The 144,179-nt window shown below is 44.0% G+C and overlaps 3 protein-coding genes across 16 annotated transcripts in view; 1 reads left to right on the plus strand and 2 right to left on the minus strand.

Moving 5' to 3' along the window:
* Positions 1-8,916, plus strand: part of NOL4L (nucleolar protein 4 like) — a 142,870-nt gene extending 133,954 nt beyond the window's left edge. For 3 of the 5 annotated variants that reach the window (XM_032142171.2, XM_058432875.1, XM_032142172.2), the window contains one exon: positions 4,181-8,916. In XM_032142171.2, the coding sequence (XP_031998062.1) occupies positions 4,181-4,401 (221 nt within the window). In that variant the 3' untranslated portion in view covers positions 4,402-8,916. Of the gene's footprint in view, positions 1-395; positions 473-4,180 lie in introns of all 5 variants that reach the window. The other 2 variants (XM_058432874.1, XM_058432876.1) reach the window with 2 other exon arrangements.
* A 4,522-nt stretch (positions 8,917-13,438) lies between these two features.
* On the minus strand, positions 13,439-95,233 carry ASXL1 (ASXL transcriptional regulator 1). 9 transcript variants are annotated; one of them, XM_058432725.1, is made up of 13 exons: positions 94,990-95,233; positions 86,267-86,349; positions 84,702-84,791; positions 82,995-83,103; positions 23,556-23,676; positions 23,381-23,478; positions 22,402-22,495; positions 21,781-21,933; positions 20,351-20,514; positions 20,157-20,253; positions 18,856-18,961; positions 17,941-18,574; positions 13,439-17,425 (listed from the first exon to the last, which is right to left on the minus strand). In XM_058432725.1, the coding sequence occupies exons 2-13, from the start codon at positions 86,320-86,322 to the stop codon at positions 14,519-14,521; spliced, it is 4,629 nt and encodes a 1,542-aa protein (XP_058288708.1). In that variant the 5' UTR covers positions 86,323-86,349; positions 94,990-95,233; the 3' UTR covers positions 13,439-14,518. The 9 variants fall into 9 exon arrangements, with proteins under 9 accessions (XP_058288708.1, XP_058288706.1, XP_058288707.1 ...); XM_058432723.1 differs by lacking the exon at positions 94,990-95,233 and adding an exon at positions 93,923-94,231; XM_058432724.1 differs by lacking the exon at positions 94,990-95,233 and adding an exon at positions 93,427-93,759.
* A 14,327-nt stretch (positions 95,234-109,560) lies between these two features.
* Positions 109,561-144,179, minus strand: part of KIF3B (kinesin family member 3B) — a 71,105-nt gene continuing 36,486 nt past the window's right edge. Inside the window, exons 2-10 of one of the 2 annotated variants that reach the window (XR_009211426.1) lie at positions 140,858-142,325; positions 136,017-136,118; positions 135,687-135,809; positions 135,462-135,580; positions 126,278-126,391; positions 125,507-125,612; positions 122,845-123,023; positions 121,622-121,945; positions 109,561-109,798 (exon numbers count right to left, since the gene is read on the minus strand). Coding sequence is in view for 1 of the 2 variants with exons in the window: in XM_032142211.2 (XP_031998102.1) it covers positions 121,849-121,945; positions 122,845-123,023; positions 125,507-125,612; positions 126,278-126,391; positions 135,462-135,580; positions 135,687-135,809; positions 136,017-136,118; positions 140,858-142,261 (2,244 nt within the window). In the remaining variant the exon portion in view is untranslated. Of the gene's footprint in view, positions 109,799-117,996; positions 121,946-122,844; positions 123,024-125,506; positions 125,613-126,277; positions 126,392-135,461; positions 135,581-135,686; positions 135,810-136,016; positions 136,119-140,857; positions 142,326-144,179 lie in introns of those variants that run through there. The other variant, XM_032142211.2, reaches the window with a different exon arrangement.

Here is a 144,179-nt window from a genome sequence, read left to right on the forward strand (position 1 = left end):
CCAACACTTCCCACCTTCACTACCAGCGCCTCTCACTAGTTCCACTCCCCCAGGGCCCCTGTGGGTGCGGAGTCCCAGCCAAGGGCCTGTTCTTGACCTGAGTTGAATCTCCACAGCCCCATCTCACCCACAGCGACCGAGGCTCAGTGAGACAGCTGCTGGCCCGGCCCAGCTGTGGCCCCGCTGGCCTGCAGGGCGGCTCCCTCCCCAGGCCTCCGCTCAGGGCCGGCCTTGTGAGGTGAAAGCGTTTCTCACCTGGGTGCTGGGCCTCCGTTCTTGCCCCTGCACTCATGGAGCCTACATCTGAGACACCCGGGGTGATGGTGCACACCTGCTCCCTCGCTCCGCTCCTGTAGCTGGGTGATTCAGTAGGTGCTTTTCCGGTAACTTCCCAGGCTACTCTGCGCAGATGGGGCACAGACCATTAGAGGAGACAGCCCCCGAAGAGACAGAGGCTTCCTCATGGAGTCAGGTGCTGCCGTGAGCACGAACTGGAGTGGGGAACCTCAGACCCCTTTACTGTGAGGCCAAGGGAAGCAGGGGAGGAGTGGGATCAGCCTGGTGGGTCACAGGACCTCTTGGGCCAGGCACTCGGGTTGTGTTGTGTGTGCAGAAGGAGCCCCTGCTAGGTTTTAAGCACAGAAGGGCTGTGAATTGTGTGGTCTGTGTCATTCTGTCTGCCCTTGTAAGAAGCTTTGAATGGGGAGAGCAGGAGGCAGAAGCCGCGTGCTTTGGGGGTCGTTCAGAAGCCAGGGAATGAAGGGAGGAATTGAGGAACTTGAGTAGGTTGGAGAAAGGTGCCACCTGTAAGCTGGGGAAACCCTGGTGCAAGGTCTTGGCTGAATATGCCTGAGGATTCCCTAAGCCCCCGTCCTTGGCTGCAGGAGACCCCTCACTGTTCCTGGGCAGCAAGGGAGAGAGCTAGTCCCCACCCATGGCAGGAAGCCCAGGCTGCCTCCACTCGCCTTGACCCCCCACCCCCCAGAACCAGGAAGTGTATGCAGGTCCCTGGAAGATTCCTGCCTGGGCTTAACTCCTCATCCCTTCCTAATGCCTCTTAACCTAAAATAAGAGGCCGCCTGGCCCTAATCCCTGAAGCTAAGGCCAGAGTGGGCAGCATGGTGAGAGGTGGAGTGGCTGTCCTAGGCGGGCTCCTTTCATTCCAGGAAGAAAAGCTCTGCCCTCCCTACACATGGGGGTCTGGGGCCCAGCAGGTGAGGTGAGGGTGGTCTGGGGCCTGCTCCCTCTTAGCAGCAGGCGATGGTGACAAGCCTCTACCTGGTGTCCACCCAGCATGACCTATCTCAGGGCTGCGACTGCCAAGTTCCCCTGACCCTCCTAAGGGCCTCTCATGGTGGGGCTGAGCCTGCTTCATGCCTGTCCGTTCACACCTGCCCAAGAGGCACAAACAGCAGCCAGAGGATGATTCTTCCAGGGAGGCAGCTGGCTCTGCCCTTGTGCATCCTGGGGTCTAAGTCTCCCATCTGTGAATACCCTGGTTCCTTCATGGTGGGTGGGAAGGCCACTGAAGCAGAAATCTGGTCATTTACCTCCTTGCCTGGGGCAGCACCTGTCCTGGAGCACTAGTACCTCATTTGAAGAACATTGTTTAAATCCTCCAGCAGTTGAAGGAAGGCGACAGGCAGCCGCATGGTCGCAGGGCCACCCAGCCCCACTGGCCTCCCCAGCCTCAGCCTTTCAAGTGATTGTTCAATCAGTTTGGTACCTCGGCCGGGCAGTCGTATTAATGGCTCAGAGCTCCTCACTTTGCTCATTACGTTGTCATCTGGGGATGCAAATCAGCTTAGATAGAATCAGGCTGGGCCTGTCTTGCCTGGGGTGCTGGGTAACTCATGCTCACTCCTATCCCTCTACCCACCATACGGCAGTCACTCGGCAACCTGAGCATCTGCCTGTAACCAGAGTCTGCATGGAGATGTCTCCAGATCAGATCGGCTGCAGGAAACAGGGACCTTCTCCTTTCCAAGCCTCAGCTACAGCCCAGGAGAGAAGGGAGGAAGCTCTGAGCACAGGCATGAACAGGATAGCACTTGGGGAGAGGAGAAAAGAAAGGAACCGGGGCCACTGCTCATGTTGACTATGCCAGGAGGCTCTGGCCACTCCCAAGCATGATGCAGAGGGGACCGGAACCACCCTAGAGGGAACCAGACCCTCTCCTCCCCATCCCTCTGGGTCCAGCCCCTGCAATATCCAGAAGTTAGCAGAGGTACTCCTGTTCCAAGCTTCTTAGTCCCGCATTGTGACAACACCTTGGGAGTCGGTCACCTGTTTGGCTGCTGTTTCCAGACACAGCCCCAACCCCTTCCCCGTGTTTGATTTTAACAGACTCAACTGTTTCCTTAACTCTCAATTCCAAGGACACTGTTTAGAAAATAGTTCCTAGGACCTCCTCCTTGGTGTCCACATTCTCTGGCCGGAGAGGAAATAACCCCATGTGACAAACTGTCCCATCTTAGACTCCAGCTTCCTTCCCCATTTGGGGGCTGCACCAGCTTCCTTTTAGCAGCAGTCAGGTTTCCATAGTTTATCCCAAGATGTTACTTCCAGTCTGGATACCTCCCGTGCCAAGAGCTTGTCCATCTCTCTTCATAGCAGCATAAAAACTGCCATGGAGACGCAATCATGAGCGAATGTGGCCATCAGAACCTTCAGGGTAGTTGGGGGAGCCTCACACCCCCGTGGAAGATAAAGCTGTGGGGAAGGGACTCCAGGGGGAGGGCAGAGAACAGAGAAGCTGACCTGGCTGCATCAGAGAAGGCTTCCCAGGGGAAGCGGCAGCTCTGCCCGCACCTGCCCAGATTCTCTCTTCTTTGGCTGTTTCTTGGCTGAACACCTTGCAGAATGCTTTTCAAATTCCAGGAGCTTCCAGGTCTCCTGGGAGCCCATTCAGAAAGCCCTGAAACCTGTTTGGAAGCCCTTCCCTACTGGGCCAGTCTAGGCAGTCAGGCCTCCTGCTGGCTGAGAAGGAGCCTCAGCCTGTGCTGAGTGTTTCACAACTGGCATCTCAGCTTCTGCTCAACAACTGGCATCTCAGCTTCTGCTCACAGGAGCCGCCTAGTTTTGGCAGATGAGGGCTCTGAGGCCCAGAGAAGTTAAAGAATTTGCCAATGAAGTAGCAGGGCAGGACCTGAATCCACACTTGCCCGACTCTAAAGCCAGGAGCTTCTTGGGAAAGGCCAAGAGAGGACAAGGCCTGGCAGTCCCCTCCCCAACACACACACCCCTAGTGTGTTTTAAAAGATGGCAGGCTCCCTCTTTGCCATCATCATCCGAGGACAAAGGGCAGGCAGTTTCTCCAGAAGCGAGTCTGAGTCTTGTCCTGATGGTTCCGGCCCACACTCCCTCGTATCCCAGCAGCATGAACCCTTCACCTCACTTAGGCACAGGACTCCTCCCAGGAGGGGGGGTTTGAGGTGCTGAGGCTTAGCAGAAAGAGGCTTCACACACCCAGCCCCTTCCTCCATCCACTGGCTGCCATGGTCCCTCCTGGGGGACCTGCAGTTATGGCCTGGCCGGTCTGGCCTGTACCTCTTCCCCCAGACAACCGGGGCAGCTGGCCTCTCTCCAGCTGGACAGAAGCCCCTTTCTTGTCTGGGTACACAGATGTTTCTTCTCCTGGCCTTTTGTGGCTCGACTCTCAACTCCTCCTGGGCTTTCCCCACACGCATCTCTCAGGTGTGTTGGGCCCTTGCCTACCTGCAGTCTCCTGCACACCAGCTCCCCTTCCAGCCTCGATGTCTGGGCTGAGGAAGAGCACACAGATGGGTGCTGCTCCTTTAGGAATGCTGGCAGAGGCTTTCTTTTAGCACTTGTCCCACAGTTCCTCAATGGAAGTAGTATTTCCCATTCCCAAGCTCTGCTCACCACACTGAGGAGAGGCAGATCTTAGGAGTTCCTTTGCCCCAAGGCCTCCTCTTCCTCACCTAAAACCAGATCTTTGCAAGATCATCCTGAGGATTCTCTGAGAACCCTGTCATCCGCAGGCCCATTCTAAGCACTAGGGATAGAGCCATCAGGGAGATGGACCAGAGCCACGGACTCCAGTGCCCAACTCACAGTGGGCACTGGGCCATAGGTTATGACAGCGCCAAGGAAGGTACACCTCCCAGATGCCAGGCAGGGTGGCTGCTCCAGTCTCACCCTACTTCCCTCTCCACAGGGCCCACGGACCTCAGCATGAAAGGCGGGGCCTCTACCACCTCCACCACCCCCACGCCCACCCCCTCCAGCACCAGCACCAGCAGGCCCGTGCCCACCGCTCAGCTCAGCCCCACAGAGATCAGCGCCGTGCGGCAGCTCATCGCGGGCTACCGGGAGTCTGCTGCCTTCCTGCTGCGCTCTGCAGATGAACTGGAAAACCTCATCCTACAGCAGAACTGACCCCACTGGCACCTGGAGCGCACTGCCCTAGGGAAGGAGGCTATCCCAGCCTGGACCCGGCTTCCTGCCTCACCAGTTGGTACATTTTGTTTTTGAAAGAGGTGGGATCCAAAAGAGCTGTTTCTAGCCACACTCCAAGCACCTGAGACTTTGGGCACAAGGACACTTTTTTTTTTGGAATCTCACCACACGGGTGCTCTGACCTGCTTGGAAGAGGCCAACGGGGCAGCTCTGGAAGGGTTGGGGGCTCCCCTGACAAGGCGCTGGGGCTGCAGCTCTGTTTAGAATCACCTTCGTGGACCCTGATGTTAGAATCCCACCCCCAGATAATTACCTTTCAAGTCTTAGGTGAGCAGAATTGCATATTTATTGAGAAAAACAAAGTGGACCCTTTCTTCCTCTCCCCTTAGTAATTTATTTTTCTGAAAATGGATTCTTTTGTGTTTGTACAGATTGCTAGTCTGTGTCTGTCTGATCAGAAGGATGTATCCCCATACCTAACATTCCATATCACTACACTGATGTGGGCTGGGGCCAGTAGGGGCAGGGCGGGTGCCAGGCTGGCTGTTCCTCTGCGTGCCTGGCGCACCCTGTGGCTGCTATCCCTTGGCCAGGCCATCCTGTTGCAGATCCCAGTGCTGCCACAGGGACACCACCAGGCACCTCCCTAGGCACCAAGCAGGAGGACCTCACCCGCACCCATGGCAAAGCAAAACAAAAGAGGCACCCTGACCCCATTCTACAGAAGCCCCAGTCCATGGTCACCTGTATTCTACCTCACACTCCAGCGTGGGCTTTTTCCAGGATGTGCCCTGAGCCTGTTCTGAACAGCTGTCACCCCAACTCCCCAACACAATGTGTCTGCCTGGGAGGTAAGTCCAGACTGGGTGTCCAGGAGCTGGAACCCAGAGAGCGTCCTGTCCCTAACCAGCCACTGCAGTCCTCCAGCTCTGGCCCTCAGCTGCTTGACAGGACGGACTGCTGGGAGATGGCAGCCGGTTGGCAGGGCCCTTGCCCTCACACCCCGCTGCCAGGAGCCAGGTCTGAACTTCTGTGCACAGGCCTGGGCCCGCAGACTCCTGCCACAGACTCCTGCCAAGAGGGGCCACTTCTTCAGGGTGAGCCTCGGCTGTCAGGCAGCTGTGAGTTCCAGGGCGGACTGTAGCTCCCATCCCCTTGCGCCATGTTTGGAGTAAAGGGATCAGTGGAAGTGGAGGAGCCACTTGGGTTCTCCTAAGACCAGCCCTTCTGGAGGGGCCAGTCCTGGAAGAAACCCATAATCCCTGGAGTGTGAAAAAGGGCAAAAAGAAAAAGCTGGCCTGGTTTCCTTCCTCCCTGATAGGCACTTCCTCTTGCTCAGTGCAATACCTACCAGTGCTGCTAAACCAGGGATTCGCCCAGACCTCAGCAGGCCCCCAAGGGCCTCTCCATGCAACACTCCGTAGCCATGACAGCAGCTCTCTGCTGCCCGCCCCTGCCCAGAGCTGGCAGAAGCCCTCTGTTGCCTTTCCTCCCTCAGAGCAGAGAGGCCCCAGGGGAGCCAGGGCCGAGTGGATCCTAGGATGGCCACGGAGAGCCACTCGCTCCCAGAACAGGCACCCCTTCGCAAACCAGCTTTTCTGCAGCCAATTGCCTGTTGCAGCTGTGGCCACTGCCTCCTAGCACTGTGGCAGACTCCCCACAAGGAGGGATGGGGAGGGGGCACCAGTGAGGATGCCCCATCCTGCCTCAGGTCCAGAACTCTGAAAGGTAGGGTGCCCACCCCGTGCTTACTTCCGGCCCCTAGCGGTTAGGGGTGGTCGTTATCTCTCAAGTGGCCTCCAACACCCCATCCAGCCACACCACCTCTGCCTTCCATCTGACCAATCCCCAGGCCTCTGGTCAGGGCCAGGACACCTGAGACTCACCCTTAGCACAGCACAACCTCCAGTGCCCAAGGCCTCTCCCACACCCCAGCCATCCACACATCCAGCCCCACCTGCTCAGTACTACTCCCCTCAACATTTGAATTCGTGTAAATATTTATTTTTGTGTGTGAACAATACTACAAAGTAATCAGTAAGATCTTTTGCAAAATGTTACCCCAGGCAATTTGTGAAAATCTTAATGTTAAAACCTGGCAGAGACAATCGCCACCCTAGAATTCCTGGTATCAGTTACTTAACATGTCACTTGTCCCAGAGGCAGTACCCAAGCTAGACATGAACCGTTTGCATTTCTTGGCAGACAGGAGTGAGAAAGACTGGGGAAGGGGCTCCCTCCCCCTACCCACACAAGGATTAGATCTAAAGATCAGCATAAGTTACAGTTTGAAGTCACGTTTTTCTGAGTTCAAGCTGTTGGAACTGACCACCCTCCAGCCTGCCTTAGTACTGCGGCAAGAGCGTAGGTTCAATGTGTTTTCAAGAGAAAGGAAAGAATATGTTGTTAAAGTCCACTGGGCCTCCCAGGACCCTCCAGGGCAATGGATTTCATCATGTCGACCCCACCTCTTGGGTGGGCTCCTCCTTCCCAGTGAAACTACACCTGAAGCCCTGGAGACGGCAGAATCAGGAGCAAGTTTCTGCATGGAAACAGGATTCCATTTAGCTGGCTCAGTCAGGGAACTTGTTCTGTTTTGCTTTTGTTTTAAAAGATGCAGCTTCAACCCCTTCCCCCTACTCCTGACTTGGAGGGCACCAAAGAGCTGGTTCTGATGAACTAAGCTCGCTGCTGTCTCACCCTCACCAGAGGGACTGTCTTCTCCCAAAGGAGCCCCCAAAGCCCTGTCCCACAGCCATTTAAAAATCTTCTGAAGGGCCTCAGGGCACAAAGTAATCATTTGGGATGCTAAGTTAAAAAGGAAATGCAGAAGTAGGATACTCCAATTCCAGAGTCTTTGCAGGGGGCTAATCCCACAAGGGTAGCATCACAGAAGTGGGCATTGGTCTTAGTGGTGGATCATCAGGTAGGCAAGTGATAGTGTGTGTAACCCATCTGAAATTCATCTTACCGTCACCACTCTTACAAAGGACAGTTTATTCCCAAGGACAGTGCTGACGGGGAGGGGGACAGGCAGGGAGTTAGGAGGGTTTTCGAGGATTTCAAACAGGTGGAACCCATCCATCCCTATTCCCAAGGGCCACTTACAACTCCAAGGGTGGTTGCAGGATTAACTACCAGTTCATTTTCAAAATGCTGCTTTGAACTCAGAGGGTTGATACTTTTAATTTGTAATTTTTTGTAAAACTTTTTACAAAATAGTAAAGTATTTCACCAGAATACCAGTTTCAATCCGTCCATGGTCTGATTTTTATATAATTTAGTGGTGCTTTAGAAACTTTGTTTTTGTTGTTTCTGAGCTAAACAGCTCAATTCTTTTTCGCCTGTATCTACCTAAGACCAATGTGAACCTTTGTATTTTTGCTCCTAATTTTGGACTCAGTGAAAGTGTACTGTTTACATGTACAGATGCCCCCAGTCCCTGTGTGTTCTGCAAGACTTGCTCTTGAGGAGGAAGATGCACCTCACTAAGCTCATCTGCTTAGCAAAGCCACAAACAAAAACCTCTCACTTTTTACCTACGTTTCCACCTAAAAATACAACAAAAAACCTACACCACGTAGAACTCAGATTGGCTGAAAAACACCTTCCACCTGGTACATGGCCCATATGCCTCGATTATGTGGTCTATTTAGGAGAAGGAGTCAGAAGAGAGACCTCCTATTGGCTGCTGGTGGGTAACTGCATGGACAGAGGAAAAGGGAAGGCAGGACTTTGCTGCAGAGCTGTGGGATGAATGTAGTTCTTCCCTGGGCAGCCTGGGAGTGGGAAGGTCAGAATGACTCATGTGGCCTTCAGGATCAAGCCAACCAGGATTTAGGGACAACACAAGAGGTCTTTAGCCCTCTGGCGTAATTTAGACATGTTTTGGAAGAGTAGGAGCTCCATATCTGAGATGAGATTTAAGACTTTCAGTGCAGATAGTACAAGCCATTTCTTCAGGGTTCCTCTGGGGGCAGCTCCTTCATGAGGTCCCACCTCCGGGGAGGGGCACAGGGCTCTAGATAGTAAGCACTTAAGGCAAACAGTGGATGGCACCAACTTTTAAAGGTGACTCTATTAATCAATGGCTTCACCTCTAAATTATATTTTTACAGATATGCACCTATGCAACTTAACGTGGCTCTTCTAAGCAGGTGAGGACTTCCTCCTCAATGCTCTCTATAAAAATTATTTGTGTTCTATATAGTGAGTTTTACCAGTAAATGTGGCTTAATATTTTAATTCTTAGAATGTGTCTTCTCTACGTGATGCGACTAAATTCTGTTTTGTTTGTGGAATGACTAGCACAGGCCGACTCCCTCTCTCCCTCACTTAACAAAAGACCAATGAGCTGTTAATCGAGCTGTTATCTCCATGGTATTACTTGCTAAATGCACTGATTTCTTAAGTATGTGGAATCCTTTTCCTTTTGAATCTGTATATCATATATAAGACTGAATCTACTTAATAAACACTGAACAACAAACGGAATGCTCTGCTTCCACTGTGTCCTATCAACAGCAGCACTACCTGCCACTTCTCATCCTTCCTCATCTAGTTGGGCACCGAAACATCTTTCTACTAGTAGATTCCACCTTTTCCTAGCCAATAATATGGCACACAGAAGGTCCTCAGTACATTTTCTAGAACAAATAAACCTGTTGATTCCAGCACCTCATCTGTTAGGGAAGGAAATGAACCTTTCCCAGGTGCCCTTCAGCTGCTGAGCACAGGCAGAACTCTCATGCACTGTTTTAAATCTCAGCCCCCTTATCTGCCACGTGCAGACACAGAGGCACACGGGGTACATGCCTTGCTGAAATTCAGTGACCAGCAAAAAACTTGCTTTTCCACAACCTCTCACCCTAGCACATGGGCAACTGACTGAAACCAAATTCTCCTAACAATCCCTAAGCGCTAATCTGGAAAACTGAGCAAACATGATCCCTGGTTCTGAACCTTCAGTGCTGAACTTTCCATTCTATGCAAAACCCTGGATCCCACCGTGAAGGAAACAAAAGGGCTGCTTTTCCCAAAGATACTTATTTGTGCTAATGTTTTTTCATCCTGTATGTATGGTTTAGGTTAAGCTTTAAGGAAAAATTGTAAGAATATGGCTGGGAACAAACGTGATCATGGATTTAAAAACAACTTTAGGCATGTTAAAAGCATACATTTGACTGCTAAAATTGTGTGTGTGTATATATATATATATATATACACACACACACATATTTATGGCAGTTCTTATTAAAACCTTGATTTTTAAATAACGACATAAGAATCCTTTTTCTCATAGAAATTCTATGCAGTAGCCAAATATATAAAATGGAGAAGGGCGTGATTTTGGGGGCTGAGACTCACTGAGAGACAGAAGACGACGGCCCTTGACACCTCCCTTGACACTTTCCTTTTGCTGAGGGGCAGCAAATCCTCAGTTAATACCACAGAAATTCCTTCTCCTGCCTAAAATGATCACCACTGAGACTCCTCAAACTATTAAGACTATCAGAAACCTACAACCTGGGATAACAGCTCCAGAACACGGACCCCGCTGGCCTGCTGGCCAGCCCCGCACACACTTACCTCCTTCCACAGGAAATACTGCAGTCCACCAGAGCACTGAGATTCCCAGGAGAAACTGCCTGAGGGCAGAAAAGTGCTACCTTATTCTAGTCTAGCTTCTTTAAATGGGGTTCCACACCACTGTTGTTAACAGTGGATAAAAGACTTCATCAAATGGGAATGTCCCCTCAGAAGAGTGAACTAAAATGTATTCAATGACAAAACAGGCAAACCTCCCTTTATGAAAAACAGGAAAACATGCATATGCTATTTTTCCAACTTAAAATGCACTAGGGAAGCTTAGTAGTTACATTTCTTTGCAAGAAGAATCTTTGCAAAATCCTATCTTCCCTTAATTGATCTTCTGTATAAACACAGATTTTATTAGGTTTATTCTCAGCCAGTGGTTCTTAAACAAAGGGTGCCAGCTGCCTAAGGAGCCGGTAAATCCTGACACAGTATGCAAAACTTTGTGAGGCCAGGTGTGCTGGCGGGAAGATCGCTTGAGGCCAGGAGTTCAACACTAGTCTGGGCAACAGTCTCTACAAAAAATTTTAATATTAGCTGGGTGTGGTGGCACGTGCCTGTAGCCTGAGCTACTTGGGAGGATGAGGTGGAAGGATCACTGGAGCTCAGGAGTTCGAGGTTACAGTGAGCTATGATCACGCCACTGCACTCTAGCCTGAAGAGAGTGAGAGTCTGCAAAAAAAAAAAACCCCCAAAAACTTTGTATGTGCATTCCATGGGGGGAGAGTTCCCAAAAAAAGGTTAAGACTCACCCATATCAGGTAACACAGCACTGACAACTGTTGTTCTCACAGGGCGTTCGTCTATGGCTTGCAGTAGAGATGTTCATTTTAGGCTTTCAAATTGACCAGAGACAAGAGGAAGCATGGGGGTGTTGTCCAATTTTGGAGCAATCTCCAAAGTTCCACATCCTGCCCCTTCCATGGCTTCAAACAACACCCACACATGAGGGCAACACAGCCTGGGTCCCCTCCTCTCAGGCAGACAGGGCAGGCAGATGCTTTGGCCATCAAGACCCCTGATGGATGCAGGCGGCTCTATTTAGCATGCACACATATGCACACACCCCTTTAACACAGTCTTACAGCAGGCTGGACAGCAAATAAATGACACCTTGCCAGGCCAGTACCATTCTTCTTGTATTCTGAAACATTATTTCCCTTGTCCTTTGGACCATAAGCAAAATAAGCCTTCCTGACCAAATATTCAGTCTAAACTCAGGACTACACTCAACCTTTGGTCAGGTCTGTGGCCTGAGACCAAAAGCCAGGGTCCAAAGTGACTTCACAGCCTGCATCACCCCTCAGCACAGTGGGCACAAGGCCTACATCCTGACAGCTCCTTTCTGGAGCAAGAGTGAAGTAGGTGGCAGTAGCTGTATAAATTTCTACTATAAGTTCATCTAACAATTGTCTTGGCCTGCTGTGAACTAATAGTCATTATGTGCTAGGTGGCAGGCACTAACAACCTCAGGAAGTAGGAACTATTACACCCATTCACAGATGAGAGTTGGGGGCCTGGTTGAATAACATGGCCCAAGAACACAGAGCTGGCACGTCGCAGAGGCTGTACTCTAAGAACTCACTACACTATTCTGCCTCCCTGAGGAGAGGCAACAGGCATTGGAAGGTCCCGATCTGGGACCGTAATGCATTCTGAGCTCATTCTGAGCTCCTGCAGACATAAGTGGGCAAACGGATTCTGTGACACAAGGACATATCACCACCACCAGGCAGTTGCTCAGTCACCACAGGGCCTCTGAACCATCAATTCTCAAAACTGCATGTCGATCAAACGACAGCAATACAAAATGGCAGCTTGAACTCCCCAAAGGATATCCCACCACAAAGTTTTTCCTCCAACTCACAGGAAAAAATTAAGGAATATATGTTTAAACTTCCATCATTTTGCGCTTTTGGCTTATTTATATACGAATAAAATTATTTCTGATAAGCACAAAGTCAATGTATTTACGTACTCTAGAGACGTCTGAGGACTTCTCAATCAAGAAGTCAATCCTTGAAGCACGTCATCTACTCAGGCTCACTCAACTAGCATCAGACACCCCACTCTGGGCCAGCACCTTCCTCTGCCACCAGAGGTGCTTGTGGTTAAGGTTTTCCAAGGTCAGAGCTAGTCACCCTCCCACAGAAGACCCCTAACCATTAGGAAGCCACTTGGCAACCTCAAGCTCAGTGAAGCTGTTTGGACGAGTTGCTGCAGAGGGATGTCACAGTTTGTGACTCGCACTCCCAAGGGGAAACATTCTCATTGCTCTCAGTAGATTGCTGACTGCAGTCTATGTGGTGAAGTCCGCCAAGTCATGAACAGCTAAAGACCAGTGAAGCTGCCAAGTCATTCCTTTTGGACTAACCTCCCAAAAGAAGAGCTCCAAGTATAAGAACAGTAGCTCCAGAGCCAAGGTGAGGAGAGCTGGCGTCTACCCCTTCCCTTCCAGCTCAGCACTCCAGCTGACCTTCCCACACCAGTGAGGCAGCCACAGATGACTGAGACCACAACTGCAGGTTGTATGGGTTTATTGTTCCAATACCACAAGAGACATACAGAAGCAGTGCTTTCTCTGGGCAGCCCCATGGACCAGATCAGTGTCAAACTGTACCCTTGAGTGTCCCCAAAGGTTCCAGCAGAGGGAAGAAGAGGACTGGACATGCTTGGGCCCCTGTTCCCGGTCTTTGGTAAACAGACGCTTAAGTTGACAACTTGGACTTGGCCAATACTGCATTCTAAATCACCACATCATTCCCAACTTGTCACTCATGCTTCAGATGACGAAAATGCCACATCAGATCAAATGAGAAAAAAACCTTTCAGATAAAATAAGACTTGAAGTCATACAAATTTGATACTTGACCTAAATTAAGCAAGAACCCTCAACTCTGTAATAAGTCGAAATACAAGATATAAGGCAGGAAACAAGGCAAGGGAAAAACACACACAGGGGCATCTACTTGCTGGAAACATGTTGGGAGAGAGGCAGGAGCAGGCATGGCTTTGATTCTTCCCAAACCTGCCTGATGTCAAAAGTACGTCAAAAGGAGCCTCACAGTCCCAGGAGAGCATGGTCCCAGGTATTGCTGTGACAGGTGGTAACCCTGGAGCCAGATCTGGAAGGCCTTCCTGGGGGCTGCCCAGGGAATTCACCCATGAATCCAGAAGCACTTAACACTGGTGGTGGTGATTTGTCACATATGGCAGCGAGCAGCCATTAAGACTGTAGGAGAGATGTGAAAAGCAAGATGCGTTTGCTCGGTGGCGTGTGGGCAGGCTGACTGTGGCTCTGCAGGCTGCAGCAGGTCCAGCCGGTGACCCGACAGGGCATCAGGCAACCTGGCAGGTCACAAGTCAATCATTTCACCCTCACGTCGAGCAGCACAGCACTCAGTGGCTCTGACAACAGGTGTAGAGAAGGAGATTACACCACTTTAATGCAATGATGCTGAAGATGTAAAATTAGGAAGAGAAGTTCACGTTCTCTGTACAATACATCCATTTACAGAATCAGCCAGTACTGTGTACAACATATAAATACATGTTAAAACATTAGAGGTGCATAGAGCATACTTACAGAAGCCAAAAAGTTCACTTTATACATCCAAGAATAAAGAGTTAAAAATATAAAAATAAGAAACACACACCGCTTTGAAATGTAAAATGACTTTCACATACACAGGTGCGTGGAGATGCCCACTCCCATAGGGTCCAAAGTGACAGGGAGGATGTCAAGCAGAGGAATTCACCTGCAAACGTCTGGACGGCTGACTCACAAGGTCTACAGATGGCATTTTCATAGGAAAGACAACCCTATTCCCCAACCCCATTGTCCAAGCAGAGCTATTCAAGGTTCCAAATGATCCTGTGGGTTAGTGGATCACACTGAGACAGAAAAGTTCCAAATTTGCTTCAGCAACAGAACCAAGGTCAAACTTGCTCCGTCAACTGGCAAATGACTCAACTGTGACCCTAAGGTCAGCAGGTGCACCAGCCCCCTGGTGGGCAATGCCGGGAGTTACTTTAACCCTGTGCTGGCTTCTTTCCTGGCCATCAACTCCCCAAAGTAGCAGAAGAAAAGATGGCAGGGAGGGGGCAGTGGAAGACTGGCATTTCTACTTAGTTCAGGTAGGTTAACTCCCTTGGTGGAGAACGCAACCTTCTTGCTTCAGTTTCAAGTCCCTCTGGGAGTTAGGCAGTCCCCCCACCCCCCGCAACCCCACTCCGTGCCACATCAGGCTGTGTCTTGCAGGAGAGCTCAGGCTGGCTGGCCTTGGGCAGCCCAATGGGTTATACCCAGGAAACCCCTCCAGCAAGACCAGAAGGGTCGCCAAGTGACAGAGGGCTTTAGCAGTATAAATTTTGGGGGAAGGCAAGAGTGCTCCTGCCTAAAAAGAGTATTGTATCAATGATATTCTGTATACAGATTTAAGATCAATCATTATCAAAATACACACACTAAATATACAATGTTTCCCATGGCCATAATTTATTATCTCACCACAAGGCACAATACACAGAGCTTTGAGGGTCCAATACAGTCATCGTGACAGAACGCACCGCAGCCTTGGCACATGATCATGGCTTTCAGGCTGCACGCACACTGGAGCGAGATGCTTTCCACCGTGCTGCTGTCAGTGAACATTTGCAAGGAAAGGGATGCACTGTGGCTCGCACCAAAGTTTGCTTTGTGGCTCAGCTGCACCACACTTCCAGCAAGGCCTTTGGGAAAGGTGGGAGAGCTAGAGGAATAATTAAAGCTGGTGGAACTCAGTTGGAGTTTAGAAAGCTTCCCATAAAATGCCTGCTTGATGCTGAGTTGGGAGGGGAGACAAGAAGGCTCCAGAGGCTCACTGAGCCCCTTTCCTGGCTCTCGGGGTAATTTCCAGAAGGGCAAGTCCATGACAAAGGGCATCCCTTGCAAGTGACCCATCAGTTCCAGAGGACTATGCCCAGTAGCTTTCCTGTTCTCGGCATTTGCCTTAAGAGGACCCCCCACAAAAGTCGTCTCATTCTTGACGCTGCCAACAGAGGCATGTGGCTTTGGAGCCCAGTCTTCCCTTGGAGTCTGTACCCCACCAGACATGGAGTTTGTGCTTGGTCCCAACTTCCCACTGGGAAAAACTGGAGGGATCTCAGCAGGCAGAGACATCGGGTCCGCAGGCCCGGGGCGCTGAAGGGTTGCAGCCACATTCCCAGAGCCAAAAAGCTTCTTCCCTTGGCCTGTAACATTGCTCTGATCACCCAGGGCCCGACCTGTCTGCTCTGGACCAAAGGAGATCACATTTGGAGATGAGAAACGAGGTGTTCTCGAGGTAGCAAGATCTCCTGGGCTCTTGCCTGGAGCAGCATTTGAATTACTGTCCTGTGACATGGCACAGACTTCCTTCTGATCTTCACAACTAAAGGAAGAGAACTGCTCTTTGGAATCCATTTCTTCCAGTTTCCTAGAGGATGTAATGGGATTTGTCACTGGATGGAGAGAGTCAAAACTTGGGACTGCCTTGGAATTCTTTTGGGGTGCTCCAGGAGCCTGGGTGGCCTCAATCCTGGCAAGACCAGTGCCTGTTTCACAGCTATCTGGTAGAAGAGGCTCCTTCAAAGCCCTTAAAGAACTGGGGCTGCTTCCACCAACCATGCCACTGTTTTTTCCAAGACCATGTAAAGATCCCATGCGCAGGGAGCCATGGCTCTGCTCTTTTGTAAGTGGTACTTGTGGGGATTCTGACATGCTGTCATTGTGGGCTGGTGGAAGAACTTTCTCTAGGGGCAAGTTACCTTGCAGCAACTGCATCACAAGCGGGTTAGTGGCCTCCACTGAGGACCCAGGCCTGGACAGGCACACGGCTCTTGGCTGGTACTCAGTATTGGCCAGCAGTAGGGAATCTGGGATCTTTTGGCGGACTGCACATACTCGAGACACCCAGCTCTGAGAAGCAACCATCCCATCTGTCCTTGTAACCAGACACAGGTCACCATTCACCTTGGACAGTGAGGCAGATTGGTTCCAATTGGGTTTCTCATCCTTGTCCACCGAAGATCCCTTTGTCACTGCAGCTTCACTAGTGTCAGCCTCACTGCTGTCCTCCGTGAGGTGACCTTCAAAGTCAGAGGCTGTATCTGTGGACTCACTGTGAGGACTCAGTGCTTCAGAGTCTCCGTTGATTTTCAGCTTTTCAATGTCCACCTGTTGACAGTAACTGCCAGTGCTGTCATTGCCTCCTCGAGATGGCACAGTCCAGAATGAAGTAAGGCTGTCAGGAGGATCTAGACCCTCCTCGGCTGTCAAATCCCCAGGCAATGCAGGAGGGGTGGGAGCAGCTTTCTCCCACTCCTCTCCAACCTGGGGCTCAACAGATGGTACATGTTCTCTGGATTCTGGTTCAGGCTGTTTCACTACCTCATCATTTGATGAGATGGGTATCCAATGCACAGAACTGTTAGAAACGAGAGCCTTGGTTTTCAAGTCTTCTTGTCTAGTATCACTTTCCCTCATAGGAGGGCATGAGCCACCAAGCCCTAATTCGTCATCAAATGGTCTGTTCTGCAGGCAATCAGTTGGTGAGGATTCAGGTGTGGAACTGGGGGTCACATTTACAGGATCCTTCATAGTGGGATGACTATCAAGAGCTTGGCCAGTTCCTTTCTCTAATGTATCATCTCCCACTAGAGACGGAATAAGACCATTGTCTGCGAGAACGGTGGGTCCTCGCTCCTCATCATCACTTTCCCAGGAAGTGGTGCCAGACTCACATTCAGTTCTAACATCCGAATGCAACTGAGGCTGCTCCACTAATCTCTCAGCTACTGAGGTTTGGGAGGACAGTGGGGGCAAGGCCTGGCATGGCTGGTCCCCAGTGGGAGCAATGGGGAGTTGGGAGGCATCTCCTAGCCCATCTGTGAGTCCAACTGTAGCCCTCTGTAGTAGGCAGCTTTCCTCCTTTCTCAGAGAAGGCAGGTCCTCTCTCCTAGCTCTGGACATGGCAGTTCCGGCCTGGGTATGCTCCCCATTTAGAGGATAAGGCGGCAGTAGTTGTGTTCGCTGTAGATCTGACGTACACTTTCCATGGGTGCTTGGGCCTCCCCTGGGCTCAGGGTGGCCACAGGCCTCACCACCATCACCACTGCTGCCGCCTCTGCCACCTCCCTCATCGGTGGCCCCGCCGCCACCTCCACCCGGGCCACCCCCCCCTCCGATGGCAGTGGTGGCCGCCTCTCTATGGCAGTGGTGACCTCTCGCCCCTCGGACCTGCAGAGCACGGGCTTTAATGTCTGCGAGGGTCCTGGCGCCAGTCCAACCCCGGCAGGAGGACTCCGTGGTGGGGATGATCCGGGGGCATATCTGGTAAGTGGGCTGACCTTTAACCACCCAGGGTGGTTTGATACGTGAAAGTTGAATCTGCAAAAAAAGAATTAGAAAATAGTTTTAACTGACTGGGTGATCTGACCTAGGGACTGTAAAGCAAAACTAGGATTCTAGTAGCTTAAGGGTCATGACATACAGAATCAAATAATTTCCTTAAAACAATGAAATCATCATAGTAAAATGGCTGCCATAACACACCATTCAGAGAAGATTCTGCTCAAGGGCTGTTATATGCCACACTTCTAAATTTAATTTCTGGTGGGACTGTGTGAGTCACTACAGCAAAGAATCTAACACTATCTTAAAAAGATTTTAAAACCCCAAAGGATTTTGACCTCTCAAGATAACTTCAACAGAGTGAACAAAAAAGTGAGGAAGAAAAGAACCTATCTCACTAAACTTGAAGGCTGTCTCAAGCAAACCTCTCATAAAAAGCTCTACATTCCCACATAATTAACTTCAGGGCCCCAGAGTTAAGGGCTCTATAATCTCATGACCCTCAAAGAAAACCTGGCTCCAGGGCAGCCAGGAATCAAACAGTCTCCTACCCGGATGGGCGGGACTTTGGGCTCCTCTTTAGTGGGCTGTGGCTTTTCGGTGTGAACACTTTCAATTGTGTTACGAAAGGACTGACGATCTTCAAGCCGGGGCTTCTTTTCGGGAAAGGATGCAGAGGCCGCCTGCTCAAAGGATTTCCTCTTCTGATCCTTGGGTTCCTGATCCACAGTTTCCTGAGGCAGGCTAGGAATTCTGTCTGGAGATGCAGAGGCACGTGCCAAGTTGTCTGGCTCAGCCTGGATCCCAGAAGCCACAGACTCAACTGGGAATTTGGGACCCTCCGGGTCAGGTGCTGCAGAGGATGTGCCTGGCACATGGGGACTGCTCAGCCCTGCTGGGTCAGTCTTAGCCTCCCCATCCTTGTAGAGGGGAACATCTGAGGCCACAGATTTTGCATCCTTAGCAATCCCTGCTTGTTCTGGCTCCTGTTTTTTGTATAGATTCCTTCTGGCTCTGGTTCGGAGATCTGGCCGAGAGCGTTTCTTAAAATGCCCATCTCGCTGTCGGGTGGCTGGACCACGCTGTGTACGCACTGATTCTCCTGGGACACACAAGCCACTTTTGATTTCAGCCTCCTCCTGGCCCACATTCTGCTGCAATGACTCTTCTTTGGTCAAACCCAGCCTGCAAATCAAAATCACAGCCATCAGTTTCAAGCCAGAGTGGACATGTCTGTTTTATTTCTATGAATAATATGGACCCAGAAACACAAGATATCTCAGAACAAAATAAATCTGCGTGGTGCACAATCTAACCATGGAAAAACTTCTGTTAGCTTCACTATGAATGGCATTAAGATAAATCTCCACATTCTTGTCCAACACATAAGTATACACTATTTTGAGACCATCTACCTCTATCCCCTCAAAACCCCAGACCAGGACTCATAGCTCCAACTGCCTTACTTCTGTCCATAGTAGTCTTCAAAGAACTTTTCTTTCCATTGTTCCACCTTCTTTTCCTTCTCCATTTCCTGTCGTATCCTGACTTGCATCTCATGAGTAAATTCGCCTAGGGAGAAATAAACCTCTTCTAGTAAGTGCATTCGGGATAGTAATGTCTGTCTTATGGACAGCTGAATCTCCCAGTTTTAAAACAACACGTCTCTTCTAAAGGCTCTCTCACATCATGCTCTTATAGGGACAGAGCTAACACGTCTACTATAAGGGAAATTCACTCTTCCTTAAAGTGAGACCAAGCAACTCCTTGATTGAAAAAGCAAAACAACAAAAGAACCATTCTTATTTCCTGTGTAGATAAAAAGTTAACATAGTAGGTAGGCCTGACTGTTTACTCTTAGAAAGGCCTACTTAAAAGAACAGCCCTTGGCTGACATCTGGGAACTTAGATTTCAGGAGGGTTCCCAACCACCCTAACTGATATGAGTTGTTCACTGTGCCTCAATTGTTTATGCAAACAATATGGCTTATGCTGAACACCTGCCTGCCTTTTGGGAATCTGGAATCTGGGTATGTGCCAAGCAGTGGCTTCCTACATGATCAGCCCTTGATAAAAACCCTGGGCACCAAGTCTTTAACAGGTTTCCCTAGTAGACATTTCATACATGTTGTCATAAGTTGTTACTGGGGAATTAAATGTGTCCTGTGTGACACCACTGAGAGAGGACCTTGGAAGCCAACACATGGTTTCCCCTGGACCTCACCCCATGTGCCTCTCCATCTGCTGATTTTACTTTGTATTCTTCTGCTGTAATAAACCACAGCCCTGTACATATAACTATATGCTGAGTCCTGCTAGCAAATCATCAAACCTAGGGGCATTCTTAGAGCCCTCTCAACACTTTCCCCACAAAATTAAATTAATAGACGCTAACAATCACTCCAAGTGACAATGCCTAAAAAGACAGAGCATGGTGGAGCTTGTCAACTCCACAGTGTACTTTCCTCCACCCTTCCAGACGATGCCATGATTACTGGAATAGGTGTTTATAGTTTTAATGATAAAAAGGAGATGATGAATGAGTATATACATACAATATAGTGAAAGTCTAAATCTAAACGCCCCGTTATTTCTTCAGAGCTGTGTGGCATATTAATACCCACCACATTTATTAGTAATGAGGAAAGCCTGTCTTATACTAAATAACCCTTTGAGAAGAGCGAGCTTGGGTTTTAAATACCAGGAGACATGCAACACCACATGACAGGTGCATCACAAGCCGTCTGAGATGATCAAGTCTACATACCATCAGCCAGGCGCTCCCGCCAGCTCTGAGCCGCATGGGTAAAAAACTCGTTATTTAGTGCACTGCTGCTGAGACGCAACAGGCCATCTGTCCCCACCTAGAAGGATCAAGGGGGAAAAAATCCTAATAAATAAACTTAAAAGAGAACAGAAGCCCACCCAGAGAGAGGCAAAGGGGAGGCTGCCCATGTGCACCTGTCTGTCTACTTCAGGCAGGAGGAAGAGGAGCTGCTGCTGGAAGTGTGATGGTAAGGCATGGAAGGTCCGAGAGTTGATCAGGGCACGGAGGTTGGTGTTGACAAGAATGGACCCAGGTGTCTCAAAATCTATTTCTTCCCCTCTGTTGCGCTTCATTTGACCTATGATTTTTGAAGCAAGAAGAAGCAAGGTATGGATTTCAGCTTTTTAAAAGAAAAAAGCAAATACCTACTGATGGGAAAACTTCGGTGACAGCACCCAAGCTACCCAGAAGTTATCTGCACACAATCTGCTCAGTTGTCCAGTCCATCCTAACCTGTATATTCTTTCCAGGTTTTGGGATTGCATCCCCTCAGACAAAACTCTGTACCGTGCTGTGTCACAGCCTGAAAAGGACACTTCCCGCAGAAAATCAGGCAAGGAGCAGGTTCTGAGCTTCCCTCCAAAGCTGGAGAACAGGCTCCACAAAGCTCAACTGGAGAAATCACGGAAATTGTCTAAAAGTAAATCTAGTTAATATACTATAGAAAAATCTGCAGAAGCCTTCTGTGAATGGGCTGGAGAGGGATGATCTCCATGCAGAAATGTACTAAGGACTGTTCAAAGCCAACTGAGATGCTAATACCTCTCACAGAAGCCTCAGCAAATGCTACTTTTATCTGAAAAACTCACTAGGACTAGAGACCTGTGAGACCTTAGATTGAGCACTGCTGATGAGCTGGAAAAGCAGCAAGACAGCAAACCTAGTTCTCACATGGGCAAAGGTTTACTCTAATTCTCAGAAGCAAAAGCTTGTCTTCTTAATGGTTTCATCTACAAAAAAAACCAGCATGTGGGTCATTAAGAATTAAATCCTGAAATAGCAAAGAGCATACTAATATTGCAAATAACTCTAATGGGGGTGGGGTGGGGTGGGGTGAGGGGTGGGAGGTATAGATAATAGCACTACTGAATTTGTTTGCATCCCCAAAATTCAACACTTGACATAGTATGCTTCCACTCGACATACTGACTAGGTTGTAAAAAAGGGAGCGTCTGATACAGACTACAGATGTTGGGAACAAACGTGGCAAGATGCTACCAAAGAGAGAAAAGGGGTGTTGGAAGTCTTCACTGAGAAGCTCAGAAGCAGTTTTCACTCACTCAGGAAACACTTACTACGCAGTACAAGGCAGGCACAGACTAGGCCCACAGGGACATATAAGAAACAATTGTGGCATCATCTCTGCCTGAAAGGACTTCTCACAGTCTAGCAGAGAGCTACAAATGAAATAACCAAATTACAAAGTAAAAATAAACAAAAAATAGAGGGCCACCCAAGAAGTAAAAATAAACTGGTAAAGGAATTGGAATAGAAGACATCATCTTCTCACTAGGCCTGCAGGGGCCCCCTTTACAGGCAGAGAAATAAGTGCCAAGCCACTCACCTGTGGCTGGCTTCCGGAAGCCTCTCAGGAGCGGGGCAGGGTCCTGGGTGACCTCGGCCTGGCCATGAATAGCAGCGCTGCCCAGGGCCAGAGAGCCGCTGCTGCTGCTGGACGGGCTGCCGCTCTCGCCATCAGCGTGGCAGCCCGAGAACCCTGAAGGCACAGCATTCCACTGGTCAAAAGTATCACAAGCCGCGCCCACGGCTCTCAGACAAGCTCATTTCTCCCAACTCTCCCTGAGATGCTGCCAGCAATACTGGGATGCTTCCATCTCCCAGCCTTAGGCTGAGAGAAACCACCACTTCATGGTCTGGCTTTAAAATATCACCTTACAGGTGCCAAACCGCCATCTTTATTTGTATAGCACTACACCTTTTACAAAGCACTGGCACAATCAAATCCTCCGCTGGATCCTCATGACTGCCCTGGGAGACAAAGAGGAAGGCACACAGCAGAGCCCAGCACTAGAACCTATGGCAGGCCTCATCCACTGGCAGGGCTCTTGCCTGTGGCCCGACAGCTCTCCTGGTATCACACTATTAGGTCAGAAACTGCTGACAGAGGGAGGCCAGGTCCCCAGGACCTGAGGAAAAAGAATCACAACCATGAGTTTACACATACCTGATGCAGATTCCACGTGGGCCCCGTTTACCTTCAGAGGAGTCAGGACAACTCGAGGCAGCATCACCCCAGTCTTTTTCTTTTGTTTGTTCGCCTTCGTTCCCAGAGAGAACAAAAGAGAGCCCAAGTCAACTGCAGAGCCACAAAAGCATTCCCTGGTGACACTATCTCTACTCACTCTCTTCAACCAGATCTGTCAAATAATGCTGACAAGAGCACTGATTAATGTTACTGAGCTACGTGCTGGTCACTGTGCCAAGCATCATTCCAAGCTACAAAAATGTACTGTTATCCCCATTTTACAGGTAAGGAATTTTCCCAAAGTCTCAAGGCTAGTAAGTGCAGGGTTATCATTCAGACTGCTCACTCCCAATCTCCTGATCTCTCTACTCTACACTAACCACACTTCTCCCTGAATGTTCACGTGTATATTACAAGAATGAACAGAATCAGGCTGGGCATGGTGACTCATGCCTGTAATCCCAGCACTTTGGGAGGCCGAGGCAGACAGATCACTTGAGGTCAGGAATTCGAGACTAGCCTGGCTGACATGGCAAAACCCCATCTCTACTAAAAATACAAATATTAGCCAGGCACGGTGGTATGTGCCTGTAATCCCAGCTACTCGGGAGGCTGAGGCAGGAGAATTGCTTGAACCTCAGAGGTAGAGGTTGCAGTAAGCAGAGATCATGCCACTGCAATCCAGCCTGAGCGACAGGCACAACTCCATCTCAAAAAAAAAAAAAAAAGAATGAACAAAATCACTCAGCCAAGGTAAAGAAAAAGAAAAAACTTACTCTGCTCAAACCTACTGTTCACTTTTCCTACGGCCCCCTGTTAAATGCTACTAACAGCTGGAGACCAGACTTCTATTCTTCACTCTCTGAACACGTTCACAGCTCACTACAGGAGAAGGAGGGATCTTGCCTTATACCTGTCATCATTCATCCTCCCGGGCTAGGCTCTACCTCTTCCTTACCTGTGAGGAAGCTCTGTAGCTGTCCCTGGGATTGGAAAGAGGTCGACTCTGAGATTCTGTAGAACAGGATGCGTTCGAAGATGTTTCATCAAGAGATACTGGAAGAGAGGAAAAATAAAGATTAGTCCCTAGTGCCTGCTGTGGCTCCCTCACCCATCCGGTAAAGGGTCCTTACCATCGTTCTCACCACTCACAGTGCTGGCTTCATTAGACCCACAGCTCTCCACATCAGCCGTGTCCTCTGGCTCCTCTCCCTCCACTGTAGCCGGATGGCGAGACCACTGCAGGGCATCCTTCTGTGATAGCAAGGTACAACTCAGGTGAACAAAACCCTACAAATTCTTAAAGCAAGGCAGTCATTCCTAAATGTGTATGCTTTTGAAAAAGAGGGATTTAGAATACTGACAAGTTCCTAACCCTTTCTAACTGACCTTTTTCTCAGCAAGTTCTTTTCATAAATATATCATTAAGAAAGTTAGGTACACTTTTGCATTCAAACATTCATTAAACATTTATAGGGAGCCTCCTATAAGCTATATACCATGTTAGTTCTGGGGAGGGTGGAGTGCTAAGGAGCAGGAATCAGGGCCTTGCTCTCAAGGAGCTCAAATAAGTAGGGGGGTCAATTAAACTGATTACAATACAAAGTACAGTACATAGGTGAACACGGAGAGCTGTGGCAGCCCAGAAGAGGGGGCACCTAACTTCAATGAGTTGAACGAAAGACAGCATGGAGGTGAGTAACGATCAGGGAAGTAACACATCCAAAAGGATGTGTTGCTTAAGCTGGGTTTTAAAATAAATTAGCAACCAGACAGACAGGTTGGCAGCAGAGAGATTGTAGGAAGTTCTAGATAGTGGGATGAGCAAATGTGAAAGAATATTCCAAACTCAGGGAAACTAGGGCTGTGGGGAACTCAATATGCAGGCTAGAGAGGGCACAAGGGCAGATGGTAAGACTCATGTGGAGGGATCAAGAATTTGATTGTTCCGGAGTCACTGAAGGATATTAACTACAGGAATGATTTGAGTTTTTGGAATTTCATCTGGCAATCACGGGAAGCCTAGAGGCAGGAAGAAGAGGTAGACACTATGACAGATGTCCAACAAAAAATGCCAAAGATCTAAACCAAAGATTGTGGCCACAGAGCTAGAGTGTAGAGGAGAACTCCATCCCAAATTTCACCTCCTAAGAAAAGCTTCTTCCAATAGACTCACTATATGTAGACTCAGAATTAAACTCAACCCATTCCTAAGAAGAACTTAGGAGTTATCTCACACCTCAAAACTACAAAGAGTGTGGATGAGAATACTGGTAGTTGGAGACAAGAAGAAGATAAGTTGGGGCAGAGGAGGAGAATGTCTTCTTTGAATAAAAGTATGTGAAAAAGAGTTGATAAAGTCATGATTCTGCTAAAAAGGCACCATGAATTTAAAACAGGTGCCCACAACAATCTAACTCATCAATTTCATGAGTCTCTTGATCCACTACATTGAAGTTTCATCAATTTATTTTCATTAGTTTTAGCCAAAATCATGTATCTTAAATTAATAAAAAAAGAGGCCAGGTGCAGTGGCTCACACCTGTAATCCCAGCACTTTGGGAGGCTGAGGCAGGTGGATCACGAGGTCAGGAGATTGAGACCATCCTGGCCAACGTGGTGAAACCCCATTTCTACTAAAATACAAAAAATTAGCCAGGTGTGGTGGCACGCGCCTGTAGTCCCAGCTACTCGGGAGGCTAAGGCAGGGGAATCGCTTGAACCCGAGAGGTGGAGGATACAGTGAGCTGAGATTACGCCACTGCACTCCAGCCTGGTGACAGAGCAAGACTCCGTCTCAGAAAAAAAAAAAAAAAGAAAGAAAGAAAGAAAAAAAAGAAAACAGTTTTCTAGATCTTTACCTCTTTTCCTTACTGGCCATACATGGTCTTCAGAATCGAAAGCTAAATAATATTTTTAGTTATGCTTATTGACTGCCATGTTCTTGGTATAATACAACAAATTTAATCTCTCTTCTCTCATGGGCAAACTAAGATAAAATACTCCTTAATGAATTAAGAAAGTCTATTACACTGGCAAAGCTGATCCCAAATCTCCAGTTCTGACAAGAGTATGAGAAAATCATACAAACACTCTTGATGAAAGTAAAAATGGCATAAAAATGTTCACATGCTGCCAACGAAAAACTATTAGCCAAAACCTAAAAAATATGTATGTATCTTTTATCCCAATACAAGATTTACACAAGACATGAAAAATATTAATTCTTACAAAGGAGAAAACAAATCAATTAAACTACATTAAAATTACCTCCTATTCATCAAAAAACATTATTACCTACAGAGCTGAAAAAGGTACTTGCAACTTACATAACCAATAAAGAACTTGTATTTAGACTACATAAATCAGGCCGGGCATGGTGGCTTGCACCTGTAATCTCAGCACTTTGGGAGGCCGAGGCGGATGGATCACTTGAGGTCAGGAGTTCAAGACCAGCCTAGTCAACATGGTGAAACCCTGTCTCTACTAAAAATACAAAAATTAGCTGGGCGTGGTGGCGCACACCTGTAGTCCCAGCTATTTGGGAGGCTGAGGCAGGAGAATCACTTGAACGAAGGAGGCAGAGGTTAGTGAGCCAAGATTACGCCACTGTCCTCCAGCCTGGGTGACAGAGCCAGACTCCTTCTCAGGGGTGGGGGGAGTGGGGGAACAAACATAAATCAATGGGCAAAAGGCAACTCAGAAGAAAAATAAAAGAAGTGAATTAGGCACTGCACAAGAGGATACTGAAGTAGCCAAAACATACAAAAGGGTATTTAATCTAACAATAAAGCAAATGCAAAATAATGCAAATTAAAACCGCAATGAGATACTACCACATCCATCAGAATGGCTAAAATTAAAGTTTGACAATATCAAGTAGTGTTAGGAGTAGAACAAGTACACTGAAAATGGATCCAAGCATTTGAGAATACAATTTGGCCTTATCTGGTACAGCTGAAGACACAAACATCCTCTGACCCAGCAATGTCCCTCCTAGGCTTGGATTCCCTAGAGAAGTACATGCACATCCACACAAATCACAACCCACACGTTCATGATGCAGCATTTGCAATCTGGATTATAAACAATCAAAGTGGCTGTCAAAGGCAGAATCAAATTGTAGTACATTCAACAAATGATTATACAGCAACAAAAAATGAATGAACTATAGCTACTAACGACATAGATGAATATTAAAAACAAAATAGTGAATGAAAGCCAGATACAAAATAATGCATAGCTGATGATTCCATTTGTGAAAAGTTCAAAATAAGCTCAACTAAAGTACAGCACTAGGAATGCAAAGACGGGTAGGTAATCTAAAGGAAAGCAAGAAAATAACTTTCATAAAGCCAGGACAGAAGTTACCTTCAGTGGGAAGAATGGGGCTGTGACTGGGAAGGAGCAGTAGGGGGTAGGGGAGGTGCTCCTGTCTGCTGGCCATATACGATGTCGTGATCTAAGTGGCAGTTACAGGATGTTCACTTTATAATAATTGATTAAGCTGAACATTTGTGTCCTAGGCATTCACTGTATTACATTCCCACAATTATAAAAGTTTAAAAACAAAAAAATTTAAGGTATTTCCTTCAAGGAACACTACCACAGATGACCATTTAAAAGAAAGCTGTGGAGCATTTAATGACAAGAGAAACGATGATACAACAAGCTAATTAGGCAGTTAAATTCATACAGTATGATTCTATCATTTTTTAAAAAATGAAAATTTGAATGTGTTTGCATAGAAAAATGCAAGAGAAATTCTTGCTAAGCTGTTGGCCACCACCATCTCTAGGTGGCAGTTTTTTTGCTTGTTTTTTGAGACAGAGTCTCGCTCTGTCACCCAGGATGGAGTGCAGCGGCATGATCTCGGCTCACTGCAACCTCCGCCTCCTGGGTTCAAGCGATTTTCCTGCCTCAGCCTCCTGAGCAGCTGGGATTACAGGCGGCTGCCACCATGCCCAGCTAATTTTTGTAGTTGTAGTAGACACAGGGTTTCACCATGTTGGCCAGGATGGTCTTGAACTCCCGACCTCAGGTGATCCACCCCCTCGGCCTCTCAAAGTGCTGGGATTACAGGTGTGAGCCACCGTACCTAGCCTAGGTGGTAGAGTTTTATTAAGTGCTTTATATTCTTTTCAATTGTGGGTATTTTCTACTATTAACATGTATTGTTTTCTGTGATCAAGAAAATAACAATGAAAAAGAAAAATTAGGTGCTAAATGCTTTACCAAGAGCTAAATCAAAATTTCCTTCCTCTAGGTCCTAGAGTCTGGGGAAACCAAGTACTGTTTACAAATCTCATTAGTTAAACAAACAGGAATAGGGCCTGCTTGTCTGCAATTCAAACTACCCAGAAGTTTCTAACGCCATGCATTTTCAGTAAAAAAACAATGAGGAAAACAAAACTTTTAAGAGTAAGATTTACTATTCTAATACTGCATAATTTTTATTGTACAGACAGGGTCTTGGTCTGTTGCCCAGGCTGGTCTCAAAGTCCTGGGCTTGGCCGGGTGCAGTGGCTCAAGCCTGTAATTCCAGCATTTTGGGAGGCTGAGGCAGGCAGATCACTTGAGGTCAGGAGTTCGAGACCAGCCTGACCAACGTAATGAAACCCCGACTCTACTTAAATACAAAAATTAGTTGGGTGTGGTGCACATGCCTGTATTCCCAGCTACTCGGGAAGCTGTGGCAAGAGGATCACTTGAACCCAGGACGTGCAGGCTGCAGTGAGCCAAGATCGTGCCATTGCACTCCAGCCTGGGCAACAGGGTGAAACTCCATCTCAAATAAATAAATAAATAAATAAATAAATAAATAAATAAAAATGCTGGGTATCGTGGCTCACACCTGTAATCCAGCACTTTGGGAGGCCGAGATGGGTGGACCACCTGAGGTTGGGAGTTCGAGACCAGCCTGGGCCAACATGATGAAACTCCCTCTCTACTAAATATACACACACACAAAATTAGCTGGGCATGGTGGCACACACCCGTAATCCCAGCTACTTGGGAAGCTGAGGCACAAGAATCGCTTGAACCTGGGAGGTGGAGGTGGAGGTTGCAGTGAGCTGAGATCATGCCATTGCACTTCAACCAGGGCGACAGAGACTGTCTCAAAAAATAAAAAATTAAAAAAAAAAAAAATCAAACTCCTGGACTCGAGCGATCCTCCCGCCTCAGCCTCCTAAAGTGCTAGGTTACAGGCCAATTCTACAATTAGCCACATCCAGCCAATTCTGCACTTGTAAAAGATCATTAATCTTTCCATATAAACTCTGTAAGTTTGACATAATTGACTTTTCATACATTAACCCTATGTCTGACAAAAACGAAATGGGTTACTGAAAATAACAGGTGCCAGAAACATGCCCTAGGATTCAAGATTTTAACATTTTACAAGAATAATTTTCATCATGACGCTTTTTAAAAAATTAATAATGGGTGATCTTTTACTGAATCCTACATATAAAAAATTCTATAGGCCGGGCACGGTGGCTCATGCCTGTAATCCCAGCACTTTGGGAGGCCAAGGCGGGTGGATCACAAGGTCAGGAGTTCGAGACCAGCCTGGCCAACATGGTGAAACCCCGTCTCTACTAAAAATACAAAAATTAGCCAGGCATGGTGGTACACGCTTGTAATCCCAGCTACTCGGGAGGCTGAGGCACAAGAATCACTTGAACCTGGAAGGCAGAGGTTGCAGTGAGCCGAGATCACGCCACTGCACTCCAGCCTGGGAGACAGTGCAAGACTCTGTCTTAAAAAAAAAAAAAAAATTAACCAATCCTTCACCACACACAGTTACCATGAGAGGGAGAGTGTGAGATGGGAAATGTGAAGACAGTTAAGATCTACTCTCAGCAAATTTCAAGACACTGGGATATCTGAACATGAACTGCATACTAGATGGCAATGCTGCATTAATGTTAAATTTTCTAAGTGTGATAACTGTATTGTGCTTATGCAGGAGAATACCCTTGGATGAATGTATACCTCCTAATACCCTTCCCCTATTTTTTTAAAATTAAAGTTTAATTTAAACACAGTAATATGCACAGATCTTAGGTGTACCATTTAATGAGTTCTAACAAATGCATATCAAGATATAGAACATTTCCAACACCCCCAAAAGTTTCCTTGTGCCCCTTCCTAATCAACCCCCATTTGAAACCAACCCTCTCGGCGGGCGCGGTGGCTCACACCTGTAATCCCAGCGCTTTGGAAGGCCGAGGCGGGCAGATCACGAGGTCAGGAGATCGAGACCATCCTGGCTAACACGGTGAAACCCCCCTCTACTAAAAATACAAAAAAAAAAAAAATTAGCCGGGCATGGTGGCAGGAGCCTGTAGTCCCAGCTACTCGGGAGGCTGAGGCAGGAGAATGGCATGAACCTGGGAGGTGGAGCTTGCAGTGAGCCGAGATCACGCCACTGCACTCCAGCCTGGGTGACAGAGCGAGACTCCGTCTCAAAAAAAAAAAATAAAATAAATAAATAAATAAATAAATAAAACCACCCCTCTCACCCCACTAAGGCAATCATTGTTCTGACTTCTATCTCCATAACGTACTTTTGACTGTTCCTGGTCTTCATGTAAACGGACTCATACATATATATTCTTTTGTATCTGGCTTCTTTCACTCAGCCTGTTTATGCTATTCATCTACGTTGTTGCATGCATCAGTAGTTCGTTATTTGTTATTTCAGAGTAATATTCTCATATACAACCATTTGTATATTCTCTCTTGATGGACATTTGGGTTATTTCCAGGTTTTAGCTATTATGAATAAAGCTATTATGAACATCCTTGTAAACTTCTTGTAGATGTTTTCATTTCTCCTGAAAACTATCTAGGAGTAGAATTGCCGAGTCATAAGATGGATGAAAGCTAACTTTATTAAAAAAAAAAAAAATTATACTCCCAACAGCACTTGATGAGTTCCAGTTGATCCAAATCCTCACCATTATTTGAAGCTGGCAGTCTTATTTTAGCCATTCTAGTGGGAGTATAATGGTACCTCATTGTGGTTTTAATTTTAATTCAGAGTGCTAGAATTCAATGATTTTCATTTTAATTTGCCTAATGTCTAAAGATGTTGAGCACTTTTTTTTTTTAATTTTTTTTTTTTTTAATTTTACTTTAAGTTCTGGGCTACATGTGCAGAACGTGCAGGTTTGTTACGTAAGTATACATGTGCCATGGTGGTTTGCTGCACCTATTAACCCATCATCTAGGTTTTAAGCCCCGCATGCATTAGGTATTTGTACTGATGCTCTCCCTCCCCTTTGCCCCCACCCCCCAACAGGCCCCGGTGTGTGATGCTTTCCTCCCTGTGTCCATGGGTTCTTACTGTTCACTCCCATTTATGAGTGAGAACATGGGGTGTTTGGTTTTCCGTTCCTGTGTTAGTTTGCTGAGGATGATGGTTTCCAGCTTCATCCATGTCCCTGCAAAGGGCATGAACTCATTCTTTTTATGGCTGCATGAGCACTTTTTAATGTGCTTATTGGCCATATTCATATCTTCCTCTTTAAGTATCTGTTCAAGTCTTTCACCTATTTTTTTTTTGAGTTGTCTTTTAAAAACTGTAGTTGTAGGGATTCTTTATTCTGAACCTTTTTAATACTGATGATGAGTATGTATTCCTTTTACAAATATATTTTGAACATTTTTATATGGAAACAAATTCAATTTTACAGGAAAGCTGCAAGAGCTTTTCATTCTACTTTTGAAAGAGTAAAACAGTACAAAGAAGACTTGCTGTATACTTTTTACTCATGTTCATCTATTAATACAAATAAGTGTTTCTAAAATGCATAATGTATACTAGTTCGGCAAGGTAACTAGAAAAGAAGCTAGTGATGAAAAAAAATAAACCAACAGTAATAAGTAAACCAAAATAAAATGTTCTCCCACAGGTCAGATGTTTTAAAAAATACAAGACACTACGAATGTAGCAAATATGAGCAAAGGAGAGCTAACATTTAAATTGATAAAGTTTAAACGGCCCAAGATTAGATTCTGAAGTAAAAAATACATATATATATATCAGTTATGCCTTTCCTTATATCTTTCCTGAGCAAAAAATAAGTACTATCTCTTAGGAGAAGGCTGACTTGAAGGCTGTTAAAAACTAAGAACATACCAACCATTCAACAGTATACTAGAATTCCGTTCAATGCATAATAGAAACAAGGAAGGATTAGAAAAGAAAAGCATGTCATAATTTCCAGACAGCATAATTATTTACATTAAAGATCCAAGAGACTCAGACCTAGTAAAAGATTTTGGCCACATTGTGACATCTGAGATCACATTAAAAAAAAGGAAAAAATCAAGTGATACTAACATCACCAATTAACATCATCAATTAGAAAATTTATCCATCGGCCGGGCACAGTGGCTCATGCCTGTAATCCCAGCACTTTGGGAGGCTGAGGTGGGTGGATCACTTGAGGTCAGGAGTTCAAGACCAGCCTGGCCAACATGGTGAAACCCCGACTCTAGTAACAATACAAAAATTAGCCCGGCGTGGTAGCGCAGGCCTGTAATCCTGGCCACTCGGGAGGCTGAGGCAGGAGAATCCCTTGAACTGGGAGATAGAGGTTGCAGTGAGCTGACATGGTGCCACTGCACTCCAGCCTGGGCAACAAGAGCGAAACTCTATCTCAAAAAAAAAAAAGAAAATATATCCATTTGCCAGGGTTGAAGAAAAAAGAAAACAAAAATATAATTTATAACAAAAAAGAACATAAGTTACCCAGGGATAAATTTCACAAAAGAAATATAATCATTTTATGAGGAAAACATAAAACTTTATCAAGAAAGGTTTAAAACCTTAATAAGGCCAGGCGTGTTGGCTACACTTGTAATCCTAGCACTTTGGGAAGCTGAGGAAGGAGGATCACTTGAGCCCAGGAGTTCAAGACCAACATGAGCAACATAAGGAGACCTCCGCTCTACAAAAAAATTCAAAAATTAGCTGGACATGGTGACGCGCACCTGTAGTCTCAGCTACTCGGGAGGCTGAGGTGGGAGGATTGCTTGAGCCCAGGAGTTTGAGGTTGCAGCGAGCTATGATCACACCACTGCACTCTAGCCTGAGAGACAGAACAAGACCATGTCTCAAAAAAACAAAAACAAACCCTAAATAAACGGAGAGCTATACCATGTTCTTGATTAAGAAGATTTTATATCATAAAGATGTCAATTTGGCTGGGCGTGGTGGCTCAAGCCTGTAATCCCAGCACTTTGGGAGGCTAAGGTGGGCAGATCACGACATCAGGAGTTCAAGAGCAGCCTGACCAACATGGTGAAACCCGACTCTACCAAAAATACAAAAATTAGCCAGACATGGTGGCGTGCGCCTGTAATCCTAGCTACTCAAGAGGCTAAGGCAGGAGAATCGCTTGAACCTGGGAGGTGGAGGTTACAGTAGGCCAAGATTATGCCACTGCATTCCAGCCTGGGTGACACAGCAAGACTCCGTCTCAAAAAAAAAAAAAAAAAAAAAAAAGATGTCAATTCTTCCCATTTTGATTTGTCGATTCAATGCAGTTCCAATAAAGCTCTCAACATGATCTTTTACAGAACTTTACATGGAAAAGCACAGGGTCACAAAGAGCCAAGATACTCCTGAAGAACAAGATGAGAGGAGTTGCTTTTTAGAAAGTTCCAGTAATTAAATGAGTAGACTGGTGATGCTAGGGACTAGGAGGAGGTGAGAATAGGAGTGACCTACTGGGGTTTCCTTTTGGGGTGATGGAAATACTATGCAATCAGACCATGGTGATGGTTGCATAACTTCATGAATATACTAGAAGCCACTGAATTGTATACTTTAAATGGGTGAACTGTATGGTCTATGAATTAAATCCCAATAAAAGTAGGTAAACAATGGCTTACAAAATTTAACTGATAGTTCTAAAACTATTTTTTGTTTTTGTTTTTTGAGACAAGGTCTCACTGTGCAGGCCCAGGCTAAAGTGCCACAGTGCTATCACAGCTCACTTGCAGCCTTGACCTCCCAGGCTTAAGTGATCTTCCCTCCTCAGCCTCTCAAGTAGCTGGAACTAGAGGCACGCACCACCACTCCAGGCTTATTTATTTATTTATTTATTATTTTTTTGAGACGGAGTCTTGCTCTGTCATCTGGGCTAGAGTACAGTGGCTCGATCTCAGCTCACTGCAACCTCCGCCTCCCGGGTTCAAGCAATTCTCCTGCCTCAGCCTCCCAAGTAGCTGGGGTTACAGGCACCCGCCACTATGCCCAGCTAATTTTTTGTATTTTTAGTAGAGATGGGGTTTCCCCATGTTGGCCAGGCTAGTCTCGAACTCCTGACCTCGTCATTCGCCCGCCTCAGCGTCCCAAAGTGCTGGGATTACAGACATGAGCCACCGCGCCTGGCCAATTTTTGTATTTTTTGTAGAGATGGGGTTTTTGCCATATTGCCCAGGCTGGTCTTGAACTCCTGAGCGCAAGCAATCCACCCTCCTCGGCCTCAAGTGCTGGGATTACAGGTGTGAGCCACCACACCCAGCCTAAAACAAAAGATTCTGATAAAAAAAAATTTTTTTTAAACCTACACATACCTATTAAAGTATACAGAAAGTTTAAAGATCCAAAGTCAAAATGCAACTTTGGAAAACTGTGGCTAAAATGGTCCATTAATGATGCTTTAATTTTCTCATGAAAATCCTAAAGACGAATTAAAACTAGGAAAGCAATCTCCATACACACTTGAGAAAAGGCTTCTCCATTTAAACAGAATACTTAACGTAAAAAGGTTCTATTGAATGTGAAATCCATTTGTATTATCAAAAGCAATTTCAATATTATATCTGTCAACGAAAGAAAAGGAAGAGCTGTTATTTAAAAAATGAACACACTCTTGGAAGATAGCTTAAAGAAATTGTCTGAGTTCTTATTAATAACAAGAAAGGAGTTTCTATCAACCAGAAATAAATTCTTGTAAGTTGCCACTCACAGCTGAAAGTTTCTAGCTAATGGTGATCACAGGCCCACAATCCCTTACCTGAAATCTTTGGGTCTAGATGTGTTTTTATTTAGAATTTCTTGAATTTTAGAATGTTAATATATGCATATATTGTGTATTATCACCACCAGCAACCCATTATCAAACACATTAATTTTTAAAAAAATAAAATGTAGACAAAGACCAAGTGAAATAAATAAGCTAACCTAACCCTGTCAATCTACATCAGAGTTTTGACACAAAATGAATTTAGACAGGTCAGGTTTTACTACTAAATCAGTCAAGGGGAAAAAAATTCAGTTCTCATAATATTTTGGATTTCAGAATTGTTAATAAGGGACTATAGATCTGTATCAGGAATGTGAAGAGTTCATCATTAAACACAAGGAATTAGACTTTTTAAGCATAAAACTTGATGTCATGATCATAACAAAGCATGTTTCTCAAAACTTTTAAAAAAGATTTGTAAGTTTTATAATTATATTTTTCTCATCATAATTACAAAATGCAAAGAAAATGTAATGAAATCTTTTCACCAACCCCCATAAAAAGAGCCTCCAAGTATCTACCATTTTACCCAAGCATACAATATGAAATTCTCACACGTTTGTACATGGAGATTAAGGATAAGTGTTGCTGCAGTGTTTATAACAGAGATTAGAAAACAGTGAAAAACGCACATATTCATAGCAGGGGACTGGATAAATAAAATGTAGCTATACTGATATGATACATTATTAAACATTAAAGAAAATAAAATACACTTATATAAACAAACACACCACATACCTCCATATGAATAGGAGGATGCATGTTAAATAAATGATAGTGGTTGTAGCTACTGGGAAGAACAGGGGCAACAGGCCAGGGTGGCGGGTGGGGACAGAGGGGTTGGGGTTTGGCATAAAAGCCAAGGGCATTTTCCACTTTCTCTGTACAAAGGCTTCAGCTTCCATATTTAAACATGGCAAAATAGAAGTTGGTTAAGGGGTATAAAATTACAGTTAAATAGAAGGAGTAAGTTCTAATATTCAATAGTAGAGTAGGAAAATTATAGTAAACAATAATTTACTATATATTTCAAAATAACTAGAAAAGAAGAATTTTAATGTTCCCAACACAAAGAAAAATGTCTATGCATTGCATACAGGTATCAAAATATCACCTGTACCCCCAAAATACATACAACTATTATATCTCAATTTTCAAAATTTGTAGTGTACTGCATTGAATCTACAAATCAAATTGGGAAGAATTGACATCTTTACGATATAGAATCTTCTTAATCAAAGCATGGTATAGCTGCTCTCCATTTATTTAAGGTTTGTTTTGTTGGGTTTTTTTCTTTGTTTAAAATATTTTTTTCTTTTGTTTTCTTTTGTTTAATGTTATTTGGGGGTTGTGGATAAACATGGCAAAATGAACACATACTTCTTTGCATCTTCCTGAGGGTTCACTAGAATGACTATAAGGGAATAGTAAAAGTGTACATGCATAAAGACAAAGAGTAAGGGGAAGGAAAAAGGCAGTAGATGAGGGATGTCAACAGAAATCTGAAAGACGAGGTTGAGCAGGAAGATAAGAAGTAACTGACTCAGCAAAGAAGGAAAGTTGAAGTTTACAGCTGCTGAGGGAAAAGCCACAAAGAGCAAGCCAGTGCTTCAAAAGCCCAGAGCAGGCAGGGAAGTGGGAGGCACCAGGAACCACTGCAGACAAGAGTTGAGAGGCAGGGGCTGAGAACAGGAGAACTGTTTCAAACTCTGAATAAAGAAGTCAGACCCCCTCAGGTCTCCGTCCTGTCCCTAAACAGTAAGGCAATACACCCTTCTCCCACTCCAGAGGAAAACAGATTTACATTCTGATTAAACTGAACCACAGAAGTTCTGGAATAGAAGACTAGAGGCACAGCTCAAGGGATGGGGCATGGAGTGAGATGCCACACTCTAAATAAGACCAACCATAGAAAATCATGATGCAGGCCAGGAATGGTGGCTTACGCCTGTAATCCCCGCACTTTGGGAGGCTGAGGCAGGAAGATCACCTGAGGTCAGGAGTTCGAGACCAGCCTGGCCAACATGGCGAAACCCCATCTATACTAAAAATACAAAAATTAGCCAGGGGTGATGGTGGGCACCTGTAATCCCAGCTACTAGGGAGGCTGAGGCTGGAGAATTGCTTGAAGTCAGGAGGTGGAGGTTGCAGTGAGTTGAGATGGCACCACTGTATTCCAGCTTGGGCGGCAAGAGCTAAACTCCATCTCAAAACAAAACAAAACAAAACAAACAAACAAAAAACACCAGAAAATCATGACGCCACTAGCTTCCCTCCCCACCTTGGCTCCCAAAGCTCCCCAAATAGCAGTAGTACTATGACCCCAACCACAGCCTACTCTCATGTAGATGGCAAGAGATGAAAGGATTTCTCCTCCTGGAAAAAGTGACCAGCCTAGGAGAAAACACTTTCAGAAATGGATAACAGGAGGATCCCCTAAAAGCATCTAGGTCCCCACCCTCTATCACAGCCAATAAACACTGCTCACAAACACAGGATCCATCAGTTTGCTCACTGCTGAGTGACCTATCAAGAACCACCAGCTATTTAAGCACATTCTTATATGAAAGATAATCACAATAAACAAAAGAAGAACTGAAAGGAAACGAAGATAAATAAAATTTCACAGTAAATGTTCTCAAAGAGCCCCAAAACAAACATAGAGTGCTTTTTTTAAAATAAGATACAGGGTCTTGCTATGTTGCCCAGGCTGGACTCAAACTCCTGGGTGTAAGCAATTCTCCCACCTTGGCCTCCCCAGTAGTCGGGACTACAGACACATACTACAGCTCAGCCAGAATATTTTTTTTAAAAAATAAAGCAACATTAAAGAACATGAACAATCTGCTAGAAATTAAAAATGAGAGGCCAAAAACAACAGATTATCTCCTAGAGAACTGATTAAAAAAAAAAAAAGAAAAAGACGCTCCATTAAGAGAGTCCCACATCCAACAAACAGAAGGTCCAGAGGAAGAAAGCCAAAAGACAGAATACAAGAAATTTTCCGAAAACGAGAAGACTCCAGTTTCCGAGTTTAATAAGGCAAAACACTCAGCATAATGAATGAAAAAGACCCATTCCACAGCATTATCATGAAATCTCAAAACACAGGAGAGAAACAGATCCTAAAATCTTCCAGTCAGAAAAAACACATGATACCCAGAAATCACAATGGCATGTTTCTCAAAAGCAGCTCTGAAGAATGTAGTAGTAAGAGTAACACCTTCTGGAATTCTGAGCCCAACCAATAATCCAGTGTGGAACACAGAATAAAGACATGTAAGGCCTCAATTTACCTCCTAGGCACCTGTTCTCAAGAAGCAACTCTACGTCAGTCTGCTCTACATAAATGTATTGTGTAGAGAATGCGCACACAACTAAAGGAGTAACAATAAATGAGATTTGTGTGAGATCTAGGCAAGGCAGGACATAACACAGGAGAAAGTGAAGAGAATTCCCAAGGTACATATAAGGAAAGTCCGAGGAAAACCAGCCACATGCACGTGAAAAGAGTAACCAACAGGCCCCAGTTTGCCCGGGAGTTTCCAGTTTTAGCACTGAAAGTACTACATCCTGGGAAATCCCTCAATCCTGGGCAAACCAGGATGGCTGGCCACCTTACACCACAAACTGTCCACGCGGAGAGCAGGAAAAAAGATGGCTCCAGGAACAAACATTCAGAAAGAAGAATGAAATCAATACGTTGAACACATCAAGAATTGTATAGCTGTTAATAGCACTGGGTTTCATCTTTTGTTTGTAACCCATTGTGTTTTTTATTTCCCATCTTTGTTATTTTATCTACATATTGAATTATGTGAAATATAACATGGTTACAAATCAAAACTATATAAAAGGCTATACTCAGAGTAAGTGACACTGCTCCCCACCATCCCTTCCATTTCCATCCCCCTCCAACTCTCCATTCCATTCCTATTAGTCCCCTAACCAACCTCATTGTTTCCGGTTTATTCTTCTTGTGTTTCTTTTTGTACAAATGATAATATACACATCTATTTTATTAATCCTTCATCCTTAAACAACAACAACAACAAAATCTGCGTGCCTCAGAGAGTATTTTGCACTTCAATTTTTCACTTAACAATATATTCTGGAAATTACTCTATTGTTTCATAGAAAACTTCCTCATTTTCTTCTCAGCTGCATGATACTCCATGATGTTAATGTATCAAAATTTATATAACCACTCCCTCATGTACCACCAGCATTTAGATGGCTTTTAATATTCTGCAACTACAAATATTACTGCCTTGAATTACCAAATGGAAACGATCGGTCAAAAGGTAGATGCAAATATAATTTTGTTAATAGTGTCAAATCTCCCAACAAAAAAAAGTATCAATTTGTTTTCTTGACCTGGGGACAGTGGCTCACGCCTGTAATCCAGCACTTTGGAAGGCCAAGGCGGGAGGATCACTTGAGCCCAGCAGTTCAAGATAAACCTAGGCAACACAGTGAGACTCCCATGTCTGGGGGAAAAAAAAAAAATTAGCTGGCCACGATGCATATGCGTGTAGTCCCAGCTACTTGGGAGGCTGACGTGAGCTACGATCCCACTACTGCCCTCCAGCCTGGGAGACAGAGTGAGACCTGTTTCAAAAAAAAAAAAAAAAATTATTTCTTTTCTTAAGGTAATGCAACAGTGCTTGTTTTCCCACAGCACTAAAAAGAGAAAGTGGTTGTGATACATTTAAAATTTTTACTGACATATACTTAAAGTGAATAACATAACCACACTGAAGGGGCATAAGGACAGATCTAACCCAAATAATTCTTCAAGTATTTTGACTATGTATCCTTAGGCTAAAAACCTAAATGAACTATAAACAAATACTGAGTTCTAGTTAGATTTGTTCTTCCACAGCGGAATGGGTTAACAATTGTAAAACTACTAAGTGTTTATACTAAAACTGAGCAAGTAGGTAGATACAAAGTACATAATAGAAGCCAGGTTGTTCAATGTTGGAGTAGCAAGATACACATATACAAGGGTAAAGTTAGAATGAAACCTCCAGTAAGAGACTAATTTCAAGGTTATTAGTATGAATACTATATTTACCTATAGACAGACAAAGAGAGAAACAGGTACAGATGTATACATGCATACTATTCTAAGCTAAAAGAAACCAGAGCTCCCCAGGAAGATGGATGATTCCAGAAGTGGGCTGGGAAAATATAAGCTAAGCCCAGAACATCTTGCTGGGTCAGAAAGCAGGTAAGTAAAGAAGTGTTCAGGAATGAGGAAGACACATTAAAAGGACACAAAAGCTGGAGCACATGCAATTCCACTGGCCAAATCAGAGACAATTTGTACATTAAAAATGACAGTAAGATTATAACTCAATAATTAAATAAGAATCCATGGGTAGGGCTGGGCACAATGGCTCATACCTATAATCTCAGCACTTTGGGAGGCCAAAGCGGGTGGGTAACTTGAGGTCAGGAGTTTGAGACCAGCCTGGCCAACATGGTGAAACCCTATCTCTACTAAAAATATAAAAGCCAGGTGTGGTGGCACAAACCTGTAATCCCAGCTACTCATGAGGCTGAGGCAGGAGAATCACTTGAACCCAGGAGGCAGAGGCTGCAGTGAGCCAAGATCTCACCACTGCACTCCAGCCTGGGCAACAGAGCAAGTCTCATATTTAAAAAAAAAAAAAAAAAAAAAAGGAATCCATGGCTGGGCACAGTGGCTCACGCCTGTAATCCCAGCACTTTGGGAGGCCGAGACAGGTGGATTGCTTGAGGCCAGGAGTTGGAGACAAGCCTGGCCAACATGGTGAAACACCGTCTCTACTAAAAAGACAAAAATTAGCTGGGCATGGTGGCAAGCACCTGTAATCCCAGCTACTCAGGAAGCTAAGGAAGATGAATCACTTGAACCCAGGAGACAGAGGTTGCAGTGAGCCAAGATTGTGCCACTACATTCCAGCCTGGGCAACAGAGTGCGTGAGACTCCATCTCAAAAAAAAAAAAAAAAAAAAAAATTCATAAATTCACAATGAATAAACAAATGGGGGGATAAATTAAAGCACTCCCCCTTAACTGAAGAATCACAACTAATAGATGTCAGATAAATGGCAAAACTAAAAAAAAAAAAAAAAAAAAAATCACTTGACAACTCTCAAGAGTACTTTTTTTTTTTTTTTTTTTTTTTTTGAGACAGACTCTTGTTCTGTTGCCCAGGCTGGAGGGCAGAGTGGCACGATCTCAGCTCACTGCAACCTCCATCTCCGGAGTTCAAGCGATTCTCCTGCCTCAGCCTCCCCAAGTAGCTGGGATTACAGGCGTGCGCCATCATGTCTAGCTAATTTTTTTGTATTTTTAGTAGAGACAGGGTTTCACCATGTTGGCTAGGCTGGTCTCAAACTCCTGACCTCAAATGATCCACCCACCTCAGTCTCCCAAAGTGTTGGGATTACAGGCATGAGCCACCGTACCCAGCCTCAGAGTACTAACTCTTTTAGGTAGGAATCCTTCATCAGTGGATACTAAAACCAGTGAATGAAAGTATATGAGACTATTCATATAGTCTCAAAGTACAGTAAGTGTCCCCTACCCGAAGTTTCACTTTCCACAGTTTCAATAACCTGTGGTCAACAGCAGTCCAAAAATATTATAGTATTTTGAGAGAGAAAGAAGGATCACATCCACATAACTCTGATTACAGTACATTGTTGCAATTGTTGTATTTTATTCTTATTGTTGTTATTCTTTTACTGTGCCTAATTTATAAATTAAACTTGTGGGGCTGAGCACAGTGACTCACACCTGTAATCCCAACACTTTGGGAGACCAACGCAGGAGGATCACTTGAGGCCAGAAGTTCAGGACCAGGCTGGGCAACAGTGTAAGACTGTATTTCTAAAAACTAAATAAAGGAATAATAAAATAAAATTTATCATAGGTACGTATGCATAGGAAAAAACACAGTATATATAGGGCTTGGGACTATCTGTAATTTCAGGCACCCACTGGTCTTGAAACATCCCCAGCAGATAAAGGGGACTACTGTATCTCTCTACAAGGTACTATTTACAGGAGAGAAATAAGGCAGACACCACCTTAACCAAGTGATTGAAGTTATCATTATCAGAAATCAGACAAACAGGTATCATGTGTCTCCTGATAAAATGTACTGAGGAAGACATGCTGAGGTATTCCTGTCAAAAACATTACTTTAATAATGAAAAGCATCAAGACAAATCCATATTGGAGAACTTACTATTAATACAAAATAAACGGTCTGTACTTTAAAAATAAATTAAGTCATAAAAGACAATGTTTGTGAGAACTTTTTCAGATTAAAGGAAATGAGATTTGACAAACAAATGTACCATGTGATCAAGGATGAGATCCTCAACCAGAATTTTGCTTTATAATTGGCATTAGAAAATAATAGGTAAAATTTCAGTAAAATATGCAGATTTTTTTTTTTTTAAAGATCTCACTATTGTTGCCCAGGCTGGAGTACAGTGGCTATTCACAGGGTTGATCATGGCATACTGCAGCCTTCAACTCCTAGGCTCAAGCGATCCTCCCACCTCAGCCTCCTGAGTAGCTAGGACTATAGGTGTATACTACCAAGCCCAGCTCAAAAGTATGCACATTAGATAGCAAGCAGTACCACATCAACATTAATTTTCTGACATTGATAATTGCAATGTCGTTATGAAAGAGAATGTACTTGTTGTTAATAACTATTTAGAGGTTACAGGGCATATGTCTGCACTTTAGTACATGAAAAAATAACATGTAGCTAGAATTATAAAGCAAATACAATCGTGTCTGAAATTATATCAAAATTACAAGTTATTAAAAAATCAGCTGTATACCTGCTAGGGCAAAAAACTGGGAAACAAAATTTTAAAACAAATTCCATTTATAATAGCATCGAAAATAAAAACAGTTGAGGCTGGGCATGGTAGCTCACGCCTATAATCTCAGCACTTTGGAAGGCCAAGGCAGGTAGATCATGAGGTCAAGAGGTCGAGAACAGCCTGGCAACATGGTGAAACCCCGTCTCTACTAAAAATACAAAAAATTAGCCAGGTATGGTGGTGCCTGCCTGTAATCCCAGCTACTAGGGAGGCTGAAGCCGGTGAATCGCTTGAAACCGGGAGGCAAAGGTTGCAATGAGCCGAGATTCCACCATTGCACTCCAGTCTGGGTAACAAGAGCAAAACTCCATCTCAAAAAAATAAATTAATTTAAAAAATTAAAAAAATAAAAATACTTGAAAAAAATGTTAAGGCATGCAAGACCTCACTGGAAACTATAAAACACTAAGAAAAATTAAAGATGATAATAACTGGAGATTATACCATGTTCATGGATTGAAAAAAATGCCATTGAGAAGTTAATTCTCCCTACAAAGTCAACATAATCCCAATCAAAATCCCAATTTTTTTAATTGGTAAAAATTGACAAGTTGATTCTAAAATTTACATGAAAATGCAAAGAAGGCTGGGCATGGTGGCTCACACACATAATCCCAGCGCCTTGGGAGCTTGAGGCAGGAGGATGGCTTGAGCCCAGAAGTTTTAGGATGCAGTAAGCTAAGACTGCACCACTGCACTACAGCCTGCCGACAGAGCAAGACCTTGTCTCTAAAAAAGGAAGAAAGAAAAATAAATGCAAAGAACCAAAAGCAGTCCAAGCAATTTTAAGAAGGAAGAACACAGAGGATTCACACTACTAACACTACCCAATCTCATGACTTACTAAAATTAGGAGAGTAAAATATTGGTATACAAATAAATAGATTAATGGAACAGAACAGAGTACAAAAACATATCCTTATGTATGGACTCAACTGATTTTTGACAAAGACACCAAAGCTAGAGGGGAACATCATTTCAACAAATAAAGCTGAAACAAGATAAACACGTAAAAACACAAATCTGAATGACTACCTCGAACCATACATAGAAATTAATTTGAGTCCAGGCATGTTGACTCAAGCCTGTAATCCCAGCAACTTTGGGAGGCTGAGGCGGGCGGGTCATCTGAGGTCAGGAGTTCAAGACCAGGCTGGCAAACATGGTAAAATCCCGTCTCTACTAAAAATAGAAAAATAGTCAGGCATGGTGGCAAGTGCTTATAATCCTAGCTACTCAGGAGGCTGAGGTAGGAGAATTGCTTGAACCTGGGAGGTGGAGATTGCAGTGAGCCAAGATCGTGCCACTGCACTCCAGCCTGGGTGACAAAGCTAGACTCCCTCTCAAAAATAAAAATAAATTTGACATAAATCGCACCCCTAAGAGCCAAAAATATAAAGCCAAAAAATATTTTTGTGCTACTATTAATAGATAGGCAAAAGTTTCTAAAAACACATTGTTTTAATGTGGATAAAACAGACTTCCTCAAAACAAAAAAACTTCTAATCAAAAGACACTTTAATAAAAATGCAAAGGCAGGCCAGGCCAGGCTGGGCATGGTGGCTCACCAGCACTTTGGGAGGCTGAGGTGGGATGATCACTTGAGCCTAGGAGTTCGAGACCACCCTAGGCAACATAGTGAGACCTCGTCTCTACAAAAAATAGACAAAATGAGCCAGGAGTGGTGGCACATGTCTGTAGTCGCGGCTACTCAAGAGACTGAGGTGGGAGGATCACATTGAGCCCAGGAAGTTGAGGCTGTGGTGAGTTGTGATTGTGCTACTGTACTTTAGCGTGGGTGACAGAGGAAGACCCTGTCTCAAAAAAAAGAAATAAGAGGCAGGCCACAGACTGGGAGAAAATATTTGCAATACACATACTCAAGATACAGTATATATCCAGAGTGTGTATATGTGTGTATATATATATTTCAATTCTTTTTTTTCCCCCGAGACGGAGTCTAGCTCTGTTGCCCAGGTTGGAGAGCAGTAGTGCAATCTCAGCTCACTGCAACCTCCACCTCCCAGGTTCAAGCAATTCATGTGCCTCAGCCTTCTGAGTAGCTGGAATTACAGGTGCCCTCCACCACACTCAGTTAATTTTTCTGTATTTTTAGTAGAGATGGGGTTTCACCATGTTGACCAGGCTGATCTCAAACTCCTAAACCAAAGTGATCCACCTGCCTCAGCCTCCCAAAGTGCTGGGATTACATGCGTGAGCCACCATGCCCAGCCTATATATTTCAATTCTATAAACCTAAAATAAAAAGACAAACCAATCTTCTTAAATGGGAAGAGCTACCATTCTCTTCCCCCAAACTAGTCTTCCCTTCCATTACACGGTACACAGCAAGGTAGGCATCCATACAAAAGTGGGGGCCTGAGGCTAGGTAGACAAGAGTACACAGTCAGAGCCTGAGTGGAGCACAGAACATATCTGTGTGTATCTGAGTATGGTATGACGTGGGAGTTGGAGATCAAGAAGAGTGAAATGCCCAAACAGGGAATGACAAAGGGCAGGGTACTGAAGCCCACGTGGGTTGAGGAGGGCATGTATATGGGAGAACACCCTGATGTGACTGGTCAGAGCTTGAATGAACTCATTCGTGGGATGAGAGTGGAGCCAACCCAACACAGGGTGTTGGAGTCCAAGCGAAGTAAAGAGGACATCTGCATGAAGAAAGGGCTGCAACAGTGAAGAGTGGGTGATTAAGTAATTAGGTAAATATATTAGGGATAACAGGAAAAATAGAAGCCAGATTTGAGAGAGGGTCTCACTCAGTAGCACTGGTTGGAGTGCAGTGGTGCAATCTCGGCTCACTGTAGCCTTGACCTCCTGGGCTCAAGCGATCCTCCCACCTCAGCCTCCCGAGTAGCTGGAACTACAGGCATGTGCCACCACACCTGGCTAACTTTTTTTTTTTTCTCCCATATAGATGGGGTTTTGACATGTTGCCCAGGCTGATCTTGAACTCCTGTGTTCAAGCAATCCACCCGTCTCAGCCTCCCAAAGTGCTGGGATTACAGGTGTGAGCCACTGCGCCCAGACCAGATTTATTATTGTTGGAAAAAGGACTTATAAATATGGAAAGGGAAAAAACTAGAATGACTGGATTAGAACTTGTATTATTGGGGTAAGCTCATAGTTTTCAACATATTTAAAGACAGATATAAATATAGATTGAGTGAACATATGTGTATGTATGTAAATATACCCATATATTCCTTAGCCCCTTCCCACTGAAAGGAACTGGGATCACCAACACTCCAACAGCAGCAAACATACTTAGAAACTAGATCTTGGCTTCTAAATATGACTGTATATATTACTATTGATTTTTCTTTGAGACATTGCACTCCAGCCTGGGCAAGAGGAGCAAAACTCCATCTCAAAAAAAAAAAAAAAAGGGGGGGGGGGGGGGGGTAAAAAGGAGCTTTATAGTGATGAAGGATGGCAGATGCTACCTTAACCAAGTGATCAAAGAGATAATAATGGGACAAACTGAAATAAAGAGCTACCTGACAGGACACACAAGAACCTAGCATCACTTCTCTGCTATACCTGACAAAGATGCAAAACCTGAATCCAATTATGAGAAAATTCAAACTAAAAAAGATTCCACAAAATAACTGGTCTGCCGTCTTCAAAAGAGTCAAGGTCACGAAAATCAAAGAAAGATTAAAGAATTGTTCTAGAATGAAGGAGACCAAAGACATATGACAACTCCATGCAACACATAATTCTGACCTAGATCCTTTAGACAAAAAGGACATTACATGGACAATTAGCTAAACTTTAATGAAATCTGAAGATTAGATGGTAATAATGACTCAATGTAATTTTCTGAATTTTATGAATGTATTGTGGACATGTAGCAAGCAGAATGTCATTAACTTTAAGGCAAATACACTAAAACATTAATACTGAAGTATTAAGGGTAGGGCCAGGTGCAGTGGTGCATGCCTGTAATCCCAACACTTTGGGAGGCTGAGGCAAGAGGATCGCTTGAGCCCAGAAGTTCAAAAAATTAAAATTAAAAAAATTAGCCAGGCATAGTGGCACACACCACTTGTAGTCCCAGCTACTCAGGAGGCTGAGGCAGGAGGATCGCTTATGCCCTGGAGTGAGCTATGATCGTACCACTGCACTCCAGTCTGTACGACAGAGTGACAGACCCTGTCTCAAAAAATAAGTAAAAATAGTAAGGAACAACAGGGCTCTAAAATGGGTCAGGAAAAAATAAAGTTCTTTGTACTGTACTTAGAACTTTATGAAAGCTTAAAATTGCTACAAAATAGAAATTATTTTTTAAATGGGCAAAACTAATAGAAAATTCACACAGGAAGATGATAAACTGGTCAGTAAGCATATGAAAAGGAATTCATCATCAAGGAAATGCAAACTAAACAATGAGATGTGAAAAGAAGGCATAATTATTTATATCAATGCAGAAACTTTGACAAAATTCAACATATACATTCATGATAAAAACTCTCAGTAAACTAGGAATAGAAGAAAACGTCCTCAACTTGATGAAGACCATCTATAAAATGTCTATAACTAACATCATACTAGTGGTGAAAGACTAAAGGCTTTCTATCTGAAAGCAGGAATAAGGCAAGAATGTCCACACTAAGCACTCATGTTCGACACAGCAAACAAGTCCCAGCTAGGCAATCAAGCAAGAAAAGGAAATAAAACGCACACATATCAGAAAGGAATATATTAAACCGGCCCTATTAACAGATGATATGATGGTCTAACAGAGAAAATCCCAAAGATTCTAGGAGAAAAACTTGTAGAACTAATAGTGAGTTTATAAAGGTCACAGAATATAGATCAACACACTAACATCAATAATGTCTATATATTAGCAATCAGCAATTAGAAACAAAAATTAAAAGCACAATTTCATTTATAATAGTTACCAAAAAAAACTAGGTATATATCAAAACTGTACAAAATATGCATGCTAAAACCTATGAAATGCTGATAAAAATATCAAAGATGACCTAAATACATTGTTAAGTAAAGGAAGAGGCACTGAAAGATAAATATCACATGTTGTCACTCCTAAGTGGGAGCTAAAAGAGTTGATCTCATGGAGGCAGAGAGTAAAATGATGGTTACCAGAGCTGAGGAGGGGGCAGGGAGATAAAGAGGGGTTGGTCAATGGGTACAAACATACAGTTAGATAGAAGAAATTAGTTCCAGCATTCAACAGCACAGTATGGTGACTGTAGTTAACAATAATTTGTTGTATATTTCAAAATACCTAGAAGGGAAGAGTTGAAAAGTTCCCAACATAAAGAAATGATAAATATTTGAGGTGATGGATATCCTAAATACCTTGCTTTGATCATTATACACTGCATGCCTGTATCAAAATATCACATGCACCCCATAAATATGTACAATTATTATGTACCTTAAAAAAAAAAAGACAACCTAAATAAATGTAAAAAAAACGTATTATAGCCATGAACTGGAAGACAACATGGCCAAGATGTCACTTCTCCCCAAACTAACCAATGGGTTTAATGCATTTACTATTGAAACTCCACCAAAATTTTATTGTAGATAATAATGATTCTAAAATTCATACACAGCTGACTGTGGTGGCTCATGCCTTTAATCCCAGCACTTTGGGAGGCTGAGGCAGGAAGATCACTTGAGCCCAGGTGTTTGAGACCAACATGGGCAACAGGGTGACACCACAGCACTACAAAAAATGTAAAAATTAGCTGGGAGTGGTGGTGCACATCTGTAGTCCCAGCTACCTGGAAGGCTGAGGCAGGAGGATCCCTTGAGCCCAGGAATTCGAGGCAGCAGTGAACTATGATCACACCACCACACCCCAGCCCGGGCAAAAGACTGAGGCCGTCTCGAGAAAATAAATAATAAATAAATAAAATTTCCATGTAAAGACAAAGAAACCAGAATAGCTGAAACAACTCTGAAAAAGAAAAACGAAGGTGGAGGAATAACACTGCCTGATTTTAGGACTTACTATACAGCTACATTACAGTAATCAAGACAGTACGGTATTGACAGAGGAACAGACGTGTAGATCAATGAGCCAGAACAGTGTGCACAGGAACAGAACTTTTCACAAAACATGGCCAACTGACTTTTGCTAGAGGTGAGAAAGCAATTCAATGGAGAAAGAATAATCATTTCAAGCAAATTTACCAGTTTTGGAATAACTGGCCCCCCCAAAAGAAAAATGAACAATGATGTAACCTTATGCTTAATTTAAAAATTAATTCAAATGCGATCACAGACTTAAATGTAAAGCATACAACTTTTAGAAAAAAAAGAGGAGAAAATTTGTCAGCCAGAGTGCTTAGATATGACACCAAGAAAAAACTATAAAATTTAAAAATAGATAAATTAGACTTCATAAGAATTCAAACCTTTTGCTCTATGAAACACACTCTTAAGCAAATTAAAAGATTAGGAGAAAATATTTGCAAATCACGTATCCAACAAATAACTTGTGTCTAGAACACTCAACAATAAGAAAAAATCCAATTTGAAAATAGAAAAGACTTGAACATAAACTACACCAAAGAGAATATTCAAATGGAACCTAAGTAGATGAAAAGATATTCAACATCATTAGCCATTACGGAAACGCAAATTTAAGGCATGAGATACCACTATGCATCTATTACAATGAACAGAAGGAAAAATACTGACAATTCCAAGTGCTAATAAGAAAGCAGAACAATTGGACTTCTTATACATTGTTAGTGGGAATGAAAAACTACCACCACTCTGGAAAACAGTGTAGTCGTTTCTTACAGAGTTAAATATACATGTATCATACGACCCAGTAATTCCACTCATAGGTAGGTATTCATCCTAGAGAAATAAAAATATTTTCACACTAAAATCTGCACGCAAATGTTCACAGCAGCTTTATTTGTAAGAGCCCCAAACTGGGAACAACTCAAATGTTCTTCAGTGGGGCCAGGCACAGTGGCACATGCCTCTAATCCCAGCACTTTGGGATGCTGAGGCAGGAGGACAGACTGAGCCCAGGAGTTGGAGACCAACCACAAAGCAAGACCCCGTTCTCTGTTTGTAATTTAGGGGTGAAAAATGTTCTCAATGGAAGAATGGGTAAACTGTAGTGTGCCCAAGAATAGAATACTACTCACCAATGAAAAGAAACAGTGTTAATACACAGAACTTGGATCGATTTCAAAGGCATTTCGCCGAGTTAAAAAAGAAAAGCCAATCTCAAGGTAACATATTATATGATTCTATTTACAGTAGTCACCACTTACCCTTGCTTTCAGTTACGCACGGTCAACTGCAGCCTGGAAATATTACAGTATTTTGAGAGAGAAGCCACATTCACATAACTTTTATTATCGTATATTGTTATAATTTTTTATTATTGTTAGTTTCTTACTGTGCCTAACTTATAAATTAAATTTCATCATAGGTGTATATGTATAGTAGGCCAGGTGCAGTGGCTCACGCCTGTAATCCCAGCACTTTGGGAGGCTAAGGTGGGTGGATCACTTGAGGTCAGGAGTTCGAGACTAGCCTGGCCAACATGGTGAAACCCCGCCTCAACTAAAAATACAAAAAATTAGCCTGGCGTAGTAGCACGAACCTGTAATCCCAGTTACCCAGGAGGTTGAGGCAGAAGAATCGCTTGAACCTGTGAGGTGGAGACTGCAGTGAGCCAAGATCACACCACTGCACCCTAGTCTGGGTGACGAGAGTCAGACTCCGTCTCAAAAAAAGGCAAAAAAAAAAAAAAAAACATGCAAACACACATATATTGTTCGGTACTATAGCTGGTTTCGGGCATCCACTGGGGGTCTTAGAACATATCACCACAGATAATGGGGACTACTGTATTATGACATTCTGAGAAAGATAAAATTATAGCGAAAGTGATAAAATTCAGACAACTGGTAGCTGCCGGGATCAAAGTTGGTTGGTTGATTGGTGGGGGGGGGGTGTGTGGAGGGAGGACATGATGACTACACATGAGTAGTACAAAGGCATTTCATTAAAATGATGGAATGCTTCTATAACCTGACTGTAGTGATAATTACACGAAATCTATACACGTGATAAAACTTCATAGAACTGTATATTAACCATGCCAGCTCAAAACAGTTCATGTGAAAATATGAAATAAGGCATGAGGTTTAGTTAACAGTATTATACCAATGTCAATTTCCTAGTTTTAATAACTATACTAGGGTTTTGTAAAATGTTATCACGGGGGAAGTGGGTGAAAGATACCTCAGAACTCTGTATTATTTCTGCAGCTTTTAGTAAGCCTAAAATTATTTCTAAAACAAAAGTTGAAAAAAACTTTTCAAGCACAACAGGGACCAGATTTACCCTCACCTTAAACCACTAAAATAACTAACAAAACATGAAACTACAGCTTTCAAGATGCTGCGTAGCAGGCAATGAGAGACAGTAATCTCCAAAAGAAGAGAAACAAAGATATGAGTCCTATGATGGCCAAACTTAGTGCCTGAAGAGAGTTTCCTGGGCACCATGCAGAAGCAGAAGCCCTATGGAGGCTGCAGAACTCAAAATTGAAGAGAGAGAGCTCAGCTGAGAGTGCAGGACTTAGGCAGCTAGAATTCGTGGGACAATACCACACAGTAGAGGGCTGCAGAGATCTAGAGAGGAAACCTCTGAAGTACTCAGCTGAGTACTGACCGGCCCATAGTGTGATAAAACTACCCAAGACCATGGGCAGCAAGGAGAGGAAAACAACACCCAAAAGAATTATGAACAGTACTCTGCCCTTACCCACTCAAGTAGCTATTGACTGGAAATCTCAAGACAACCCTCAAGATTTGGGAAGAATCTTGTCTCAGAAGTGAGGAAGAATTAGCCATAAACCAATTACTACACCGTTCCCAGCTAACAAATCTTACAAACAAGACCTAAAGGAATCAACGGTTTTCAAGTGACTTAACTGCATCCAATAACAAAGTTAAAGAACATATGTAGAAATACAAATATCCCCAGCACCCAACGAGGTAAAACTCACTATGTCTGACATCCAATCAAAGATCACCAGGCAAGAGGCAAGGAAAAAATAGTATACTAAAGAGAATAGTCAATTGCAACCAACCCTGAAATGACACAGATGTTAGAATGAGTACACAAGGACATTAGAAGAGTTATATCTGCATTTCATATATTCGAAAATTTAAGTAGAGACAGGAAAGATTTTTTTTTACACCAAATCATAAAAAATGGTAAAATATGGCCGGGCATGGTGGCTCACGCCTGTAATCCCATCAATTTGGGAGGCTGAGGCAAGCAGATCACTTGAGGTCAGGAGTTCAAGACCAGCCTGGCCAACATGGCAAAACCCCATCTCTACTACAAATACAAAAATGAGCCAGGCGTAATGGCGGGTGCCTGTAGTCCCAGCTACTAGGGAGGCTGAGGCGGGAGGATCGCTTGAAACCAGGAGGCGGAGGTTGTAGTGAGCTGAAATTGTGCCACTGCACCCCAGCCTGGGCAACACAGACTCGGTCTAAAAAAAAAAAAAAAAGAGTAACATGTGAGATTTTTAAAAATGGTAATGTGACTAACTTCAGATTACACATTGCCAAAGAAAGTAAATTCAAAGGCACAGAAATAGAATATTTCAAATAAAACACAGGTTAAAACAAAAACAGGCCGGGTGCGGTGGCTCACGCTTGTAATCCCTGCACTTCGGGAGGCCAAGGCGGGCGGATCACGAGGTCAGGAGATCGAGATCACGGTGAAACCCCGTCTCTACTAAAAATACAAAAAATTAGCCGGGCGTGGTGGCGGGCGCCTGTAGTCCCAGCTACTGGGAGAGGCTGAGGCAGGAGAATGGCGTGAACCTGGAAGGCGGAGCTTGCAGTGAGCCAAGATTGCGCCACTGCACTCCAGCCTGGGCGACAGAGCGAGACTCCGTCTCAAAAAAACAAAAACAAAAACAAAAACTATCAGTAAGCTATGGGGCAACTTCAAGCAGCCTAATGTCTGGATAAAGAGTACCTGACTAAAAAGAAAAGAGAAATTAGATGGAAGATAATTTGAAAAAAATGGCAAAAAAAAAAAAAATCCGAAACCTGAAGAAAACTATAAACTGACATATCCAAGAACATCAATGAACCACAAGCATGATAAACACAAGAAAAACCATACTGGCATATCATAATCTAATGCTCAAAACCAGTAATAAAGAGAAAATAATAAAAGCAGCAAGGAAAAAAAAAAGCATGCAAAATACAGAACAAAGATAGCAGATTATCTTGTTAGAAACAAGGTGAGTGACAAGACAGTGGTATATCATCTTTAAAGTATTGAAAGAATAAAAACCTGTCAACTACGTATTCTTTTTTTTTTTCTTTGAAACGAGTCTTGCTCTTGTCGCCCAGGCTAGAGTGCAGTGGCATGATCTTGGCTAACTGCAAACTCCGCTTCCTGGGTTCAAGCAATTCTCCTGCCTCAGCCTTCCAAGTAGCTGGGATTACAGGTACCCACCACCATGCCCGATTAATTTTTGTATTTTTAGTAAAGATGGAGTTTCACTATGTTGGCCAGGCTGGGCCGACTCGGCCTCCCAAAGTGCTGGGATTATAGGTGTGAGCCACCACCCCTGGCCCAACCTTATTCTTAATCCAGCGAAAGTATCTTACTAAAACAAAACCAGCCACAAAAGGCTACATACGCTATGATTCCATTTGTATAAAATATCCAGAACAGGTAAATCCACAGAATCAGAGCAGACTGGTGTTTGCCAGAAGCGAGTGAAAGGAAAAGGACAGAGAGAAAAATGCTTAATAAATAGGGGGTTTTCTTTTAAAGAAAAAAAAATGTTTTGGAACCAGATAAAGATGGTGGTTACCCAACACTGTGAATGTACTAAATGCCACTTAACTGTGCACTTTAAAATGGTTAAGGCTGAGAATCGCTTGAACCCAGGAGGCAGATGTTGCAGTGAGCCGAGATGGCGTCACTGCACTCCAGCCTGGGCGACAGAGTGAGATTCCATCTCAGAAAACATATATAAAATAAAAAAAAAATAATAAAATGGTTAATTTTGTTATGTGAATTTCATCTCAATTTTTAAAAGAGAAACAACCTATTGATTCGTGTAACAACATGAATTTTAAATGTATTTTTCTAAGGAAAGAAATCACACCCAAAAGGATACATAACCATAACTTTATAACAGTGTTTTGACTAGATACTATAAGGCTACAAACGAACCGATCTATACATAAATACCATACTACAATTGGTAAATTTGTTTCACATCTAAGGAAACACGGCAACTAAATGCAATGTGGTATTCTGACTGTGTACTGTAACAGAAAGATAACAGTGGAAAAACTGATGAAATGCAAAGACATTACAGGCGTGAGCCAAGGCACTCGGCCTGTAACTTTTAAACTTATGTCCCAGAGCAAGCTTGTCCAACCTGCGGCCAGCAGGTCGCACACAGCCCAGGACAGCTTTCAATGCGGCCCAACACAAATTTGTAAACTTTGAATTAGTGTCGGCCCAACACTAATTCATAAACTTTTCTTAAAACACAATTGGCTTGGTGTGGTGGCTCACGCCTGCAATTCTAGCAGCATTTGGGAGGCGCAGGTGGGTGGATCACTTGAGGTCAGGAGTTTGAGGCCAGCCTGGCCAATATGGTGAAACCTGCCTCTACTAAAAATACAAAAAACTAGCTGGGAGTGGTGGCGCACACCTGTAATCCCAGCTACTCGGGAGGGTGAGGCAGGAGACTTGCTTGAACCTGGGAGGCGGTGGCTGCAGTGAGCTGAGATCATGCCACTGCACTCCAGCCTGGGTGACAAAGTGAGACTCCATCTCAAAATAAAAAAGGCCAGGAGTGGTGGCTCACACCTGTAATCCCAGCACTTTAGGAGGCCAATGCAGGTGGATTACAAAGTCAAGAGTTCGAGACCAGCCTGGCCAACAGGATGAAACCCCATCTCTACTAAAAAAAAAAAACAACAACAACAACAAAAAACCCAGGTGTGGTGGCTCACACCTTTAATCCCAGCTACATGGGAGGCTGAGGCAGGAGAACTGCTTGAACCTGGGAGGCGGAGGTTGCAGTGAGCCGAGATCACACCACTGCACTCCAGCCTGAGCAACAGAGCACGACTTCACCTCGGGAAAAAGAAAAATACAGGGGGAAAAAAAAAAGCCACTGTGTTTTGTTTTTGTTTTTGTTTTTTTGCAATTTTTAATTTTTAGCTCATCAGCTATCATTAGTGTATTTTATGTGTGGCCCAAGACAATTCTTCTTCTAATGTGGCCCAGGGAAGCCAAAAGATTGGATACCATTGTTTAGAGTTATTTCAAAACGAACACATAAAAAATGCTAACTTACGTAAGTAGTATGTGACCTCATGTATAAACAAATATGTATACAGAGAGAGAATAAGAGTTTGAGTTCCAAAAAATTTTTTATATTACCATTAGGAGAATAATTTTTTTTAAATGAATCCTACTGCTGTAGGCACTGAAAAGTAATGCAGTGACAATATCAGAATTGTGCTTTAGAATTATTGTGACAGTAGTCTGTACACTGCATTAGAGACAGAAAAAGTCTGGGAACTAGAGTGCCAATTAAGAAGCTAATGCAACAGTTAGGCAAGAGGTAATTACTCCCTAACTAAGAATGTTACGAATATAAGGAAAAAGATTGTTACAGATTAAATAAGAATAAATAAAGAAGGAAATAAGAAAACATGTATATCTGTATACCCTTACAAAAATAAACACAGAAAGGATAAGCCCCACCTAACAAAGCTAAAAAGCAAGCCTCAAAAGAATTAGTTTCCAGCTAACTCATCTGCACTCCAGAACAAAGCTCAAAAATACCAACATGAATAAAAAATATCCACAACCCAAAGTGAAATTCACAATGTCTTTCATCTAAACAGAATTTATTAGGATTGCGAAGAACTGGGAAAATCTGACCCGTAATGACAAGAAAAATAGAATACATAAAAACAGACCCCAAAATGATATAGAGACAGAATCAGAAGAGATTATGAAAACAGTTATTATATTTCACATGTTCAACATTGAGCACGTTAAGCAGAGAAATGTAAGATGTTTTTTAAGAAACAAACCAGGTGTGGTCACTCATGCCTGTAATCCCAGCACTCTAGGAGGCTGAGGCAGGTGGATCACCTGAAGTCAGGGGTTCCAGACTAGCCTGGCAAACATGGTGAAACCCTGTCTCTACTAAAAATACAAAAACTAGCCAGACATGGTGATGCACACCTGTAATCCCAGCTACTTGGGAGGATGAGGCAGGAGAATCACTTGAACCCGGGAGGCGGAGGTTGCAATGAGCCAAGATCATGCCACTGCACTCCAGCCTGGGTGACAGAATGAGACTCCGTCTCAAAAAAAAGAAAAAAAAAAAAAAAAAGAAACAAACTGAATGTTTAAAGATAAAATGTATAATTCTGGATAAGAGTAACAGATTTAACATGGGAAAGATAAAGACTAGTGAAATGAAGATCAGTAGAAACTACCCAAAACAAAGAGAATCAAATGACTAAAAAACATAAACAGTGCGTCAGTGAGTTGTATGACTACTTCAAGCAGCCAAATATACATGTAATTACAGACTCCAGATGCGGTGGGGAAGTACAAAAGAAAAATATTTCAAGAAATAATAGCTGAATACGTAAATTTCATCCATGAAGCTCAAGAGAATTCAAACACAAAAAATATGATGCAAATTACAACAAAGTATATAATAAACACATTGCTGAAAAAGCAGTGATAAAAAGAAAATCTTAAAAATTAACCAAAAAAGGCAAAAAAGATAAATTGCTCACTGAAGAACAAAGATTAAAATAACAGATTTCACAGGAGAAATAATGCAAGCTAGAGACAGTGGAGCAACATCTTTAAAGTACACAATGAAAAAAAACCTGTCAACCTAGAATTCTGTATCAAAGGAATATATCTTTCTAAAAACAAGAGGAAGTACTTTTTCAAACACACCAAAGCTTAAAGATATCATCAGCAGACCTACACTACAAGAAACACATTACAGGAAGTCCTGTGGCAGAAAGAAAATCTGAACTGACGAGAAAAAACTGAAGAAAATCTGGCAGATGAGAATCTGGAACCGCTCATAGGCAATAAAGAACACCAGAAATGGAAAATATATAAAGTAAAAGACATTTTTTTCTTACTTTTAAAATCTTTTTAGGCCAGGCATGGTGGCTCATGCCTGTAATCCCAGCACTTTGGGAGGCCAAGACAGGCGGATCACCTGAGCTCAGGAGTTCGAGACCTGCTTGGCCAACGTGGCAAAACCCCATCTCTACTAATAATACAAAAATCAGCCAGGCATGACGACGCACACCTGTAATCCCAGCTACTCAGGAGGCTGAGGCATGAGAATCACTTGAACCCAGGAGGCAGAGGCTGCAGTAAGCCGAGACTGCGCCACTGCACTCTAGCCTGGGAGACAGTGTGAGACTCTGTCTCAAAAAAAAAAAAAAAAAAAAAATTGTTTTTAAAAAATTGACTACTTAAATGAAAAATAATAATGTATCGTGGAGTTTACAACATATGTAAAAGTGAAGTGTATGACAAACATAGCACAAAGTCTGAGAGGAAAATGAAGTGTACTGCTATAAGTTTCTTGTAATATAGGTGAAGTGGTATAATATTAAAGACTGAGTTTCACAAGTTTAACTCAATAAACACTAAAGCAGCCACTAAAATAACAAAGTACTAATGAGCCAAGAAAGGACTTAAAAATGAACCACTAAAAAATCCTCAATCCAGGCCAGGCATGGCATTGCTCACGCCTGTAATCCCAGCACTTTGGGAGGCCGAGGTGGGCAGATCACGAGGTCAGGAATTTGAGACTAGCCTGGCCAATATAGTGAAATCCTGTCTCTACTAAAAATACAAAACATTAGCTGGGTGTGGTGATGGGCGCCTGTAATCCCAGCTACTTGGGAGGCTGAGGCAGAAGAATCGCTTGAACCCGGGAGTCGGAGATTGCAGTGAGCCGAGATCGCGCCACTGCACTCCAGCCCAGGTGACAGTGCGAGACTCTGTCTCAAACAAAAAATAGCCAGGTGTGGTGGCACACACCTGTAATCCCACCTACTTGGGAGGCTGAGACAGGAAAATTGCTTGAACCCAGGAGGTAAAAGTTATAGTGAGTCGAGATTGCACCACTGCACTCCAGCCTAGGCGACAGAGTGACAGTCCGTCTTAAAAAACAAAACAAACAAAAAAAACCACCATATCGGACAAATAGAAAAGATGGTAGTTTAAACTCTATAAAAATCAGTAAACATCCAGCTGCAGTGGCTCACACCTGTAATCCCAGCACTTTGGGAGGCTGAGGTGGGTGGATCACAAGGTCAGGAGTTTGAGACCAGCCTGGCCAATATGGTGAAACCCCGTCTCTACTAAAAATACAAAAATTAGCCGGGCGTGGTGACAGGTGCCTGTAGTCCCAGCTACTTGGGAGGCTGAGGCAAGAGAATCACTTGAACCCGGGAGGCGGAGGTTGGAGTGAGCTGAGATCGTGCCACTGCACTGCAGCCTGGGCGACAGAGCAAGACTCCATCTCAAAAAAAAAATCAGTAATCACATTAAACATAGTCTACAAACTCCAATTAAAAGGCAAACACTATCAAACTGGATAAAAGCAAGATCCAACTGCATGATGCCTGGAAAAAAAACCCACTTTAAACATAAAACACAGGTGTTTTTTTAATATAAAAATATATGCCATACAAACACTAATCAAATGAAAAGCATGAGTAGCTGTATTATGAGACAAAGTAAGTTGTCATTTCAAAATGACAGAGACCAATTCATCAAGACAACAACAATCATAAATGCTTATGTATCTTATAAGTAAATTTCAAAGCAAAAACAAACAGAATTGAGATTTTAACACCTCTCTCTATAATTGATAGAATAGGAAATCGGTAAGAATACAGAAGACTTGAACATTATCAATCAACAAGCCAATCAACATTAATAGAATGCTCTACCTAACAACAGTAGAATACACATTCTTTTCAAGTGCCCGTGGAACCTTTATCAAGACACCTTATTCTGATCCATAAAACAAGTCTCAATCAATTTAAAAGGATTCAAATCATACAAGGTATGTTCTCTAACCACAATGGAATTAAATCAAAAATCAGTAGCAGAAAGATCTCTGGATTTTTATTCCCAAAATATAATATCACACTTCTAAATAATCAGTAAGTTAAAAAATAAATCAAAAGAAAAATTAGATATTTTAAGCTGAATGAAAATTAAAACATAGCATATCAAAATGTGTGTGTGCATTAAATGTCTATCTTAGAAAAGAGTAAAGATTTTAGGGCCGGGAGCAGTGGCTGCCCGCCTCAGCCTCCCAGCACAGGCGTGATCTGCCCGCCTCGGACTTCCAACACTTTGGGAGGCCGAGGCGGGCAGATCACGAGGTCAGGAGTTCAAGACCAGCCTGGCCAACATAGTGAAACCCCATCTCTACTAAAAATACAGAATTAGCTGGGCATGGTGGCGGGCACCTGTAATCCCAGCTACTCGGGAGACTGAGGCAGGAGAATCGCTTGAACCCAGGAGGCAGAGGCTGTGGTGAGCCAAGATGGCACCACTGCACTCCAGAGTGGGCAACAAGAGTGAAACTCCATCTCAAAAAATAAAATCAGCTAGGCTTGGTGGCACACGCCTGTAATCCCAGCTTCTCAGGAGGCTGCAGTGAGATGACTGCTTGAGCCCAGAATTTAGAGGCTTCAGTGAGCCATGATCATGCCACTGGCACCCCAGCCTGGGTGACACAGCGAGACCTTGGCTCTAAAAATAAATAAATAACAAATAGCTAGATGGTGGACTTAACCCAATCATATCAATAATTAAATACACATGGTCCAAGCATCCCAAGTAAAAGACACATTAGTAAAAACTAGACACACATTAGGTCCAAGCATCCCAAGTAAAAGAATTAGGAAAAAAAAAAATCAAGGTCCAACTACAAATATAATGAAACAGACAGTATACCACAAAAGGATGGAAAAATATATACCATGCAAAAACTAAGCATGAAAAGAATTGGAGTGACTATATCAATATCAAAGTAAATTTGGGAAAAAAATGTTGCCAGGAAGAGCAGAAATTTTACTAAAACACAATAACCTTGGCTAGGCTTGGTGGCTCACACCTGCAATCCCAGCACTTTGGGAGGCCAAGGCAGGAGGACTGCTTGAGCTCAGAAGTTCAAGACCAGCCTGGGAAACATAGCCAGATCTTATCTCTACTAAAAATCAAAACTTAGCCAGGCATGGTGACACACACCTGTACTCTCAGCTACCTGGGAGGCTGAGGTGAGAGGATCGCTTGAGCCTGGAAGATTGAGGCTGCAGTGAGCTATAATATAATCTTGCCATTGCACTCCAGCCTGGGCAACAGAGTAAGGCTCTGCCTCAAATACAACAAAAACAAAAACTTGAATGTAAGATGGTGAAGCCACTTTGGAAAACAGCTTAGCTATTTCTTTAAAAGTTAAACAGAAATTACCACCCAACCCAGCAATTACTCCAAGGTTTATCTACCCAAGAATAATGAAACTGTATGTCCACATAGAAACTTACACACCAATATTTATTCATAGCAGCATTACTCACAGCAGCCAAAAGGAGGAAGCAGTCCAAACATCTATCAACTGAAGAATGAACAGGCAAAATGTGGTACATCTATACAATGAGATACTATCCTGCAATATACAGAAATAAACTGCTAGCCAGCTGTAATGGTTCACACCTGTAATCCCAGCACTTTGCAAGGCAGAGGTGGGAGGATTGCTTGAGGCCAGGAGTTTGAAATCAGCCTGGGCAACAGAGTGAGATCCTGTCTCTACCAAGAAAAAAAAAAAAAAAAATTAGCTGAACATGGTGGTGTGTGCCTGCAGTCCCAGCTACTCAGGAGGCAAGTGGGAGGACTGCTTGAGTTTAAGCCTACAGTGAACTATGATCGTGCCACTGCACTTCAGCCTGGGTGACAGAGCAAGACCTTGTCTCCAAAAAGAAAAAAAAGAAAAAAGAAATAAATTGCTAATACACATCACATGACAAATAAATCTCAAATACTTCACACTAAGTAAAAGACGCCAGACTCAAAGTGTTATATAATGTATGATTCAATTTATACGACATTCTGGAAAAGACAATACTGCAAGGACAAAGAACAAATCAGTGGTCACCAGGAGCCGGGGGTGAAGAAAGAAGCTGACTACAAAAGGATACAGGGAAAGTTTCTGGGATGATGAAACTGTTCTGGATCTTAATAATGGTGGTGGCAGGGCACACTGGCTCATTCCTGTAATCCTAGCACTTTGGGAGGCTGAGGCAGGAGGATCACTTAAGACCAGGAGTTTGAGGCTGCAGTGAGCTACGATCATGCCACTGTATTCCAGCCTGAGTGACAGTGAGACTCTCTCAAAAATATATTTTTTTAAATTAAGAAAGAATCATGGGTGGGGATTACATATCTGTATATATATCTGTCAAAACTTACAAGACTATACACACACAAAAAAAGGTGAATTTCCTGGATTTTAAAATGGGAGAAGTATGTTAGCACCAATAAAATATACAGCATACCCTGACTTATGATTTTTTGAGTTTACGATGATATATGAAAGTGATATGCATTGACGAGAAGCCATACTCTGACTACTCATACAACTATTGCTTTTCACTTTACTATTCAATAAATTATATAAGATATTCAACACTTCATTATAAAATAGGCTTTGTGTTTGATGATTTGCCCACTGTAAACTAATGTAAGTGTTCTAAGCGCATTTAAGGTAGGCTAAGTTAGGATTTACAGCAGGTTAGTCGTATTAAATGCATTTTCAACTTAATATTTTCAACTTATGGTGGGTTTAAAGGGACATAAAAACATCATAAGTCAAGGACCATCTGTACTAGGATAATTGCCTTCAAGCCATATATGGCATATATTTAAATACCACTGTTAAAATATCAAATATAACTTTAAAACAAATTTGAACTAAAGAAATCAAACTCTCACAAAGCTGTATACTTGTACACTAAAAAGGGTGAATTTGGCTGGGCGTGGTGGCTCATGCCTATATCACAACACTTGGGGAGGCCAAGGTGGGTGGATCACCTGAGGTAAGGAGTTTGAGACCAGCCTGGCCAACATGGTGAAACCCTGTCTCTACTGAAAATGCAAAAATTAGCCTGGCAGGCACCTGTAATCCCAGCTACTTGTGAGGCTGAGGCAGGAGAATCGCTTGAACCCAGGAAGTAAAGGTTGCAGTGAGCCGAGATTGTGCCACTGCACTCCAGCCTGGGCAACAGAGTGAGATTCTGTCTCAAACAAACAAAAAAAAGGCAGGGGGGGGGGGCGGTGGTAAATTTTACTGTATGTAAATTATGCCATAAACTGAGAGGGAAAAAAAACAAAAACAAGATACTATTATACACTCACAATACTCAGTCCCATTCCCAGCAACATATACACCCCAGAGAAGTGAATGCACACATGCATCAGGAGACACATACACAAGCACTAAATGCAGCTGTTTGTTACAGCAAGAACCAGAAACAACCCAAATACATGCTAAGAACAGGTAAATCATATGGCACATTGATAGCATAAGATGGTACACAGCAGAAAATATGAAGTATTTCTATAAATGCACCAACATAGATTAAGCTCAGAAATGAGAGGCAAAAGCAGCAAATCAGAGAAAATACATCCACCAGTATGATTTCATTGACATAAAAATATATTTTAAAGCAGGAAAAATTATTTAGGACTTAAACTTCAGTAACATATGTGGGTTAAAAGCAAAAGAATCATTAATATGAAAATCTGAATAGAGGTTATCTAAAGCCGTGAAGGAAAGGAAAATGCTCAGAGGCTCCAAAGGGGTGTACACTCTAGAGGGGTGGGGGAAAATAAATAAATAAAATAGAGTGTAAAGGATGTTTTGTTTGACGATGGTTGGATGTGGGGGCGTGCAATTTATTTTTAGCTACTATTCTTTAAAGGAACACAAACTCTGTATATACATACTTTAAAATAAATTATATATTTCATAACAAGGAAAGTAAAAAACAATACATTTCCACAATAAAAACATACATGCCCAGGTCTTACAGGCATGATCTACCAAAAAGAATGAATAATCACTATCTTAAAGAGACTACTACTGAGAATCAAGAGAGGAAAAACAGCACAGCTTGTTTTGATAATAAAACTGGAAAAGGCCTGAAATTAGAATACAACACTTGTAAATACAGATGCAAAAATTCTAAATAATTTATAACCTAAACCCAGCAATGTATATTTAAATGGAAAATCATGTTGAAGTACCATTTATCCCAGGAATGCAAGGATGCTTGAGCACTGGAAAAAAAAACTATTAACATAACTCACTATATTACCAAATTAAAGGAAATAAAATATATCCCTTTACCCAAAGGAAGAAAAAATTTGGCCAAGCATGGTGGCTCACGCCTGTAATCCCAACACTTTGGGAGGCTGAGGTGGGTGGATGACCTGAGGTCAGGAGTTTGAGACCAGCCTGGCCAACATGGTGAAACCCCACCTCTACTAAAAAATACAAAAATTAGCCGGGCATGGTGGTGCATGCCTGCAGCCCCAGCTACTCAGGAGGCCGGGGCAGGAGAATTGCTTAAGCCTGGAAGAGAGAGGTTGCAGTGAGCCAAGATCACGCCAGCACATTCCAGCTGGGGCGACAGAGCAAGACTCTGTCTCAAAATAAATAAATAAATAAATAAAATATATCTTCGGTGTTGAGGAAGGTGGCAAGAATGGAAGGAAGGAGACCAGTTAGGAAGCTACTAAAATAACCTAAGATATGAAGGTGGCTTAAACCACTCTGGTGGCAGAGGGAGTGATAAAATGAGGTATATTCTGAAGGTAGAGCCAACAGGATTTATTCATGATTACATATGCCACAAGAGCAAAGGGACAGACTCCAAGATTGATGACTCCCAGGTTTCTGATTTAAGCAACTTAAAAAATGGAGTTCCCACTAATTTATACAGTCAACACAAGGGTGGAACAGGTTGGTTTTGCACATTAATTTTGAGATGCCATTAGATATCCGAATAGAGATACTGAGGAGGTAACTGAATATATGAGTCTGATGTTCAAAAAGGAATATCGAGGATGGAGATATAACTTGGAAGTCATCAATGACAGAGAAACAAATGGAGAAGCAAAGAGAATAGTTAGCAAAGCATAAGTGTTGCAGAGGGAGATGCTGAAAAGAACCAAGCAAATTCATCCCCGGAACTGCAGACAGGCTAAGAGCTTAAACCAGACAAGGATGGAGTATGGAGTGGAAAACATGGGGATTATTTAAAGTGTGCATCAGGAGATAGACATCTCTACTTCAGAACCATGCATCGAAGTAAAAACCACTTCCCCACTTCTGTGAGAGACAAGTGAAGTCACAAAACCACAATGCACTGAATTTGCCAGCAGTATTTAAGAGCCTGACTCTCAATCATCACACCTCAATCAAGGATCAGCAGACATCTGAGTAAGGCTATGATGTGAAAGAAACAGGGCATGACAAATAGAAAAGCCTGGGCTGGATATTATATACATAATATTAAATTTTTTATGTATCTTATTTTTTGAGACAGGGTCTTGCTCTGTTACCCAGGCTGGAGTACAGTCGCACAATCTCGGCTTACTGAAACCTGTCTCCCAGTTCTAGTGATTCTCGTACCTCAGCCTCCTGAGTAATTGGGATTATGGGGGTGCACCACCATGCCCAGTTAATTTTTGTTTTTGTTTTTGTTTTTAGTAGAAGGGGTTTCACCATGTTGGCCAGGCTGGTTTTGAACTCCTGACCTCAAGTGTTCCTCCCACCTCAGCCTCTCAAAGTGCATGAGCCACTGCACCTGGCTTAAATTTTTTATTTGCATTATGAAATGTTTCTAACATAAAGTTAAATACTGACAGTATCAGAACAAACAGCTAGTTACGCACCAGCTGGAAAAACTGTAAAATCATTTCCCAGACCTGAGACACATGAGTTGCTAGACCTAATAGCACAAAGGGTGAGAAAAGACCCACATCAAGGTACATAATCGTGGAAAAAAAGATCCTAAAAACTTTCGGGGAGACGTAGCAAAAAAAAAAAAAAAAAGAGAGAGAGAGTGGTCATACACAAAAGATCAGGAATCAATATGGCATTTGATTTCAATTTCAGAAGTAACACTGGGCCGGGTGCGGTGGCTCTCATCTATAATCCGGGCACTTTGGGAGGCCAAGGCTGGCAGATCACTTGAGGCCAGGAGTTTGAGACCAGCCTGGTCAACATGGCGAAACCCCATCTCTAATAATTATACAAAAACAGCTGGGCACAGTGGCACACGCCTGTAATCCCAGCTATTCCAGAGGATAAGGCATGAGAATTACTTAAACTCGGGAGGTGGAGGTTGCAGTGAGCCAGGATCGTGCCACTGCACTCCAGCCTGGGCAACAGAACAAGACTCTGTCTCAAAAAAAAAAAGTAACCCCAAATATGACTTTTTTCTTTTGAGAAAAAAAAAAAAAACCTTACACTTTGGAGGTTTTCAAACATTCCATGCGAAAAAGATCTTCCTAAACATTCCATACTACACATCTCCATTTTGACACCAAAAATTACTATTGTAAACCAATTCAACTGTTGGCACTGAGAACTGCTGCCACAGCACATCTTCTATGTGTTTTTCCACTGCCTTTATTCAACAAACATTTATTGAATACCTACTATAAGAGCTCCTAGGGATATAAACAAGAACAAAATACAGATTCTCTGCCCCTAAGGCCCAGTCAGGAGAGACACATCAAACAATCACCCAAATAATTATAAACTTGTGATAACAAGTAAGGTTTGTGTAGGGACCAGCCCCACAGGGTTGGTGGGTCTCTCCCTGTGTGCGGCGACGAGAGAGTGTAGAAATAAAGACACAAGACAAAGAGATAAAAGAAAAGGCAGCTGGGCCCAGGGGACCACTACCACCAATGCGCGGAGACCGGTAGTGGCCTCGAATGTCTGGCTGCGCTGTTATTTATTGTATACAAAGCAAAAGGGGCAGGGTAAAGAATGTGTCTTCTCCAGTAATAGGTAAGGTCACGTGGGTCACGTGTCCACTGGACAGGGGGCCCTTCCCTGCCTGGCAGCCGAGGCAGAGAGAGAGAGAAGACAGAGAGAAAGACAGCTTACGCCATTGTTTCTACATATCAGAGACTTTTAGTACTTTCACTAATTTACTACTGCTATCTAGAAGGCAGAGCCAGGTGTACAGGATGGAACATGAAGGTGGACTAGGAGCGTGACCACTGAAGCACATCATCACAGGGAGACGGTTAGGCTTCCGGATAACTGCGGGAAAGCCTGACTGGTGTCAGGCCCTCCACAAGAGGCGGAGGAGCAGAGTCTTCTCTAAACTCCCCCGGGGAAAAGGAGACTCCCTTTCCCGGTCTGCTAAGTAGCGAGTGTTGTTCCTTGACACCTTTTGCTACCACTAGACCACGGTCCGCCTGGCAACGGGCATCTTCCCAGATGCTTGGCGCTAGACCAAGGAGCCCTCTGGTGGCCCTCTCTAGGCATACAGAAGGCTCACACTCTTGTCTTCTGGTCACACCTCACTATGTCCCCTCAGCTCCTATCCCTGTATGGCCTGGTTTTTCCTAGGTTATGATTATAGAGCAGGGATTATTATAATATTGGGATAAAGAGTAATTACTACCAACTAATGATTAATGATATTCATATATAATCATATCTAAAATCTATATCTGGTATGACTATTCTTGTTTTATATTTTATTATACTGGAACAGCTCATGTCCTCAGTCTCTTGCCTCGGCGCCTGGGTGGCTTGCCGCCCACCAGTTTGGACACAGGAAAATCCAATTTAGAGATAAACGAAGGATCCTCTTAAGAACTGAGGTAAGTTGTCAGCTCTTGAAACCTGCGGCCAGGAAAAAGTGGAGGAGAAAGAGTTCAAAATGGGAAATCCTGAAACTAGAAAAAGCTTAAGGAATTCAAATTACTGAAAGAAGGGCAGTGTGGCCAAATGAAGTTTGGATTTTTCTGCCAACTGCCATGGGAAACCATGGATAAGTGTCAAACATAGATCTGTCATAATCAAATTATGTTTTGAAAAAAATCCCTCTGGCCACTGGATTAAAAGGAGCAAAGCACTGGATCATAAGGGGGCGAAGTGAAAGTAAGTAGACCAGGCAGAAGCTATTTCGGTATCCAGCATAAGAGGATAATTTAGGATAGGGTGGTGGCAATGGAAATGAAGACTAAAAAAAAAAAGTTGAAGTTTTAGAAGTAGAATTGTCAGGACAGATAACTTTCCAAAGAAAACCAGCTTGAAGAGTCATCTGTATTTCAAAAAAGAAGACTAAAACAAAATAATTAGCTAATGCGTTTAAGAAGTATCATACAAGCAAAGCCCATTTAGCACCACTGCATCAAAAAAGACAGCATCATTCAGAAGAAATTATACATATTTTTGCTCCCTACTCCCCTCATGATGTACAAATTAATTAAGCTATTCCTCCAGAACCTTGAGCATGCTTCTCAAACATTTGAGAACTGACTCATTTAGTTGAAGCTTCAAAGTTCCTAACCTGTCCTCTCCGTATTAAAAACAAATCTCTCAACCAAAAGTGTTACTTGGTACAATTTACTTAAACTCTCACAGGCAATTTCCTCATTATTATAGGACTTGGAAACATATTTATGCTTCAAAAGGACCAATATAAGGAGTATAACGTCTGTCTGGAATACAGTTAGCACTCAAACATCAGGTTCCATCTTTTCTTCCAGATTTAGCTAAGCTAGAAGCAACTTTCTTAAGACTAAACAAATTCTTCAACTAACTCTCCCCAAAAGCCTGATCTGAAGGATTGAGATCAAATGCAGTTTTCATACTGGCTGACCCAAAGAAAAGTTAATTTTTTTCAAATACAGTCCCAAGGAAGCCTAGAGTATGTACAATCTTCTCATTTTCCCAGAACCCTCATGCTTTAAAATCAAACTTAACAGAAACATTTGTAACCTTCTTGTTTAAAAAAAATACATCCCTTTAGCACCTCTGAAGTAAGCATCCTGCCCACTCCGCTAGGCTACCACAAAATCGTCCCAGTGCTGGTGCTTTTCAAACTACTGCTACTTGACCTTTACCACTTCATTTTCACAGGGCTCTGAACTTCAGGAGGTAGAAGGACAAAAGGCAGTTCATCTCTTGGGCATAAAACCAGACTCTGACCAGGGCCCTGAAAACAATCAAGTTCTCTCTTCTCCCAGAGCTAGCTAGGAATACTGACAATGGAATACCCCTTCTTTTGAAGACAGATCCAGATGTCCTTTGGGAATTAGTCAAAGAAGGAACCTTTTACCAAATGAGGGGCAAAGCCTCCTTCAAAACCAGATTGCTGGCCGGGCACAGTGGCTCACACCTGTAATCCTAGCACTTTGGGAGGCCGAAGCAAGTGGATCACTTGAGGTCAGGAGTTTAAGACCAGCCTGGGGTGAAACCCATCTCTACTAAAAATACAAAATTAGCTGGGCATGGTGGCACACACCTGTAATCCCACTCGGGAGGCTGAGGCAGGAGAATCGCTTGAACCCAGGAGGCGGAGGTTGCAGTGAGCAAAGATCACACCACTGCACTCCAGCCTGAGCAACACAGCAAGACTCTGTCTCAAAAAAAAAAAAAAAAAAAAAAAAGACTGCTGCTACAATTGACCAAAGCAAATGGTACCGCTCAACTAACTAGGCTTTCTGAGCAGACCTCCTACAGTACATAGTGGAACAGGGATTGCAACAAAACAGGCAGCCTCCAGTAAATACCAAATGCATCACAAAATAGGAAAGAAAAATATCCACAGCTGACTTACTCTTCACATACAACAATCTAAAAAGGCTAGAATGTGAGTATCAGAAGGTCTGTACTGGTTTTTAGCCCAAGAGATTTTTCAACAGAGCTCTGGGATGGAGGAAAGATGCCTTAGGAGATCAGGATGTCAGACAGTGATGGTGGAGCCCATGAGAGATGGAGAAATTGAGCCCTTACGCTTGCATTCGTTTATATTCTGCACTCCATTTCATGGGATACTAGCATTTTACACCCACAGTTTTTAAACAACCAATTATACCTCTTCAGTGTTAGAGACAAGTGGAGATACCCAAGTAATACATGAGGTGCTATGCTGTACCTCAGTCCTTGACTCCTATTCCAGTGCTCTTAGTACCACCACGTATCACTCAATCTGGCACAGAAAAGAAAACCAACAACTGGCTGGGTGCGGTGGCTCACGCCTGTAATCCCAGCACTTGTGGGAGGCCGAGGCGGGCGGATCACAAGGTCAGGAGATGAGACCATCCTGGCGAACATGGTGAAACCCCGTCTCTATTAAAAATACAAAAAAAATTAGCCGGGCATGATGGCGGGCGCCTATAGCCCCAGCTACTCAGGAGGCTGAGGCAGGAGAATGGTGTGAACCTGGGAGGCAGAGCTTGCAGTGAGCCGCGATCGCGCCACTGCACTCTAGCCTGGGCGACAGAGAGAGACTCCATCTCAAAAGAAAAAAAAAAACCAACAACTATAAATGCCAATATAATGGAGAGTACAAAACTCAAGCCTAAGGAACAGGTTCACATTTAAGTATATGAAAGCCTACTTTCACTTAACAAGAACTTTCACTGAAGAGAATAAAACTGACATTTTGAGAAATATCAAGGAACTTACAAGATCCTTCAAAAGATGAAGTGGCCAAAGGTCAGAAAACCAAGAGAAAAAATTTTATTCTAAATTGGTATAATGAAAAGAAATCAAATCAAAGGTTGGGTCCTGGGTTCTAACCCCAACTCAGCCATATGCAATTATCATATAGATGTATGGTATAAATCCTTTCATCTATCAGAAGTTTAGTTTTTATCTATAAAATGAAAGTAAATTAGATAACTTGAGAGCTCCACTCTCACTAAAATTATAGGATTCTAAGCATTAAAAATCACATCTATTTGATGAGATTCACACAGACTACATAAGTTATTATCTAAAATGTTGCTACCATTCATTTTTAAATGAATGCAAAAATTCCTTTTTTTTTGAGACAGGGTCTTACTCTGTTGCCCAGGCTGGAGTGCAGTGGCACAATCACAGCTCACTGCAGCCGCAACTTCCAAGGCTCAAGCAATCCTCCCATCTCAGCCTCCTGAGTAGCTCGGACCGCAGGCATGGGCGACCACGCCTGGCTCTTTTTTTTTTTTTGGTAGAGATGAGGTCTCCATATGTTGCCCAGGCTGGTACCAAACTCCTGGGCTCAAGTGATTTCCCGATGATTCAGCCTCCCAAAATGCTGTGATTACAGGCATGAGGCACAGTGCCTGGCCTCTTTTTTCTAACAAGATGATCAAAGTTCAAAACTCTAACAGGAATAATATATCTAAAAACCACCTAGAATGTTTAAACTGTTCCTAAGGGTTCAGTTTCTTCCTTCAGCAATTAAAATGAACCAGATTATGGCCACAGCCTGAGAAAGGTTTATTTCTAACGTCAGCAGATTATTCCACAGATTTATGTAGAACCGCTAGAAAGAGGGCAAGAGGCTGGGCGCGCTGGCTCACGCCTGTAATCCCAGGACTTCGGGAGGCCGAGACGGGTGGATCACCTGAGGACGAGAGTTCAAGACCAGCCTGACCAACATGGAAAAACCCTGTCTCTACTAAAAAAGAAAAATACAAAATTAACCAGGCCTGGTGGTGCATGCCTGTAATCCCAGCTACTTGGGAGGCTGGGGAAGGAGAATCGCTTGAACTTGGGAAGTGGAGGTTGCCGTTAGTTGAGATCATGCCATTGCACTCCAGCCTGGGCAACAAAAACAAAATTCTGTCTCAAAAAAAAAAAAAAAAAAGGGCAAGAAAAAAAAGATTCTTCAAAGTTAACTTGCTGAGCAGAAGAAAAATAACCTAAAAAGAAAGCACATTCTATAACAAAAACTGATATAAAAGCAAGGTGAGATACAAGAATTAACTAGTTTAAGATTTTGGGCTGGGCGCGGTGGCTCACGCTTGTAATCCCAGCACTTTGGGAGGCCGAGGTGGGCGGATCACGAGGTCAGGAGATCAAGACCACGGTGAAACCCCGTCTCTACTAAAAATACAAAAAAATTAGCCAGGCGTGGTGGTGGGCGCCTGTAGTCCCAGCTACTCAGAGAGGCTGAGGCAGGAGAATGGCGTGAACCCGGGAGGTGGAGCTTGCAGTGAGCCGAGATTGCGCCACTGCACTCCAGCCTGGGCGACAGAGCGAGACTCCGTCTAAAAAAAAAAAAAAAAAAAAAAGATTTTGGTAAGAGGCTGGACCAGCGGCTCACACCTATAATCTCAGTATTTTGGGAGGCTGAGGCAGGTAGATCACTTGAGCCCAGGAGTTTGATACCATTCTGGGCAACAGAATAAGACCTCATCTCTACAAATAAAAAAATTGGCCAGGCATGGTGGCACACACCCGTGGTCCCAGCTTCTCAGGAGGCTGAGGTGGGAGGATCATTTGAGCCCGAGAAGTCAAGGCTGCAGTGAGCCATGATGGCACCACTAAACTCAGCCTAGATAACAGAGGGAAATCTTGTCTCAAAAAAAAAGGACTTTGGTAATGTTCTCTTCTACTACCGAAGTCAGCTTTTTTGGTTGCATTCAGCCAATATTTATTAGTACCTATTATGTGCAAGAAGTTACCGCAGAATTTTCCAGGTAAATGAGCTAGCAAATGCAAGGGCCCTAAAGTGTACCCAAGATTGGGGTGTTTGAGAAATAGGCTGAAGGCCAGAATGGCTGAAACACAACGAATAATGACCAATTAGAATGCGCTAGGAGAACCGTTCGAGAAGTAGGCAAGGGCCAAGCAGAAAAGTGACATGATGTGACTTGCATTTTTCAAAAGGACCACTTTGCTTGCTAGGCACCTATGAAAAGTCAAAAATGCCTTTCAAATGACAAGCTCCATGATTTTATTGTATCTAAATCTAAGCTTACTCCAGTCATTCTTTTCTTGGTATTTAATGATAAGTAAATCATTTGGGGTTTTTTTTGTTTGTTCGTTGAGACACGGTCTCAATTAGTCGCCCAGGATAGAGTCTAGTGGCTTGATGTCAGCTGCAGCCTCAACCTCCTGGGCTCAAGCAATCCTCTCACGTTAGCTTCCCCAGTACCTCCAACTACAGAGGCAGGCTACCACACCTGGCTAATTTTGTTTATTTCTTGTAGAGACAAAGCTTCACTATGTTGCCCAGACTGGTCTCGAATTCCAGGGCTCAAGCAATTCTCCCACCTTGGGGTCCCAAAGTACTGGGATTACAGGTGTAAGACACCACACCTGGCAATAAGTCATTTGCAAATTGCTATTAAATGTGGAATTGTACACAAAAATTTTAATTGTAATTATTTAACATTGTAAAAATGCAGTAATTATCTCACTCTCTTCCTCCACTGCTTTTTCCTTTATTTGAAAACTATGGGTTTAAATGGAAGATACTTTAAATACAGTCATCTATTTCTTTTTTTTATGGGAGGGACAGAGTCTCCTTCTTGTCACCCAGGCTACAGTGCAGTCGTGCGATAGGCTCATTGCAATCTCCGCCTCCCGGGTTCAAGGGATTCTCCTGCCTCAGCCTCCCAAGTGGCTGGGATTACAGGCGGCCGCCACCACGCCCAGCTAATTTTTGTATTTTTAGTAGAGATGGGGTTTCACTGTGTTGGCCAGGCTGGTCTTGAACTCCTGACCTCAGGTGATCCGCCTGCCTCAGCCTCCCAAAGTGCTGGGATTACAGGGGTAAGCCACCATGCCCAGCCATCCATTTCTTTTATTAAGTTTTTTTATACTTTAAAAAAATATTCTAAACAGGAAAAGGGTTCAACTGAACTTAACTGAAAAAAGACCCTGATGCTGAACCATATATCATCACATGAAGTATAATAAAGTACAAATAGCCATAAGTGACATCTTTTTACTTTTTTCTTTTTTTGAGACACAGTTTCGCTCTGTCACCCAGGCTGGAGTGCAATGGTGTGATCTCGGCTCACTGCAACCTCCACCTACCAGGTTCAAGTGATTCTCCTGCCTCAGCCTCCCGAGTAGCTGGGATTACAGGCGGGTGCCTGTAATCCCAGCTAATTTTCATATTTTTAGTAGAGATGAGGTTTCACCAGGTTGGCCAGGCTGGTCTCAAACTCCTGACCTCAGGTTTCTCACACGCCTCGGCCTCCCAAAGTGCTGGGATTACAGGCGTGAGCCACCATGCCTGGCCGTGACATCTTATGTAACAACAGAAGGGAATAATGTTGGCTGGGCACAGTGGCTCAAACCTGTAATCCCAGCACTTTGGGAGGCCAAGGCAGGTGGATCACATGAGGTCAGGAGTTCAAAGCCAGCCTGACCAACATGGCAAAACTCCATCTCTACTAAAAAATAATAATAAAAAATAAATAAATTAGTTGGGCGTGGTAGTCTGCACCTGTAATCCCAGCTACCCGAGAGGCTGAGGCAGGTGAATTGCTTGAACCCAGAAGGTGGAGGTTGCAGTGAGCTGAGACTGCACCACTACTCTCCAGCCTGGGCGACAGAAGAAGACTCTGTCTCAAAAAAAAAAAAAAAAAAAAAAAAAAAAGACTGAAGTTATACCTGACAGTGAGTGCTGGAATCACCATTTATGAACCCAATTTATTTATTTGTGTGTGTGTGTGTGTGTGTGAGAGACAGAGTCTCACTCTGTCTCTGGGTTCAAGTGATTCTCCTGCCTCAGCCTCCCGAGTAGCTGGGACTACAGGCGTGCACCACCACACCTGGCTAGTTTTTTTTATTTTTAATAGAGACAGGGCTTCGCCATGTTAGCCAGGCTGGTCTCGAACTCCTGACCTCAGGTGATCCGCCCGCCTCCGCCTCCCAAAGTGCTGAGATTACAGGCATGAGCCACCAAGCCTGGCCTATTTAACTATATTTAGTTGAGGGTTTTTTTGTTTTTTTGTTTTTTGTTTTTTTTTTAAGACAGGGTAAGCATGAGCCACCATGCCCGGCCTGGACCCTATTTAAACTCAGCAAAGACACAACAACCATTTCATAAAAGCATAGTATTTCAGCATGAAAGTCCTAAGAATGTACAACACTACAAGGGAGTTCACAGTGATCTTATGACAATAGGAAATCCCAAGTGTAAAAAACAATACAAATCCTACCTCTAACCGGGCAATAATTAACACTGACAGATGACTTTAGGAAAAGCTTAAGAAAAAAGAATTCAAATCAAGAACTCAAAGTAGAGATAATTTTCACCTATCCCACCATTGAGGACTAGTTCCAAGTACTGATGCAAGCATCTGTATATAAATTGTCAAATGTACAGGCTGAGCATCCCTAATCCAAAACTCCAAGAAGCTCCAAAATCTGAAATCTTTGGAGTGCCAATCTGACGCCAAAAATGGAAATGTCTACACCTGACCTCACATGATGGGTTGCCATCAAAACACAGTCAAAGGCTGGACATGGTGGTTCATGCCTATAATCCTAGCACTTTGGGAGGTCAAGGTGGGCAGATGGCTTGAGCCCAGGAGGTCAAGACCAGGCTGGGCAACATGGTAAAACCCCATCTCTATTAAAAACAAAACAAAACAAAAAACACACACACACACACACACACACACACACACACACAAATTACTCAGCCACAGTGGCATGCACCTGTAGTCCCAACTACTTGGGAAGCTAAAGTAGGAGGATCGTTTGAGCCCAGGAAGCTAAGGTTGCAGTGAGCTGTGATCATGCCACTGCACTCCAGCCTGGGCGACAGAGTGAGACTCTGTCTCCAACACACACACACACACACACACACACACACACACACACAGTCAAAACTTTATTTTGGTGCCAGGTGCGGTGGTTCACACCTGTAATCCCAGGACTTTGGGAGGCTGAGGCAGGCAGATCACTTCAGGTCAGGGGTTTGAGACCAGCCTGGCCAATACGGTGAAACCCCCATCTCTACTAAAAATACAAAAATTTGCCGGGCATGATGCCTCATGTCCGTAATCCCAGCTACTCAGGAGGCTGAGGTAAGAGAATCGCTTGGACCTGGGAGGCGGAGGTTGCAGTGAGCCAAGACCACGCCATTGCACTCCAGCCTGGGCGACAGAGTGAGACTCCGTCTCAAAAAAAAGAAAACAACTTTGTTTCATGCATATAAGGTAAATATGAAACACAAACGAATTCTGTGTTGAGACTTGGGCCCCATCCTCAAGATACCTTATTATGTATGTGGTAAATATTCCAAGATGCTAAAAATTCTCAAATCCAAAACACTTCAGTCTCAAGCATTTCAGATAAAGGATACTCAACCTGTACCATCACATTACCCAGAAAAGCTTTTATCAAAGAAGAAACCCTTTGTCATGCCCAAAAAATCTCCAGCAAATCAGTAAACCTTTGATAATCATAGATAAGTCCACACAAATGTTTCCGGAACCAAAAAATAAAAATAAAAAATTGCAATTATTTTCAAATAGTAAAATCACATAGATAAAATATAATTCTGGCCACGCACGTGGCTCATGCCTGTAATCCCAGCACTCTGGGAGGCTAAGGTGGGTGGATCACCTGAGGTCAGGTGATACAATATACACAGATATGATAGATAATATATATCTATTATGTATTATATATAATATATAAAATAGATCTATATACTATATAATACATATGAGATATATATTATATAATATATAATATATTATCATATATATCTTTATATTATATATAATATATCTACGATATGTTATATATAAATATATTATATAATATATAAAATATATTATATATATAATAGATATACAATATACAAAATTCTGACCCTAATGTCCCACCAGATGAGATTTCCAAGTACGGAGGAGAAAAAACTAACAAGTCATTCTGCACATAAGCTTATCCTTAACACATAAGGGAGAACAGGCAAAGAAAATGCCAAAAGATTTCAAAGGTGTCACTACTACCTTTAAAAGGAAAAGGGAGAAATGTGAGTTAAATAACTGGTGTCAGCTGGGTGTGGTGGCTTATGCCTGTAATCCCAACACTTTGGGGGGCTGAGGTGGGTGGATGGATCACCTGAGGTACGGAGTTCAAGACCAGCCTGGCCAACATGGTAAAACCCTGTCTCTACTAAAAATACAAAAAATTAGTTGGGTGTGGTGGCTCACGCCTATAATCCCAGCTACTCAGGAGGCTGAGGCAGGAGGATCACTTCAACCCGGGAGGCAGAGGTTACAGTGAGCCGAGACTGCGCCACTGCACTCCAGCCTGGGTGATACAGTGAGACTCCGTCTCAAAGATAACATAACACAACACAACACAACAGAAAACAAAATAAAATAAAATAAAAAAACTGGTGTCTTCCTGTCCATTATCACAGGCAAGACACTCACCAAACTAGCCCTTGGTCGACCATTATGCAAAACTTCCCACCACTTTCATCCTTTGCTGCTGAATCCTTTGGACAACCTGGAACAGTAGACATGACTACTGTCTGGCATTACTACTGACAGTAAAACATAAATGATTCTGGAAATAACCAAGATTTCTACATTTTTATTAGTCCTTAAAAAATGTACTTAATTGCCAGGCCTCGTGGCTCACACCTATAATCCCAGCACTTTGGGAGGCTGAGGTGGGAGGATTGCTTTGAGTCCAGGAATTCAAGACCAGTCTGGGCAACATGACAAAACCCCATCTCTACTAAAAATACAAAAATTAGCTAGGCGTGGTGTCACGCACCTCTAATTCCAGCTACTTGGGAAGTTGAGGCACAAGATTGCTTGAGCACAGGAGGCAGACGTTGCAGTAAGCCATGATCATGCCACTGCACTCCAGCCTGGGCGACAGAGCCAGGCCCTGTCTCAAAAAAATAAAAAATAAAAATAAAAATAAATAAATAAAAAACTACTTAGTTCTATACAACAACTAGTCTGGATTGTTCAAAAATATCACGATTGGATACAGGATTTTAAGCCACAAAGAATAATTTTGAAACGAGAGAAAAATTTGAATCTGGACTATATATTATATACAATCATATCAATGTTAAGTTTCTTGAGTGTGATAATGGCATTGTGGTTATGTAGGAAAATGTCTTTGTTCTTTGTTTTTTTTTTTTTTTTGAGACCAAGTCTTGTTCTGTCACCCAGGCTAGAGTGCAGTGGTGCCATCTCAGCTCACTGCAGCCTCTGCCTCCTGGGTTCAAGTGATTCTCCAGCCTCAGCCTCCCGAGTAGCTGGGATTACAGGTGCACGCCACCATGCCCAGCTAATTTTTTGTATTTTTAGTAGTGACGGGGTTTTGCCTCAAACTCCTGACCTAAGGTGATCCGCCCAACTCAGCCTCCCAAAGTGCTGGGATTACAGGCGTGAGCCACTGCGCCAGGCCATGTCTTTGTTCTTAAGACATACTATTTAAAGTGCTCAGAGGTGGCTGGGCACGGTGGCTCACGCCCGTAATCCCAGCACTTTGGGAGGCCAAGGCAGGCCTTGAGGTCAGGAGTTTGAGACCAGCCTGATCAACATGGCAAAACACTGACCAGATATGTCCCCTCGACCTTGGCCTCTATAACTGTAAGAAATAAATTATTTTCTTTATAAATTACTCACTTTTGGATATTCTGTTATAAGTAATAGAAAATGGACTAAGACACTATGGTACTCCTTCAATTTTTCTATAGGTTTGAAATTTTTCAAAATAAATAAACATAAAGTAAAAAATAAAAATATGTATTTAACACCACCTTGGATTAAGGTGTTTATTGGACAGACCTGAGTTCTCAAGTGATCAAGATGGTAATCAGCTGGTTCAGATCTTTGACATCCTGTCTCATCCATTCCTGAGTAACAATAAACTAAATGCCTGCACAACTTCTGAGAGAAGTGTGGTGTTAATGAGGCATATAATAAGAGACTAGTTAGTAATCACACATTCATGGCCGGAAATCTGGAATTCTTAAAACAGCCTTCAAAAAGAATAAGGGGCCGGGCACCGTGGCTCACACCTGTAATCCCAGCACTTCGGGAGTCTGAAGCAGAGGATTGCTTGAGGCCAGGAGTTTGAGACTAGCCTGAGGAACAAAATGAGACCCCCTCTATCTCCATAAAAAAAATTTTTTTTAATTAGGTGCAGTGGTGCATGCCTGTGGTCCCAACTACTGGGGAGGCTGACAGGAAGATTCCTTGAGCCCAGGAGCTCAAGGTTGTAGTGAGCTATGATGGTGCCACTGCACCATCTAGCTTTAGGCCACAGAGTGAGACCCTGTATCTAAAAATAAAAAACTGGGCGAGCACAGTGGCTCGTGCCTATAATCCCAGCACTTTGGGAAGCCAAGATAGGAGGATTGCTTGAGCTCAGGAATTCAAGACTAGTGAACTCCCACCTCAACAAAAACTACAAAAATTAGTTGGGTGTGGTGGCATGCGCCTGTAGTCCCAGCTACTAGGGAAGCTGGAAGGACTGCTTGAGCCCAGGAAGTCAAGGGTGCAGTGAGCCATGATTGTACCACTGAACTCCAGCCTGGATGACAAAGTGAGACCCTGTCTCAAAAAATAAATACACACATATATATACACATATATAAGACATGTCTATCTATAACACAATGACAAGTGGTTCAAAATATATTAACTGAATGAAAGAAGCAATGATGAAATTTTTTCAAGTATTAATTATTTAGGTTACAGGTATCTGAACTTTTTTTTTCTTTTTCTTAACAGTCTCTGCCACCCAGGCTACAGTGAGGTAGTGCGATCTTGGCTCACAGCAACCTCCACCTCCCAGGTTCAAGCAATTCTGCAGCCTCAGCCTCCCCAAGTAGCTGGAATTACAGGCACCCACCACCACGCCTAGCTAATTTTTGCATTTTCAGTAGAGACAGGGTTTCACCATGTTGGCCAGGCTGGTCTCAAACTCCTGACCTCAAGTGATCCACCCGCCTCAACCTCCCAAAGTGCTGGGATTACAGGCATGAGCCATCACAGCTGGTCACAGGTAGAATTTTATGGATTACTTTCATTTTCTCTGTTGCATTTATGTATATTGCTTTTATAATAGGTCAAAAAAATTAAGGCACACACATAATTAACCAAGCTAAAATTTACCAAACCCAGAGGTAAGCATCCTTCATTCTGGCTCTGAGATATGAGCTAGATGCCAGATGCAAATCTAGGGACAGATTCATCAGAATTGTTTTTGAGATGGAGCTTCACTCTTGTTGCCCAGGCTGGAGTGCAATGGCACGATCTCGGCTCACTGCAACCTCCATCTCCCGGGTTAAAGCGATTCTCCTGCCTCAGCCTCCTGAGTAGCTAGGATTACAGGCGTGCACACCCATGCCCGGCTAATTTTTGTATTTTTAGTAGAGGCGGGGTTTCACCATGATGGCCAGGCTGGTCTTGAACTCCTGACCTCAAGTGATCCACCCACCTCGGCCTCCCAAAGTGCTGGGATTACAGGCGTGAGCCACGGTGCCCAGCCCATCAAAATTATGAACAAGGACAGACGAGGTGGCTCATGCCTGTAATCCCAACACTTTGGGAGGCTGAGGTGGGTGGATCGCTTAAGTCCAAAAGTTCCAGACCAGCCCGGGGAACAAAGCGAGACTGTCTCTACCAAAAACAAAAAAAGAAAAAGAAAAAGAAAATCATAAACAGTATTTATCATCAAATGTCAAAAGAATAACGAAGGCTGGGTGCAGTGGCTCACGCCTGTAATCCCAGCACTTTGGGAGGCCGAGGCAGACGGATCACGAGGTCAAGAGTTCAAGACCAGCCTGGCCAACATAGTAAAACCCCATCTCTACTAAAAATACAAAAATTAGCCAGGCATGGTGGTGCACACCTGTAGTCCTAGCTACTCGGGAGGCTGAGGCAGGAGAATCACTTCAGTCTGGGAAGTGGAGGTTGCAGTGAGCCAAGACCACACTACTGCACTCCAGCATGGGTTACAGAGCAAGACTCTGTCTCAGGAAAAAAAAAAAGAATAATGAAGTACAAAAGTGTAGCCATTATTCACTAAATTCGTTCATTAAATATATATTTATTGAAGGCAACTATGTACCTAGTACTGTGGGTAATTAATAAAATACAGACTCTGCTCTCAAGGAGTTTACAGTCTAACTAGAGGAACCAACCAAGCAAACCATTAATCCATTAAAAGAGCACAACGAATATCAGAGAAGTAATGCCTATGGATGTAAAAGGCCAATGAACAAGATACTATGAAGGATAAGTGACAAAAAGCCAAAGGCTGTTAAGATGAGGCACTGAGCAAAATATTCAATTAGCACATCTCAGACACAAGCTGTAGACTAACAGACCACTCCCAAGCTTACAGCAGGTTCATACAATGGTGTTTATTCAAAGATATATTCAAATTACGATGAAGGGGCCTGGTGCAGTGGCTCACACCTGTAAAACTAAGATGAAGAAATATAATTCAGTTCGCACATAAAGCATGTACTATGCCAAGAATTCTGCCCAGAGCCAAATTACAAACACAAATAAAACTCAGTTCCTGCCCTTAAGGTACTCATAGAAAAAATTAATTATCTTCCCTTTTAAAAACAGAATATACCATTAACAGGCATATTTGTAATAAACATATAATATGTATTAAATAATTATAACCACATATAATTAACAGCATATGTAATAATACGCTATATATATGACAATAGAGGGCCAGGTATGGTTGCTCACACCTGTAATCTCAGTGCTTTGTGAAGCTGTGGTGGGAAGATCACTTGAGGCCAGGAGTTTGAGACCAGTTTAACCAACATAGCAAGACTTCATCTCTAGGAAAAAATTTAAAAATTAGCTGGGGTGGTGGTGTATGCTACTCGGAAGGCTGAGGTGGGACTACTGCTTGAGCCCAGGAGTTCAAGGCTACAGTGAGCTACGATTATACCACTGCACTCCAGCTGTGGACAACAGAGTGAGACCCTGTTTCTAAAAATATAAATTAATATTAAATTAAAAAATAATAGGCCAGGTGCAGTGGCTCACGTCTGTAATCCTGGCACTTTGGGAGGCCAAAGCCAGTGGATCGCTTGACCCCAGGAGTTCGAGACCAACCTGGGCAACATGGCAAAACTCCTTCTCCACAAAAAATACACAAAATCAGCCAGGCATAGTGGTATGTGCCCGAAGTCCTAGCTACTCAGAAGGCTGAGGTGGGGGGATCACTTGAGCCTAGGAGGTCAAGGCTGCAGTGAGCTGTGACTGTGCTACTGTACTCCAGCCCAGGTGACAGAACAAGACCCTGTCTCAAAAAATATATAATATTAATAGAAAAGTGCCATTAACAGGCAATTAAGGATGATAAACCTCAGATCATCATAAAGGCTATCATTTATTAAGGACTGACTCAATGCCAGGGATGCACATTCCACCAAAAAGAGGGGTTAAATCCCTCCCAGGTTACAAAGCTAGGTTTTTGTTTTGAGACAGGGTCTTGCTATGTGGCCCAGGCTGGAGAGCAGTGGTGTGATCACAGCTCACTGCAGCCTCCATCTCCAAGCTACCCTCCTGCCTCAGCCTCCTGAGTAGCTAAAACTACAAGCACACAACCAACATGCAAGGCTTTTTTTTTTTTTTTTTTAATAGAGACAAGGTCTCGTACTCCTGAGTTTAAGTAATCCTCCCGCCTTAGCCTCCCAAAGTGCTGGGATTACAGGCATGAGCCACCACACTCGACCATAAAGCTAGGTTTTGAGCTCAGTGGCTCTGTCTCTTCCAAGGCTAGATTATAAGAAAAGCATACAAAAAGCTCGATTACAAGAAAAAGATCAAACTATTGGATATAAAAACAATATAGAAAACAGCACAGACATCTGACCCCAAGATAAATTTTATTTATATATAAAGACCAAGTTTTATGGCTTCATGTTATATAGTTGGTATTTGTTCAGGTATTTATCTTGAATACGGTCCATCAAGAAAACAAAACTTAAAGGAAAAAGTTTGTATTGACTGCTACAATTTATAACACACTATGGAAGAATGAAAGGGTCAGCATCAAATTTTCAGTTTCTCCAATGTCGACAAGTCATCTTATGTCTAAATCAGGGGTTGACAAAGTACAGCCCCAAATCAAATCTGGCCTGCAGCCTGTTTTCGTAAGTAAAACAAACATTTGTAAATAAAATAATTTTTTTAAATTGGAACACAGCCATGCCCATTCATTTGGGTATGGCTGCTTTCCTACTACAATGGCAGACCTGAGTGGTGAAGACAAATATGATCCACAAAACAAAAAACACTGATTTTCTGGTCCTTTACAGAAAAAGTTTGCAAACCCCTGGTCTAAATGATTACCATATATCACAAATGGTGGAAAAATAATTAGCCTGTTCATTTCGGCCCTATTTAAGCTTTATTATTAACTCTACCTGATTTAAGTACTCTTCCTTTATAATTACTGTCACTTAATTTCCACAAATATGCCCACATTTCGGTTATTTTCCAGAGTAGGTCTTACATTAGCTGCCCAGTAATTTATCCTTCACATCATTACTACAACAAAATCCTAATTAAGGCACATCTGTGGCCAGGTGCGGTAGCTCATGCCTGTAATCCCAGCACTTTGGGAGGCTAAGGCGGACGGATCACGAGGTCAGGAGTTCAAGACAAGCCTGACCAACATGGTGAAACCCCGTCTCTACTAAAAATACAAAAATTACCTGGGCGTGGTAGTGCACTCCTAGCTACTCAGGAGGTTGAGGCAGAAGAATTGCTTGAACCTGGGAGGTAGAGGTTGCAATGAGCTGAGATCGCACCACTGCACTCCAGCCTGGGGAACAGAGTGAGACTCCATCTCAGGGAAAAAAAAAAAAAAGGAAAAAAAAAAAAAAGGCATATCTGCAATTATCCCCATAGTTATGCTTCAGTTTTGTACAATCTACAAAGATATAGATAAGAAAAGATGAACACACAGATAAGAGCTTCTATGACTAAATAATTTCTAATATCCGATTCATATTAGAACACCTCAAAGTGCCATTTAGAACCAATAGCATCTGGCCAGGTGTGGTGGCTCACGCCTGTAATCCCAGTGCTTTGGGAGGCCGAGGCAGGTGGATCATCTGAGGTCAGGATTTCGAGACCAGCCTGGCCAACATGGTGAAACCCTGTCTCTATTAAAAAAAAATAAAAAAATTAGCCTGGCGTGGTGGCGTGTGCCTGTAGTCCCAGCTACTTGGGAGGTTAAGGTGGGAGAATCACTTGAACACGGGAGGCAGGGGTTGCAGTGAGCCGAGATCTCGCCCCATTGCACTCCAGCCTGGGTGACACAGCAAGACTACGTCTAAAAAAAAGAACAACATCAGTGTCACCTGACTGCATATGAGAAATGCAAATTCATGGCCCCTATTCCAGACCTACCAGGTGATTCTTATGCACATTAAAAGTCCAAGAATCACTGCGCCAAAACAGAGTTCATATCACTTACCTTGAGTGTAAAAAGGCTGATTCGGCCAGGCAGTTTATAAAACAACCCCTCTCCTCCTCTTGAATTGGAATGTAGCATAGCATTGAGGCATGCGAGAGGGGACGTCCCACTGTAAAACCACAAAAGAATGGATGAGGGTCATACAATCCATCTGCCTACTTAAAGACTCAATCCCTCCAACTCATTCTTAAATGAGAAGAAGCTAAGCAAGAAATACAGAAGAAAAAATCTCATGACAATTTCACTGTGAAAATAGTAAAAGAGGCTGGGCGCGGTGGCTCACGCTTGTAATCCCAGCACTTTGGGAAGCCGAGGCGGGTGGATCACGAGGTCAGGAGATCATGACCATCCTGGCTAACACGGTGAAACCCCGTCTCTACTAAAAATACAAAAAATTAGCCAGGCGTGGTGGCGGGCACCTGTAGTCCCAGCTACTCGGGAGGCTGAGGGAGGAGAATGGCGTGAACCCGGGAGGCGGAGCTTGCAGTGAGCCGAGATCCTGCCACTGCACTCCAGCCTGGGTGACAGAGCGAGACTCCATCTCAAAAAAAAAAAAAAAAAAAAAAATAGTAAAAGAATAACCAAATGAAATTCACATAAATCACACTCAGAGAACTCTGGAATAAACATTATGTGATACCCAAAATCCATAACTAACACTTCTTCAGTGCTTTTTGACAATATAAATCAAATTTCCAAGAAATTTAGAAAAACCTCACAATTTCTTCAAGTTATATTTTAATAAGTTAATAAATTTTAGTAAAATTTTACTATTAAAAGTTTCCTAGCCTCTATATTTCAATCTACATATCACTCAGAAACTGCCATAGAATATTATCACAAAGAATGACAGAATCAATAGTGCTGTGCCAATATAACAAGCAGAACTTTTTCTCCAGTTAAACATTTTCTAGTAAGTACACAAAAAGAACAGTATTTCATTTGTTTTTTTCTCTGCTGGGAGTGGGGAGATTGAGTTTAATTCTATATCTACCCAGGAATAATTATTTAAACCTAAATGCAAAAAGTAAGTCAAGTGGATTTAGTTCCCAGTAATGCTTAAACATTAAACTGAAACAATGGCATACTAAGTTGTTTCATGGTCCCTGCCACAACAGCAGGTTGCAAAACGGTGACAATTCAGGGCCAAGGATGTTACTTACTGAATCTTTAACTAGAAAAGCTACCAAAAATATCAACAAATGCCCATTATTAATATTAACTGAGTTTGGCACTAGCATATTAGTGCTAGGAGTCACCTGTGCACCCTCTCTTCCCTCTCCCCAGCATGTTAAAAAATACATAAATAGCTTAAGTAAGCCTCTTCACATTTTTCAGAACTAGAGGCCCTAATTTATGCAGTGTTAAAAATAAATTCTGAGTCTAAAAAAGCCATTAAAAAACTATAACTTATTTTGCCTTGGAACACACTGGATGCTACAAAATTTTTCACCAAGAACCAATCTCTAAAAGAAACCTTGTGCAAAATCTGGAGTATCAAGTGGGTGTGCTAGCATCTCTGCTACAAGGGGAACAGCATGCTGGCACAGCTATTCTGTGACTCCTACATATTATACCTCTGTCTACAAATTACAGAGCTGCTCACTCATCATGAGCCATCATGACTGCTTCATAATTCCTCTAAGAACAAGAAGCAGAAACAAGTTAAGGTTCTCAATTCCATATGTCCCAAAGGGACTCATTTACCTTCTATAGGCAAAGTGGTCCAACAGCAGTGCAGACAGCAGCATGATGGGAAATAGCCCATAAAAGCAAAAATAAAGCACAATTATAACACTACACAGTGGATAAGTACAAGTTAAATAAATGTGATGCAGACAATCTTAATCTTCCCTCCCCACAAAACATCAACTTGAGAATGTCTGAACTGACAACTGGAAAGTGAGGGCCTTTTGACCCTAAAAGGTCAATTAAAGCAGCTAAGTTTGACTAGCAAAAACATGAAGTTTGCTCTGAGTCCCAGGCGAGGACTGTGTAGTGCTCTCCTCTTTCCTCATTTAAGTACTTTTTTTTGTTTTTCTTTTGTTTTGTTTTTTGAGACGAGTCTTATTCTGTCGCCCAGGCTGGAGTGCAGTGGTGCAATCTCGGCTCACTGCAACCTCCGTCTCCTGAGTTCAAGCGATTCTCCGGCCTCAGGCTCCCAAGCTGGAACTACAGGCTACAGGCATGCATCACCATGCTGGCTAATGTTTGTACTGTTGGTAGAGACGGGGTTTTGCCATGTTGGCCAGGCTGGTCTCGAATTCCTGACCTAAGTGATCTCCCTGCCTTGGCCTCCCAAAGTGCTGGGATTACAGGTGTGGGCCACTACACCCAGCTTTTTTTTTTTTTTTAAGTTTGAAGTTAGGATGACGAAAAAGAAAGATTAAAGATAGTCCCTGGGTTTCAGGCCAGCAATTCTATGTTTCTAACTTGTTACTTCTCCAGGAATACTACACCATAAATTTAGAAAATAAAGGTCAACCTCAAAATTTAGTAAATTCATATCATAGGCCAGGCGCAGTGGCTCACGCTTGTAATCCCAGCACTTTGGCAGGCCGAGGCGGGCGGATCACGAGGTCAGGAGATCGAGACCACAGTGAAACCCCGTCTCTACTAAAAATACAAAAAAAAATTAGCCGGGCATGGTGGCGGGCGCCTGTAGTCCCAGCTACTCGGAGAGGCTGAGGCAGGAGAATGGGGTGAATCCGGGAGGCAGAGCTTGCAGTGAGCCGAGATCGCGCCACTGCACTCTAGCCTGGGTGACAGCGAGACTCCGTCTCAAAAAAAAAAAAAAAAAAAAATCATATCATATAAGACTGGAATTAGTAGGGGGAAAAAAGTCAGTGGGTTTTTTTATGTTGATGAGACCACTGTTCTTTTATTCTAAAAGAAAGAACTTCAGTGATACGGCATAGAGAAAAGGGTAGCATTAGGCACAATAGAGGCTATCAGGTCTGAAACTTCCGAAACAGCACAAGAGAAAATGTGCCCTGACTCCTTACACAAAAAACAACCTCTATGCCAAGATTTAAGGAAGAGCAAGGAGATGGGGAAAGCCACTGCACCTCTAAATGAAAACAAATGGATGTTCACCCACTGCCACCCACCACTCAGACGACACACAATTTGGGAAATGGATAGTTCCATCTCACTACCTGACACAGAAGCACAAATACATACACAGGTGTACTTACTCATATCACTACACAACTACAGAAAGACACATATCCTATGAAACCCTCGTGTTAAGCAACAAGAACAATACAAACCTCATTTCCTTTAGTCCTTCTGCCTCTATGACCTGCAGAATCTGTTTTGGTGTCATTGGAGCATCCGAGTAGTTTTCTAATACCTGAAGAAATATAAACGTCCTAATTTCAGTGTACAATTTCCATTTATATCCATCCGTCCATATATCATGGGCTAAAGTTATGCTATGAGGTACCACTGGTGACAATTTAGTTTTTCCACATTAAAATTACTTCAGAAATCAAATTACACATATATCCAGTTACTGAAAGTTACTGCAATTAACTGAAATGTTCCAATTCTCAATTCTGAGGATGCATATCTTCTCAGCATACATGGTATAGTATGCAAGACCTCAGCAACATTGGTTACTGATTAGCTTGATTCTGTTAATACTGCTAAACCACAGAATATATAGCGCTGCACAAGAAATGTATGAGACAGAAATGCATTCACATTTTCTTTCCCAAGGAAGTTTGATTAGTACACTATATATATATATACACACTAGTTTTTGTATTTTAGTAGAGACGGAGTTTCACCATGTTGGCCAGGCTAGTCTCGAACTCCTAACCTCAGGTGATTTGCCCGCCTCAGCCTCCTAAAGTGCTGGGATTATAGAAGTGAGGCACCATGACCGGCCAAGTACCCATATTTTTAAACGGTGCTTTTTGCCACTGTGTTGTTAATTTGTGGTGTTAACTGCCACAGTATGTTCTGCCATTTGGCACATGATGCTATGATTCTGCATGACTGGTGCAATGAGAAACAGAATATCTCATTTATGTTAGCATCACCTATAACCAAGTCATGGCAGTATTGCAGTATTTTCTTAGTGTGCAACTGCAGCTCTCTTGCTTTAAGAGTTGTTTTAGATATGTTCTTCTAAAGGAAGAAAAAAGCTGTCAATATCTTTGTACTTTGTCTACCTGTGCAGCTACTCAGGGTAGTCCAAATCAAGCTAACATCTTACAGTCCATTTAACTACCATAGCCAAGTACTGCTGTCACAAGCAAAACATAAAGCAGTAAGTCTGATAGGACGCTGCTGTCTACAGCCATACCACCCTGAATGTGCCCAATCTCGTCTGATAGGTCTGCTGTGGAAGGTACTCTCTATGGAAGAACATAAGACCTCAGCACCAAAGTCAAGGTTTGGAGAAGGTACTAAAATAAAACCCCTATTTCCCATGGTCCTATTCTTTGCTTCTCTTTTCAGATTTTCCATTCTCTATGAGTAACATTATCATCTCAGTTTCAGCTACTACCTAAATTCTGATAACCACCTAATGTCTACCTCTAGCTGACTTCTCCCCCAAATTTCAGATTCAAATATTCAGTTGTGTACCGATTATACCCCTTCATAATCTACTCTAATTCAGCTCTACTCTTAATTCATCTAATTGGCAACTCTAATTCACCTCTTCTCCAGACCCACTCTTCTTCCTGTATTCCCTACCTTGATTGACAGCCTGTATAATCACCTAATTCAGAAACGCAGGTGTCATCCTTCTCGCTCATCTGTCCGCCAAGTCCCAAAACCAGTCTCTTACCTGCCAACACAACAGCCTCTTAATATTTATCCCTCCATCCAGTCCTGCTTTCCTCAAATCCATTCTGACTCTGCTGTCATCCTTCATTCGACAAACACATGGAACACGTACCTTGTGCCAGACACAATTCTACGGATTCACAGTAAACAAGATCAAATCCCTGCTCTGGTAGAACTTACATGTTATAGCCTGAGGTCAACCCGGCAAAGCAAACCTGCCCTCATCACCTTCAGCTCTAAAATCCTTCAACAGGCCAGGCACAGTGGTGCACACCTATAGTCCCAGCTGAGACTGAGGCAGGAGGGTCACTTGAGCTCAGGAGCTCCAGGCTGTAGTACACCATGATCGTGCCCATGTATAGCCACTGCACTACAGCCTGGGTAACACAGTGAAACCTCATCTGTTTAAAGAATTTTAAAAATATATATGGCTGGATAAAGTGGGTCACACCTGTAATCCCAGCACTTTGGGAGGCCAAGGTGGGCAGATTGCTTGAGCCTAGGAGTTCAAAACCAGCCTGGGCAACATGGTGAAACCCTGTCTCTACAAAAAAATACAAAAAACTAGCTGGGCATGGTGGTGCATGCCTGTAATCCCAGCTACACAGGAGGCTGAGGTGGGAGAATCATCTGAGCCCAGGAAGTGGAAGCTGCAGTGAGCTGTGATGGCGCCACTGCACTTCAGCCAGGGTGACAGAGTGAGACCCTGTCTCAAAAAATAATAATAATAATAATAATAATAGAAAGCAAATAAAATCCTTCAACAGCTCCTTAATCACATACTGCAAAAGCTGAAGCTTCCAAAGTCCACCGGCCCACTGGTAAAGAACAGGATCTAGAGTTAGATTCAAATTTTTACATTCTAAACTGGGGCAATTACAACCCAACCTGAGCCCAGGTTCTCTTTTGAAGGATACTGATGTCTTTCTCTCAGATTTGTTGGACAGGTTAGAGACAATGTAAGTAATGCCTACAATGTCTGGCACAGAGTAGGTGCTCACTGGCCTGGCATTATGGAACCCTCACAATCTGGTCTCTGCCTGTCTCTCTACCCATCCACAATAACACTCTACAAACTTTATGTTCCAATAATTTGTAGATATACCTAATTCCCACACTTTGCAAATACACACACTCCCTCTCACCCTTTCTCTCTCTCTCTCTCTCTTTCTCTCCTGCTATGTGTTTCACCAGCTCCTGCTTATGCCCTCTGTGACTGGCCTAACTCCTAGTTACCCTTCAAGATTCAGCTCAGAAAGCACCTTCCTCCAGGAAGCCTTCCCTGATTTCTGCCAGGCAGAGGTAAATGTCTCTTTTCAGTGTTCCCATTGCTTCATAACGCATACAATTATCTTCCAAACCAGGACAGTTGAGAGTGAAAGGAGAAACTATTTATAATTATGACTGGACAGGAGGCAGCAACTGGGATATCTGTTTATGATTTATACAACTATGATAACATGTATCATGACTGTAGTAAAATTCTGTTCCTGTGTCTGGACCTTCTTCATCCCCAGAAGACCATAAGCCCTGAGGGGCAAACCTCATCCACCTCTGTATTCCAAGAATCTAAGTGCCAAGATGGGCAGTACTGACTTGAACAAACCTACAATAAACCCTGGAACAAGCTACTAATGTTCACTGCCACAGATATCATTTCTTTGATACTAATTAAATGAAAGCTGAGCTAGCGAATTTTTGTAGCATTTTTTTTTTTAAGAAGCATGACTCAAATAGTAACTAACAATTATTTAAACAGCAATCAGAAATAGCCTGAGAATTTAAGACGGGGGAAACAATCTCTAAAGGGAAGTTACATCAAAAGATACAAAGTATTCACTTTCATTAAAACTGTTTATGCCTCCAGCTCTTGGTATAAGAACAAGTCAGCAGTGTTCTATTCCTAGTCTCTTTCTAGACTACATTTTTTTTTAAATGTCTCTTCTCTTACTTCAATGGGGAAAAAATGTTTGATGTAAGAACTGGTCAGTCATGAATCAAAGTAAAAGATAAAGCATTCAACAAAGAGTTTCTCAAAGCCAGGGAGAATCCATTTAGGGTCCTCAATTTAAAGGGAAATCTCCTTGGCTATTTCTCCCAAACAAACTGTTCATAACAAGTTGGAGGATTTATATCGACCCAATCACGTAAGGTCTACTTCTTACATCTAGAAAAGACAATACTACAAAATGTGTGAAAGAAAGACTATTTTTCAACAGCATTAATTAACATCTGCAAAAATCAATCTCCTGGGGTAGCTATACTGAAATTCTCAAGAAGAATCTTCTTTCCTCTACAAAAAGTTTTTTTGTTTGTCTGTTTGTTTTGAGACGGAGTCTCGCTCTGTCACCCAGGCTGGAGTGCAGTGGCTCGATCTCGGCTCACTGCAAGCTCCGCCTCCCGGGTTCATGCCATTCTCCTGCCTCAGCCTCCCGAGTAGCTGGAACTACAGGCACTCGCCACCACGCCTGGCTAATTTTTTGTATTTTTAGTAGAGACGGGGTTTCACCGTGTTAGCCAGGATGGTCTCGATCTCCTGACCTCATGATCCGCCGGCCTCGGCCTCCCAAAGTGCTGGGATTACAGGTGTGAGCCACCGCGCCCGGCCTACAAAAACAATTTTTAAAAGGATTCCCAGTAACACTCTAGTCACCAATCTGAGTGGGGTCAGGAGCAATCTGAAAGTGTTCCCCTGGAAGTGCATACAATTGCCATTGCAAGCACTCCAAATTCACCTGCCCAAAGAGAAGAGTAGTGTTCAGGTGTTCTAATCAACTGTCCTAGTCAAGTTTCAACATTCCCTCCTAGTCAAGTTTCTCAGTCGAGTGTAAGCTCTCACAAAGTCTCCAGCACAGTGTTACAGCAACTTTTTTTAAACATTAAGAGAACTGGTTTTTTCTTTTGTTTTGTTTTTGAGACAGGGTCTCACTGTCGCCGCTGGAGTGCAGTGGTGCGATCTCGGTTCACTGCAACCCTCCCGGGTTCAAGAGATTCTCCTGCCTCAGTCTCCCGAGTAGCTGAGGTTACAGGCATGCACCATCACCATGCCTGGCTAATTTTTGTATTTTTAGTAGAGACGGGGTTTCACCATGTTGGCCAGGTTGGTCTCGAACTCCTGACCTCAGGTGATCCATCTGCCTCAGCCTCCCAAAGAGCTAGGATTACAGGCGTGAGCCACCGTGCCCAGCCTAGGACTCTTAAAAAGTTCCCCCTCACCTATCATCCAGTCCCATCCAAAGAAATGGAAAATTCTAAAACAAAACACACACACAAGATACTCAAATTACGTATCATATTCTCACAAGTCCTTTTTTTTTTTTTTTTTTTGAGATGAGTCTCTCGCTGTCACCCAGGCTGGAGTGCAGTGGCATGACCTTGGCTCTCTGCAACCTCCACCTCCTGAGTTCAAGTGATTCTCTTGTCTCAGCCCCCTGAGTAGCTGGGATTACAGGCATGCACCACCACACCCGGCTAATTTTTGTATTTTTAGTAGAGACTGGATTTTACCATGTTGGCCCAGCTGGTCTAGAACTCCTGACCCTGTGATCCACCCACCTCAGCGTCCCAAAGTGCTGGGATTACAGGCGTGAGCCACGGCGCCCAGCCTCAATATTTTTTTAGAGTCAGGGTCTCCCTCTATCACCCAGGCTGGAGTGCAGTGGTACAATCAATCATTGGGCACTGGAGCCTCCAACTCCTCGGCCTAAGCTATCCTCAGCCTCCTGAGAAGCTAGGACCACAGGTGTGCACCACCATGCCCAGTTCATTTTGTTGCTGTTGTTGTAGAGACCGGGTCTATGTTGCCCAGGCTCATCTCGAACTCCTAGCCTCAAGTGATTATTCTCTCTCAGCCTCCCAAAGTCTCGCAAATCCTTTTTCACATGTATAACAGCACCACAAAGTAATTCCTATTCATAGGCTGGGCGCGGTGGCTCACGGCTGTAATCCCGGCACTTTGGGAGGCCAAGGTGGGTGGATAACCTAAGGTCACGAGTTCGAGACCAGCCTGACCAACATGGAGAAATCCCCATCTTTACTAAAAATACAAAATTAGCCGGGTGTGGTGGCAAAGAAACGAAAAACAAACAAACAAACAAAGTAATTCCTATTCACATTACTATTTTTAATGAAGAGCCTTAGAAGAAAAAGAGGAATAACTTACCCTGATAACCTAGCTTTAAGTTGAGTCAATGATAAAACAGAAATAGCAACCTCGATGTTGAAGTTCAGACCACAGTAAATTCGAGAATCTAAAGAGACTTAACAGTGGACCCCAAATTCCTAAAGTCAACTAGTAAGAGCCAACAGAACTTTGAGACAAACAGATTTTATAATTCTGTCAAGACATACATAACACAGGATTTAAAGGTACTTTCACCTACCTCTAACAAGTAAAACTCTAGCAAGCAAATTTCCTTGGGTGCCCAGGGTCATAAACACCCGCATAACAGGAACGCCAAGGAGAATGTCAATGAACACAGAAAACTCATCGTCCAGGAGGAGAACGAGAGCTCTCTCCCACTCCCCATCAGGCCTATATTTGTTTCCAGGTGAAAAACCATTAGAGAAATCCTGAAATTTCTACAAGATCCTGAAAACTAGCCCAAGCTTCCAATTTTGACTGAATCAGAAAAAAAATATTTCGGAACCTCAAAATCTTCAAACTTCACATGCCAGGCCAAAATAAACTGAAGCACAAAACTTCAAAACACAAACAATTGCTATTTTTGTTCCCTGGGCAACAAATGACTAGGGAAGAGGATAGCAAGCACCAATGAAAATTCTGTAGCCCAAATTTCTTCAGTTTTTATAAATCCGTAACTTTTACAGACTTCGAGAAAAAGGTGTACTTCAGGTTTGTATCAAACTCCCCCCAATACAGTCTATTTTTTTTTTTTTTGCACACCTTTGAAGCAGAAAACTCACTTCAAAATAAGAGAGAAAATTAAGTCTGAGCTTCACTCATCATTAAAACTGAATTACAACCATTACATATAAACTACTGTGTCAAGAGACACTTATGCTATCCGCACCACAACCTCGCTGTGTGACAGATCTTAGGAACTGACATCTTAGTATAACCTGTTACTACTGGTATCAGCAGATAATTACACGAATATGTCTCAAAGTGTCTGAGCTTTGTGGGTGTAATCCAAAAGGAAGCTATTTCACCTGCAAGTCCTCTGACGCTCTGAACACAAAATTCACAACCCCCATCAGTTGAACGAGACGGCTTCAAACACTCAAATTACGCTCTCCCTTGCTAAATCCTCAGTGAACAATGTCTCCCAACAGAGATACTTTGTCTTTGTCCAACATACATTCTTTGCAAAGTGGATTCAGTTCTCCTCAAAATACCAATTTCCAGTCCAGCTTCTGAAGGCAAGCACCCCAGTCAGCGTTTCTCAAAGTGGGGTCCGTGAGCCACTGTGTTTGAATCACCTGGGAAGCCGGTGAAAGCGCAGCTTCACCAGCTCTATCCCAGACCCTGAGGCTCAGCAGGTCTTACGAACGGCCCTAGGAGGAGCGTTCCTAACCGCCTCCCAGGTGTCGCCCACAGGACACTGAAGTTAGAGAACCGCTGCTCAGGGTTCAAGCTGGGAGTAAGCACTTGCTTCCCTCCACGCACCTGGTTTAGATTGGGAAAGCTCAAAATGCCATTGGCGTCCTTGAATGTGGGGTCGCTTTTCCACCCCCGGAGTCAAAGGCACCACCCCATTACCCACCAGGAAGCGAGGGAGGAGCTTCCGACCCTTCCCGGAAACCCAACTCCCCCGGGTAAATGAACGAAGCTGCCCCAGACCCCCAGACGCTGCCAAATAGTGGGGGAGGGGAGGCGGGACCCCGCTGCCCAGAGGGGGAGGAGCCGGCCTGCCAGCTCGCCCCTCCGCAGGAATTTAGCTGCGCGGGGCGGGGGCGCGAGGGCGAGCGGAAAAAGGCGCCACATCCCATCCCGGCGGAGCGCTCCCCACCCCTCGCCTTGCGGGGCTGTCCCGTTTTTAAAGGAAGATGGCCCCGCCCCCCCCGCGGTGGGCAGGGCCTCGCCCCTCCCCCTCCAGTGGGGGGTGCGCGGCCAGCCCACCCCCCCGGGGCCCCACGGAGCCCCCCTCGGCTGCCCGCCTCACCAGGCGCGCGGCCTCGGCCCACGTGCGCTCCTTCTTCTTCTTCTGTTTGTCCTTCATCCTTCTCCCCGGCGGCGGCGGCAGCTCCACGCGGGACCTCCGGGCTAGGCGGGCTGGGGCGGTGGCGCGGGGCTGGGGCGGCGGCGGCGGCGGGGGGGCGCGTGGCAGCGGCGGCGCGCGAGGTATCGGGTGCGGCCGGGGAGAAGGGGCGGGCACGCGGGGACCGGCTGGCGCGAGAGCGGCGGTGGGGGAGGGGCGGCGGCGGCGGCTCCACGCGCTCGCGCTGCGTCAGTCGCCCACGGCGGCAGCGGCGGCTGCCCCGCGATCGCTAAGGAATGCGGCGGCTCCGCATAACCACGGGGTCAGAGGTCACGGCTCCGGCCTCCGCTTTCCCGCTCTGCTGAGGGACTGAGACAGGACCGACGGCGGGACGGGAGGGCGAGACGCGGCTTTCCCTTCGGCGCCTGGGTGCGTGCGTGTCTGCCGTGGGTGTGTGTGAGTGTGTGTGAAGAGTGAGGAGGGGGAGTGTGGGTTTTTTTTTTTTTTGAACAAAAACAAACCGAAAGGGCGGCTGGGAGTCGTAGTCCTAGCGGCCTCTCTGGCCTCCCCCGCTCCGGAAGAATATGGCCCCGTGAAGCGCGTGGACCACACTTCCCGGCGTGCCCGGCGGCCCCCTTCCGCTCTCCCTCTCGCGTCCTCCGCCTAGCACCGACCTCAGCTAGGAAGGGGGACGGGTGGCTGTTCGGGGAAGGGGCTGGGTGGAGTCTCGCGAGGTGCGGGAACTGGCTGGGGCCTGCGGGATTCTGGGAGGCGATGCTGGGAAGGGGCGGTGGCTGGGCTCCCCCGGCCACCCTTAACCCCTTCGGTGCTTTTTGCTTCAGGAACTCCGGGCGGGTGCGGGTGGGGAGTGAGGATGGGGAGCTCGACTGGCAGTTCCCACTTCGTGCTTCCCCTCGCCTAAACGGTTCTCACCTACACTTCTCGTAGGGGACGAGAGGCAGGACTTTCCCTTTTGGTCCCCTCTAAATGACTCACTGCCACATAATAATAAGACATAAAGACCCTCATACCAGTAAAACGGTTATTCCACGGCTGATGGACTTAGACGGTTCCTCATTTCCTCCTGTGCTTTCAGGCCGCTGTGTATTTGCAGAGACTGCACCCGCAGCCTAGAGCGTTCTTAGGAACTTGGTGATATGTTGACGGGTCGTGTAAAGAACTTGGGCTCTGGGGCCACACTGACCAGAATGCACCTGAGTGCGTTTTTTTTTTTAGAGGCAGTACCCTGGAGCGAACTCAGGCCCTGGAGTCCAACGGACCTAGACTGGAATCTTGGCTGAGTCACTCCCTGGCTGTCCACTCAACCTCTCTGAGCCTCAGTTTTCTGATCTGCATTTGTCTTGTATTTCATGGCATTATTGGAATTAAAATTAGCATACAATTCTTGACAGATTGGAAGAGGATGTGAAGGGAGATCTTGACATTATTAGGTCCGTATGATTTGGCGCCTGGCATAGAGCAAATGTTTAATAAATGGTAGCTGTTATTACCAGCTGAGAGACAATGGGCAATGTACTTAGCCTCTCTGAGCCTTAGTTTTAGAACCTGAAATGAAATTCAGAGCACCTAGCACATAGGTTTTCTGTAACTATAGGTTCAGTCCTTGTCCAGAAACATTTCTGGAGTCCGTCCGGAGTTGGATTGATGCCAACTCTTAAAAACTATGAAGACAGGATCAGTGGCCACATTTAAACCGTTTCCCTGGGTGAGGAAACACACTCTCCACTCCCTAATGTTAACACGTAGCAAGAGCCAGTATTGATAGGAGACCATTATGGTGTAGCCCAAATGTAACGCCAAAAGGTTCAGTGTTCTGCTTCTAATACTGGTCACAGAAAACTTTTGAGTCTGGTAAGCAAAATCCTACGAAGGGAAAAGACTGCAAAGTTAGAGTAAGACACCTCTTAAAATCTCTCTAGCTTTACCCTGAAAGAAAGGAGGAACTACCTTCCCTCAAAAAACTGTTTGACTTGATTTTTTACAAAGGATTTTTAACTTTTTTTTTTTTTCAATCTACAGCCGATACAGTACTCTTTGGCAAGTCATTTGGCTTCTTTCAGATGTCTTCTGAAGTAGCTTTACTCCCCTCTGACCTACAGGGAATAACTGAAATTTACATGTTTAATACAGGCACTGTGGTAGACAGAATAATGTCTTCCCCCCTTGCCCAAAACTGTCCAAGCCCTAGTCCCTGGAACCCTGTGAATATGTTGCTTTTTTTTTTTTTTTTTTTGAGACAGAGTCTCGCTCTGTTGCCCAGGCTGGAATGCAGTGGCGTGATCTTGGCTCACTGCAACCTCTGCCTCCCGAGTTCATGCGATCCTTCTGCTTCAGCCTCCCAAGTAGCTGGGATTACAGGCATGTGCTACCGTGCCCAGCTAATTTTTGTATCCTTAGTAGTGACTGGGTTTCTCCATGTTGGCCAGGCTGGTCTTGAACTCCTGACCTCAGGTGATCTACCCATCTCGGCCTCCCAAAGTGCTGGGATTACCAGCCAGCATTCTTTGGCAAAAGATATTTTGCCAATGGAAAAATAAAGCCGTTAAAATAAGATGATTCCGTATTATCTGGGTGAGCCCAATGTAATCACGTGAACCCTTAAAAGCAGAAAAGGGAGGCAAAAGAGATGTTTTGGAGAGATGAGGCAGAGGAATTAAATTCAAAGCATGAGAGGAATTCAACCCACTGTTGCTGGCTTTGAAAGTGACCACAAGCCAGGGAATCCAGGCAGCCTCTAAAAGCTCAGAGGAAGTCCTGCCAAGAGCCAGCAAGGAAATGGGGACTTCAGTCCTACAACCTCACAGAGCTGAATTCTGACAAGCTGAATGAACTTGGGAACAGATTATACCCCCTCCCCAACTCTCTAGAAAGGAATATAGACACCTTGATTTCAGCCTTGTGAGACTGGAAGCAGAGAACCAGCTGAGCCATGGAATCCAGACGTCAGGCCCACAATAAGCGTAAAACAGAAATGAATATTGTTTTATGACACTAAATCTGTGGTAACTTCTTACAGCCCCAAAAGAAAGCTAATACAGGCATTATGGAAACACCTTTATTTCTTTCAGCAAACACTGCCTGACTTCAGTTGGGTCAAACCATGGGGGAATCCAGATGTGAATATTTCAAGGTCTCTGCCCTTGCAGAATCAAACAGAAACAAATGACAACATCGTAGTTAAGTGTGAAAAGAGTATGTTCAGAGAACTGTACAGGTATGTTAGAAAGTTGGCTTTAGTCATTAAACCTTAAGTAGATGTGATTTTTTTAAAGTTAATGAGATTCATGAGTTTATTTTCTTGTCAGAAGCACCAACAGACAAACCTATACATTTTTGGTGTGTGTTTTTCTGTTTTTTAATCATAGTGCTTTTATTATAGATTATCTTCAGAAGTTAGTGCAGGTGGCATGTGGAAGATAAACAGGACAGATACTCAACCCTGCGTAGTTTGGGGATGACTCACTGTTTTCAAACTGCACAGTTATAAGCAAAGTGCATATTCAAGAACCAAGTTAACAGGCCACCAGCAGACACCCAGGAATTCCCAAAGGGACATATATATATCCCATAAACTGCACTGCAAGATAATATATTCTCATTGGCTCTGCACGTCAGCAGGGCTGGGTTTGAATCTCTGCAGTCTTTCTCCATCCAGCTCTGTGGCCTTGGGCAAGTTATGAAACCTCTCACTGACTCAGTGCCATCATTTGCACAGCAGGGTACATAGCAAATTCAAAAAATGGAACTGAGATTAAATGAGATCTTTGTAAAGTGCCTAGCACATAGTAGATACTCCCTAAATACCAGCCCTCTTTGCCTCCAAAAAGTGTTAGTGTCTAAAGTGTAAAAAGTACCTCATTGTTTATACTTTGAGTGAACCAAACCTTGGAACAGGTTTTGCCCCTGTAACAAATGTTGTCTCTCAATAATATTATCCCAATTTTCAAATGAAGCTGAGGTTCAGAGAGGTCAGATTACCTCCCCTGGGTCCAGATGATTAAATGAGATTACATTTGCTAAATAAACTTCCAGCATAGCAGATGATCAGTACATGTATAGCTCTCCTTGTCCCTCCCACATTTAATTTCTTTGTGTGAGTTTGGTTTAGTGATTGTGTTCATGCTAGCACCTTTGGTTTCATCATCATATCCCCAATGCCTGGCACAGTCTTGGCACATGGTAGGCACCCAATCTGTTGAATAAATGACCCGATCTCAGTAATTACTTTATTGGAGAAACTCTCTGGAGACTAATTTCCCTTTGAGCCCTAAACAATGTTTGGAACTTGCTCAGGGAGAATCGGGAAAGACTAAGACAGGATTTCACCCAAATATATCTATGCAAGTTATAAAGATGCTCATGGATAGAGAGCATGACCAGCTGGGCGTGGTAGCCTGTGCCTATAGTCCCAACTACTCAGGAGGCTGAGGCAGGAGGATCATTTGAGCCCAAGAGTTTGAGGCTGCAGTGAGCCATGGTTGTGCCATTGCACTCCAGCTTGGGTGACAGAGCAAGACCCTGTATAGGAGACTTCATGACCTTATTATTGTCATTAAGTCACAGAATCTGCCCACGTGATGGGCAGCCCTAACTCATAGCTCACCTTCCATTTACCATCATTTAAATCCTGCTGTTCAGTCTCCCAGTAGGGAGGAAAATGTGTTTAAATTACCAAAATGTCTTTTTCGTTTGTTTGAGACAGGGTCTCTCTGTTGCCTAGACTGGAGTGCAATGGTGCAATCTCAGCTCATTGTAGCCTTGACCTCCTGGGCTCAAGTAATTCTCCCACCTCAGCCTCCCAAAGTGCTGGGATTGCAGGCATGAGCCACTGTGCCTGGCAACAAAATGTCAATAATGGTTACCTCTGGGTAACCATAAGACTATGGCAACTTTTGTCTTTTTTTTTTGAGACAAGGTCTCACTCTGTCACCCAGGCTGGAGTGCAGTAGCATGATCATGGCTCACTGCAGTCTTGACCTCCTGGGCTTAAGCCATCCTCCCACCTCAGACTCCTGAGTAACTAGTAGGTAGGGCCACAGACACATCCCACCACCCCCAGCTAATATTTTTTTAATTTTTTGTAGAGACAGGGTCTTGCTATGTTGCCCAGGATAGTCTCGAACTCCTAACCTCAAGTGATCCTCCTGCCTCAGCCTCCCAAAGTGCTGGCATTACAGTTGTGAGCCATGGCCGTATTACCTTTTGTTTTTGATACAAAGTCTTGCTCTGTCATCCAGGGTGGAGTGCAGTGGCATGATCTTGGCTCACTGCAACCTCTGCCTCCCAGGTTCAAGCAATTTTCCTACCTCAGTTGCTGGGATAACAGGCATGTGCCACAACACCAGGTTAATTTTTGTATTTTTAGTAGAGACGGGGTTTCTCCATGTTTGGCCAGGCTGGTCTCAAACTCCAGACCTCAAGTGATCTGCCTGCCTCAGCCTCCCAAAGTGCTGGGATTATAGGCATGAGCCACCACGCCTGGCCCATATTACACTTTTTAATTGAAAAAAATTCTTTTTCATTTCAACCACAAAACATAGAGCATTTAGATTAAGGTAGTAGCTATGGGTAATATATATTTTTTTATATTTGTATTTTCAAAACCTAGAATTAGTATGTGCTACTTTTATGATGGAAAAACAAATTCCATTCTCAATGCAATATACCTCAACAATGTGAAAACAACTTTAATAATTATTAATATTTTTATTTTGTTTAAAAAGATTTGTGGGACGCCCTAGAATGGCCTCAAAGGAAGGATAACCTGAGCTTCTTTTTACCGAAATCATGGAAAATGGCAGCTCTCTGATGCTTTAAGGTTTTCAAGTATAGATTTCAGGACCTCAATAAGGTACCCATCCCAATTTTTAATCTCTCTTAATAATGCAGAGATGTACTCACATCCACCATAATGCTTCTGGCCTCAATTTAAGCCATTTCCTCTATTATTTCCTCTGTGAAAGAAGGAAAAGAACCTTTAAAATGTATTTTAACATCAAAATGCTGAGAGGGTGGTGTGTCAAAGTGATGAGAGCGGTGAATGGGTTATTTCCTTGTTTCCTATGATTTATAATAAAAACATCAACTTACACCCTACCCTAAATGCCTTTTCTTCCTCTAATATATAAACGTGAAGTTGAGGGCTTATATAAATGGCTTTTCACAGGACTTAACTCTTGAATTCCAAAACCATCATACAAGGTGAATGAGAAAAGTGGGCCAGTAAAGAAAAGACACTTTCCCAAGATCGCACAATTGGTTGTTGCTGGAGTCAACATTTAAACCCCAAGCTCCTCATTCCAAGTTCTTTCTAAGGCACTGTGGTAGCCTTAGAAATGGCCACCTCCTCACATTCATATCCTTTTTTAGTTCCCTCCCACTTTGACTAGGGCTGAACTCTGTAACTGGAAATGAGCATACGTGGCTTCTGGGGCTAGGTCAGAGAAAACATTGCAGCTCTGCCTTGTTTCAGGTCACATGCTCTGGGGGAAACTAGCCACCAGGTCATAAGGACACTCAAGCAGCTTTCTGGAGAGGTCTATATGACAGTAGCCCCAGACAAACTTTCACATGACTTCAGCCTTGGCGAACATCTTGCCTACAACCTCAAGAAAGACCCCAAGCCAGAATCATCCACATAAGCTGGACTCTAGACCCACAGAAACAGTGAGACATGATATGTTGATTGTTTTGTTGTTGTTGTTTTTGTTGTGGTGGGTTTTTTTTTTTGGTTTTTGGTTTTTTGTTTTTTTGAGATGGGGTCTCACTCTGTTGCCCAGGCTGGAGTGCAGTGGTCTGATCTCAGCTCACTGCAACCTCTGCCACCGGGGTTCAGGCGATTCTCCTGCCTCAGCCTCCCAAGTACCTGGGATTACAGGTGCCTGCCATCAGGCCCGGCTAATTTTTGTATTTTTAGTAAAGATGGGGTTTCACCATGTTGGCCAGGCTGGTCTTGAACTCCTGACCTCATGATCCACCCAACTCAGCCTCCCAAAATGCTGGGATTACAGGTGAGGGCCACCGCGCCCAGCTGAAATGTTGATTGTTTTAAGTCACTAAATTTTGAAGTAATTCGTTTCACAGCAATTGACAACTAATAAAGACATAGTGTCTCCCCTTCTGAGTGGTACTTACCTTTTGTGAAGCCTGTTAAAAAGCAATGGACTCTCTTTCCAGAAAAACTTATACCTATTTATATGAAATTCTCTACAGTGTTCTAAGGTATTCCTGGCCCCTCTTGAAACCCCAAGAAATACAACTACATGTCCCAGTTTATGAAGTTAATAGATGCCAGAGCCAGGATTCAAACCCAACTACCTCAACTACACAGCTCACATCCTCTGCCCCTTTGCCATTCTGCCATACTGGAGGCCTGGGTTCAGAACCACTGCTCTAAGTTAAGTTGTCCTTACATCTTCATCTTCCTTCTGCATTCTATCCCTTTATTCTTTTTTTTTTTTTAAAGAGTGAGCAGCAGCAAGATTTATTGTGAAGAGCGAAAAAACAAAGCTTCCACAGCATGGAAGGGGACCCGAGCGGGTTGCCCTATCCCTTTATTCTTATAGGTCCCATTTCTCTGGACCCATTTTAATTGCAATTCCTGAGTGACCCATTGTGTATTAGGTGCCAGCAAAAACACAAAGACAAGCTCACTGACTCTGAGGGCCCCTGGTCTAATGGGATCTTAGAGATGGAAATAAATAACTGTACACATTATTAAAACCTATTATCTTAGGTCCTTTTGGACAAGGAGGCAGCAACAAACTCCGAGAGGGCAGCCTTCACAGAGGAGCTAATACTTTAGCTGGGCCTTGAAAGCCCAAAGGAAAGAGGGTGGCTCGGGTGAATTCTGGGTAGAAGTGACAGTGAGTATGATAGGGAGTGGTCTCCATGGGTCTGTGTGTGAAAGAGCAAGTGTGTTCACTTGGGGACAGGCCAGCAGTCCAGAGGGGCAGGAGCAGGAGACAAAGCCAGAAAGGTGGGCTGGGCAGATCCCAAGCAAAGAAGTCTTGACCACCTCCTGTAACAGCCAGCTCAACAGAGCTATGATCTGAGCTCATACGTTGGCTGTTACCCAACCCTGTGGCCCCAGACCCAACAGCAGAGGCCCTGACACAGGTGTTTGTCAACGTTTGCTGAATGAATTCATTCAAGCAGAACTGGGTGCTAAGACTGGTCTGCAGTTGGGGCAGGGAAAGCAAGATAGGGTTGCAGAGTCACCCTTGATGCCTCCTTGAATGTCATTTCTTTGGCAAGGTTTTGCCTGATTTCCTACATTCATTAAGCCGTCCATCCTCCCATACCACTCAATGCGTTCTTCAACATATAATGAAAAATCTAATTCACTCTTGACATTAATGATGACTTCAATGTCTACTCCAAATTAGACAGTCAGCCAGATGACGTCAGGGACTGCTTGCTTCTTCACTGCTCTGCTCTCCATCCTAGAGGAAAGACTCCTCTATCCCAGAAAACAACAGTAATACAGCATGGGGCACCTTCTTCCATTGGCACTGATAGCCTCTTACTGGGATGCCAGCCCTGTGCTGAGCCCTGGGGACTTACAGCCTAAATAGACACAGTTCCTGTGTTTACACAGATGGATTACAAATGATGGCAAGCCAACGTAGTTAAGTGCCCTAGCAGATAGAAGCCTGGGGTGCTGTTAGAGTTGAGAGAAGGGGATGTCTGAAAGCTGACACCAGGTAGGGGAGAAATTATTTCCAAACTCAACAATTATATTCACTTTGGGTGCAAAATAAGCATTCAAAAATGAATAACTTTTAATGTACTACTAATAATTCCATTAGAAAATGGTGGGATGAGGGCCAGGCACAGTGGCTCATGCCTGTAATCCTAGCACTTTGGGAGACCAAGGTGGTAGGGTTGCTTGAGGCCAGGCATTCGAGACCAGCCTGGGCAACATAGTGAGACTGTGTCTCAAAAAAAAGAAGAAAAAAAAAGAAGGAGAAGGAGGAAGAGAAAGAAGAAGAGAGAAAAGAAGAACAAGCAGAAAAAGAAGAGGAAGAGGAAGAAGGAGAAGGAGAAGAAAATAATAATAATAATGGTGAGATGGCTGGGCACAGTGGTTCACACCTGCAATCTCAGCATTTTGGGAGGCTGAGGCAGGGGTATCATTTCAGCCCAGGAGTTCAAGACCAGCCTGCACAATATAACAAGACTTCATCTACGCTAAAAATAAAATAAATTAGCTGGGTATGGTGATGCACACATGTAGTCCCAGCTACTTGGGAGGCTGGGGCAGGAGAGCTGCTTGAGCCTAGGAGTTCAACGTTGCAGTGACCTCTGATCATGCCATTGCACTCCAGTCTGGGCAACAGAGTGAGACACGTCTCAAAAACAGAAAATAGGTTGGAAGAAAAAAACAAAATGGGTTGGGAGAAAAAAAAATGGTGGGAGAAAAAGGATTCCATTCACAAGAGCAATTAAAATATTACACCATCTGGGCCAGGCACAGTGGCTCACGCCTGTAATCCCAGCACTTTGGGAGGCCGAGGCAGGAAGATCACTTGAGGTCAGGAGTTTGAGACCAGCCTGACCAACATGGTGAAACCAGTCTCTATTAAAAATACAAAAATTAGCCAGGCATGGTGGCGCATGCCTCTAATTCCAGTTACATAGGAGGCTGAGGCAGGAGAATTGCTTGAACCTTGGAGGTGGAAGTTGCAGTGAGCCAAGATAGTGTCACTGCACTCCAGCCTGGGTGACAGAGTGAGACTCGTCTCAAAAAAAATAATAATTTAAAAAAATTACACCATCTGGAAATAAAGTTAACAAAAATGTACAGGTCTTATATAAAGAAAACTATAAAACTCTACTTAAGAGCATAACATCTTGGACCAGTGGAAATCAGAGCTTTCCTTAGAGTGGAAGGTCCTATAACGTGGATACTAATTATCCCAAAATCATCCCACCAAGTAAATGTCATCCCAATGAAGATCCCAGTGAGATTTTATTGTCAAAACAATCCTAAAATTCAACTGGAAAAATTGGTGCATCATTTTCATAACAAAAAGACCTAACATTTACTGACCACTCACCATGTGCCAGGTGCCATCCTGAGGACTTGCTATGCATCGTCTCATCACATCTTCACAAACACACTGTGAGGTAGATACTGTTATTGTTAACATTATACAGATGAGGAAGCAGAAGTTCAGAGAGCAAAAAAATAACTTGTTCAAGGTAACACAGCTAGTTAGCGGCTAACCTGGGATTAAAGCTCAGGCTGGCTGACCTCAAGGTCCATGAATTTAACCACGTTGCTCTACTGCCAAGAAAACTTTGAAGAAGATTAATGAGCTGGGACTTGTACTACCAGATATTAAAATGCATTAGATAGCTACAACAGCTAAAACAGCAATTTCGACAAAGAAACACAGTCCTATTAAACCAAACAGAGTACAGAAACAGAGCCAGGTATATGAGGAATTGTAGTACATGATAAAGGTGACATTTCCAACTGGTGGAGAAAAAGAAGTCAATAAACAGAATGGGACTAGCCACAGACTAGCCATTTGGAGAAAAATTAAGCTAGAGCTCCACCTCTCTCACTAAATCTAAATAATTCCACCTAGATCAAAAATTTACATATGATAAAAGAAACAATAAAAGTATTGAAAGAAACAAATGGATATTTTTATAATCCTGGAACTATTAATCTTTTAACTATATTTTAATAATTAGGCAGTTTTCCTAAGCACAATATGGAGGTTAAAAAATCCTTGGGGGTTGGGCGCGGTGGCTCATGCCTGTAATCCCAGCACTTTATGACGCTGAGGCAGGCAGATCACTTGAGGTCAGGAGTTGGAGACCAGCCTGACAACATGGTGAAACCCCGTCCCTACTAAAATTACAAAAATTAGCCCGGCATGGTGGCACGTGCCTGTAGTCCCAGCTACTTGAGAGGCTGAGGCAAGAGAATCGCTTGAACCCGGGAGGCAGAGTTTGCAGTAAGCCGAGATTGCGCCATTGCACTCCAGCCTGAGTGACAGAGGGAGACTCCGTCTCAAAAAAAAAAAAAAAAAGAGGCCTAAATATGCTATTAACAAAAGAAGAAATAAAAATGGAAATAAATACTTGAAAAGATTTTCAGCCTCATTAGGAATGGAACTACAGATTAAAACAAGATTGAGATATTTTTCAATAGATCAGAGTGGCAAAGGTTAAAAAGATTGGCAGAATTCAGCAAAGACGGAGGGAAACAGACACAACTCACGCACTGTTGATGGGAGTGCAAATTCATACAATTGATTTTGGAGGCAGGTTAGCAATATGTAACAAAATCATACTTGCTCTGGGTGTATCAGGATTTGAACACAAGTCTGGCTAACACAAGAAAATTATAGGCCAACAGTGGTGGCTCACGCCTGTAATCTCAGCACTTTGGGAGGCTGAAGTGAGAGGATTGCTTGAGCCCAGGAGTTCAAGACCATCCTGGGCAACACAGTGAGACCCTGTCTCTTTATAAAAAATAACAATTTAAAAGATTTTAGCCGGGCATGGTGGCTCATGCCTGTGATCGTAGCACTTTGGGAGGCTGAGGCGGGCGGATCACCTGAGGTAGACCAGCCTGACCAACACGGAGAAACCCCGTCTCTACTAAAAGTACAAAATTAGCTGGGTGTGGTGGCGCATGCCTGTAGTCCCAGCTACTTGGGATGCTGAGGCAGGAGAATCGCTTGAACAAGGGAGGCGGAAGTTGCGGTGAGCCAAGATCATTCTATTGCACTCCAGCCTAGGCAACAAGAGCGAAACTCCATCTCAAAAAAAAAAAAAATTAATTAAATTATAATGGGAAAACCTTTTGATTTGGTAATTCATGTACAGTGATTTATTCCAGGAGGAAATTAAACAAGCGAACAGTGATCTTTGTCCAAGGTTGCTTAATATAGCATTGTATAAAATGGTAAAAATCTGGAAATAGCTTCAATGACCATCAATAGTGTTAAAGAAATTCTGGTACAATACAATATAATATAATGCAAGGTACTGATTTAAAACAATAATTTAAATTTAAATTTATTAACTGGATATATGTCCACAACATATCATTGAGTGAAAATAGGACAGGTGAGTAGAATAAACTTACATATACAATGATGGTCAAACTAAAAGAGTTTGCACAAAGAGGTATCCAAAAGATTATCATTGGCTCTGGGTAATGGAGTTTCCAGTGATTTGTAATTTACTTTCTTAAAATGTTTTTGTATTGTTTGAATTTTTTACCATTAGAAGATGTAACTTTTATAATCAAAATATTCAGTACCAAGCCTAGGCAACACGGCAAAACCATGTTTCTTTTTTTTTCCCGAGACAGAGTCTTGCTCTGTCGCCCAGACTGGAGTGCAGTCACGTGATCTCAGCTCACTGTAACCTCTGCCTCCCAGGTTCAAGCAATTCTCCTGCCTCAGCCTCCGAAGCAGCTGGGATTACAGGCATGCGCCACCACGCTCGGCTAATTTTTGTATTTCTAGTAGAGACGGAGTTTCACCCTGTTGGCCAGGCTGGTCTCAAACTCCTGACCTTGTGATCCGCCCCCCTCAGCCTCCCAAAGTGCTGGGATTACAGGCGCTGAGCCACCATGCCCCACCTGCAAAACCACGTTTCTACACAAAATACAAAAAATTAACTGGGCATGGTGGTGCGCACCTGTACTCCCGGCTACTTGGGAGGCTGAGGTGGAAGGATTGCTTGAGCCAGGGAGGTGGATGTTGCACTGAACCAAGATGGTGCCACTGCACTCCAGCCTGTGAAACAGGGCAAGACCCTGTCTCAAAAATAAACAAACAAACAAAAAATTTCAATAGAGCTCACTGCATTTTGGTTTTAAAATAGCACTTAACTGAACATCTATTATATAGCCTACTCCTACAAAGTCTATATAGCCATCAACCCTACATAGGAGGTCTTACTCATTTATTTTGCAGGTGAGGAGACAACTAAAGGCTCAGAAAGGTTAAGAAGCTTGCTCTGGATGTATCAGAATTTGAACACAGGGCTGGCTGACACAAGAACTCTTTCCATGATGCTCCACTACTTATCTTAACATTGCTATTAATATCTAATAATATATGCCTCATATTGTGTGCCTATTAAGTGCCAGGCACTTGATGGACATTTCTTTAATCCCTTCAGCAACCCTGCGAGTATTAACCCTCCCCCAGAGGTGCAATAGCTCAAAACAGATAGTAAGTGCCAACCCTGGTTTATCCGGCTTCAAAACCTCCCTGCTCCATTTGGCTACATTTCCTGCTGATTTAGTAGTGTACTGTCTTCGATTGGAGACGTTATTTGCCCTGAGGTCTGTGCTCCTCTACATGCCTTTACATCTCCATCTTGTAGCTTTTTGGTTTGACTGCAGTGCTTAAATATAGATTATGGATTTAACCATAATGCAAATATTTACTTTTACCATGCAGTACTTAAACAAGAATGCTGTGAACTCTTAGTTTATCCACCAACTTTATCACCCAGCTCAGAAGCCTTCAGAGTCTCCCCTGGCAAAATAAAAGCAAAACTCAGCAGCTAGGTTCCTTCACAGTCTAGCTCTAATGTGCGTGGCCACGAGACTCCCAGAATGCCCTGGGCTCCCTCCCGCAGGCTCCTGACCATGCTCCTCCTGGGTTTTGCAGCTAAATAGCCCCAGCGCCCAGCAGGATGCTCAGCCCAAAGTGGCATTCAGTAAATGCTGGATGAAAAGAGGAAAGGAGAAAGTCCTACATCCTGAGACAAAGATTTCACCCAGGCAACAAGGTGGGGGCCTTGGAGGCTGAATGAAATTCAATTGAGCAGAGATGAGGTAAGGCTTCAATGAAGGCGACATGCTCATGGCACAGTCACCTTGAGACCTACCTCTCTGCTGTGCTATCCAGCTTTACAAAATGCTTTCACATAATAACCCTAACTGCTACTACTTCTAGAGAGCTCACCACATGCCAGGCACTAGGTGCTTTACAAATATGCTTTCTTATTTTATTAAGATTACTATGATTATTATTAATTTCTGTCCCTCTGCACTAGCTCCACACAAGCTCCAGGGTGGCAGGGGTTTTTGTCTGTGGTGTTCAAAACAGTGCTGGGCACATAGTAGGTATTAAATAGGCCACTGAATTCTTCACAGAGCTCCATGAAGTAAGGAGGATTTTTTTTTTTTTTTTTAATAAGGTCTCTCCTCTGTCACCCAGTCTGGAGTACAGTGGTGTGATAACAACTCACTGCAGCCTCCAACTCCTGGGCTCAAGAGATGCTTCTGCCTCAGACTCCTGAGTACTTGGGACTACAGGTGTGCGCCATCACACTCGGCTAATTTATCAAATTTTTTGTAGAGACAGGGGCTCGCTATGTTGCCCAGGCTAGTCTTTTTATTATTATTTTATTATTTTTTATTTTTTTGAGACGGAGTCTCACTCTGTCGCCCAGGCTGAAGTGCGGCGGCGTGATCTCGGCTCACTGCAAGCTCCACCTTCTGGGTTCACACCATTCTCCTGCCTCAGCCTCCCGAGTAGCTGGGATTACAGGCGCCCGCCACCATGCCGGCTAATTTTTTGTATTTTTAGTGGAGACGGGGTTTCACCGTGTTAGCCAGGATGGTCTCGATCTCCTGACCTCATGATCCGCCTGCCTCGGCCTCCCAAAGTGCTGGGATTACAGGCATGAGCTACCGTGCCTGGCCAGCCCAGGCTAGTCTTGAACTCAGTGCCTCAAGCAATCCTCCCGCCTTGGCCATCCAAAGTCCTGAAATTATGTGCTTTGAGCCACTGTGCCAGGCCTGAAGTAAGGATGATTTTAACCTCCATTTTACAGATGACCAACTTAAGGTTTAGAGGGGTAAGTGACTTTTCCAAAGGTACAGATCCAACAAAAGGCACAGCCAGCACTAAAAATAGGTCACCCTATTGCTCTTGCAACCTATTACCCTTGCAACCACCTGGATTCAGAAATGTCCACTCCTGGTCATGAAGTTGGGATCCACCACCTGTCTGCAGGACTTCTTAATTGACTAATAATGATAACACGGTACCAATTAACACTCACATTAACATTGCCACATACCAGGCACTGTTCCCAGTGCTTCACATGTGTGACTCACAGCAACTTAAGAATTATAGTCATGCATTGCATAATAATGCTTCAGTCAACGAAGGACCACATATAAGACAGTGGTCCCATAAGATTATGGTGGAGCATATACAGAAACATAAGGCCAGGCACAGTGGCTCATGCCTGTAATCTCAGCACTTTAAAAGGCCAAGGTGGGAGATTCACTTGAGGCTAGGAGTTTGAAACCAGCCTGGGCAACATAGTGAGACCCCCATCTCTACAAAAAATACAAAAATTAGTCGGAGGTAGTGGCACAAGCCTGTAGTCCTAGCTACTCAGGAGGCTGAGCTGGGAGGATTGCTTGAGCCCAGGAGTTTCAGAATTCTGCTACTGCACTCCCCTCTGGGCATCAGAGTGAGACCCTGTCTTTTTTTTTTTTTAAAAAAAAAAAAAAAAAGGAAAGAAAGAAAAAATGGAAATCTAATATATGGCACTTGATATTGACATTGCAGCTCAAGTAGAGGAGATGAGTGATATTCAGTAATGGTGCTGGGACATTCCATTTTCCACATGAAAAAATACAGGAGAATGGCTTGAGCCCAGGAGCTCAAGACCAGTCTGGGCAACACAGGGAGACCCCTATCTTTACCAAAAAATTAAAAACTTAGCTGGGTGTGGTGGTGCATACCTGTGGTCCCAGCTACTGGGGCGGCTGAGATGGGAGGATCACTTGAGCCTGGGTGACAGAGTGAGACCCTGTCTCAAGAAAAGAAAAAAAAGAGAAGAAAAAAATATATAAATAAAATGTATATACCATCTAGATTTGTGTAAGTACACTCTATGATGCTCACACAATGACAAAATTGCCTAAATAATGCATTCATCAGAAAGTATCCTGACATTAAGGGATGCATGACTGTACTTGCTATGACTCATTTTTGACAGTTGAGGAATCTGAAGCCCCAAGGAGGTCTAGAAACATTGCCAGAATTGCAAAGCTAGTAAATCGTGAGTTCAGTATTCCCAATCCAGCCGTCTGGGTCTGGCACCCACACTCTTCACTACAGCTCACACTGCCTCAGTAATGTATCGTCAGAGCTGTCCTGCTCTGGGATGGCAAACCAGGAGTCAGGGCAGCAGTGAAGGGCACAGCTACTTTGTTTGGCCTGCTAGACAAGCTCTCATGTTTTCACATTACCCTTTAAAACCTCACAGTTACCCTGTGAAGTTATAGATGAGCAAATAGCAATACAGATAAGACTCAAAAAGAGCCAAGAGCAGACAGAAGACACAGAAAGCGGATTAGAGGTTGCCTAGGGCCACAGAGTTGAAAGAAAATGGGGAGTGACTGGTAATGCATACTTGGGGTGATGAAAATGTTTTTTTGTTTTGTTTTGGGGATAGAGTCTCCCTCTGTCGCCCAGGCTGGAGTACGGTGGCACAATCTTGGCTCACTGCAACCCCCGCCTCCCAGGTTCAAGCGATTCTCATGACTCAGCCTCCCGAGTAGTTGAGATTACAGGTGTGCGCCACCATGCCCAACTAATTTTTTGTATTTTTAGTAGAGACAGGGTTTCACCATGTTGGTCAGGCTGGTCTTGAACTCCTAACCTCGAATGATCCACCAGCCTCGGCCTCCCAAAGTGCTAGGATTACAGGAGTGAGCCACTGGGCCCAGCCTGAAAATGTTTTAAAATTAATGATAGTGGCTGAGTGCTGTGGCTCACACCTGTAATCCAGCACTTTGGGAGGGCAAGGCAGGTGGATCACCTGAAGTCAAGAGTTGGAGACCAGCCTGGCCAACATGGTGAAACCCTGCCTCTACCAAAAATACAAAAATTAGCTAGGCATGGTGGCGGGCACTTGTAATCCCAGCTACTCTGGAGGCTGAGGCCAGAGAATCGCTTGAACCTGAGAGGTGGAGGTTGCAGTGAGCCAAGATCATGTCACTGCACTCCAGTCTGGGTGACAGAGTGAGACTCCGTCTCAAAAAATAAAAATAAAAAATAAACTAAAATTAATGATGGTGATGGTTGCACAACTGCGAATACACTGAAAAAGCACTGAATTGTACACTAAATGGGTGAATTGTATGTTAAGTGAATTACAGCCACACACCACATAAGGACATTTTGGTCAGTGACAGACTGCATATACCACGGTGGTCCCATAAGATTATAATAACATATTTTCACTGTACCTTTTCTGTTTAGAAATGTTTAGCCACACAAATACTTACCATTGTGTTACAATTGCCTACAGTATTCAGTGCAGTAACATGCTTTACAGCTTTGTAGCCTAGGAGCAATAGGCTATACTATATAGCCTAATTGTGTGGTAGGCTATACCAGTAAGCTTGTGCACATACACTTCATAGTGATCACGCAGTGATGAAATCACCTAATGATGCATTTCTCAGATGGTCTCCCCATTGTTAAGCAATGCATAACTGTAAATCTCAATAAAGCTGCGTAGGTTTTGTTGTATTTTTGTTTTTTAAAAAGGGAAAAAGCGGGCTGGGTGTGGTGGCTCATGCCTGTAATCCTAGCACTTTGGGAGGCCGAGGCAGGCAGATCACAAGGTCAGGAGTTCAAGACCAGCTTGACCAACATGGTGAAACCCCGTCTCTACTAAAAATACAAAAATTAGCCGGGCATGGTGGCACATGCCTGTAATTCCAGCTACTCAGGAGGTTGAGGCAGCAGAATCGCTTGAACCTGGGAGGCAGAGGTTGCAGTGAGCCAAGATTATGCCACTGCACTCCAGCCTGGGTGACAGAGCAAAAAAAAAAAAAAAAAGAAACTGGCAGGGTGGTACCTGTAACCAAATTTGAGGCCGAGGCTGGGGATAAAAAGAAAAGAAAAGGGAAAAAAAACACATGGAAGCAAGTGGCATAGGTTGAATTTCAATAAGTTTCAGATCAAAAACTTTGGAACTATTGTTGCTTCTTTTTATCTCCCCTCTCATCTCTGATTATCAGCAGACAAAATAAATCTAAGGCATGTTCCCACTTCTCTGTCCCCACCGCCTGGTCCAAGCTGCCCTCTCTCATCTGCATTACCTTTGCGGCCCCACTGCACCACCCTCACCCCATCCCCGCGTCCCCAAGCCCCCTGCCGCTCCAAGCAGTCTCCTCACTTCCCCTTCTGCTCCCTACAGTTTGTCTCCACCAAGCAGCCAGAGGGATCCTTTGAGAGCATTCCTGTCAGATCATTTCCCTCTTTTGCTCAGAAGTGTCCAATGGCTCAAAAATAAAATTCACTTACAACTTGGCCTCTGCCCACCTTCCTAACCTACTGCCCACTAAGCACACTTGTCCCCTTCCTGTCTCTAAATGCACTCCCACCTCCTTTGCACTCTTTTTTCTTTTTTTTTTTTGAGACGGAGTCTTACTCTGTTGCCCAGGCTGGAGTGTAATGGCGCAATCTCAGCTCACTGCAACCTCCACCTCCTAGGTTCAAATAATTCTCCTGCCTCAGCCTCCTGAGTAGCTGTGATTACAGGTGCATGTCACCATGCCCGGCTAATTGTTGTATTTTTAGTAGAGACAGGGTTTCACCATGTTGGCCAGGCTGGTCTCGAACTCCTGACCTCAGGTGATCCGCCTGCCTCAGCCTCTCAAAGTCCTGGGATTTCAGGTGTGAGCCACCATGCCCAGCCACACTCTGACTCTTATTTCCTAGAATATTCTGCCTCCAGGTACCAGACACACAGCTTGGTCCCTGATTTCACTCAGGGCTCTGCTCAAATGTACATCTCATCACTCCAGAGATGCTTTCCCTGCCCTCCCAATCCAGCTCAGCCACACCCCAGCTCTTTACTTTCTGACCTGCCTGGTTTTACTTCAGAGCACTTCTGACCACCATTAGACACAGCATGTTTGTCCTTTGACAACCATCTGCCTCCACTATTAGGATGTGACATTCCTTAGGGCAGGAGCTGCCTTCTGTATCCCTAGGATCTAGAAGAATGCCTAGTACTAAGATGCTCAAAGAATGAATAAATGAATCTGATGCCAAAGTCCTGGCTCCTCACTGTCCCTGGAATAATCTAGCAGAGGGTGATCATTGCATTAACAAAGCCCCTTATGGAAATCTGTGACGCCTCCTTTGTGCTGTATCTGTGCCACTGCTCACCTTAAATTTACTTATTTGTGAATGGCCAGAATTTCCTCCAGACTGAGAGTTCTGGAAGGGCAGGGTTCATGGCTGCTGTAGCCCATGACATAGAGTCTTGAACAGCATAGGTTATTTAATCTTTTGTTGACTGAACAGAAAAACAAATCCCCAAACCAATGGCAGAAGTTTAATTTCTCTGCTGCCAAATGCAGAATAGGGGCCACCTTCCAGCCCACTGCCCTGAAAAAAGACTAGGCCCCATTCCTAGGGAACTAAGACCTTGGAGTCAAGCTCAAGTGCTCCTTAGAATTCCTTGGGTAGTGAGCTGTGCCAGGGAAAGCTCCTGGCAGAATGCAATTTGCCAACTAAGCCCAGAAAGCTGTGTGAACAGCAGGCAAACTTGAAGTAGACACTTAGTGAAATTGCTTTCTGTTATCTCAAAAAGAAATAATAGCATGCCAGGCTGGCTTAAGGGGAAAATACTCGAGTGTGTAAATAGGGCTGCGCTTCACTCCCCTGGTCTCTAAAACACACAAAAGCCTCCAAGGGCTCCCCCTCTAACTTGAGCCATGGAGTCGAGACCCTCCCAGCCCCGTTCTCCATCCCCATTCCATCACTCCAGGCACATCAGATTCCCCAGCCACCAGGAACTCTCCTTGCATTTATTCATGTTGTCCCCTTTGTCTGGCATGCTTGTCCTTCCTTCCTCTGTCACCCAGGCTGGAGTGCAGTGGTGCAATCGTAACTCACTGCACCCTTGACCTCCTAGGCTCAAATAAGCCTCCAACCTCAACCTTCTGAGTAGCTGGGACTACAGGTTCATGCCACTATGCCTGACAAATTAAAAAATTTCTTTTGTGGCCGGACGCGGTGGCTCACGCCTGTAATTTGGGAGGCTGAGGCAGGCAGATCATGAGGTCAGGAGATCGAGACCATCCTGGTTAACACTGTGAAACCCCATCTCTACTAAAAATATAAAAAATTAGCTGGGCACGGTGGCACCAGCCTATAGTCCCAGCTACTGGGGAGGCTGAGGCAGGACAATTGCTTGAACCTGAGAGGCGGAGATGGGGAAAACCACAACGAATGGCTGGGGAAGGCTTCTCTGAGGAGGTGACATTCAACTGGTTCCTGATGGATGAGTAGGAGTTAGCCAAGCAAAGAATGAGGAGAAAATGTTTCAGGCAGAAGGCATATGGCATGTGTGAAGGTGTGAAGGTGCCAGGCAGGAAAGCACATGGCATAACCCAGGAACCAAATGGAGGCCTGTGTGGCTCCGGCCTCAGAGGACTAGGAGGGCTGTGTGAGGAGAGGAGGCAGGCCTCCTATGCAGCAAGTACTCTGAATTGCCATCCTTGTGTTTCTGTCTCCCCTCTCCTCAGAAGGGCCATGGTACATCTACTCCCCTCCCTATCTCCAGTGCAGGGCAAGGCACCTGGTGCATAGAGGGCACTCAACAAGTGCCTATGGGCTACACCGTCCCCAGATATGCAGTGAGCCATCGCTCCCTCTGCCCATTCCTCCACCCCAACAGCAAGTCCCCAGTTGGCACGCCTAACTGAAGCACCCAGGGACCAGTTAACCACAAGACTAGTGAAAGAAATGGAGGATGAAACAGGAGCAGCTGCAAGAGCTACAGTTACGTCCTTGACAAATGCCACCGACAACCCAGTTAGCAGATGCGACCACCAAATGGTCCTTGGAGACCAGAATCTCAGGGTAAGCTTCAATCAGATGGTAACTCTAATATAAGAGGGCCTGCCAAAATCACAGCCCCCAAGACTTAAATCATCAGTTTGAAGTTCAAAATACAGTTTCCAAAATTCAGTAGTCTGTTGATTAAAATTTTAAAAATCCAAAAGATAAAAACAAAGCTGAGTTTGTAGGAATTTCCAAGTTGCCAGGTGCTCTGGTCTGTCCTGTATTTCCCCTGATGAATTAGCCTCTGGCCCAACCAAGAATTCTGTCATTTTCTTTGCTTTTTTTTTTTTTTTTTTTTTTAAAGATGGATGGATGGAGTTTCACTCTTGTTGCCCAGGCTGGAGTGCAATGGAGCAATCTCGGCTCACTGCAACCTCTGCCTCCTGGGTTCAAGCGATTCTCCTGCCTCAGCCTCCTGAGTAGCTGGGATTACAGGGATGTTCCACCACGCCTGGCTAATTTTGTATTTTTAGTAGAGACGGGGATTCTCCATGTTGGTCGGGCTGGTCTCGAACTCCTGACCTCAGGTGATCCGCCCACCTCGGCCTCCCAAAGTGCTGGGAGTACAGGCGTGAGCCACCGCGCCCAGGAAATTCTGTCATTTTCAAGAACACACTCACAGTTCTTCAAATCCTACTTTGAACTCTTGCTTTCTGGGTAATGGAGTCTGAACTATTCTAAACTAGTAATTATTGAGGCTAAACCAAGCTGTTTTTTTTTTTTTTTTTTGAGACGGAGTCTCGCTCTGTCCCCCAGGTTGGAGTGCAGTGGCGTGATCTCAGCTCACTGCAAGCTCCGCCTCCTGGGTTCACGCCATTCTCCTGCCTCAGCCTCCCGAGTAGCTGAGACTACAGGCGCCCGCCAACACGCCTGGCTAATTTTTTGTATTTTTAGTAGAAACGGGGTTTCAACCATGTTAGCCAAGATGGTCTCGATCTCCTGACCTCGTGATCCGCCCATCTCGGCCTCCCAAAGTGCTGGGATTACAGGCGTGAGCCACCGCGCCCGGCCCAAGCTGTTTCTTAACTCTTTTTGGAAGGATGGGGAGTAAACAGACATTCCACATAGTTTGAAAGCGTCTTATGAAGAAACACAATTATGAAACGTTTGCCCGAGTCGCACAGGCCACTGTCCCCTTTGTGCTCTTTACATTTTTCGTTGGTATCTTTAAAGTCCTAGACTGTAATCTTTTCTACAGTTCTCCATGCTACCCTCTAGTGAGGGTAAAAAGGGACTGCAGATACCTTCTTGTGAAATTTGAGTCTGTTCTGCAAAACCCTCGCAAACACTGTTCCCCTATCCCTTCACAAATGCCCTTCCCTCCTCCTTGCCCAGCGAACTCCTGTCCTCTAGATCTCACTGTAACTGTCATTTCTTCAAAGAGCCCTTTCCTACTTTACCCACCCCATCTAAATTAGGTCTCCACTCTCCTTTTATAATATTCTATTATATTGGCCACACAGGGTGGCTCACGCGTATAATTCCAGCAGTTTGGGAAGCTGAGGCAGGAGGATCACTTGAGCCCATAAGTTCAAGACCATCCTGGGCAAAATTACAAAATCCTATCTCTATAAAAAATTTTTAAAAATTAGTCAGGTGTGGTGGTTCGCACCTTGGTCCCAGTTACTTGGGGGACTGAGGCAGGAGGATCGTTTGAGCCCAGGAGGTCGAGGCTACAGTGAGCCATGATCACACCACTGTACTTCAGCCTGGGTGACACAGCGAGACCTCGTCTCAAAAACAAAAACAAAAACAAAAACCTATTAAATAACTTCATGACATTTGACACAATTCATAATCATATATTTGTGTGCATTTGGTTAATTTAACATTTACCCATCCTCCATCCCCATTAAAGTGCAAGTTCCATGTGGGCAGGTTCCTGGTGTTATGTCTATGTATCTAGTGCCTAGAATAGCTTGACACATAGTAGGTACTCAATACACATTACTAAACGGTTAACAGCTTTTCTTTAGGATTTTCTAAAGATGGTATGTCCGATACTGACTTCCAGTTTCTCAGGACACAAAGTGTTCATGGTATCTTCTAAACATAGTGCCTTATCACAGCAATAACCACATTTTTTTCATGTTTGCCCTATCCCCTACTGTACTTGCTGCTTTAAATGTATCGCCGATCCTCAAAATGGCCCTTCAAAGTGGGGATAATCACTCCACTTTACAGACAAAGGCCCCAAAGTTCAGAGAGGTCAATTAAATTCCTCCTAGTCATATGGCTAGTAAGCGGTGGCAATACTAGAATTCAAACCCAGCTTGGAGTCCAGGGTCTGTGCTCCTTCCACCCAGTCCCACTTCTCAACTAAAGGGCACAACCCTCCAGGGTCACTCCAGCAGGCCCACGAGCATGGAAATCCAAAAGACAATGTGTGGCCCATTTTTCGTATCTTCTTTTCCTGATGGCAAACAACATAAAATACTTTTGTGTTAAAAAAGGCACAGACCAGCCTGGGCAACATAGAGAGACCCCATTTCTACAAAAAATAAAAAATTAGCCAGGTATAGTGGTGCACACCTGTAATCTTGGCTGAGGTGGGAAGATCACTTGAACCTGTGAGGCTGAAGCTGCAGGAACCGTGATCACGCCACTGCATTCCAGCCAGGGCAACAGAGTGATGCCCTGTCTCAAAAAAAAAAGGCACATATATTTTAAAGTATGATGTATAATAGTAAGTTTAAAATAATTTTTAAAACAAAACACAAAAGTTAAAAGAAATTTCATGCCTGTTGCCCAGGCCAGTCTCAGGAACCTCCATGGAAAAACATGAAAAACACTTATTTGTCACTCTATCCTTCTTCATTTTATGTCCTTTTCCTTGTTGCTATATTATTTATTTTTTTTTTATTTACTTATTTATTTTTGAGACAAGAGTCTCGCTCCATTGCCCAGGCTGAAGTGCAGTGGTGCAATCTTGGCCTACTGCAATCTCGGCCTCAAGCAATTCTCCTGCCTCAGTCTCCCGAGTTGCTGGGATGACAGGTGCGCACCACCACGCCTGACTAATTTTTTGTATTTTTAGTACAAACAGGGTTTCACCATGTTGGCCAGGCTGGTCTCCAACTCCTGACCTGAAGTGATCCACCTGGCTCAGCTTCCCAAAGTGCTGGGATTATAGGCGTGAGCCACTGCGCCCTGCCCCTTGTTGCTATATTAAATAATGCCAGCATCCCAACTCAATCTTCATTTTCCCACTCCCACCCAATTAAAATGTTTATTGAAAATGGGAGTGTGTCAGCCACAGGCATGTCATTTTCAAAAGCCTTAGTCATTTATGAGGACATCTTTTTGTAGGTACAATAAATCTGATTGATTTTTATTACACATCTTAGTTTAGAATCACTTTTACATTCCTAGACAAAGAGATGATACAAATAAATATCAGTTGTAAAACTTAGAGCCCCAAGTATTGATTGGCGTATTCTTTGTCTAAAGGTAGCCAAAGAGAAGGTCAAGATCAGTAATAACTTCAAGGAGCCATAAAGCCCACTGCCTCCTGCCTGCCCCAGGATCACTCCTTTCATAAATAACCCCAGAAGCATTTCATTCAGGAAACAAGGGCAGGCAGAAAGGTAACAGATTTCCGAACAGTACAAAACAAAGCCTTGCGTGACAGACAATCACCAGGCCCACTATTCTTAGCCAGTTCCCTCAGAGCATTTTTAGTATGGCTTTTAGAGTATATTAACAGCCCCATTTTCGTCCACTGATGGGGTTCAGATGGTCTGAGGTGCTGTCTCCAGTACGCCTCAACCTCAAGTGGGAAATGTGAGGCAGAACTGATATCCACGTTAACAGGGAATCGACACTTCTCAGAAACTTGGCAACGATTCTACATTCAGTGAGGGAGGACTTGTCAGAGTCAGACAGGAAAAGCAGAGAGCGGCCCACGCCCCAGTTGCAGCACTCTGGTGCCCTTGGTCATGGAGGTGTGGGTGGAGCAATTCAAGCAGCATGCAGGCATTAGACGGGAAATAATCCAGCGTTAGGTCAGTCTTAAGAAAGTGCTTCATGCCTATGATTTGTGACCTTGGGTTCTGAATCCAGGGGTCTGAGAGACATGTGACTTGTAAATATGAAGCCAGATACATTCTCCAGATCAGAGTAAAAGGGGGTCTATTGGGGGTTGCATACACAGTCTCAAACTCCTTCTCCTGATGGTCATCTTAGATCCTGTTAGACTTGCTTTCTGGCTTTGCTAGCTGCTGCCGGCATGAAGGCCCTCAGATGGCTCAGAACATTCTAGGTATGACTTAGAGACATGAAAACCTGGTCCCTCAGTGGGCTTGGTAGGTCCTCTACATATTTGGCTCAATGCAGAACCCAAAACAGCAGCTTTCTGGTGGCAGCATGACATTCTACAATCTGCTCTACTCAAATATTTATCGGATCCATTTTGAGAGAAGAAAAGCACCAGAGACTGCTTGGAAAGGGACAGCTTCATTTCCAAATGAGTCTTCTTTTGTTTCCACAGACCACCACATGAACACAGCTGAGTACAAGGCATGCCTGTCAACTTGTCTGTCTTCTCTTAGAAAAGTTCTATGTGTCACTTAACCACCCTTCGTCAGAAGAGTCACCTCGAGATACCAGTATTAACATATAGGGTTATATGCAGTTTTCTTTTTCTTTTTCTTTTTTTTTTTTTTTTTTTTTTTTGAGGCGGAGTCTCACTCTGTCGCCCAGGCTGGAGTGCAGTGGTGTGATCTCGACTCACTGCAACCTCCGCCTCCCAGGTTCAAGTGATTCTCATGCCTCAGCCTCCCGAGTAGCTAGGATTAGAGGCATGCACCACCACATCTGGCAAATTTTTGTATTTTTAGTACAGATGGGGTTTCACCATGTTGGCCAGGCTAGTCTTGAAGTCCTAACCTCGGGTGATCCACCCAACTCGGCCTCCCAAAGTGCTAGGATTACAGGCATGAGTCACCATACCCGGCCGGTTATCTACAGTTTTCAATTCTCAGATTTGCTACATGAATATTTTTAGCCTACAGAATTCAGATTAGCTTTGAGGAAATGTGGTGTGAGAGACATGTGTAACCAGCAGACAACCAGCTTAGGCTACCCACCTTAGCGTTTTGTTCTTATTCAAACAGGCAAAATCTTAGTAAATAAGAAAGAAGTAAAGTTTGATCTCTAGAAAAGATGAGGGAAGGCTGAAAAGGGCCCTGGGTTCAGAAAGAAGGGTTACTAAAAAGGAGATAAGCCGCTGGACAACAGATCTCCATTTTGCAGAATGCTAAGACATTGCACTTAGTACCTCCTGTTTCCCATGGGTTCTGATCCAGAAATGTGCCCTGGGAACTGAGCAGCTGAGTTAAAATTTAACTCAAGGCCCACCTGAGTCGCCACCTTCCTGAGGCACCGTGCCAGCAAGGTGCACCAGTGTGGCAGACCTGGAGACTCACTGTCCCCTCAGGCTTGGCTCATGGACTCAGACACCCACATGGGAGTGCTTCCAGCCTGGATTAGTCATTCAATGGGCCTTTAATACAGACAAAAGGCAACAACCGCACATTAGTGTATTTCTAAAATTGGGCAAGTTCTTGGTCTCTGTCTCTCTTACAGACACACATGGACACATTCACAGAACACAGGCACCATTGTGCTCTCACACCCACACACACTCATGAGCTTCTCTTGGGGGAAAATGAGTAATATTCACCTAATGACCAACATAAAATGAAGCTCTGAATCTCAATAATACAAGGAACTAAAACTTACAAACCAAACTAGTAATATGTAAATGGGAATTCTGAACTCTCCTTTGAGCCTATTCAATCACGCAGCTATTCTTCACCAGCATCTCAGGCTCTGCCTGGAGGGAGCCACAGTTCTAGGATTCGGTGAATTCTCTGCCGAAGGCAGGCAGGATTCCTTTGCTTCCATCTGTTACGTCTTCCCTACCCACTGCACTGAGTCTCATGTCTCCATCTCTGCATCTGCCTAGCTACTCTTCTGCTCTCTATACCAATATGGAACAAAACGGGGAATTCAAAAGTGCCACAATACAGCTCCTTCCCTCAACTCCAGTCTCATCAGAGAAGGCAAAGCTAGCCTCCTTTCTCCCACAAAACAGGCCCACTGCAGAGCATGCTCTGGAGGCAGAGGATGGGCCCACACAAGGATGTTCAGAGTACGCGTGCATGGGAAAAGATGGTGACAAATGAAGAGTAAAGTGACATGGTGTATGGATATGGCACCAGCTTACAGACTTAGGTCTTTGACAGGATGGTCATGGTTTTGAGGTTTTAAAGAAGCTATTTCCCTAAACACTCCGAGGAGGCAAAGGGAATGTTATTTCTATTGCTCCCAACATTGAATCCTTCAGAAGCAGAAATTGGAAGAGATTTCCTCACTCAGCAGGTCCCAAAGGCAGATCCACTTCTTACTGAGGTGCATGGAAGCAAGACTGCTGATGGTGACCACCTGGGGCCTGGATCCAAATGTGATTTCTCATTTCTCCCTACAAGAACAGGCACCTATTCAAGTTCTAGGGTTTTCACTTTTCAACCTCACTGTCATTTTATCCCGAGGCTCCAAAGATGGGGTCCTGCTAAGGTGACTCCTGATTCTGCCCTATTGTTCAACAAGAAGGGAGCCCCATGTAAAGAACAGGCTAGAAAAGGAGAGAGGAGAGAAAGGGAGGGCAGGCGAAGGGGGAGAAGAAGGCAAGGGGGAAGGAAGCAAGGTCACTGGTCATTCTCTTGCTTTCCACTTGGACTATCGCACTTTACCTTACCCATGCATTTCTGAGATGCTAATTAAAAGATGTTTCCCAGAGGGGCTGAGTGCCAGATTAGGAACAGCACGTTCAACCAGATTGAGTTGGTTGATCTGCAAAGAGGCCATCGCTTCTCCTCAGGGGAATGGTTCTGAGTTTGGGCCGAATCCTCTCTGCAGCTTTTTGCTAGTCTCTTCTCTCAGAAGGCAAATGCTGTTTCCGCCCTGGGAGAGGAGAAGCTGGCTTTACTTTGGAACCAGCCCCCGAGACTGTGGATAAAGCTGAGATGCAGGGGTTCCTGAGGAAGAGGAGGAGGATCCCGACTTCCTTCCACTTTTAGGCCTGCAAAAGTCAAACACATGTTTATATTACATGTCCCCATCTCTGTCCCTGACACATCAGATGTCATTAACATTTCTAACATTTCATTTCAGGCCATTCTTCAATGGCCTGAAAACGACGATAAGTTCAACTGTAAAACCACTAGACTGGCACAGCCTGAACCTTTGGGCATGGCGAAAATGGCCTCAGAACAGAGGTGTGGAACCTGAGAGAAGGAGACTCTGATGCTTAGCAATTGTTCTTCCTTTAAAACCAAAGCTTGACTGTACTGTCCTTTCCTGATTGATAAAAAAAAAATTAAGTTTGCAGGTAGAATTTCTTCCATTTTGGTTTTCCACCCAATTGTTTTCCTACAACTTTTAATCCAGAATGTAATAAGACAGAATTACTACTTTTGCACCAAATGGGTGAGGTAAACTTAGCATGGAGGCCCAGAGCCTGGGTTGTGGATCTGGATTGACCTGTTTCTGAATTCTCGCTTTGGCCCTTACTTGCTGGGTTTCCTTGGAGATGGCTACTTTCTCAAATTCTCTAAGTTTCAGTTTTCTTGTCTATAAAATGGGACTGATTATAATATTTGCCTTCTAAGTTTTTACAGGAAATCATTAAGATAATGTTTGTAAAGCACTCGTGAGAACTGAAGAACTGACTGCTATTTCACTAGAACACATTCACCTTATAGTAAAGGACTGGGGACATTAGGTATTCTAGTATTCAGTATACCTGGCATAGTGTCTCAACCATAAATATTTGTAGAATAAATAAGTAAACATAGGAGTAATATGGCAACATTTTCTAGTGTGTTCTGCAAAGTATTCCATGATAAACAAGCATTCTTGCTTTGGTTTGTCCTTGTTCAAACATGTTCTGTTTAAACACACATCATCAAAGCCACTCACCTGGCCTTGGATTTCTTATTTGCAGTGCTTTCAAAGGATGACGCATCCACCTGTATCTCATCTTCATCCTGCAGAGCCGCATCCAATGCAGCCTGGACCTTGGGGGCAATGGCTGGACCCTCATAGTCTCTGGTGGTCCGGCTGGGCATGTCCAGCTCTAACAGCACAATGTTTTCTGCCTGCAGAAGCACAGCCACCACCAGCTAGGTTAGCTTCCAACTGGACACAGGCAGCACAAGCAATCGAGGGCCCCTCCAAGAACACAAGTGCAAATTGCTTGTTATTCAGAGCCTATCAAGAAAGAGCCTGCCTAAAAGAAGTGATGCCGTTTTACAGTGCCTAACCCCACCTAATTTTTTGCTTTTGCTTTCTTTCTTTTAAATAACTCAAAGCCAGGAAGAATGGCACCCAAAGAGCTAACTAACCGTAATCTTCTGTTTGGCTCTGGCTGCCAAGAGAGACTCAGAAACATTTAAAAATATTTCAAGTGAAAATCTTTCACTATAAAAATAATACAAGTTCCCTATTGATAGTTATAAAATACAGATGAGCAAAAACAAAAAAAAATTGAGTGTGCTTCCACCAACCAGAGAAAAAAGTTTACATTTCAATATATTTTATACCAAATTTTATATCATATATATACTTCTGGTATAAATTACTCTATTACTTAATATGTTGTGTATCCTAGTTCAGCCACTTGCCCCACTACCTGACCTTTAAGCAACAGGACTGACTGCATAGAGAAGATGGGGAAACTTAATTAGAGAAAGCAGTCAAGTGCTGAGTACAATGCCCAGCACACAGCAAGTGCTCAGCTGGGCACGGTCATCCCAGTGCTTTGGGAGGCCAAGGCAGGAAGATCACTTGAGCCGAGGAGTCTGAGGATACAGTGAGCTATGACTGTGCTACAGCACTCCAGCTTGGGTGACATAGTGAGATCCTGCCTCGAAAAAAAAAAAAAAAGAAAAGAAAAGGCCAGTGCGGTGGTTCACGCCTGTAATCCCAGCACTTTGGGAGGCTAAGGTGGGTGGATCACCTGAGGTCAGGCGTTCGAGAGCAGCCTGGCCAACATGGTGAAACCCCGTCTCTACTAAAAATACAAAAATTAGCTGAGCATGTTAGCACATGCCTGTAATCCCAGCACTCTGGGAGGCCGAGGTGGGTGGATCACCTGAGGTCAGGCATTCAAGACCAGCCTGGCCAACATGGTGAAACCCCATCTCTACTAAAAATACAAAAATTAGCTGGGTGTCATGGCGTGTGCCTGTAGTCTCAGCTACTAGGGAGGCTGAAGCACCAGAATTGCTTGAACCCAGGAGACAGGGGTTGCAGTGAGCAGAGATCGCGCCACTGCACTCCAGCCTGGGTGACAGAGCGAGACTCCATCTCAAAACAAATAAATTAATTAATTTAATTTAATTAAAAAGTAGAGGCTCTCATAGCAGAGCTTCTATTTTTCTATTTTGGGGTCATTAACTAGTCCTCAATGATGTCCCTTTAAATGACTACATGACTGACACACATTTTGTGAGATGAAAGTGCCTGAAGTTCTTTACGACAGGTCCATCTCTTGTCACTACACATCTGTGTTCTCTCCAGTCTTCCCACAGAGCCATTTTGAAGCTGATTGTTAATATTTACTGGCCATGACAGACAGGATGTTTGTACTCTCTTTCTCTAGTACTGACTTTTTTTTTTTTTTTGAGATGGAGTGTCGCTCTGCGACTCGGCTGGAGTGCAGTGGCACGATCTTGGCTCACTGCAACCCCCGCCTCCTGCCTCCTGGGTTCAAGCGATTCTCCTGCCTCAGCCTCCTGAGTAGCTGGGATTACAGGTGCCTGCCACCATACCCGGCTAATTTTTGTGTTTTTAGTTTTTGTTTTTTTGTTTTTTTTTTGAGACGGAGTCTTGCCCTGTCGCCCAGGCTGGAGTGCAGTGGCATGATCTCGGCTCACTGCAAGCTCCGCCCACTGGGTTCACGCCATTCTCCTGCCTCAGCCTCCCAAGTAGCTGGGATTACAGGTGGCTGCCACCATACCTGGCTAATTTTTGTGGTTTTAGTAGAGATGGGGTTTCACCACGTTGGCCAGGCTGGTCTCGAACTCCTGACCTCAGGTGATCCACCCACCTCAGGCTCCCAAAGCGCTGGGATTACAGGCATCAGCCACTGTGTCTGGCCTATTAGTTATTATTTTTATTATATTTACTTATTTATTTTTTGAAACAGGGTCTCACTCTGTCACCCAGGCTAGAGTGCTGTGGCATGATCTTGGCTCAATGCAGCCTCTGCCTTCTGGGCTCAGGTAATCCTCCCACCTCAGCCTGCCAAGTAGCTGGGACTACAGGCACACACCACCACACCTGGCTAATTTTTGTATTTTTAGTAGAGTTAGGGTTTCGCCACATTGCCCAGGCTGGTCTCAAACTCCTGGGAATCAACCAATCTGCCCACCTCAGACTCTCAAACCGCTGGGATTACAGGTGTGAGCTACTGTGCTCGGCTTATTTATTTATTATTTGTTATAATTGTTATTGGTATAAATGTCTTCAAGTACCTCTGGAAAGAAGGTAGGAACTCCGAGTGGAATAGTATCTAAGGGCTTACACAAATCTAGACTCCAAAAGAGACAGGAGAAAAACCCAAGAAGGATCTTCTCACCCTGTATCGGGCCTCTGGACGAATCATCATGGACATTCTTGCGTGCTGGCTCAATGGTCTCTTATATCCCACGGCTGAGACTGGCCGCTTCATCATCTGCTGGTTCCTGGAAATGAACTGCAGTGTTAAAGCCGTGGCTGGAGTCCTGTGGAACCAGCACTCGGAAGACTCTGACAGAACCTGAAGCAAGTAACTGCCTGGACTGCAGGCTGACGTAAGTGGGATGGGAAATACTTCTGTTTTCTGCTTGAGTTGCTTTCTGATTCAGAGCATCATGCATCTTTTAAGCCAGAAGAGATTTTTAATCATCACTCAGTTCTTAGACAGCATTCACAAAGCATAGCTGTCAACATCCCCCACCTCTGCATCCCTGCCAGGTGTCTCCCATCTTTCCAGCAGCACCCAGACTTAGTGTGAGAATCCTTCTCAACACTGTGGGTCAGAATGACACACAAAGATAACAGCTCTGAATTGCCCCTCATGTGACCTAGCATACTTCACTTCACAGCTGGAGAAACAGAAATGAAGGAACTTTGGAAAGGTCACTTGCTCACTCACTACCGACAAAGTCTCCCAATTCCTAAAACCACACTCATCATCAAACTTTTACCTGGTGGATCTACGGCAACTACAAAATCAGAAATGCAGTGGGTTTTGAGTTTAAATAAGCCAAACTGTGTTCTTATCAAACCCCTTTGTTGACCAGAGGGGGCTTGTTATCAACATTCTTTTCCTCCCTCATACTTGAAGATAAAGTTAATAGTGACTTACTCCAGTCTGGTTATAGGATGTAGTTTCCAATGATCTTCCTCTTCATCAAAGAAGGCTCTATTCATAATTTTACTTTTTTCTTCCAGAGGGATAAAGTTTTCTATAATAAGATGCCTGTAAGAGCACACATAACAGGTGAAAACAGATACAGAATACATATGAAGTGTCAACTATCTGGTCTCATGCATGGTGAGTAATTAGGTAAGAGTCAAGGCACATAGCAAACATTTACTCAGCAAGTACTATGGGCCTAACATCATACAAAGAGCTGAGATACAGACACAAATGATATCTGGTTCCTGCCTGAAACAAAGGGTAATGGTGCAGCCCTGTTAGGTATAATAGGTACTGACAGTGGTCTGTCTTAGAAATATGGAGAGGTCACTTCTGCCTGGGAAGGGGCAGGATGTGAACGGGCTCAAGAAGGAGGTGATGCCTGGGCTATATTGGAGTGAACACTTGCTACCTGAAGAATCTTTTAGAGGGCCACTGGTGCTGCTAACTAAGGTCATTAACTTCCAAAATGCCAAAAACAGAAGAAATTAAACTGCCTTACTCCAATCCCATGGCTTGTTGTCCAAGCTGGAAAATTTCCCATTCTAACTGACCAGGATAAAAAGCAGGACTGAGTGGATTTCAGCCCCTGAGAGCACTGAGAATGAAGATCATTCCTACTAACAGTCTCTGTCTGACAAGTGCCCAGGAAACACATCAAACAAGGAAACTGGAACCCACTGGTGGTGTCTCTCTATGGTGATGACTGTCTCCCATTACATCTCTGCCTTTACTCTTCTAAAGCCTCAGGACAAAACAATGCCAAAAGGAAATGAACATGGAAGGGACACAAAGCAAACAGCACAGAGGTATAGGGTACTGTGAGAAACAGGCTGACTCATTGTTTACTCAAAAGATATAAAAAGAGATACAGGCCAGGCACGGTGGCTCATGCCTGTAATCCTGGCACTTTGGGAGGCCTGAGGTCAGGAGTTCGAGACCAGCCTGGCCAACATGGGGAAACGCTGTTTCTATTAAAAATATAAAAATTAGCTGGGTGTGGTTGACCTGTACCTGTAATCCCAGCTACTTGGAAGGCTGAAGCATGAAATTCACTTGAACCCGGGAGGCAGAGGTTGCAATGAGCCAAGATCACGCCACTGCACTCCAATCTGGGTGACAGAGCAATACTCTGTCTCAAAAAACAACAACAACAAAAAGAAAATGTAAAAAACATAATCACCCACAATTTCACTATTCAGAGATAACTATTATTATTATGTTGGTATATTTTGTCCTGATCTTTTTCTAGATGTATATACCTGCAAAGAGGACTGACTGACACACACATTTAATTAATTAATTAGCTTTTCTGGAGACAGAGTCTCGCTTTGTTGCCTAGGCTGGAGTAAAGTGGCCCAATCTCAGCCCACTGCAACCTTCGTCTCCCAGGTTCAAGCGATTCTCGTGCCTCAGCCCCCGGAGTAGCTGAGACTACAGGCACATGCCTCCATGCCTGGCTAATTTTTTTGTATTTTTAGTAGAGAAAGGGTTTCACCATGTTGCCCAGGCTGGTCTTGAACTCCTGAGCTCAGGCAATTTGCCCACCTCAGCCTCCAAAAGTGCTGGGATTATAGGCGTGAGCCATCACACCTTGCCTACATTTAATTTTAAGGGCTCTTTTCCAAATTTAAAACTTGGTCATTAAAATAATCCCTTTGAAAAGTTCTTCTTTGGCCAGGCATGGTCATTTTGTAACCCCACTAATGAAATACTGGATCCAGACAAAGATCATCTGTTGGCTGAAACTATTAGCTCCACATTTCTCAGGCCAGGCTGCACATTAATGTTACCTACAGAGTTTTGAAAAATATCTTGCCCAGACCTCATGAGAGACCAAGAGTTCTCAAAGTGCATTCACCAAACCAGCAGAAGCAATACCTGGAACCTACTAGAAATGAAAATTCTCAAGTCCTGCCCCAGCCTTTCTGAATCAGACTCTGGGTGTGATACCCAGCAATCTGTGTTTAACAATCCCTTCAGGTAATTCTGATGCCTGCTAAAGTTTAAGGACTACTGCCCTAGACCAGTTAAGTCAGAATCTCTGAGGTGGGGCTCAGATATCACTAATTTTTAAAACTTCTCAGTTTGTAGCCAAGGTTGGGAACCCATGCTTCAGAGATAGCTTTCAGTTAAAGCTAAATAAAGGGGATAGAGATACAAGTCAATTGACACCATGAAGAAAGAGACCAACAAATCCAGAACGTGGTATATTTCTTCTTTTTTTTTTTCTTTTGAGTTGGTGTCTCACTCGGTCACCCAGACTGGAGTGCAGTGGCATAATCTTGGCTCACTGCAGCCTTGAACTCCTGGGCTCAAACAATCCTCCTGCCTCAGCTTCCCAAGTAGCTGGAACTATAGGCACATGCCACCACTCCCACCTACAATGTGGGATATTTCTACAGGCTATCTGACTCAGTCTTTTCAATAAGTCAACTATGAAAAATATGCATATATATATTTTTGAGATGGAGTTTCGCTCTTGTTGCCCCGGCTGGAGTGCAGTGGCACAATCTTGGCTCACTGCAACCTCCGCCTTCCAGGTTCAAGAAATTTTCCTGCCTCAGCCTCCCGAGTAGTTGAGATTACAGGTGCCCGCCACCACACCCAGCTAATTAGTAGAGATGGGGGTTTCACCATCTTGGCCAGGCCGGTCTTGAACTCCTGACCTCATGATCCACCTGCCTCAGCCTCCCAAAGTGCTGGGATTACAGGTATGAGCCACCATGCTCGGCTGAAAAATATTTTTTAAAATAAAAAGAATTGGCTGGGCGTGGTGGCTCACTACTGGAGTAGTCCCAGCTACTTGGGAGGCCGAGGCAGGAGAATCACTTGAACTCGGGAGGCGGAGTTTGCAGTGAGCCGAGACCGCGCCACTGCACTCCAGTCTGGCGACAGAGTGAGACTTTGTCTCAAATAAATAAATAAATAAAATAAAAAATAAAAAGAATCGCCTCAGATTAAAATAAGTCTAAGAGACTTAATAACTAAATGTAACATGTAGTCCTAATATGTAGATCCTAATACCAGCAAACCAAGAAAATCTGAATGTGGATTGGGTACTAGAAAATAACTAAGAAACTTAATTTTTTTAGGTGTAAAAATATCATTGTGTAGACAAAAATCAATTATATATATATATATATAAATAAATAAATATATATATATACATATATAATTTTTTTTTGAGATGGATTCTCGCTCTGTCGCCCAGGCTGGAGTGCAATGGCGCGATCTCGGCTCACTGCAACCTCTGCCTCCAGGTTCAAACGATTCTCTTGCCTCAACCTCCCAAGTAGCTGGAATTATAGGCACCCGCCACCATGCCTGGCTAATTTCTGTATTTTTGTAGAGACAGGGTTTCACCATGTTGGCCGGGCTGGTCTCAAACTCCTGACTTCAGGTGATCCGTCCACCTTGGCCTCCCAAAGTGCTGGGATTACAGGTGTGAGCCACCATGCCCAGCTGGTATTTTTATATACTAGTAATTGATATTCCAAAAATAAAATTAAGAATACAATGTCATATACCATAGCACCCAAAAAACCCTTAGGTATAAATTTAACACAAGTGCAAGACTTATACACTGAAAACTACAAAACATTCTTGAGAAAAATTAAAGAAATAATAAATAAATGGAAAGCCATCTCATGTTCATGGATCTGAATACTTAATACTGTTAAGATGACAATATTGCCCAAATTGATCTACAGATTCAATGCAATCAATATCAAAATCCCAGCTAGCTTTGTTTGCAGAAATTGACAAGCTGACCTTAAAATGTAGAGGCATACCTCAGAGATAGTGTGGGTTTGGTTCCAGACTACTGCAATAAGGTAAGTATCACAATAAAGCAAGTAACACAATTTTTTGGTTTCCCAGTGCATATAAAAGTTATGCTTACACTATACTGTAGTCTATTAAATGTATAATACCATTTTGTCTAAAAAAAGTATAGACTTTAAAAATACTTTATTGCTAATAAATGCTTACACAGAGACATGAAGTGAGCATATGCTGTTGAAAAAATGGTGCCAACAGACTTGCTCTATGCAGGGTTTCCACAAACCTTCAATTTGTAGAAAATGTAGTATCTGTGGGCCGGGTGCGGTGGCTCACGCTTGTAATCCCAGCACTCTGGGAGGCCGAGGCGGGCGGATCACGAGGTCAGGAGATCGAGACCATGGTGAAACCCCATCTCTACTAAAAATACAAAAAAATTAGCCAGGCGTGGTGGCGGGCACCTGTAGTCCCAGCTGCTCGGAGAGGCTGAGGCGGGAGAATGGCGTGAACCCGGGAGGCGGAGCTTGCTGTGAGCCGAGATTGCGCCACTGCACTCCAGCCTGGGCGACAGAGCGAGACTCCGTCTCAAAAAAAAAAAAAAAGAAAATGTAGTATCTGTGAATTATAACAAAGCAGAGTGCAGTGAAACAAAGTATGCTTGAATATGGAAATGCAAGGGACCCTGAACAGTCAAAACACTCTTGAAAAAGAACAAGGTTGGAGGACTCACACTTCCTGATTTCAAAACTTACTACAAAGCAATAGTAATTAAAACAGAATGGTACTAGCATGAGGATAGATATATAAACCAATGGAACCGTATTGAAAGTCCACGCTTAATTACGGTCAACTGACTTTTTTTTTTTTTTTTTTGAGACAGAGTCTTGCTCTGTTGCCCAGGCTGGAGTGCAGTTGCATGATCTCAGCTCACTGCAACCTCCACCTCCCGGGTTCAAGGGATTCCTCTGCCTCAGCCTCCTGAGTAGCTGGGACTACAGGTGTGCGCCATCACACCTGGCTAATTTTTGTATTTCTAGTAGAGACAGGGTTTCACCATATTGGCCAGGGTGATCTCGAACTCTGGACCTCAGGTGATCCGCCCACCTCGGCCTCCCAAATGCTGGGATTACAGGCATGAGCCACAGCGCCTGGCCCTGACTTTCAATAAGTATGCCAAGACAATGAAATGGGAGAGAAGAGCCCTTTCAACAAATGGTGCTGGAACAACTAGATATCTGCATCCAAAACACTGCACTTGAAACCCTACCTCACACCATACACAGAAATTAACTCAAATGGATCATAGACCTAAATGTAAGACCTAACACTATAAGCCTCTTAGAGGATCTGAGAGAATGAAACATGCGTCCACAAAAAAAACTTGAATATGAATGTTCACAGAAGCATTATTCATAACACCCAAAAGTAGAAATAATCCAAATGTCCATCAAATAATGAACGGATAAATAAAATGTGGTATATTTATACAACAGAATATTATTTGGCCATAAAAAATGAATAAAGTATTGATACATGCTACAATATGGAAGACTGTTGAAAACATTATACTGGCCTTGGCAACACAGCAAGACCCATCCTTATGAAAAGATTTTTAAAAAGTAGCCAGGTGTGCTAGCATGCAATTGAAGTCCTAGCAACTCAGGAGGCTCAAGCAGGAAGATTACTTGAACCCAAGAGGTCGAGGCTGTGAGCTATGATGGCACCACTGCACTCCAGTCTGATTGACAGAGGAAGGCCTTATCTCTAAAAAAAAAAAAAAAACGAACAAAACACACACACGCACACACACACACACACACGAAGAAAGCAGTCACAAAAGGCCACATTATTCCAACATTATTTCATTTATAAACTTATATGAAAGGTCCAGAAAAGGCAAATCTAGATACAATAACAAAAGTAAAATAAACAAAACACAATTAAATTGGGCTATATCATAATGGAAATCTTTTGTGCTATAAGTAATACCATCAAGAAAGTTTAAAAACAACTCAGAATAACAGAAAGTATCTTCAAATCATGAATCTCCTGAGGAAGTGGTATTCATAATATATTAATATAAAGAACTCTTAAAACTCAGCGGGGCACAGTAGCTCATGCCTCTAATCCCAGCATTTTGGGAGGCTGAGGCGGGTGGATCACCTGAGGTCAGGAGTTCCAGACCAGCCTGGCCAACATGGTAAAACCTCGTCTCTACTAAAAATACAAAAATTAGCCGGGCATGGTGGCACATGCCTATAGTCCCAGCGACTCCGGAGGCTGAAGCAGGAGAATCACTTGAACCCAAGAGGCAGAGGCTGCAGTGAGCTAAGATCATGCCATTGCACTCCAGCCTGGGTGACAGACCCAGACTCTGTCTCAAAAAAACAAACAAACAAACAAACAAACAAACAAAAACTCTTACAACTTAATTACTGGCTGGACGTGGTGGCTCATGCCTGTAATCCAAGCACTTTGGGAGGCCAAGGCAGGTGGATCACCTGAGGTTAGGAGTTCAAGACCAGCCTGGGCAACATGGTGACACCCCATCTCTACTAAAAATACAAAAATCAGCCGGGCATGGTGGCGGGTGCCTAGAATCCCAGCTATTCAGGAGGCTGAGGCATGAGAATCGCTTGAACCCAGGAGGCAGAGGTTGCAATGAGTCAAGTTCGCGCCATTGCACTCCAGCCTAGACGACAGAGCGAGACTCCAACTACAAAAAAAAAAAAAAAAAAAAAAACAACTATATATATGTGTGTGAAACAACCCCATTTTAAAATGGTTAAAGGATTTGTATAGATATTTCTCCAAAGACATACAAATGGCCAATAAGCTCGTGAAAGGATGCTCAATATCATTAGTCATCAGGGAAATGCAAATCAAAACCATAATGAAGTACCACTTCACACTCATTAGGATGTCTATGATAAAAGAGACAGGCAATAACAAGTGTCGACAAGGATGTGGAGAGGCCGGGCATGGTGGCTCACACTTGTAATCCCGGCACTTTGGGAGGCTGAGTCAGGCAGATTGCTTGAGCCCAGGAGTTTGAGACCAGCCTGGGCAACATGGTGAAACCCCATCTCTACAAAAAACACAAAAGTTAGCTAAGAGGGGTGACATGCCCCTATAGTCCCAGCTATTCCAGAGGTCGAGGTGGGAGGATCGCTTGAGCCCAGGAGGCGGAGGTTGCAGTGTGCTGAGATCGCACCTCTGCACACCAGCCTGGGTGACAGAACGAGACTGTCTCAAAGAAAAAAAAAAAGATGTGGAGAAATTGGTGGTAGAAATGTAAAATAGTGCAGCCACTGTGGAAAAGTTTGGCATTCTCTCAAAAAGTTAAACACAGAGTTACTATATGACCCAGCAATTCCACTCCTATGAATATATCCCAGAGAAATGAAAACACACATCCATACAAAACCTTATACATGAATGCTTATAGAAGTATTATCCATAGTAGCCAAAGACTAGAAATAATCGGAATGTATATAAACCGAAAAATAAATAAATACATGGCCTATTCATACAGTGCAATATTATTCAGTCATAATAAAGAACAATTGATGTTGGGACTACCACATATCTGTTGATCCATGCTACATCATGGACGATCCTTGAAAACGTCATGCTAAGCAAAAGACGCCAGGCAAAAAGGGCCACACAGTGTGTGATTCCATTTATATGAGATGGCCAGAATAGGCAAAGCCATAGAGACAGGAAGCAGATTAGTGATTACTTAAGGTTGGGAAAGGGGGTAATGAGGAGTGACTACTAATTGGTAGAGTTTCTTTTAGAGGAGAGTAATAAAAATGTTCTAAAATTAGATTGTAGTGGTGGTTTTATAGCCCTATGCATATATACGTTTTTTAAAAAAACACCGATTTGTATACTTTATCATTTTTTAATTTTTTAATTTTTTTTTTTTTTGAGACAAGAATCTCGCTCTGTCGCCCAGACTTGAGTACAGTGGTGTGATCTCAGCTCACTGCAACCTCCGCCTCCCAGGTTCAAGAGATTCTCCTGCCTCAGCCTCCTGAGTAACTAGGATTACAGGTGCCCGCCATCACACCCAGCTAATTTTTGGATTTTTAATAGAGATGGGGTTTCACCATGTTGGCCAGGCTGGTCTTGAACTCCTGGCCTCAGGTGATCCACCTGCCTCGGCCTCCCAAATGCTGGGATTACAGGCATGAGCCACCATGCCCGGCCTGATTTGTAAACTTTAAATATGTGAATTGTATGGTATGTGAAGTATGTCTCAATTAAGCTTTTTTAAAAACAGTATTGTGGGCTGGGTGTGGTGGCTCACACCTATAATCCCAGCACTTTGGGAGGCTGAAACAGGAGGATTGCTTGAGCCTAGGCGTTTGAGATCAGCTTAGGTAACATAGAGAGACCCTATCTCTATCAAATTTTTTTTTAAATTAGCTGGGCATAGTGGCACACACCTGTAGTCCCAGCTACCCGGGAGGCTAAGGTGGGAGGACTATTTGAGCCCACAAGTTACAGGCTGCCGTGAACTGTGATTGTGCCACTGCACTCTGGCCTGGGTGACAGAGCAAGACTGTCTCAAAAAAAAACCACTGTGATCATATATATATAAGTATGTAGGAGTGAGATAACATGAGGTTAAGATTTGCTTTAAAATATTTTTGTGGAAGATAGATGGCAAAAGCTTGTTAATCCTTGAATCTGGGTGATGGGTACTTGGGTATTCATTATACCATTCAGAAAATTGTCACAATAAAAAGTCAAGTTAATAAAATATTCCCTCTTATCATCAGACAGATGTAAGACCAGAATCTTTAAAAGTTTCGAGAAGGTAGGGTTAGAAGGGAACTTGGAGATCACCTGATGAAGTCATTCAGTTAACAGATGGGATCCAGAGATGGAAAGTGACTTTTTCAGGAATGAACAGAAGAAGGGGTGGCAGGAGATGAGCTGGAGAAGGACCTGTCCTCAGGGCTGTTTCTTTTTTTGTGTTTTTTTCTCACTCCATCGCCCAGGCTGGAGTGCAGTGGCACGATATCAGCTCACCGCAATCTCCCCTTCCCGGGTTCAAGCGATTCTCCTGTCTCAGCCTCCCAAGTAGCTGGGACTATAGGCATGCACCACCACACCCAGTTAATTTTTGTATTTCTTAGTAGAGATGGGGTTTCACCATGTTGGTCAGGCTGGTCTCGAACTCCTGACATCAGGTGATCTGCCCTCCTCCACTTCCCAAAACACTGGGATTACAGCTGTAGGCCACCAAGCCCAGCCAGGGCTGTTTCTAACTAAACAAACAAGACCAATGACTCAGCAAGTGGCTTGGGGGCACTATGGAAGGCCTGGCACTTACTTGAGTTTCAGCTCCCTGGTGAGCTCATTCTGAGTCTGCTCTAGCTCTTGGCGCTCCTTGATGTGTTCTTCTTGGAGGTCGTGGATCTCAGCCTTCACTGCCTGAAGCTTGGAGAAGAGCTGGAATGAGGGGAGAGGCAGGTGAGGAGGGTGTCTGTCCAAAGGGTAGAGTTCTTCCTTTCCCCAAGTCTCGAGGCAACTCCATCTGGCCTCATTCCTTTCATACCTTTTTGAGTTTTTTGGTCTTGATGTCCACCTCTTGCTGCAATGAGCTGTATGTCTCTTTAAGTTCCAAGGTCTCCTCATCTCGACTTTCCATCTGTTGCTGGATTTCTCTTTCTCGACGTTTCTGAGCAACATGACAAAATTCATCAGCTTGCCCTAGAGACTGTGTCTATGCTGGGTTCCCCAAGCTAGGATCAGAGCCTCCAGCTAGGATGAGGCGGACACACCTTGCTTTCATTCTCTTTGAAGAGAGTCTAATATGAGACGTTTGCTCTGCAGCATAAACACACCTTACCCCACCCATTCTCCCTGAAAAAGAAAGAAAAGTTACCTGCTCTGCAATTTCCTGTCGTTTCTGCTCCAGGATTTTCTGCTGTTCATTCGTATGATCTACTATATTTTTTCCTCCAACAAGCAACTTACTCTCCATGGCCTGAGTGAGAAACAAAGTAGAATCCATCTCATGAATGGTTTCCCTCAGAACATAATTCCTCATAAGGGAGCCTGTGAAAGATAAAGAGCTCAGGACTGAGCCAAAAGGGACAAACTCTGGGAAAAAATACACAGTGCTCAGCTGTGCCCATCCATAACTGGTGAGGGACTGGGGCAGCTTCACTAGAGGCTTCTTGGTAACACTGAAGATACAGTTTCTCCAGATACATGAATTTCAGCTTTAACAAATTTTTTTTTTTTGCTTGTTTCTACAAAGTATTAACCCCACTTAGAACATATTAAGCAGCCCCTTTATGTTAGGTCCTGGGGATGCAATGTGAATGTGAATCACAAAGCTCCGAGTCTACTGAGGAAAACAGACAAGCAAGCAGGCTTTAACCATATGGCGCCAGATGCCATCATGAGGAAAGGACACAGTAATTCATGGGAGAGGCACACTGATGGGATAGAATTCAGACTCTGTGGGGATTTTAAAAAATTTTTTAAAGACAGGGTCTAGTTCTGTCACCCAAGCTGGAGTGCAGTGGCACAATCACAACTCACTACAGCCTTGACCTCCTTAGTTCAAGCAATCCTCCCACCTCAGCCTCCCAAGCAGCTGGGACTACAGGTGTACACCACCACACTTGGCTGATTGGTTGATTGATTGATTGATTGTAGAGGTGAAATCTTGCTATGTTGTCTGGGCTGGTCTTGAACTCCTGGCCTCAAGAGATCCTCTGCGTTGGCCTCTCAAACTGCTAGGATTATGGGCGTGAGCACAGCGCCCAGTCAGAGAATTCAGACTTTTAGAGGGAGTCAGAGAAAGCTTTCTGTCTGCAGGGCCAGATACACAGAGAGCTGAAGTTAAAAAATAGGAATTAGCTAAGAAAAAAAATATTGTTTTGTGAGGGGAAGGTGGGAAGTGATGAAGTTGACCTAAATCCCTGTCAAGGAGACTAAACTTCTTGATCCTGAGAAGTTCAGGGAACCGCTGACATATTCTTTTGAGCATGAGGCTACACAATCAGATTTGTGTTTTAGAAACATAACTCTCCTGCAATAGGAAGAATGGCAAAGGGCTGGCAGGATGGAGGGAGACAGGACAGGAAGCCACTGCAGGGGTCTAGGCCTGGGCTAGGCCTCCTCCCTAGTTGGGGAGGGCAGAGTAGATGAGTCCAAGAGACCCTGATGAGGCAGGATCCAAAGGCTTTGGGACTGCCTGGCTGTAAGTGAGAGGGAGGGGCAGCTGGCAAGGATAACTCCCAGGGGCCTGGCTTCCCTGAGATAAGGAAGGCAAGAGCAGGCTCTGAGTGGCTGTGAGCATCCCAGTGGGCAGAAGGATATTGGGCCTGGATGGCAGGAGACAGTGTCAGGCTGGATATACAATGGGCCTGGATGGTAGGAGACAGTGCTAGGCTAGATATACAGATTGGGAGCCTTCAGCATTTTGATAGGGGCTGAAGCCATGAGAATGATTTTGACCTAAAAAGTATGGGACCCCAAAACTGCACAACTTTTAAGAAACTTATAAACCTCACTGGAGCTGTGCTGCCATCTTTCAGTGAGTCCTCTGAGCCTGTTTCCTCATCTCTCGAATGAAGGGGCTGGACTAGATTGCTAAACTCCACATACATACCTAACAATACCTAACCGCTCTAACATTCTTTTTTTTTTTTAGATGGAGTCTCGCTTTGTCGCCCAGGCTGGAGTGCAGTGGCATGATCTTGGCTCACTGCAACCTCTGCCTCCCAGGTTCAAGCAATTCTTGTGCCTCAGCCTCCCAAGTAGCCAGAATTACAGGTGCATGCCACCACACCCAGCTAATTTTTGTATTTTTAGTAGAGACAGGGTTTCACCATGTTGGCCAGGCTGGCCTTGAACTCCTGACCTCAAGGGATACGCCTGCCTGGGCCTCCCAAAGTGTTGGGATTACAGGTGTGAGGGACCGCGCCCAGCCTCTAACGTTCTGTTATGATTTTACAGCATCCAGGGATTGAGAAAGACAGAAATAATGTCATTCTCCATAGTCACAATGTCTAAGAGATGCAATGACCTTGAGGTGATGCTGAATCTTGCAGACTCAGCCTCTGAGAGTTCAACTTTCTCTGAGGGGTTGTTTAGAGAATCTAGGTGCTCCTGGCCTTGAATAACAGATCTGATCCTAAAAGACAGTATGCAAGTCAAATATGGGCATACCCAGGCCAGACATAAGGGTGCGGTGGCTCACGCCTGTAATCCTGACACTTTGGGAGACTAAGGTGGAAGGACTGCTTGAGTCTAGGAGTTCAAGACCAGCCTAGGCAACATAGTGAGATCTTGTCTTTACAGAAAATAAACAAAATTAGCTGGGCATGGCGGTGCACGCTGTAGTCCCATATACTCGGACGCTGAGGTGGGAGGATTGCTTGAGCCTGGGAGGTCAAGGCTGCAGTGAGCCAAGATCACGCCACTGCACTCCAACCTGGGTGACAGAGTGAGACCCAATCTCAAAACAAAACAAAACAAAACAAAATACGGGCACAGCCAGTGGCACTTACCGTGCAGCAGTGAGAAGGCATGAAGTGCTTTGACATAATGGCATCTCAGAGCCCCTCCCTGGAACAAAGTTACCTCCTAATTGTGTTGTATGTGACTCCATTTTCACATCAGGTCTTAAAAGTCCCAGAAGGGACTTTCAAGGTTTTAAAACTCTGCCTCTGAAGTAAAATAGCACCCAGCTCTGTGAAAGGGCTACTACGAAGCCACTGATTAAAACAAAAAACAAAAACAAAAACAAAAAACAGTATAGCTTCATACAGTAGGGGTAGGGGGGAGGAAAAGATAACTTGTAATTTTAAAATTTATAAACATGGAGACATTTTAGGATAGAAATCAAAGTTTGCATGAATTCAATAAAACAGAACTGAACATTTCCAAGGAATTCGGGCTTGTGGTTAGCCAGTGGCCATCCTCAGCCTTCCAAGTCTACCTTTGCACTCTCCTCTGCCATTAAAGCCCAGTGGAAGCTCAGAGCCCAGGCAACTGCAGGCATAGTGCATTGCCACCAGAAAGAAGGCTCAAAACAATGGGAGCCTCAGCACTCCAGAATGCTAACTAGCCATTGGGTGGAAAATGGAGTGGATGTAAGGAAATATATTAGCACACAGGGGTTGGGAGAAGAGGTTGACTATAAGAAAGTAGCATGAGGACATTTTGGGGGTGATGGAAGTGTTCTGTGTCTTGTGTAATCAGGGTGCTGCATACTGAAACTGCACTGAGAGGCTATACTATATGCAAATGTTAGTATGATCATCACAAGTGCTGGTAAGGATGAGGGGCATCCAGAACTCATACCCTGCTGCTAGGTGCTTCAAACTGCACAACCACTTTAGAAAACAACTTGTCCTTGTCTAGAGAAGTTGAAGCTGCAAATACCCTAAGACCTAACAGTGCCAAACAAGACAATCTTGCACGTCCATGTTCTCCTGAAGCCAAGCACCAGAGCATTCACAGCAGAAACTGGAAACAACCCATACATCAGGAGAATGGAATATCATGGAATACTTGGAACAGTAATAATGAGTGAACCACAGCTTCAGGCATCAACATGGATAAATCTCATGAACATAATGTTGCAAAAATAAAAGCAAATGGCATGAGTGGGATTCCATTTATATAAAAGCAAAAAATTATATGAAAACGAAACCATGTTTTCTTTAGAAATATACATGTAGAAAGTAAAACTATAAGGAAAAGCAAGGAAACAATAAACACCGAATTCAGGATGATGGCTATCTATGGGGGAGGGGAACACAAGGAGCTACTAAAGATATGGGTATCAGCTAGGTGCAGTGGCTCACGCCTGTAATCCCAACACTTTGGGAGGGTGAGATGGGAGAATCATTCAAGCCCAGGAGTTTGAGACAAGCCTGAACAACATAGTGAGACCGTGTCTCTACAAAAAATTTAAAAAATTTAGCCAGGCAATGTTGCGTGCCTGTAGTCCTAGCTACTTGGGAGGCTGAGGTGGGAGGATCCTTTGAGCCTAGGAGGTCGAGGCTGCAGTGACTGGGCCACTGCACTCCAGGGTTGACAGAGCAAGACTCTGTCTCAAAAAAAAAAACAAAAAACAAAAAAAACAAAAAAAGCCGGACGTGGTGGCTCACGTCTGTAATCCCAGCACTTGGGGAGGCTGAGACAGGCGGATTACCTGAGGTCAGGAGTTCGAGACCAGCCAGGCCAACATAGTGAAACCCCATCTCTACTAAAAATACAAAACTTAGCTGGGTGTGGTGGTGGGCACCTGTAATCCCAGGTACTCAGGAGGCTGAGGCAAGAGAATCACTTGAACTCGGATGGCAGAGGTTGCAGTGACCCGAGATCACGCCACTGCACTCCAGCCTGGGCGACAAGAGTGAAACTCCATCTCAAAAAAAAGAAAAGAAAAATGGAGGTTGTTCTATTTCTTACACTGGGTGGGGGGGTACATGGGTGTTACTTTTATTGCTGTTCTTTATACTATGTGCATACATAATAATTATTCTCATTATGAATTCAATTTTCATTTTTGTAAATGTGAAAAAATCATATTCATGTCAATTAAACAGAGGTTTATTGAGTACTGGATATCATGCACTGTTGGAAATCCAAAACTGATGAGGGACATCATCCCTCATATGGTTATGTTTTTTGTTGTTGTTTGATGAAAGCAAAAGCAGTAACGGGGCAAGGGCCTAAGGAAGGGTATGGGTATGGTACCTTGATCTTGGCGCCCAGCATCTCGGCAGCATCCTTCTCCCGCTGCAGGTCCTCCATCTTTTTCTCTTTCTCCTTCAGTAGCCTCATCTTCTCCTCTGCAACCAAGCTGTGATCCTCTACAATGGCCCGCTTCTCAATCTCCAATTTTTCTTGCTGTTCCCGCCAGTAATCATCCTTATCATCCCCTTCCTCTTCACCCTCTTCTCCCTCCTCCTCCTCCTCTTCCCCACCCCCACCACTGCCACCACCTTCCCTCCGCTTCTCTCGCCTCTTCCTCCTGCCAATGGACCGTTTTTCCAGCTGAGCCTTGAGCCGAGCAATCTCTTCCTGGAATTCTCGAAGGAGGGCATCCTTGGGGTCCTCATTGACCCTTGGTTTGTTCTTAATGTTTTTGGCACGGTTGGCATATCGTAGAGTGGTCAGAGTCTCTTCTACGTTGTAAGAGGCAGGCCCCACGTTGGCCACCATCACAGTCTTAGCATTGCCACCAAGGGAATCTTGGAGGAGCCTGGTAAGCTTTGAGTCCCGATATGGAATGTGAGTGCTTTTGCCGTCCACTAGAGCAGAGATGACATTACCCAAAGCAGAAAGGGAGAGGTTGATCTTGGTAGCTTCTTTTAATCTCTCCCCTTGTGCGCCGGTCTTGGCTTGCCGTTCACTGCCAGCAAGATCTACAAGGTTCAATTTTCCTACACGGATGTGGTTTTCACCATCGAGGCCCACCTCACTGCACTCAATAGTGATAACGAAAATTGCATGAGAACGCGAGCTGTGCTCGTTCATGTTGGTAGCACCGACAGAACGGTTCTGGTTCCCCACATTCATCACGTGCTCTATCTCCTTCACACTCTTTGTGACAAAGGAAGACAGGTCTTTCACATACACTCCTGTGTCAGGCCTCTCTTTGAGCTCAAGCCTTTTGGTCTGATCTTTTGAGAGCAAATCTCGGATCTCCTCCTGGTAGATCTCTAAGTAAGAAGCCCTGACCAGGTACTGTTGATTCTGGGATCGAGAGATGTGGGTGAAGATATGGTCAAATGAGTTAGGAATGACTCCTCTTTTTTCAGGGTCACCACGGATTCCTTCCATTGTGTAGGTTTTTCCTGTCCCAGTTTGTCCATAGGCAAAAATGGTTCCATTGAAACCTTGCAGGACAGAGTCAACAAGTGGTCGGAACGTCTCATCGTACAGTTCAAACTGCTTGGCATTCCAGTCATAGACGGCATCAAAGGTGAAGGTCTTGGGCATTTCATGGGCCGTCCCTTTGGGGTTCTTCACAGACACCTGCCCCAGCTTAACATCCACATCTACCACTTTGTCATATGAAGCAGCCTTTTCCTTGCCATTCATGGGCCGACAGCGAACCACCACCCTGACTGACTCTGAGCTTTTCAACTTTGACATGATGAACTCTGATCCAGTCAATCTTGAGAAGTGTCAATTCAAAATGTCTCAGGATGCTAAGGTCCTAGAGAAAAAGCAAAAGTAAATAAGCATAGTACCGTTGTCACTGGGGGCTGCCTGACAGAAGCTGACACACCTAAATAGTCTTCATCTTGCTAACCTGACAGCCGTATCTGATAACTTTACTACACTGTGTATTTCCTCACAGGATCTTAACCAGCTTCAGTGGTAAAAATAAAAAACTGCAGTCCACCAGTATTGTTGGCTAGCCCATCCTCCTCTCAATCAATATTTGATCTTATGCTATAGGCTGAGGCAGCTGGAAATCTTTTAAGTCTGGGTCTCACTCTGGGAGGCCAAGGCAAGGAAATTCTTTGAGACCAGGAGTTTGAGACCAGCCTGGGCAACACAGCAAGATCCTGTCTCCAAAAAATTTATGAATTAGGCTGTACACAGTAGTAGCTCACATCTGTAATCCCAGCATTTTAGGAGGCTGAAGCCAGAGGATCACTTGAGTACAGGTGTTTGAGATCAGCCTGGGCAACATAGTGAGCCCCCATCTCTCCAAAAAAAAAAAAAAAAAAAAAAAACACCAACAGCAATTAGCTGGACATGGTGGCTCATGCCTGTAGTCTTAGCTACTTGGGAAGCTGAGATGGGAGGACTGCTTGAGCCCAGGAGGTTGAGGGTACAGTAAGCTGCAATCACGCCACTGCACTTCAGCCTGGATGAGAGTGAGACTCTATCCTAAAAATAAAGTAAAATAAGTGGCTGGGGGTGGTGGCTCACGCCTGTAATCCCAGCACTTTGGGAGGCTGAGGTGGGTGGATCACGAGGTCAGGAGATCGAGACTATCCTGGCTAACACGGTGAAACCCCGTCTCTACTAAATATACAAAAAATTAGCCAGGTGTGGTGGCAGGCGCCTATAGTCCCAGCTACTCGGGAGGCTGAGGCAGGAGAATGGCAGAGGCCGAGATCGTGTCACTGTGCTCCAGCCTGGGTGACAAAGCGAGACTCCATCACAAAAAAAAAAAAAAAGTAAAATAAAAATGACCAGGCTCGGTGGCTCACACCTGCGATCCCAACAATTTGGGAGAACGAGGTGGATGGATCCCTTGTGGCCAGGAGTTCGAGACCAGCCTGAACAACATGGCAAAACTCTGTCTCTACAAAAAATACAAAAATTAGCTGGGCGTGGTGGTGGGCACCTGTAATCCCAGCTACTCAGGAGGCTGTGGCACGAGAATCACTTGAGCCTGGGAGACAGAAGTTGCAGAGAGCCAAGACTGCGCCACTGCACTCTGGCCTGGAGGACAGAGCAAGACTCTGTTTCAAAATAAATACAGTAAAATAAAAATACAAAAATAAAAATTAGCCAGGGGTGGTGATGTGTGCCTGTAGTCCTAGCTACTCAGGAGGCTGAGGCAGAAGGATTGCTTGAGCCCAGGAGTTCAAGGCTGCAGTGAGCTATGATCGTGTCACCGCACTCCACCACAACAGAATGAAACCTTTTTTTTTTTTTTTTTTGAGACGGAGTCTCATTCTGTCACCCAGGCTGGAGTGCAGTGGTGCAATCTTGGCTCACTGCAAGCTCTGCCTCCCGAGTTCACGCCATTCTCCTGCCTCAGCCTCCCGAGTAACTGGGACTACAGGCGCCCGCCACCATGCCCGGCTAATTTTTTGTATTTTTAGTAGAGACAGGGTTTTACCATGTTGGCCAGGCTGGTCTCAAACTCCTGGCCACAAGGGATCCATCCACCTCATTCTCTCAAAGTGCTAGGATTATAGGCATGAGCCACCAAGCCTGGTTATTATTTTTATTTTATTATTATTATTTTTTGAGACGGAGTCCTGCTTTGTCACCCAGGCTGGAGCGCAGTGGCATGATCTCAGCTCACTGCAAGCTCCTCCTCCTG

Source organism: Hylobates moloch, unplaced genomic scaffold, assembly GCF_009828535.3.
Source record: "Hylobates moloch isolate HMO894 unplaced genomic scaffold, HMol_V3 SCAFFOLD_21, whole genome shotgun sequence".
In the NCBI taxonomy this organism is placed as follows: domain Eukaryota; kingdom Metazoa; phylum Chordata; class Mammalia; order Primates; family Hylobatidae; genus Hylobates; species Hylobates moloch.

Bases quoted from the DNA above. Each gene is read 5' to 3' on its own strand.
- ASXL1 (XM_058432723.1), bottom strand. From the start codon at position 93,979: ATGAAGGACAAACAGAAGAAGAAGAAGGAGCGCACGTGGGCCGAGGCC. The intron at 84,792-86,266 runs GTTTGTATTGTT...TCCACTGTGTAG, and splicing joins GAAGGACTAAAGGAAATGAG to TGTTATAATTGTGCTTTATT. The intron at 17,426-17,940 runs GTAGGAGACTGT...CTTTTTTTGCAG, and splicing joins CCAAAGTCCCGCCCATCCGG to ATTCAACTTTCACGTATCAA.